We start from the raw sequence: 102,597 nt of genomic DNA on the forward strand, positions 1-102,597 counted from the left end.
CCGCATCCGCACATGCAGAAAAATGCCCTTTCAATCCACTTTCAAAGCACTTTGAAGCTGGGTTTTATTGTGCGGAATGGCCAAATCCACGTTCAAACAATTGTGAAAGTGGATTGAATGTGCTGCATTATTCCGCACGTGCGGCAGGGGCCATAGTTAGGCGGGCCAAGGGAACAATTATGTGCCGAGAAAATGGGCAAATCTCGAGCAGAGCGATCAGGAGCCCGGGGTTCCAGAGGGGACAGGAAAGGCCAACGAGGCCTGCGTGGATCGTCCCGTCGGTTCCGGCAGTCCCCTCCTCCCCATGCCCTGACTTCCCTGGCTGGGCCGGGCTGCCGCTCGCCTCCCCCTCGGCGGCGCTGAAATGGGAGCCGGAGCCGGCTTGGAGCGGGGCTGTTTCGCCACCTCTCTCTGCTCCGGGAGGCTGGCCTTGGCAGGGCGGGTCTTGGGTTTATAGGCGAGGCGAGGCGGCTCTTCGGCTCTGCAGACGGCGGCGGGCCTGGGGGACGCAGGTGAGCGGCCGGACGGGGCAAGAGTCCTGGCCGGCCAACAAGGGGGAAGAAGACCGGCCGGCTGGCTGGCTGGCTGGGCGCTCGCCCGTTGGGTGCTGCTGGGGCTGCCACTTGGGGGTGCGCCCGGAGCCCCGCGCGCTTGGCAAACTTTCCGGCCGGGTCCGAAGGGCGACGCCCAGCGGCATTCCTCGGCGGGGGGGCGGGATTGAAACTTGGTGCGGAGTGGCCGGGTGGGCACCCCGCGCTGAACTCCCGAGCAGGAGGAGGTTGCGAGGAAGCGTCTCCACGGGCGCGTGGCCCACTGGTGGCGGTGCCAGTCTGTGCCAGGCGCCTGCCCTGCCCCTCGGTTGCCGGCGTGGGTGGGCTCTGCTTGGGAAGGAACCGCCTTGACGCTGGCCAGCAAGAAAGGCTCCCAGTCCGGACTCTTTCTCCTGTCGGAAAAGCGGCGCTGGAAGCCTCCTCTCGGCCCCCTCCAGCCCTGCTCTGCGAAGGCCCCTTCCGAACATGCAGAATAAGGCACTTTCAATCCACTTTCACAATTGTCTGCGAGTGGATCTTGCTATTCCGCACAGTTGCAAAGTGCACCGAAAGTGGATTGAAAGTGCATTATTCTGCGGGTGTGGAAGGAGCCTCAGTTGTGCGTGACTCCAGTAAGGGTGTGGAAGGGAAATTCTGGAGAGGTAGCTGAGCTAGGCTGAAGTCCAAAGAAGAGTTTCCCGGGAGGAATCCCCTATGAATGGGACTCGCTTACGAGTAGATCTGCTTAGAATAGCTGGCCTGCTCAGTAACGCCGGTGGGGGCCGGTGACACCAGGAAAATGAACGTGATGTGCTCCTGCCTATGGCCTGGTCCTGAGTCAGCGCTCACTTCATCTGTTGCGTAAAGTGTGTTAGGAAAGATTCTTCATTTAAGCAAAGCACCCAGTTTGTCATTTTAGGTGGTCCTAATCAAAAAGGTTGCATAGGTGGTTTTTGGATTTTGGACCAGGGCGGGTGCAAAGAACTGTTGCAAAGAACTCTTGCATATTTCAGAGGGCACCTGCACACAGGCAGACAGACTTGCATTCGTTGCAGAGTTCCAAGGATGCCTGCATAGCAGGAGGATACTTTTTGTCAGTAACTCTTCATCACAATGTTTCTTATTGTTATAAACTGGTCTGCTTTGGAGGTACGGGCATGCTAGAAGGCAAGGTTTATTTGCTGTAATAAAACCATTGCATAACTAAATAGGTGTGTACCCCTTGGTTCTCCCTGGTTGGAGATTTCCTCTTTGGGACACCTGTTTGGTTTGGGGCAGGTGATTTTAGAGATGCACATTTTAAAATTAGGTTGTTTCACCTTCCTCTTCCAGATGCCAGGGGAGGTGGTGGCGGCAGCATTTTTTTTCCTTCCGTGTAAATGCAAGTGGTACCAAATGCCAGGGTGTTGTATCTCTTCTCTTGGCTAATTCTCCAGATGGTAAATTCTGCAGAATGCTTTGTGTTGTAGCAGTTTTGGCAATGAGTACTGGCTGTTTTATTTGTGAGATCAGACACCCTCCTAAAAATGATTTAAATTTTAAGGAAGGAAACTTTTATGATCCACTTGCTAACTGATGTTGCAGGGTTCTGCAGATTTGGTAGTGCTTCCAGTGGGAAGGAGATGGGGGGGTGTCAAAGTAGTTTGGCACCATCCCTGGTGTTAGAATAGGTGTCCCTGATTTTTCTTGGGAAACATTGGCAGATATTTTGAAACCAGCTCTTCCTATACTGTTGAGCAGCCCTGGCACACACCAGTGTGGTGGTTTGAATGCCTGGATCTGGGAGACCCAGGTTTGAATCTTCACTTCTGCCATGGATGCTTGTTGGGTGACCTTGGGGCAGTTATACATTCTCAGCCTAACCCACATCACAAGGCTGTTGTGAGCAGAGAAAGGCAAATTAAGTCCAGGAATAGAATAAGTGTTTCACTGGAACAATCCCAGTGAAATGTGGACTAGACAGTTCTACTATTAGATGGATTTGTAATTCGTTGACTGACCGAACTCAGAGGGTGCCCATCAATGGCTCATCTTCATCCTGGAGAAAAGTGACTAGTGGGGTGCCACAGGGTTTTGTCCTGGGCCCAGTGCTAATCAGTATTTTTATCAACAACTTGAATGATGGAATAGCGGGCATGCTAATCAAATTTGCAGATGACTCTAAATTAGGAGGGGTAGCTAATACCCCAGAGCACAGAGTTAGAATTCAAAATGACCTGGACAGATTAGAGAGCTAGGCCAAAACAAACAAAATGAATTTCAACAGAGACAAATGTAAGATACTACACCTAGGCCGAAAAAATGAAATGCACAGATTCAGGATGAGTGAAACTGGCTTGACTGACAACACTACACATGAAAGGGATCTGGGAGTCTTAGTAGACCACAAACTGAACATGAGTCTGCAGCGTGATGCGGTGGCCAAGAAAGCCAATGCAATTCTGGCCTGTATCAATAGGAGTATAGTGTCTAGAATAGATTGAGGGATGTAATTGTACCTCTCTATTCTGCATTGGTTCGACCTCACATGGAATATTGTGTATAATTCTGGGCACCGCAATTCAAGAAGGATATTGACAAACTGGTCCAGAGGAGGACAACCAAAATGATAAAAGGTCTGGAATCCATGCCCTATGAGGAGAGACTTTGGGAGCTGGGTATGTTTTGTTTGATGAAGAGAAGGTTAAGAGGTGACATGATGGCCATGTTTAGTTATTTGAAGGGATATCATGTTGGTGAAGGAGCAAGCTTGTTTTCTACTGCTCCAGAGACTATGACCAGGAGTACTGCGTTCAAGGTGAAGGAAAAAAGATTCCACCTAAACATTAAAAACTTCCTGACAGTAAGGGCTGTTCCACAGTGGAATTCACTGCCTCGAAGTGTGGTGGAGTCTCCTTCTTTGGAGGTTTTTTAAGAGAGACTGGATGGCCATCTGTCAGGAGTTCTTTGATTGTGTGTTCCTGCCTTGCAGGGGGTTGGACTTGATGGCCCTGGGGGGTGGGGTCTCTTCCAACTCTATGATTCTATGAAATCACCAGACCTGTTTGCCTAGATTGTAATGCATCACTGGTGCATGGTTTATGCAATGAACAGAACAAGGTGGAAGAAATCTGAGGCCCCTTCCGCACACGTAAAATAATGCATTTTCAAACCGCTTTCACAACTGTTTGCAAGTGGATTTTACCATTCCGCACAGCTTCAAAGAGCACTGAAAGCAGTTTGAAAGTGCATTATTCTGCATGTGCGGAACGAGCCTGAGAGAGAAGAAGGGGCTGCATCATTTCAGGCTGCAGGCAAATAAGGTCACCTTCTGAGTCTACTATGTAAAAAACGCCCTTCAAATAAAAATGTATTTCATTAGGCAGAAAGGTTCTACCGTCCTATGCTTTCTCGTGTGCTTTTCTTCTCTTAGATCCCAACCGCTCCTGGCAACTAGTTGACCACACCTTCTGTGGGACTGGTCCTCAAAAGGAAAAGACTACCTGCCAACAGGTCAGCCTGTGCTTGGAAGTGTTTTAATTTGTTTGAAAAGTAAACTTTCCTTTTTGGCAAGGTATAACACTTATTTTTAAAAGCTGGTTTTATGTGTGCAGGATTAAATGGAGTTTAATAAATGTCCCAAATGATAACCATCAGCAAGTCCAATACTTTCTGTTTCCTGTGTAAAACCCTCCAGAAGAAAATCGTTCTTCCTAAGATGCTTGAACGTGCACTATGGGAATCAGCTGGGCTGAAGAAAGCCTCCAGGCTTCTGTATGGCTTGTTCTTGTGCCACACTCAGTTTCCTTCTGCTCATCTTCCCTACTACTATACAGATTCCAAAAGTATATAAATGTGCCAAGAAAAGCTGACTTTTTGGATCTGTACTAACTCTGCAAATTAAGCATGTCAATTTGATGTTTTAACAATCATTCTGCCCGTTTTATTGTATTTCAGTACATAGTTACGAGGAGGGCTAACAGGCCAGATGGTGCATAATATTTCCTGACATCTGAGAATTTTATTCAGAAACTCCTCTGGCTTAGAATTGTACTCTTAGGGGAGTGTGCTATTGAATGTTAATTTCCCTGTGTTTGAGGATCTCATATGGGAGTTGAGGCATTGATGTTTTTATCTGGTAGGGTACTTTCAGATCCAAAACTTGTTCCCTGTTTCCTGCTAATTAAACTATTAGATTTGGAAATCTCCACAGACACACATATGTGCATCCACACATGCCGCTCATGCACTGCCACCCATCCCTACCCCAGAATCAGTAGCCAGTATCTTTTCACTAGGTCAAATACAAATGCAGACTGTCTTTTCATCCCTTCCAAATGAGTTTTTGACAGTTGTTCAGATAAGGACCTCTCCATAACCTGGTGGTTTAACTGGCACATCCAAAGTTCAGGCCAAGTGGAAGGAGAGTCTGTTGGGAAAGGCTTGAGGCATGATATTGGGAACAGCGTTTCTGGTAAACCTCGGGATTATCTCTTTCTGGCCTTGTTTACATCTCAGTAGTCTTGTTTTAGTTGTCTGGTCTTGTCAGAGAACTTTGCAAATTATGACATGTGCAAGCAATGATTTAGGTGAAGAGTGTGTGAGGGGGTGGCAGTTCATTGTTGGATTTATCCTGAGAGGTTTCAATTAGAGAATTAATTCCAAGGTTGTGTGAGGAGGAGAATGAAGCACGTTGTGCAAGAGAGTGAAGTGTGACCTGGGAAAATCAAGCTATCCTATCGGTTGTCTCCATCAGTCTGTTCCCCTTGGAGCACTGCCCTTGCATCCTTTTCTGTCATTTTATGGGAGTCAAGATGTAGGTGGTCAGGGATCACCCTTGTGTCACCCTTGCCCAGAAACACACAGCCTCATTTTTAAATAAAACTAATCTTCAAATCCTTTGCGACAAATAGCAGTCACAATCAACAAAATGGCCAGGTCAACAAAACGATCTTACGCCACCTTCTGAAAATCAGCAAAGAATGTTGCCGCTTCCAGGAGGCCATTACTGTGGGATGGAGCCATGACAGAAAGATCTTGTGTCTCCGACTAGGGTCATATCACTTCTCCGTGAGATGGGATATTAAATGGGATTTGTTTGGAATATTGGACCTGGTGCCCAGATGTATACCAGGAGATATATTCTGGTGATATAAAAGCTCTGCAGAAAGCCTGCCTGATCAACTGAACTGACAGGATTGTGTCAATTCTGCCTTCATGACATTTTTTGTTTAGTTAATTAGAAGTTGGAAGGGAAAGTTTCCGCTTCTTATGTCCTGACCACAGTTGGAACAGTTTGTTTCTCGTTACTCTGGATACATCTTTGGGATCTGGAACCAAAACAGAGAGCTTCAGGTTTGGAGAGAAAATTCTATGAGAATGCTGACTTGGGGAATACTCAGTGTTTGGACTTGTTACAGGAGGGATTGAAATACATTGCATAGGGCCATTAAATGCCGCTTGGGTGTGTGCTTGGAATGTTACATACAGTTCTGATTGTCCCATCTCATAGAGGACAAAATTAGAAATGGGAAATTGCAGGAATAGGGTAGGAGCCTTTTGTTTTGCCTACAACAGCTGGCGGTCTGATCCGATGCAGAATTCTCCTTGCCCACGCCCAAAGTCACGCCCTGCATAAAGTTGGCTGCAGTTCTTTATGCTCTTACTTGGAAATCAATAAACATGCTTATGATTGGGCTGTTAAAAGGCTTATCAAAATGAAATCCTTAATATTGTTCAAAGGATCACCGTCTTTTCATTGTATTAGAAATTGGGGTTCAGCTCAACTTAAGAGGCAGTACTTCACACAACATAGCTGTGTCTTCAACAGCAACTTGGAGTTAGCAGGCAATCTCTCTACCAGAATTTGGGCTGATTTCCTGAATCTGTTAAAGACACAGGAGGAGATTTTGCTCTGGTCAGTTCTGCTGCCATGAGTGTTGTCATGACAGCTATCTTAGAGGAGTAGGAGTTGTTTGGATTTATACCCCCCCTTTCTTTCCTGTAATGAGACTCAAAGCGGCTTACAATCTGCTTTCCCTCCCCCGCCCCACAACAAACACCCTGAGATGGGTGGGGCTGAGAGAGCTACGAAAAACTGATTAGCCCAACGTTATCCAGCTGGCATATGTTGGAGTGCACAAGTTAATCTGGTTCCCCAGATAAGCCTCCACAGCTCAAGTGACAAGGCGGGGAATCAAACCCAGTTCCTTAGATTAGAGTTCACCTGCTCTTAACCACTACACCACGCTGGCTCCTTTAGAAAGGGAATGGGCAGATGTGTCAATTATAGTCTGAGATGCAAAATGGAATCTTCACATATGGGTGTGCTTGAAATTTGGGGGAAAGCAAGTAGCAGGGATTTGAATAGACAAGCCACTTAGTGCTTCCAGCCAAGTCAGCCATTCAAACAAGCTGCTGATCTTGGTTTTCCAAGTGAAACAGAAAGAGGAATAGGGTTTTTAAAAGGAGGATCTTGGTGGTGTGTTTTTCCATTGTGTTGCGTAGTGCTCTTTCAAATCACATGCAAAACGAATGGAAATGATACCAAATGTAGCTGATGAGCCCAGAACAAGTTGAGGCTATTTGAATAAGCTGCAAGGCAGGAAAAACAAGTATAAATTATTCTTTAATACCTGCTGGATATTGTTAATTTCTTTAGGTGATGCACAGTTCTTTGAATGCAATTAACTACAGTGCTTGGGAAATACTGAAGTGTAGTGTGGGGGTGGGGGGAGAGGAGTGGAGTTGAATTTCACACACAGGGTTGTTTTCTTTCTGCCTGTGCCCACCATTTTTGGTTTTAGTTTTTTTTAAATAGGATTTTGTTCTGAGGTGCACCTCTGGGATCCCTCAGAACCTTAAGGTTAAACCGGACGGAGGCTTCCCAGCCATGTCCCATTTGTGGATCAAAAACAGGAGGACAGTGTAACTTTAAAGTAAAGGAACGTGTGGGAAACGAGTGCTAAACTTTCCTCCTTCCTGATTCTTTGCATGCTTCCAGTATCGGAGGCAAGAAGGGAGAAGAGTGCCTTACAGAATGTGGTAGGGGCAGGTTTCAGCCCCCGGGCTCAATTTTTGTTATAGTTAGACACATACGCCACTTGTTTGAGATATGAATGTAGTGGAGATATGAATGATGGCTTCATTTCTGGCTCTCCTTCAGGTTTCAGTTTGCTTTTAAAGAAGGATGTTGAATTCCTTTGTGGAGACATGTAGGTCATGTTCTGCTCTTGCAGCCGGGCATGTTGGTGTTCTCCTGTGGCCATGCCCATTCTGCCCAATTTTTCTTTCTCCAGTTACCAAACTACTGCTTGGGGGAAAATGACTTTGACTTAAATAACTACAGTTGATTTTGGCTTACATAGTCCCATGTATATACTGACATTATGATTGAACTGTGCTGCTCCTTCAAAGAACTTCCTTTCCCAAGTAGCTTGCCATCTAGATAGCTTTGAGACCCGTGCCTGAAATGAATTGTGTGCCTTCAGTACATTCTTGGAGCAATTGCTTGGCATAAATTTGGACACAGAACCTGGGATTTTAGTATCTCCCTATGTTTCAAACTTTGGAATACATTTTCCCATTGTTGTGGGATTGATGTCTGTTTAGTATTCGAATTTACCAGCTCTTCAGTCTTTCAGTCCTCTGGTTAGTACAAGTCTTTTTTCCTCTATTGCAAGGAAGGATGCGGCTACACAGAAGGCTGCTTCTCCATTGTGACTACACCAAGAGAGGTGCCTGATCCTAGAAAAAAGCAGATGTCTCTCACCTGCCATGGTTGCTGAAATGCTTTGGAAAAAAATCTCTCAGCCAAGCCTTCTTACCACTTTCATTGTTCCTCAAAACCAATGTCATTGTTTCAGAGACGATGTGACTCTAAAACCTGTGGCATTGCTTGAATGTAGTAGAGTGTTGGGGCTGGAGGGAGAGACCAGGAGGACAACATATCCCACCTCCAGGATCCTATAGCTAAACTGTAATGGAAGGAAGGGAGAGTAGCGACGGTTGAATGTAAATATAGCTATGTTATGCAGGCTTCATTTGGGAGGTGGCTAAGGCCAAAGCCTTCCCCTAAAACAAAAGGCTTGAAAAGAGCCTTATCTGGTCCCTGAAACACTCTGAGCAGAAAACAATTCCAGCTGCTCATTTTCCGGCACCATTTTCAGAACTGAGAAGGAGATATGGGATTTAGGCTGCTGCAGCTGTACACTTTGTGTATGGCAAATTCAGATTTACCTCTCATATGCAAAATTGCAAGGGGATAGTTGAAACGCCACATGTGCATCATTTGAATGTTCAGATTTGCCAAGCGTGTCCAAAGCAAGCCTGACCAAGCAGCCTATGGAACACAGGGAGTCGGGTTGTCTTTGAAGAATTGATGTAGAAGAGGAGTGTCAGATCTGTACTCCCGCCTGCCTATCCTGTGTTGCTGGTTTGGTCAAAATTGCCCCAAGGCATGGAAGAGCTACACATGTGCTGCAGTGCAGGAGAGGCAGAAAAAACACACTGGAATTCCTCTGGGCAACTAATATATATTTTAAATTTATAACATAGGAAAGCAAATTCAGAATCTGTTAATGGTTCCGGCATGACCAGTTGCTGTTAAGCAATCCAGAATTAGCCCTCTTGCTTTGCACTCTTTGCAGGAATCCCAACAAGCATTAGATGATTCTTCCGACGTTGGTCAGTGGTCTGCCAATGGACTGTGATCTCCTTTCTGCCCACTGTATTGCTAATATTGAGTTCTGGATGTGTAGTGGCATTTCTCTCTGATATTAGGAACAATAGATGTCTTGTAACTTTCAGGTAGGTTGACAGACATTGAACTCTGTCAATTATTATCTAAAATTGATTCCCTTTCTCTTATCTTATCCCACAGTTTTATCTGGGAGATTCAATACTTGAAGATAACTGAGTCTCCATTGTGATGGTGAGTAGTTTTTGTTTGCCAGGTGCCGGCTGTGCCTGGTAGGATGAGTCTCATAAACAGGGTCAGTGGTCTGTGATATTGACTCAATGAAGTCAAACAGCAGGAAGCCTTTGCTGACTTCCTCATATTTAGATGTTTCCTTATAGTTTATTACTAGATGTTTCCTTGTATTTTATTAGCTGTTTTACTAGTTGTCTGAAATGTTTTATTTATGTTGTGAGCCATCATCGCCAGATAAGATATAGCATCTAGCTTTCTGGGTGGCAGTGAAATTTATTGCACATTGGACCTTTTTGATCGACCTGTTCCAACTTCGGGATTGCATATCTAATTGCTTGAGTTTATCTTGTGTGGAACAACTGTTGTAGGGTTGCCAACTCCATTTTGGGAAATTCCTGGAGATTTTGGGGTGAAGTTTGGGGAGGGCAGAGTTTAGAGAGTAGAGGGTCTTCAGCAACATACTATGCCATAGAATCCTTCTCCAAAGTAAACATTTTCTCAATTGGATCTGATCTGTCATTTAGAGATCAGTTGTAACACCAGATTTTCAGATCCTACGTGGAAACTGGCAACCCTAGGCTGTCTTGATATTTTTTGAGGGTTGAGAAGGCACTGCTATGCCTGTCCCCAGTTCTATTATCTATTTGCTGTGCAGGATTTCTTTGAATTAATTGTCTAGAGACTAAAGGAGGTCCCCCTAGTTTTATGACCAAACATCCTGCTTGTGCTCTAGATCTCCTTTACTCTTCTGTTTTGTATTGTCATTTAATAACTGATATTCTGTGGCCTTTAGGCTGGAAACTCAGGGACCGTCAAGGGATCTACTTCCTTCAATCCTGAAGAGGATGCCCAGAAACTCCGAAAGGCTATGAAGGGCTTGGGTGAGTGTTCTCCTGTGCCTAACTGGTTCTTGTTACAGTTCAGCATAAGGCTCCAACATGTTCTCTGCTTATTCCTGTGGCATTTTAATATTTCTGTGTTAAGCTGTTGATTCTTGAATGAGGTAAGACATTAGTTCTGCAAGGAAGGAGACCAGAAACTTTCAGAGATAGAAGGCCTTGCTTACCGAGCATGGAGATAAAATTAGAAGTCACAACGTGCTTGACTGTGGTGTGTACCATAAACTCCAAATCAAAATTGTTGTGTCAGGATTTGTCTCTACCAGTCACACAAGCCCTTTTGTGCATTAATCTCCAGGCTTTGCTGCTTCTCTTAGCTAATGGCACTCAGCGGTTCCACTGAGGTCTTCTAAAATAATGATGCTCATAGTGCAGATCAGTAAATGGACTCGCAGGATGAAGAACTGCTGGCCAAGGAGCTGGATGTAGGAAGGATTTTAGGAGCTGGAATCTGAATCTGTTAATGCCTAGTAATATTTTTTTATGAGTGTGTTGGAACAGAAGAACTTTCTCATGGTTCTAGAGAACAGTATTTGCCTGTAGATGTTGAAAAGGTTGTTTTGAGGTCCCAACTTTTCTCATAGAAAATATCAGTCAAAACTACTTTATTGCCTGAGATTTGTCTTTTTTCTTCTATTTGTGGAGTCTTGCTGCTTAAGTGTCAAATAAATTAGTCGTTTTCTTTCCAGGCACGGATGAAGATGCCATTACTGACATTGTGGCCAAAAGGACATCGGCCCAACGACAGCAAATTATAATCGCCTACAAATCCACCATTGGCCGAGTAGGTGGCTTCAAAGTTTTTGACTTTTTGCATTTGTTGAAATGAAAACTCATGTAACTTCATTCTAAAATTATGTCAGAGGCATGCTAAGAGCAGTTGCTGGTACAGGGATTCTAACTTTTTTTATGTGAAGAAGATTTTGAGGAACACCATGATCCTAGTTTAGTCTTGGATATTTAATACATCATGCTGTTCATTGTTTACAGTGGGATGTATTAAATTGCAGGCGGATCCTTTTATTATTTTCAAATCTGGCCCTTTGTAGTGAGTAAGAATCCTTTCTAGATGCCTAGAAATAAATGTTTTTCCATGCAAGCTACATGTGACTCACACCGGTGTGTGGGCGTGCAGACTAATACAGGTGCTTGTGAGCTACTAATTCCTAGGAGTTCATGTGCAAGGTTAAGTTTGCTGGGCAGAATATTGGACAGAGGAGCAGGGTATGGATCTGAGATACTGTGAGGTTGTTGGCAAGTTGCTTAACTGTGGCTTCAGACTCTGATTCTGAACATGAGCAGCTTTAAAGATGGTGTAGGTTGCTATGAGAAGAAATTAACAGTATTTTTCAATAATTTTCTTATTAATAAATATTGCTGGTGTATCTGGCTGCGTTTATGAGTCTGGGGTGTCTTTCAGATAAGAAAACATAGGTGGACTATAATTGCACTAGCTCCAGTCTAGCATCAGTAATCCCTTGATAGTGTTTGCTTTATATATATATTGCCATCAGGAAAAGGAAAAATGTCCAGGTCCCTTGAGATGGAGAGGTTAATGATTTTCTAGACTGCAGATTTGCTCAACTGGTTTTCTTGCATGAACGTTTTTAGTTCACAAAGCAAATTGTGTTTACTTACTTCATTTATAGTCTGCTTTTCTTACTGAGACTCACAGTGGCCCCTCAGAATCCATAAAATTATTCAGAACAAAACACAATTATCTTGAACTTCGCATATCTAGTTCTTCCCTAGTTTTCCAACCTGTCTCTTACTAAGCAACATAGTAGAATTTTTGCTACTGCCCATGTTTTCCTGATTCTCTTCAGTGTGGATGTGCCATGATGGGACCATCCTCCAAACCACCCCTGTGAGTGATGTCTTATTGACTGGGAACATCTCTGTCCTTCTCACCTAACAGGATCTGATTGCTGACTTGAAGTCTGAATTGAGTGGAAATTTTGAGAGGACCATTGTTGGCTTAATGACTCCCAGCACACTGTATGATGTGCAGGAACTGAAGAACGCTATGAAGGTTTGCAAGTGCTTTACTAGAACAACCAGTGAATTTAGTGCAATACGCACAATTCCTACAGAATTGTCATGGGAACAGTGTGGCCTGGAACTAGAGCTGTGTGAACTCTGTGCCCAGATGCTGTGAGTAGAATAAATAATATGCACATTTTGCTGGCAGAGTTCACACTTTCAAAGTGATTGAGGCTAAGGTGGTATGGGGACTAACAGTGCAATCCGAAACAGGCCTACTTAGAATCCTACTGAAGTGTATTTGAGATTGCATTGTAGGATAGTAATATTTGGGATTGTATACCCAATAGAGTTTAGGGCAGGAAATAGCCTCAGTATAAGAAATTGTAGAGCATTAGCTAGAGTATTGAAACAAACACAGCACACTGGATGTAGAAGGCCATTCAGTCTTTTCCTTCAGCTTATTTGAGAAACGTACAGCCAATGGTTTGGGTTCCAGAAAAGATTTCCACATGCACAACAGTATTTGCAGAAATACTAAAATGACTCATTGTTATCTGCACTAAGTGAAAACAATTCTCCCCTGAACTGGAGGACATCTTTAACTTGGATGATTCCCACCACTTTCCCAGAGAAGGCAGGATGTGAAACTTCATCTTCCTGTTTCCGGCGGGTTCGCCCCTCCCGGTTTCTTTCCTGAATCTGAGGGAGAAGTAATCCTTAGTTACCTCTGTCCTGCTCATTGCTTTCCTTTTTCTCTTCTCCTTCTTCTTTTCGCCTTCCTATTTTCTCTGTCCTTAGCCAGCAACCTCTAGTGCCCACACTAAGTGAAAACAACTCTGTCCCTAGTGTCTCTTGCATGTGCACAAGATACGTCGCCTTCAGGTACAATTTGAAAACTAAGTTAAATGAAATCATGTGAATCATTTAATGTACATTCCATTGCTCCATATGCATATTTGATACTGCATTAAAATTATATTGAAACACCACTGCGCACTACAGCTTGTGCAAACAAAACTGTTCTAAGGACGATTTCCTTTCTGTGCATATATCACTAAATCCAATGTAATGTCTGCCCATTTGCAAGTCTTTTCTCTGCATTTATGAGTACTAGCACATGTAGTCTTGTACTGTATAATCACAGTTTTCATTTCTTTGGCAAATCTAAGATGTAAATTTGTACAACCTACGTTCTAAACTCAATTAAAGAGTATATTTATTATTATTTCATTTATCTGCTGTAGTTGTTGATTACCTTTTAGCCATACCAGCTACCTTGGTTGTTTACCATATTAATCAGTCAGAACATTGATAATGGCCTGCTGAATACTATTCTGAGCAGAACTGTGTGTGTAAAGTGTTGTTGTTGCTGCCAGTTTATGGCAGCTCTGTAGAGTTTTCAAGGCAAGAGAGAAACAAAGGTAGTTTGCCATTGCCTGTCTCTGAGAAGCAACCCTGGATTTCTTTGGTTTTCACCCTCCCAAATACTAACCGGGGCCAACCCTGTCAGGGCTGAGATGAATTAACATTTTAATATTTATAAAAGGCCCCTGAAATTCTTTTTTCTTAGTGTATTTCATCTTTTTTATTAAACCTAGGATAGTTTATCTCCAAGTCCTTCCAGTCTTGGTCTCAAGCCTCTCAATTTGTTCATAGTAATATTGTAATATCTATATTTGCTTAGGGGGCTGGGACAGATGAAGGCTGCATGATAGAAATCTTGGCTTCTCGTACAAATGAGGAAATTCGACGGATTATTGACACCTACAAACATCGTGCGTATTAAGTCTTGTTTTGGCTTGTTTTCTGATGCTTCTTGAATTGATTTCAGTAGAGCTTGTGCAGTAGAATTTCTCAGTGAACTTTTTCCTGGTTATCAAACGTTCTCTTACTAGTACCAAGTATTAACTTTTCTAAGGCTCTTGCTTTATGATGTGGACCACCTCTGGGATGAGAGTAGTTTTGGAGTCTCTCAAAATGTTAATGTAGCTTCTGTGTTTTGAAATGTACAACCATGTACCTTAAAAAAACTGTTTTGGGGTCTTAACAGAGTATGGATGCACACTTGACAAGGACATTGTCTCAGACACGTCTTCAATGCTTCGGAGAGTTCTGGTATCTTTGGCAACTGTAAGTTATTTTGATACTAAAAGGGAATTTACTGGTTTTTCACAAATGGGAAAATAAATTCACTTCACCCCAGTTTGATGTCTCTTAAGGCCCAGTGCCATGGATGTTACAAAAGTCATCATATGAAAGAATACTTCATCAAATGTTGATAGAAAATATTCCCTCACATTCTCTCTTGGTGAAGATTTTCCCTCCCATAAGAATCCCAAAGAGGTCAGGCCGGTGTTTCATTATATCTTGGAAAACCTAGCAGGACTTGTCTAAAAGATGTTTCATTTACCCCTGCCCTTAGCTAATTTCGCCCCATTGCTAAGAATGCACCTTCCCCCCATCTGTGTGGTTTCTTTCTCTCCTCTTATGTAAGTTTCAAATATAACATGAATCTGTTTTTATATTTGAACTAGGTTGAATCTAACAAACCCATTTTGTTTTTAGGGCAATAGAGATGACAGCCGGTATGTTGATGAGGGCCTTGCCCAACAAGATGCTCAGGTGTGTAGCTGGTCACAGAAATGGACACTATTCCCTTTCCTCCCTGCTTTAGAAGAGCCGCATTTGCCAGTCAAAAGTGAATAGCTTCCTAGTCAACAAAGAAGTTAGTTTCTGGAGACACTGTCATCCTTTGTGACTTACACAATGGTGGAAAAACTACGAATAGTTTGCTATACCTCTTTCAACATAAAGAATAAAGTACGGGCCTGTGCTCTTTGGCAGAAATAACAGCAGTTGTGATTCCACTTTTCAAAGAAGTGCAGATTCTCTCAAAGCATTTCAAAATGTTATTTCAGTGCTGCTTTTGTCTAAACCATTATCATCTGCACTGTTAAACTTAGCACTTTGATAAAATAGCATTTATATCACCCCAGATGGCTGTTAGCAGGACTTGACTTTTTTTGTGAAGTTGTGCCACAGGGTGATATAAATGCTGTTTTATCAAAGTGGTGTAGACAGAAGAGGTACTGAAATAACATTTTAAAACACTGCGAGAGAATTGAAAGGGGGGGAAGGCAAACACTAGGACCCAGCAGAGCATTCGAGCAGACAGGAAATCCAGGCAGATGAGGTGGACTTATCTGCACATCCCCTTGGTTCTTTATGTTGAAAAGGTTATAAAAGCCCCAGTCCTTTGCAACCAGAAGTTAGCACCAGTCCCCATTAATAGAGATTTTCTCCAAAATATGTGGGTGCCACGGTACCACATTAGAGTTTATTGTTGTAAGACTTTTCTAACAAGCCTTTGTCAATCAATTCAGAAAATGTTGTAGGCTTTAAAAAGTGTATGTGTTGGGGGGAGGATGGTAATTCAGATCCACAAAAGAGGCTGCTACTTTGTGGGGCGTCTGGCTGGCTGCTGTGTGAAATAGGATGCTGGACTAGGTGAACTTTTGGTCTGATCAAGCAAAACAGTGACATTTTGATCCTTTCAAAATTAATGGTTTAATCTTTTTGTTTGTTTGTTGGTACTTCTATAATATTTAGTGCCTGTATGAAGCGGGGGAGAACAGATGGGGGACAGACGAGGCCCAGTTCATGACTATCCTCTGTTCCAGAAACCCAAATCATCTACTGAAGGGTAAGATTGATTTTGTTCTGGCTTATTCTTGTAAAAGTACTAGTTTAGGTAGGGATCTGCAGTACATTTAGAATGAACACAGTTCAAGTACACTCTCCCTAATGCTACACACAAAACAGCAGGAAGAATTTTACATCCATCTCATTTCCCATATATAAATGATCTTATTTGGAATGGCAGTTAACTTGCTAACAAGGGTTGCAGAGTTCAAGGCTTGTTTTGTATAATCTCACTTGGGACCCTGCCAGGAATCTCACAGCTTCAGTCAGTCTTGCAAAATTCTCTTCCAGTTTCATCCTAACCAGCTCCAACATAATTTCCAAGTTCCAATATAACTTCTCTATGGAAGAGGTATATGAGACATGTTGGAACTGAATATTTTCATTTCTGGCGTTTTTGGATACCTTTACAAACATTTCATGAACTTTAATTTTGCCCCCCTATACAAGTGTTCAAAATACTGGAGTGTTGTAATCATAATCTGAAGATGCTACACTGTATATTTTATGTGGAAAGTTTGGCTGAGAACAGCAGTGGTGTAGTGGTTAAGAGCAGGTGCACTCTAATCTGGAGAACCGGGTTTGATTCCCTGCTCTGCCATGTGAGCTGTGGAGGTTTATCTGGTGAACCAGATTAGCCTGTACACTCCAACACACGTCAGCTGGGTGACCTTGGACTAGTCACAGTTCTTCGAAGCTCTGTCAGCTACCCATACCTCACAGGGTGTTTGTTGTGAGGGGGGAAGGGAAAGGAGTTTGTAAGCCCCTTTGAGTCTCCTTACAGGAGAGAAAGGGGGGATATAATCTAAACTCTTCTTCTTCAAAACAGATTTGTACATTAGATCCTTTTCTTAGCATCCTTTGGAGCTTTTAGTATGTATGTATGTATGTATGTATGTATGTATGTATGTATGTATGTATGTATGTATGTATATAGACTATCCTGGCCCACTGGCCCGGCCCTTCAATCATTCGGCCCCAATCATTCAATACGTCTGTCCTTGTCTATCTATCTATCTATCTATCTATCTATCTATCTATCTATCTATCTATCTATCATACCGCTCCATCCCCAAAGGACTCTGGGTGGTGTACAACCAATAATGTGATGTGAGCATGCTGAGTTCTAGAAACTGCTATCATTAACCACTGCGGCTGTCATAATTTCAACTCTGTGGAGGATCTTTCATTAGGTCGGAGAAAATCAATTTTGAGTGCCGTGCCAGAGACCAAAGACATGATAATGCCAGGACAAACAGCCCCCATCCATATATTAAAGGACTGAAAAACTTATTTCACTCTCAGTCCTTCAACCTGTCTACTATCAAACTTCTGCTGGCAGATCGACTGTTTGTACATTTATTTAGCTTTTAGAAGGGAGAGGGGAGTACAAGGTTTCTTCCACTAGCCTACCTGGCCAACTTGACATATCCCATGATAAAACACTGGCCTTGCTGGGGATGCCTCTTGCTTTGCTCTGTTTGGCAGAGTCACATAAAAACAGCAGTTCTTTGTATCCTCCCCAGGTCTGCCATGAGGACTTTTAATCAGACACACTCTACAAGTTCTATGGTTGGAACTGGCATCTGATTGGAAACGTTTATAATGGTCTGGGAGTGGGCATGATGAAAATGTTGTCATAAACCTTCCCCGAGTCTAGGTGTGCTTACGTGAATATTGTGTGTTTACATGTTCATATGCACGCAAAGCATGTTCCTTTTATTCATGCCATCACCCAAGCTAGAAATCTAGCCTTCCATACTACCAGTGACTTGGGAAACATTAATAAAGGATGCCTCTGAGTAAGTACAAAGGGCAGAGTTACTCAGTTACTTCAGCCTCTCTTCAGTGGGTTCATGTTCATATGTGAGTAAGTGATCTGAGGACCTCAATCACATTGTGCTCTCTTAAACAGAAAACGACTTTACTGCTGCAGGTTAAGCCATGAGCACAAGACAGGGAAAGTAGCTATCATCTGTAATGGTTACAGATCTAATGAGAAGAATGGGAAAATGTAACACTAAACTGAACTTAAATAGTAGAGAAGAGTAAATACCTGTGGAAAAATGCACATTCAGACCCCCACCTGCTACCTATTTGGATCAAGACTTATGGGTATCTTTTACTCTTCCTACCTTCATTGGCAGGAAATATCTTCCAATCCAGATTTAGGGAACTTGCCCACATGGGAAGGTAAATCCTGGTTTCCCAGTCAACCTAGGGTGCATGTCCCATACATCCCAATACCCAGATCATGTTTTACAACAGCTGCCCATCTTGCTCCTGGCAGGCAGAACAAACGGTTACCGGTCTGTTCCCTGCTGTCCCTCACTTGTGGATGCATTTTATGATTCTCTTTCTTGGCAAAACAAGCTGGAACTCCTTGATGATCTTCAAAGCATCTTGCATCTATGAATCACACACACAAAAAATATAGTTAGCTTCTGACTGAGCTCACAAGTCAAACTTTCTGTGGAATCTTCTTCAATTAGACTACTTAGCTAAAAATGTAGTTGATTAATTGTAGGGGCAATTTTATTGATAGGATTCTCAACCAATTACATATCTGAGCCTGCTTTTATTTCTGGTGTGTTACTTTAACGGAAAATGAGAGAGAAAATATTAATATATCCTGGTGAGTGATACATTTTGTTTATAAATTGAATGTTTTCTTGTATATACTCAAATTTCAAGATCTTGCTCAAGCAGAGACCTAAGAATCCCATACCTGGACAGCTCACAGTGTTTCCAGCAGTACTTGTTAATCTGCAAACTCAAGTTTCAGAAATTGGACATAGATTTCCACACTATCTCAGCGGCATCTCCCGGCTCAGTTTCTATTACTTGTGGTTCTTTGAGCCCTTTGATATTTTGATTCAGCATGCATGTGTTACACTGAAAAGGGGAGTACATCTCTTCCAAGTTTTCTTGCACATAAAAATATTTTTTCTATTTTCAGTGTTTGAAAACTACAAGACACTTTCTGGTAAGGATATTACGGACAGCATTAAATCCGAGATGTCAGGGGACCTTGAAGATGCTTTGTTAGCAATAGGTAAGTGGGTTATTAAATGGTAGAAATCAATTTGGGGGTGGATTTTTTCCAGGAAGCTTCCAGATGCTCAGGGTCCACTTCCTATCAGCTCTACCAGCATGGCCAATTGACCATGCTGACAGAGGCTGATGGGAATTGTAGTTCCTGAACATCTGGAGAGCCGCAGGTTCCCTACCCCTGCTTTAGGCAAACCAAAGAGCAGAAATCTTGCAATAATTACTCTGTGTTCTTACAAGGTTGATTTGTTTATGTTATGTTTGTGTCCCCCTCCACTTTCCAAAGAATTTCAAGGGAATGAGATAACACACATTATCCCATTTTTATCTTCACAACCTGCCTTCGGTAGATTAAACTGACAAAGATTTGGGCCCAGGGCCATCCAACGAGCTTCATAGCTTACAGGAATTTGGGCCCAGATCTTTCCCCTGTTCCTTATTGGTTCCCCCAGGCTAGTGGCAGTTTTTGTACCTGTTGTTACTGAGAGGTTAAAACTCCTTTGCTGGATGTTTTCAGTTGACAAAGTGCTAATTACATGGAATGCTTGTGCTTTCATAATTTAAAGGTGTGCTCTGTTGCAGAGGCAAAAATTGTGCTTACCTGCATATACTGCTCAGGGAGATGTTGACAGTGGGTGTGAACAATTGCCACTCAACCTGGGTGACAAGCTGAGTGCGGCTAATTCAGATTTTGTATGTCAGACCTCTGAAAGACCTGGTGCCAAGTCAGACCTTAGCTGCATCTTGCTCAGCACTGACTACTCTGGTCTTGGCCGCTCTGCCTTCTGTCATTTCTTGCTTCACTAACCTCCTTCCTTTGTTTTCTTACAGTAAAATGCATCAGAAATAAGAGAAGCTACTTTGCTGAAAGGCTGTATAAATCCATGAAGGTAAAGAAAAGTGGAATAGATTGAGTTTTTAAAAATACATGCACTTCCCAAGCTAGGACGACTCGTTTGTGTATTGATCTAATCAAACTATATCCTCAGTTGTTTCTGTTTCTGAAACCCCCCAAATCTTGCAACCTCAGGGACAGATATCTACACTTGGAAAATATTCCTTGTATGTTGTGGTGGAATCTGTGAAACTTTAGGAGCATTTCTTATGTTCCACACAACAGTGGTCCCTAACCTTTTTGAGCCTGCAGGGGGGTACCTTTGGACGCCTGACGTGGGGTGGTGGATGCAACCACAGAATGGCTGATGCAGGAGGTCAAGTCAACCAAAAAATTTCAGGGAGTGATGTTATGCATCACTCTGATAGTAACGCAGCAACATTTCAAGCAGAAGCTCTGCTTAACAGGATGTCTTTTAAAAGTAAGATATTGTTTACAAGTATTTCCTTGGTTACAGCTTATCTTCACTCATACCATGAAGATCTTCGTCCTATGTGTTGTTGTTGTTAATCTGCACTGGCGATCTGCACGGTCCAGTAGCCAATCAGAAGCCCTGTAGGGCAAAAGCCCCTGGCCCCACCCACTTTCTAAAAACACTGGGCAGGCATCACATAGAGGACCCCAGGCATAGGACATGGTTAAACAGGGCTTACGGAATAATGAGAGGGGATTGTAATATAGACAGAACAACAAAGGGCAGAACAATTGGAAAAGCTATTTCAGATTTTGTATGTTTACAAGTATTTCCTTGTAAACATACTGCTGAAGAGCAGAACAATTGGAAAAGACTGTTGAGTGAAGACTTTGCACAGATCCAAAATTATTACAGCTTTACCCAGTACCACTTTTGGTTTTTAAGAACAGAGCCAAAGATTCCCATTCAATGTTGCATGCTCTTCAGAGAGTGGTACGCTGGCCATGCTGGTGGATTTGCCCTCCCCAAGGCACTTGCCCCAGCAGAGGATTTGCCACTGTGCCCCCCAGCACTGTAACACGGTGCTGAACACCACACTAGTGCCATGCCACGCCAGCATTATGCCAGTGGGCTGCACTCCGCCAGCCATTGGGTGTGGCCCATCGGGACTTCTCAGTGGTGGGGAGGCTTTTCAATCTCCCAATGCTGCTGGGAAGCCTCTTTGAGGGTGGCAGCTGTGATGCCGCAGCCAGGCACCTACCTCGTGGGTGGGGCTGCCCATCATCCACATCGCAGTTTCAAAATCCTGACTTTATTCCACCCAGAGGTGTTTTTCATTGCTATAGTGATAGATTGCATTTTCATTGCTATAAGCAGCACTACAAAAGGGCAAAGGTTATTCTAGGTTTCTGTTCTAATTTCAAAATGTGACAATTTAATTTTAAAAATCCCTTCCCTAATCCTTGGGTGCCAGGCATATATTAGCATATAGAACTTTTGACACCGCAAGGGCGTCTTCTCCGGTTTTATTTGTGGCATCCTGCTCTTTGCCATCCAAATTAATCTCTCTCAAAATGTGGGAATAATTGAGGAAGAGGTTTGGCAGGAAATTGGACTCATTGTTCTTTGAGCTCTATACTTTTAATGTAAAATACCCAAGATCATGCCTCTTTGATCTCTGTGATTTTAATGTAAAATACCCAATATCATGCCCATTTTAAATTCCAGTGGCTATTAATTTGCATTATTGCACACTGGTTCTGTGTACATTAACCAGCACTCAAGTCCCCACTTCACCCACAAAAGGCATTGAAGAAAAAAAAAGACGTAAGACATTTTTACATAATAAAGATTGCAATCCTATTCATACCTGTTCTCGGAGGTGGAGCCAACCTGAGTTGGTCTCCACACCAGGTTTAGTGCCAGTTGCTCCATGGCCCCGCACTTATGCTGCCCTTTTGGATGGTGTTAGGGCCCCATTGGGAGAATCTAGGCAGTAGGGAGGGTTTTCTAGTTTTCCCTGCTATCCGCACCACCGAGGAAGCTTGCTGGAGGCAGTGCCAGCCCTGCTATACCAGGACTGAGTTGTTCGTCTGCAGTGGAGGGCTGCTTCAGTTTATTTATTTTTCTCTTCTCCACCAAGGGTTTTGGAACTGATGATAATACACTCATTCGAATCATGGTGTCCCGGTGTGAAATTGACATGATAGCTATTAAGGCAGAGTTCAAGCGGATGTATGGGAAATCCCTCTACTCCTTCATTAAGGTGAGTTTGGTGTTGTTTGTGGAAAGCTGAGGTTAATTCATGTGAACTTACGCAGTTGACTGTAGTTCAGGAAGGCCAGTCAGATTAAAAAGGCACACTATAGCAGAAAATCCTCCTGGGCAAGCTTTGCCACGCTGAATGGCAGCACTGCATTTTAGCAGGTCTGTTAAAAGACATTTTTCCATTGGCGTGTGCCAAAAGAATTCAGAAGCTGACAATCTAATAGTGGTTTGCTTTTCTTTTCCAGGGAGACACCTCAGGAGACTACAGAAAAGCTTTACTTATTCTGTGTGGTGGCGAAGACTGAGAAATGAATAGTTCATGTCCACCGCTGTCAGCACTGCATATCGTTGACCTTTAAGTGGTCTCAGCCTCTTGCAATAATGCTTTTATTTCTTGGAGAATGCTTTGATGTACACAGTGTGCCAGTTTTGCATTATGCCGAACTGAAGTTCTGCCTGCTAGAAGATCTGTTCAAATAGCCCTTGAAAAATTATCACCTCCTTGGTAGCAGGGTGGGGAACTGGGATGGATTATTCATTATAGGAAGTATAATTTTTATTTTTAATCTGGCCTTTGCGGTCCTGGCTTCTTATCTACAATGCAAAAAGGCACCTAACCAGAAATCAGAAACTTTCCTGTTGCTCCTTTCGAGTGCAGTTGGTGATTGTACATCTTTGCTATTGGTGACATTTCAGGTTTAGCTCTACGATACTTTGGAGATCTTGACTGCTGAATTTTTAAGTTGTCCTAAATGCTTGTCCTTGAATGCTGGCCAGACTTCATAAACTACTGGTATAATTAAAGTTGCCAGTGAATTGATTTATGCTGGTAGTTTGTTTGCTCCTTTCTCCTTTTCTCTTTTTTCTTTTGTCCTGAAGGAAAACAAACACCACTGGATGGGAAAAATAAACTTTTTTTTCCAGACATACAAATAAGTGCCAGGTTGTAATATAGAGGTTTATCTAGTTCTAATATGTGTATCAGAGACCTGCCTATAAACATAAATCGGAAAGGGCCCACCCAATCTAGTAACTTGTGTAAAATCATGTGACTTTAAAAAAATGAGTCCTCATACTTATGGGGGACCCCTACCTTCCTAAATGCTTTAGAAACTGGAGTGTTGGTGTGGACCTTCTATTAGTTATGGAGATTTTCTCATTACAAATATCTCTGTTCCTGATACTGGTTTCTTCCAGGATGTTCTGTATTTTCCTTTCTGAGAATGTTCTGTATTTTCCTTTTTGAGCTGTAGACAAGAAGCTGGACATATTCAAAAGTCTTTGCATATGAACATGTTCTTATATACTACACACATGTTGAGTGCAATTTCTGTCAACAAAATGTAACTTGCAGGATAAACAGATGAGTTCAGATTTGTATAATGTCAGTCAGAACGCTGAATGTTTGTGGTATATAATTTAGAATACAGTACTTCTTTACTGGTTATGGTGTTAACTATTCACAATATGAAAACTGCTTTCAATTGAATATATGTAAATTCTGATACATTTTTGTGCCTTTTCTACAATATGGCAGCAGTGGCTTTGAATTGTTTCTTAAGACTCAGTTTCTTGTTCCTGCGGCAGTGTTGCTTTAGAGTGAACATAAAACTGAAGACTTATTTCTGTGTAATGTAAGACTAGCTTTCTGTCATAATGGGACCTCAACTTTGACCTGAACAGGAAACTTTTCCAAGCAAAGTGGGGTATTTGTCAGGATAACGCAATTGAAAAAGAGTGAGACGTAACTGGAAAATATTTAACTGGCATAGAAGGTAGACAAATATACATTGACCATCTAAATTATAAAATGGCACTATGATGCTTGCTTTGCTATTCAATAAACCAAATATGCCTCTGATAATGTGATGCGTTTTGTTTTTATTGGAGCAGAAGAGCTAGATCAAGAACTTCAAGGGAACTTATCTCTGTCATCTAAGATCAGTTGTAATTCTGGGAGAACTCCAGACCTCACCTAGAGGTTGACAACCCTAATGTAATGTAAACATATGAATACACATGGAGCTGCCCTACACAGCTCAGACCACTGATCTACCAAGATCAGTATTGTCTCCTGTCCCAACCCCTGATCCAGGCTTTCTCTTGTTATTTTACTCAATGTTTACCAAACACAAGTTGCTCAGACTGCAGAGTTGTGTTCTACCTCACCACCCAAATCCTCCTTTTATTTTGCTATACTAGGTCCCCTGTGAACCTTAGGTGTGTGAGTCACACTGATTTCTGACAAGAGGGATTCTCTAATCTTGTACCACATTAGCTACAGAATCAAGACTCATTTTACATTGTGTGTAGTGAGTTATATGGGTTGAGAGTAACAGAGTTACATATAACAAAACGTATATGTTTGGTTGGAAAACATGACCTGTAATGGCATTCCTCTGTAGTCTGATAGCTGACACAGTTAATGGTTGCAATTTGTTTTGGTGTTTAAGACTTAAAGACAATAATTAGACAGCATTAACAATTAAATGGTTATCATTTGAACAGCATCCAAACCCTGTAGTCTAAAATAACACATTACAGCCCCAACTGGACTCCGTGCCTAGTTGGGATACCTCCAAACTTTCTGGTTTTGGTTGCCTGGTGCAAACTGCTCTAATTGCTACATCACACTTACTGTATTAGTTTTGGTTCTCCAAACCAATCTTCAGCTGTAATCAGCAGGCAGTCAAGGCAAGAGAGAAACCAGCTGAGTTGAGTTTATTTATTAAATTTCTAGACCGCCCTCCCCCCCTAGGGACTCAGGGCAGTGAACAACAGTAATAAAAACAGCTTAAAAACATAACATAAAACAACTAATTATCAATAATAAAACTAGGAACCACACAGCATCAGATGGCGTTTCATCCCTCTCCCCTCCCAGTGACCTGGGTTGCCTTGATTCTGGAGTTCCAGAGGTGTGCTTGGAGCAAGTGTCAAGAGTTGCAGCAGGAGCAAGTGTCAGGAGCATCTGATGAAGCGAATGTGGGTCCACCAACATTTATTTGGGCCTAATCGTTGGGGCTATTTCACCTCCAGGTCAAAGCTACCACTACCAGTAAGAATTCCAGCTCCCTCCCACTAGCAGCAAAACAAAGCAAGCGCTTCCTAAATAGGAAATTCCTAAATAGGAAATTCTCGGAGCTACTCCATCAGATTAAGTTGCAGACGCCTGTGTGATGGTTGCAGTCTAGAGAGAAGCAATGTCACTGCATTTGCCACTTGGCTCACTCAGATCCCCTCATACTCAAGTCTGATTTCCCACCCCCCCAACCTTTTGTATGATCCTGAGCAGCCAGATCCCTGCTCCCTCCTTGCAGAACAGAATAGATGATGTAGCCTTTTTAAAAATCATACCACTCTTTATGCTTCAATTCATTTGTCTTTGTTACGGACTGATGTTGCAGGCTTAATCACATTTCACGTTAACAGATGCAAAACATATTCCAACGTGCACCAAAAGGGAAGTATTTCTTTTAGGGGAAAGAACAAATATATAAAATCACGTAAATCAAATCACACTCATATATTGGCATAAACAGCCAGGAGACTAACAAGTTTTCAGCCTAGCTTTTCAACCTTTTGTGAATTACAGACCAGTTCATCATTAGATGAACTTAACTGGTCCTCATTCGGCCTGACTCCCAAGTAAATGATGAACCGCCTTCGAGTTATTCTAGTCCACAGTCTCCATGGCAACCACTCTCTGGAATGACAACTGTGTCCCACGCGGCGCATGCGCGTTAGATGATGAAGCCGGCGGAAACAACGCGCACGCGCCTTTGCGTGGCTGTTTGGTCGTGACAGTGATGGCGGCGCTTCCGCGGTGTTGTTGACTCTGTCGGTTTCCCCGTCGCGTTCGCTGAGCTTCGCCGCCTGGCTCAGTCTCTATGAGGAGGCCGCAGCAGCTGGGCGGCCATGGGCTCGCTAACCAGCCGGGTGTTGAGGGGGCAGGGGGGAGCCCCGCGCGGAGGGGAGGCGGCGGCGGCGGCGACTGTAGCCCTAGCCCTGATGGGGGAAGGCAATGGCAGGAGCAAGGGGAGCCGCAGCAGGGGGACCAAGAGGAAGTGGGGTGGCCCTGGCGACGGCACGAGCGACAGCGATAGTAACGAGGAGGGCGAGCGGGAGGAGCGGCTGTTTAACACCCCCAGAAGGTATTGACCCAGAAAGGGTGGGAAGCCGGACGTGGGGAGGGGGAGGAATTGGGGGCGTGGGGGAGCAGCTGCCAGATTCCCCGGGGAAAGTTTGTAAGCAGCCCGTGCAGATGTTACCGACAGGAAAATAAACAAAATATTTTCCTGAAGTCAGGTTGCCTAGCTACACTGGCTCCATGCCTGGACCGCGGGGAACTTGTGGTTCAGAAACCTCCATAAAGGTTCTGAGAGGGGAACGCATGTATGTATGTTTGTGCCAATGCTATATGGTTTCCCTCTTGTTTATGCCTTTTCTGGGATGTATTAAAGCCCCTTTTTAAGTTGAATTTGTGATGTGCCTGCAGTTTAGGATGTTAGTTTAGTTAGGTTCTTCCAGTTAGTTTAAGGTTTGTTGTTGGTAGATTTAAAGAAAGCCATGCCAATAAGTATCTGTAAAGTCTTGCCCATGAGTATAAGATACGTATTGTTTTATCCTTTAAAAGGTTTCCCTAACGTTTAAGTTTAGAAATGTTATTTTTTTTTTGAGGGGAATTTGGTGTCCCCAGTGGCCAAAGCAGTGGCCAGAAGAAAGGTTGACGATGAGGGACAAAGGAAACTAGTCCACGGAATTCAGTTTGGACCAACACCCAGGTGATACCCATCTTCACCAACAAAAGGACCTTTTGACTACCAAAGGATGTCACCCTGTTTTGCTATTGGACTGTTTGAAGTTTTTTACTCTCCAGGATCCAGAAGCAGTCATTGGACTATTGAAGTTTCCAATTCTAGGATCTCAAGACCCATTGGGCCATTGAAGTTTCCACTTCTAGGATCTCAAGATTCATTGGCAGTCTTTTCTTTTGGGACTTAATCCCATCAGCAAAAACAAAATACTGTCTTCCTCCTCTTTGTTTTAAATTGTCTGTATTATGTGGCAGGGGACTGCCCCCTTCCTCCTCTGATCAGGTGAAAAACTGTATAAAAAGGGCTGTGTTTCATTCTGTACTGGGCAGGCTGGCCTGGAAAGAGCTTGAAATCACAATAAAGAACCTCTGCTCTGAAGGCAGCCTGCCTCTGCATCCACTCACTGCTGCCAAAGCTGAAATCACTCTGAAATCACTATTGCTCATTGCTGACAAAGCTGAAATTACCCTGAAATCACTTTCTAGTTACCCCTGGCTGTGGGTAACACAGAGAAGCAGTCGTTTCTCCTCTCCCAACATAATGTTACACGACCCCTCAACATGGAGATTGGGCTTCCAAATGAGCCACCAAATGAGTAGTACATTTGGTGGCTCATGCTAGTCACAAGAAGCTGCAGCGTCTTGACAGATTTTTTAAAAATAAAACAAGTATCTTTCAGAATTTGACTCTTTTCCACAGAGGTCATTGCCGCTGCTCAGTTTCACTGTCACTCTGTAGTTACATTAGAGTTTTCTGGCCTTCATGACAGCCATTTCCTCTCTCCTTCACTGGGGCTTATTGTTTTAAAAATAAGCCCTAGAATATTGTTATATCAGCATACTGTAACAGGATCTCTGAATTGTCAACTTTCATTTTCTTTGCATAGAAGGGAAAGGGCACATCTTCACAAGGGAGGAGGACTTATTAAAAATGAAACTGAGATTTTCAGGAGCTTGCTACACTTATTGTTGCAATGGTATATCAATATTACAATGTTCTTGTACTGATTTTTTTAAAAAATGCAACAACAACAAAAAAGACCAGGGGAGGGGCTGGTGACCACTTCTGAAGGATTCAGGTAGGGAAATCTGCCACGTGCAGGTCACATTGCTACTGTACTTTATCTGCAACTGCACCAGCAATGGGGAACCAACGTGATCCCATACCTGTGTGGAAGAAATCTTTGTCTGTCTGAACCTATAAAAAAATCTTATTTGTGTGTGTATTCATGGATTTTCTGGTATTTAGAGAAAGAATGGGGGATGGATGAGAGCCATATAGTAAATCAGCAACAGCCTAAACTTGGAGGCTCCTAGTTAAAATCTTTTGACTGTCCAAGATGATCTTGGTTTAGTCACTCTCACTTAGCCTCATGCTCATCATCCACATTATAGGAATAATTATATTGCAAAGTGGTAGCCATATTAGTCTGTTGCAGCAAAATAAAATAGAAGTTCAGTGGCACTTTAAAGGCTGTTATTTATTTCAGTACTTGTTTTTGTGAGTTACAGCACACTTCATTGGATAGAAATTAGGTTGTGACTTACAAAAAATCATACTGAAATAGATGTTAGCATTTAAAGTGTTAACAGAATTTTTGTTTTATATAAATATATTGACCCATCTCACAAGGTTATTGTAAAGACGATTTTAATAGCATGTAACAGTGCTGAACCAAGTGTTATGAAGTGGAAATCAAACAGAGATGTGATGAGTGGAGAAAAACAAATGTGGGCCTATCTTTTGTGATGGAAGTATATAAATTTAATGTTTTATTCTCATATGCAAGCCACCTTAAAGTCCTTCTGGATTGAAAGGTGGGTGCAGAAATCAAATAAAAGAAATATCTTTACTCTGAGATCTCTCAGTAGTAGAGATGGCCATTGGGTGGTCTGACAAGAATGCAACAACTTCTTGTAGTTGTGTGAGACTGGATCTGGGTAAGCAAATCAGACAGACATATTTGGGAGCCATTGACTAAGCTGGATATGCCCTACTCAGCTATCATATTTCTGAGGTGTTTTCACCGTGTTACAGTCTCTGGAGGTGTTTAAACCCATAAAGAGACACATGGCTGAGATAACTGTGGGTGCCATTGTTTACTAAATAACATCAACTTGGCTCCCACAGCTGTAGTAAATAAAATCGTTTGAAGTCAACCTCAGGTCTGTTAAGGACTGGCACTATCTGTACAAAATGCAGATGCTTCAATGTGATGCTTGCAAGGAGAGCTTATTTGTTCAGCGAATTTCTAAGATGTTGTATGTAATCAATATCGTGTGTTTTTTGTGTTTGTCTTTTTCTTAATCTAGGAAAAAACTAAAAAGTACCTCCAAGTATATTTATCAGACTCTGTTTTTGAACGGTGAAAACAGTGATATTAATATTTGTGCCCTGGGAGAAGAATGGAACTTGCACAAGATATACTTGTGTCAGGTAAGAGTAAACTATTTTTCCCAAGCATATCTTCCCATTTTTCCTTTGCTTGTAGCTAGAATTACAATTTTTAAATATCTTTAAGAGCAGTACAAAGTAGTTGAAATGACTTCTGCATTCCATTTCTTTTCAGCTATAATAGAATGACTTGGCAGATCACATATAAATGCATCTTTAAGACCTAAGACTTCTTCATTTCCCATGCTCTCCCTCTGTTCTGTGAAGTTGCCAAAATTCATCCAGGTAGACAGAAACAGCAAGCAGTAATGGCCTTATTCAGAGCCAACTGTAAGCAGTCATTTGCATTCCAGAATGATTTTTCTGCACTACAATGTTTTAGTTCAAAATAAAGTTATTTGCATCCATAAAATGCAATTCTAAAGTTGCCAGAGAGGATTCAGTTTTAGCTAAAAAGAACTTTTCTAAGGCAGAGGGCAGGTAGACTTGAATATCTGCGTTATGAGAATCAGAAAGCTTTGGTGTTGTAGCTGCCTGTGCTTAATTGTAGCAGTTGAGAATGTTAAATGGTGATGTATGGAGAAGAGAAAATGAACACCTTTTGCAGTTAATGCCGTGACTGTAGTTTGTAAGACTACCTTGGTTTGAAGAAAGTCTACCCACTCTTTTTCATGCAGAATACACTAGGGCCATGGTGGCGAACCTTTGGCACTCCAGATGTTATGGACTACAATTCCCACCAGCCCCTTCCAGCATGGCGGTGGCCATGCTGGCGAAAGTAAGGTATGATCCTAACATCTGGAGGTCGCCACCTAGGGCAGTGAACTTGTATTTGAGCATTTGCTGATTTAAGCTTTCTGACTAAACCACAGATGTCAAACTGGTGGCCCTCCAGATGTTATGGACTACAGTTCTCATCATCCCCTGCCAGCATGATGCATGATGCTGGCAGAGGATGATGGGAACTGTAGTCCATAACATCTGGAGGGCCACGAGTTTGATACCTATGGACTAAAGGATCAAAAAGTGGCTTCAGTATGAATGTTTGGGCACCATAAACCAGTGGAACTCCTCTGGATTAAAAAAAATTGTTTACATTTATCTGCCTTTCCATTAGTATGCTTAAAGTTACTTCCACACAGAGATTTTACTCAGGTTTGATATTCAAACTGCATTTGATTTTTAAGCATCCTGTGACAGAACTCCTGTTGTTTTAACAATTGTTTTCATTTGCAATTACATACACCAACCCTCACTATATCTGTTGAGACTTAAGACTTGTTGTTATGACTCTGTTGCCACTAATTATGATGGACCCCTTAGTTTCTATAAAAGATCAGAAATATATGGCATCTTTCTATAAAAGATCAGAAATATATGGCATTTAAGAGGTGTTGTGAAGTACAACTTAAAATTGTTTTATTTTTCCTCTTTTGGGGGGATTTAAAAGTCAGGTAAGCAAAACTTCATAAACAGGAATGTGGCTTTTAACAGAATAGCAGTTGGGGAGGTTATGTTCAAGTGATATAGTGTAATTGCAGATGTATCAAGGTGGTTCATATTCAAGTGTGTAAACTTTTTTTCTATTGAGTGATTTCTCTCAAGTAGATTATTGCCACAATCTACTAGCTTCTCTGAAATCACTTTTTTTAAAAAAAAAAAGAATCCTAAGGGTTTTTTAAATGGAGATATAGGTATGAGGACAAAATTATATGTGATAAATTTGATTTTCATACATATCTGCAGAAATGAGTGGGGACTCACCGAAGCTCATCTTTATATAACCAGCTAAGGTCATGACAATGAACCCTCAGCCAATGGGCATGCAGGAGAGTTTTTTGCTACACAAGGCTAACATAGATATCCCTTTGCAGTCATAATGGATGCTCCATTGCTGCTGCTTCAAAAGCACAGGTGTTTGCAGTGGCAATGAGAGCTATGCAGAGAATTGTTCCAGAGTAGAAGCAGCCTAAGATGTCTAACAAAATCAGGAATTATTGGCCTGTATCCCAATCCGAAATACTTAAAGACCCTTAGATTTTCTTGAGAAAATGGTGATTACTGTACCCCCCCTCTCCGCACACTTTGGAGTCCCCGATTTTGCTCCCCGTGCTGTTTCTAAGGATCTGCTGGTTCCCAAGGGGGGGAGGGGGGATCAGGGGATTCTGTGTTCAAGTATTTTTTTTAGCTTTAACTTAGTTTAAAACTATAAAATAGAATTTAATAAATATATTTAATACCTAAGCAACTTACAAAAAACGATGTTAATTTCATTATGTGAAAAGTGTTATGAAAACAGTTAACATTGTTAAAAGTTGTATTGAATGATAACTGTAATAACTGTAAATGTGCTTGTACCCTGGAACACAAAGTCAGCCTTTAGCAATAACATTAGAAATTAAATTAAAACACATAGTGATATTCCGAAGCTATGTTTTCTGTGGCAGTTGTCAGTATATGAGATAAAGTAAGCTGCCACCTACACAGTGATTCCAGCCAGGTGTCTCAATCAAGCAGTGGTTTGTTTGTGATTAGAATGAGCCAGAAAGCACTCAGGCTTGTTTACGGGTCCCGCTTTCCCCAACATGCCAAGAATGAGAACTTCTTGTTTTAGAACTAACTGTAATTTACTGTGACATTCAACTCAAGACACAAACTATGACTCAGCTGTCAGGGCAAATGGAAGACTTTCTGTTGAAGAGTTAACGACACTCTTGTCATGCCAAATGAGAAGGGAGTCTGCAAATAAGCCACAGTATGTTTGTGATGACTGAATGTAGTCAGTAGCTTCTTTTAACTTCATGGAATATTTGACAGTATTTGACCACCAGTCAAATAGGTGAGGCATAGGAAATAACCTTAGTCTTTCATCATAACATTCTTACCAAAGATTCCACAGCAGTAAGGAGGTAGATATTAACAATTAACAGCATACAAGTGGGGTTGCTTGAATTAGATCTATAATTTTCTGCCTTTGATTTACAATAGTTTGATTAATGGTGTAGGGGATATGTTGCTGTACAAATAGACTTTATTTTTTAATCTCTCAGGTAAACTTCAGTGAGTGATAGCATCTCATAATGGGGTCAGCTCCTGCTGTGATGGAAAATTCTAATAAAGCAGTATTTTTGCTTCATTGGATGGAAAAAACTAGCTATTTCTAGTTTTATGTGAATAACACTTTAATGAAAAGGTATTCTTAAATGGCGTACATGTATATGTGTATTAATTTACCCACACCTAACTGTATGTATGCATATAGCTATGTATGTGTGTAGTATGAGACCACACTTGTATATTAATTTGTACATCCTGCATGCAGTTTCCTCTCCAGTTCCCCTTATGAGTTGGTACCTGCAGGAATTCTTGTCTAAATTATAGATAGCCTTATTGCAGATAGCGTTAAAGACTCTAGGTGCTCTCTATTTGTTACCCTCTCTACATTTAATGTTTATTAGACTTCAGAAATAATAAGACACTTATTTAAAATAATAGACACTTTAAAATTGCTTGGAAGTGAAAGAAATCTTCTGCTATAATTCTTAATGTAGGCAGTACAGCAGAATTCTTTTTTACTTTACTAAACATGCATATTGTGTATTAGTTATTTTTAAAATGTTTGAAAAATAAATTTTAATTAAGTAGGTGCACTTTCTTTTTATAGTCTGGCTACTTTTCCAGTATGTTCAGTGGATCGTGGAAGGAATCGGGCATGGATACAATAGAACTGGAAATTCCTGATCAGAATATTGATGTAGAAGGTAAGCAAAGGATCAGTTTGTAACTGTTATCTTTTTAACAGAAAATATTGAGCATTTGTCAATGGTTGAAAGAAAAACTTGCTTAAAGAAAAATACTAATCTTTGTATTAAAATCCATTCATGCAGACACTTTCACATTGGCACTTGAAATAATTAATATTTAGCAAATACACAAAGGAAAACTTGCACATGTAGGGAATTAGTTGGAAAACTGTTTTCTCCACTTGGGAGCAGTGTTAAGCAAATTACACTAGAGAATCTTCCATTAAGTTGACAAGTTGATGAAAATCTGAAATGTGCAATCTTATTAATATAATTTTTGCTAGAAATATGTAGAAAATTATTATTAAAAGCATGTTTTCTACTGCCGGGCAAATAAAGATTAGTTTGCAAAAGTCAGTTTTCATCAGTGAAGAGCATTTCTTGTATTTATTAGTTCAGTGCCTTTTGAGGCATTCCACCTACCGTATATACCGGTGTATAAGACGACTGGGCGTATAAGATTGACCCCCTCACTTTCCAGTTGAAATATAGAGTTTGAGATATACTCGCCGTATAAGACTACGTCAAATGCTTATGACATGCAGCTGCTGGACATCTCTAGGAGAACTCCAAAGAATCGTGCCCCGAACAACTTGGGGAAATTTTCCCACTCAGAGGAAGAGGAGAAACTTGATGCCCCCCCCTTTCACATTCACCAAGTTTCCAGATCATCTCTCCCTCGGGGGGCGGGGGGGTGCACTGACAGTTGCACTAGGATCATGGCAGGTGGTGGCCCGGAAGCCGCTGCTGGCACAGGCAGGGAGGCAGGCAGGCAGCTGGCCAAACGCTAAGAGTAGGGCAAGTTTAAAAGATGGTTCAGGAGCAGGAGTGAGGAACTGAACCCAGTGCGCGGGGTAGCAGCAGCAGCAGCAGAGCTGCTGCTCCAGATCCTGGGCGCTCAGTACCACCCGCTCAGTACCCGGCGTATAAGACGACCCTAGACTTTACAGATGATTTCCCAGTGTTCAAAAGTAGTCTTATACGCCAGTATATACGGTATGTGAGAAGCCCTTTAGTTCAGTATTTCAGTTTCCATCAGCAGGATACTTTGTTACATATTTTTCTCATCAGGTTTGTTTTGTTTTAAATGCTCAGCTATTTTTCTGTTCTGTTTGTATGATTTTTGGTAACACTGCTGTTTTTAAACTTGATGGTTTTAGAGCTTTCTTTGGGTAATACTTAAGTAGCTCATTGTTTATTGTAATTATGAAAATGGAACTCTCCTATAATGGGATTTTTGTGTTTTAGCCTTACAGGTTGCATTTGGGTCACTTTATAGAGATGAAGTGTTAATAAATCCCAGCCGAGTCATTGCCCTCCTGGCTGCCGCTAGCATGTTGCAACTGGTAAGTGAAAATAACTATGCCCCTTAATTTATAAACTCTAGATCATTTGTAACATATTCAGCTTTGCAGAATGAAATGTGTCGCGCTTTACCATATCACTTCTCTGTGGCAAAGCATATGTTTTGTATGTATAAGGTCTCAAATTCAAGGAGACTGAATGTAAGCTCTAAGAAATGGTCTCTTAGCTAGAGCCAGCAGCAACTGGTATGACTTAGTATTTGGTGTTTGGAAATCTGCTCTGGAACTTGAAAGTCGTTGTTCATCTTCAAAACTGAATACTCAGATTCAAAATGTTTTGGATTTCTTTTCTAATATAGTGGTCTTCTCCCTTTCCATACTGGGGCTTACTAGGCATAAAAACTATGGATGCAAACACATGACAATGTAGTTATGTGACAGAAAGAAGAGGATCCAGAGTCATGGTCCCATTGGTATTAAGGTTACGCAGCAGACAAAGAGAACCAGGCATAGGAAGCATTAGGACCTTTACACAGCAATCCAGAGGAATGGCGCAGGTGGGGACGGTGTGTTAGAGGCGGTATTGCACCACCTCCACTGAGCTTTCTCGGTGGTGCAGGGAGGGGAGAAACTCAAAAACCCTCCCCACTGTCGGAACTCCCCCAGTGGAGCCCTATGCACTTATGCCACCCAAAAGGGGCAACTGATACAAAGCCTGGGGTAGAAGCCGATTTTTTCTTGAAGGGAGGGGACGTTTTCTTCTAGATCAGGGGTAGGGAACCTGCGGCTCTCCAGATGTTCAGGAACTACAATTCCCATCAGCCTCTGTCAGCATGGCCAATTGGCCATGGCCAATTGGCCCCTGTTCTAGATCCCTTATAAGGATGTAAAACTCTTGCAGATGAAAAGGCACATGGGCTGGGGGAGGGTATTGTAAGACTGGGAATTAAACAAGACCATCCCTCATCTTTCATTAGTCAGCAAAACATCTGTAGGATACAACCATGATGATCGTTTTGAACTACACACCATTCTTCTTGGGGGAAATGTTATATATGGCATTGAGATTGATCATTGAAAATGTTGCGTGTTGCATTCTGTATTTACAGGATGGCTTAATTCAGCAGTGTGGCGAAACAATGAAGGAAACAATCAATGTGAAAACTGTATGCAGTTATTATAATTCTGCAGGAACATATGGATTAGATTCTGTTAAGAAAAAGTAAGTATCTATCAGAATTTGGCACATGTGTTGAAATGAGCCTTATTTGAAGGGAAGGTCTTGTAAATTTAAGAACTTGGAGCTTTATCTTGGGAAGTATGCTTTCTTCATGAGCATTCTGACATTTTTATTGCTCTGTTTCTGCAACAGTTGTAAAGAGTGTTATTCGGTGTAAGTATGCATGCATGAGTAGAAAGTAAAGCATTAATTACAGAAGACAAACAGTAAAAAACCAGTGGCTGCCTGTGTGTGGGCAACCAGCTTCTGATATAATTAGGGTGCCACTAATTTGGTCCCTGAAGGGTTTGGTTAGTAAGTAGCCAACAGGAAAATGAGGTCATAGCAGGATCTTCAAGACCAGAACTCCTTCAGTGTCCGCAGCAACCATGTCAGGTGTTCTGTTGCACTAGCTCAGTTGTAACGGACAAGGTAGATACAGCCAATTTGGCCAGCCCAAATGTCTGGCCCTGTGCTGGTCAAAGGTGAGGGACTGAAAGGGGTATGACCAGGGATTCTGGCTCTGTGTCTGTGGCACCCCTCCCCCTCCCCCACTCTCTTAAAGGACTGAGTCCTGTCACAAGTTTCTGGGCAGCTGACCAAGTTGGCAAGGGCATTTGATTTTGAGTACAATTGGCATGTATGGGCTATGCCATTTTTTTTGTTAATGTAACTTTCCACCTTTGACATGGTATATTCCTAGGCTGAAAGGATTTAGGGAACTGACTAGCTCTAACCACTCCCCCAGAACCCCTCGGAACCAAGGCAGCATGAAGGCGAACGCCTCAGTTGCGCCTATGGGAAGCTTGTAGGGTTATGTCAGTGGTGGGAGGTACGGGGGGCCTGTGCTGGTGTAACTGGCTCTTACCCACTAGTATCAAATCAGCACTTACCTGCTGTTATGGAGACATACCTTTATAAAAATCAGTCAGCTCCCTGAGCACATTCAGCCTCCCTTCCCCAGGGCTGCACAGAAAAAGGAGTAGCTTTTATCATTGAAAATTTCTTTGAAAGGTTGTTGACCATCTGTCATCATTTTTTCCTGCAAAAGGGCAGTTGGGTGAATTTTAAAGGTCACAATGATAGTAAATAAGAGGGTTGGAAGGACGACACGGGAGATGCAGAGAACAGGTTAAGTGGCACTTTACAGAGGAAAGAGCATCGCTGCAGGTCAAGTGTATGATGATGTGTGACTGTATGATTATGTTTGATTGGGAGCAAAAGTTCACCATTACAAGCAATTTAAAATTATGTGCTGAGCTGTAATCTCTCTTGATGTGCTATACTGGGGACTGATTTATTTTACATCTAGGTGCCTTGAATGGCTGTTGAACAACCTGATGACGCATCAGAGTGTGGAACTCTTCAAAGAACTCAGGTATTCGAATTTGAATTATCTTACACCAACTGGATGAAACGAGCATTCAGAAACACCTTAAAGACCAATGAATTTAATTCTAGCATAAGCTTTCATGAGTCAGAGCTTTCCTCGTGCAAAATTGAATAAACCTTCTTGGTCTTTAAGGTGCTGCTGGATTCCTGTTTTATTCTGCTGCAGGCTAACACAGCTATTCATCTGGAATTACCTTGGGAATGTTAGCTTAACAGGTTGCACATTTAAATAAACCGGTTTGTTAAATAAATCTCTTTTGTTACCTCAGTATGTTTTCCATTCCAGCATAAATCTCATGAAACATCTGATCAGTTCCTCTAATCTGTTCGTAGTGCAAGTGGAGATGGATGTATATACGGCTCTCAAGAAGGTATTACTCAAGAGCCCTAATTGCCCTCTTTGAAATGGGTCCGCTAATAATGGATTTGGACAAAACTGAATTTAATGATCTGTTAGCAAAACGTCTATCTGTGTAAATATATGCTTCATATGACACTGTGGCTTATGGGCTACTTTGTCATAATGTTCCATCCTAATTATCTGAATTTTTACAGAAAATTGAAGATCACCTAGTAAATAATTAAAATGAGCTTACAGCAATTTGTTTTTATTTAGTGGATGTTCCTTCAGCTAGTGCCTTCTTGGAATGGATCACTGAAACAACTTTTAAGTGAAGCTGATACCTGGTTTTCAAAGCGCAGAAAAGGTATTCGTGCAGATAGATTTGTAAAAGAGTTTTCATGTTGAATTTTAAAAGTATCTCTGTGTGCTCTCTCATATATTGTACTTTTTTCAAAGTCTATAATTTTCCTCCCAAAAGCAGTTTTTGCCTCTGTAGTATTCAGTAGCACCGAGTACTTTAAAAAGGGTTTAATTGTAGATGCAAATGGATTATCCATGAGTGTGGAAGGGTACCTGTGCTAATTTGCAAAGTGTTTCTTACTTCCTTTGGGAAGTAGTTCTACAGTCTGTGACCTTGTGCTTTGCAGTGATAAGATCTTCACAGAGCTGTCTCTACCCCAGTCACCTTTAAAACTCATCCTGGATCTTCTCGATGCCTTAGCTAAAAAGGTTGGGAGTCAGTGCTGTGCCAAAGAAGTCTCTTAAAATGACCACAGTTTTGTCAGCCACTTCATGACCAAGTGCTGGCAGCTTCCAGTGGCATGAAAAGAGCAATTTTAGAATCCCAGGAGGAAAGGGGGCTTGTGGACCTTGGGCAAGAGTGGTCTGCATTTTCCCCAGAAAAACCCACCCAATAAATATTGAGTTATCTGAACCAGATAATCTTGGATGACTACCCTAATCTCGGTGGTTCCCTAACACCATGGGAATTCTTTAAAACATCTGAGGACCCAAAATAATAACCATCTTTTACATAATGCACATGAGATCTTAGTAATTCCCCAGTAGGTAATGTTCTGACTCCCAACTTTTGTAGAACTTCCATCCTCTGGACTGATTGTTCCACAAGAGCCCGAACCAGGAATTGGAAATTCCACTGAAGATTTCTAAAGTGTTTGAAGTCTGTGTGAGCAAACTGCATTTCTTCAGATTCTCTGTAAAATCCATTACTGCAGACATAATGCCTAGGAGAAACTTGTGGCTAGAATGCAGAATGTGCATCAAAGTCAAATGTATCTTTTGTTCCTGGGGTGGGCACCCTCTCTTTAGCAGACTGGCAAGTATTTTTTCCCATGCAAAAACGACTTCCTGAGACCATTGGGATAGACAGGATTCCTATGGGGCCCTTTATTTTTAGAACTTCTCTGCCATTCTGCATTCTTTTGCTCTATCTGTTTATAGTTAAGGCGTTAGTCTAGTTAATAAAAGTTAAAATTAGGTTCCGGTTTTGTAGTGCTGCAAGCCATGAATCGGAGAATTACCTCTCAGCAAATGGAAGTATTGTGCAAGTTGCTATAGCTTTCCTTGTAAAATGTGGATGATATCACTCTGACCAGGAAACCACCAGTACACTGATTAGAAGAATTCCTCACGTGTTCCATTTTCCTTATAAATGAAACAGTTTTGAGATTGGTTCATTTTTTGGGTAGAATTAAATGACTTCTTTCTCTCACTAAGCAGTTAATTGGTAATTTGTAGTTTGCCTGCTACATGTACAATGATAACCGTTTTAAAACTCTTGTTTATTGTATTGCAGATTTAGAGGAAGGTGTGTCGTTCTTAGAGTCTGAACAAGGACATACATTTCTGACAGTATTCAGACATTTGAGACTGCAGTACATAGTTAGTGATCTGGCATCTGCAAGAATTATCGAGCGGGATAATTTGATACCAGCAGGTAAGGATATGTTATTTATTTTATTTATGTTGTATATAGCCCAGCTTTCTCATTGGGACTCAAGGCGGATTACACAAAGTGGGTCAGTACTGTCAACAAAATGGGACATTCAATAACCAATGTATTAGGATTTTAGAAGTCTGGAACAACTGGAAGGAATTGAAACAGCATCATTAGCATGACACATTAAGTGTAATAAAAATTAGATAGCATGATCCTACGGAATATTAGACCCATGTACACTGTCCTGAGACTCTGAGTCCCAGTGTCTGGGGAGCCCCTCCTGCAGCCTCAGTCTCAGACAGAGTGTCTGGCTGCAGCTGTACTTCAGTAGCCCTTTCCCAATAGGTTCTGAGTTGGGCTTTATCTACATGGGAGCATCCTCTCCTGCCATCCAGGCTCTCACCCTTTTTACTCCCTCCCCCCAATCTGGGCTCTGCTCTTCAGCCCACTTGCTCCTCCCCTTCTTTCCTAGCCAGGCTGGGCCCCTCCTCTTCCTGTTACCACACCAAGAGGGCAGAGGCTTCAGTTGGGATTCTGGGTCTTCTCCTGGACCCTTGCTGAAGAATGTGGCATTGGACCATGCCTGGGAGTGGCTCTGCCTACCTTCCAGACCTCTTCTGTCACTATGCGGCCTTTGGAACTCAGACAGCCTCTGGCACAGGGCAGAGCTCCTCCCTGCGAGCTGCCTTGCCCTGCAGGGTCTGTCTGCTGCCATCATCTGCTGTCCTGTGCGCCCCTGGGGCCTGGACTTCTCCTAGACCTTCTGGGCTCTCTCCCGGTCAGGGGTGCGGTCCCCGGACACAGTGTCATCTAGTCTTGATGTTACCGTGGCCTGGATTCAGCTGGTCATGTCAGCCAGATCATGGAAAGGGGCTACCTCATGGGCTAGGTTGAGTTGATAGAAAGCTGCTTCTTTTTTTTTGCTGCATTAACTTGCTTCCCCAGTAATAAAGCTGGATCCAGTATAACCCCAAAGCTTTCAGCTTGGCCAGCAAGGGTCAGTAGCAGCTCTTCCTTTTTTTGCTCAGTCAGTCAGTGCTTTCACTTTTGACCAGTTGAGGTCAGAAGCAAATCAGTGGGCTTAATGAGAGGATTAGCCAGTCTTGTTCTGGTCACTTTTGCCAATCAGAAAAGGTCCGGCTGAGTTTGGGGGGTGGTAGTAGTTACGGTTTTGTTGGAAGGCGCCTTTTTCAATTGCGGGATTTTCAGACCCTGCTGGGAACATCTGGGAATCTGATTCCCCCACAGTACTCACCTTCAGGTGAAGAGATAAGTAACAGCGGCTGTACAGATAGAATGCTGGACTTGGGAATTAGGATTTGTGTATTTGAATCCCTGTGCTTTGTGTTGATCATAAATTAAAAGCCGTTTTGGCTTGAATAGGTTATATGACCATTTCTCTCGTGTGTCTCTGGAGTACAGTGGGATGCTTCCCACCACAGAGCATATGGTTCTGTTCAGTTTCTAAATAGTTTGTCCCTTTTAGGCCAAACAAACATTGGCTTGGAATTGGTGTCGTTGAGTAATAATGATTCCTACAAAATGTGTAGTATCCACAGTTGAATTAACCTATCCTTTTTATTGTCGTTAGAGTCCTCCTTAAATTGTTATTGGAAACAGTCCCATCTTTTAAAACCTGCTTTCATCCTGGTCTGTCCTAATTTTATCTCTTTAGCTTCTTTCTCTTATTGATGAACCTTAGTTTACTGAACTATCTACATTTCTGTGAAGTTTTTCTCTTGCCATGCTGGTACAAAACCAGCTCAACTTTCTTTCCCTGGGGCTACCATAAAGTGCCAAAAGGGTCTTTTGTCTGGCTTGAACCCTAATGGGTGTGGGGCGGGATGTGTTTGTACTTGTTCAGCATGGCCTATACAATAGCAGAACCTTTTCTGTCATTCAATTTTGATAATGCTAGCAAAATGACTTTAGGGCGAGAAATCCAGAGTCACGGTGGTAGATGGGATGAGTTGAAATCTAGCTGCTCATTATAATTGTACGATACATAACGTTTTGTTGAAATGAGGATCAAAATGCTGGTTAACGTTCGTGCCCCATCTGTAAAAAGAGTTGTTTTGATCTTTTTAATTTTAGAGTGGCTGTCCTCTGTTTACAAACAGCAGTGGTTTGCCATGCTCAGAGCAGAACAGGACAATGATATTGGGTATGTATAGTGCAGCCCTTTTCCTGTGGTTGTATTAGTGTTCTTACTGTTTTGGTATATGCATTCTGAAATGCTTGTTTCAAGGCAAAATTTTAAAAAAGCACCATCAAGCGACTCTTTTCATTTAGAAGGGCTGGTTGGATGCAGTGATTAGAACATCAGGCTAAGAGCTGGGATTGCTGGGTTCGAATCCCTTGCTCAACCACGAAAGCCTGCCAGGTGACTTTAAAGCTGTCAATCTCAGTCTAACCTACCTTCACAAGGTTGTTGTTCTGAGGATTAAGTGGAAGTGGGGCGAACAGTGTGAAAAGCTGTTTTGAGTTAAAATCAGGACTCAATAAGCAAATCAATAAGAAGACCCAGACTTTTGTGTTGGTTTTAACCCAGAGTCTGGTTTGGATTACTAGCCAGCCATTATTTACACGTAGGTGGGAAGCATTTAGATTGTGTGCTTAGTTTGATGGATTGTTTCTTGTCTTGTTCTTCCTTTGAACAAAATATTGATTTTTAAATGTATTGTTTGAATGTTTGCAGGCCTCAGGAAATCAATAAAGAAGAACTTGAAGAAAACAGTATGAGATGTGGCAGGAAACTCTCCAAGGATGGTGACGTGAGTGCAAATATTCCTCTGTGCGTCTCTTAATTAACTGTTGCCAAAAAGTGTTTTTTTTAATGTAAGTAGAGTTCTCATAAGCAACCTTCTTACAACTACATTGTAAGATACCTGGAGAATATGCAAGTGTTATGCCAACATGTCACTGTTCTTCATGGTCCAGGCTAGAGTGATCCTATCAGCTCTGGGAAGTTAAGTAGGTCCTGGACTGGTTAGTAAATCAGTGGGAGACCACCAACAAAGTCCTGAATTGCTGCACACGGGCAGTCTACCTCAGTTTGCCTTTTGCCAGGAAAACCCAATGGAGATGCCATAAGTTGGCTGACTTGGCAGTACCTTCCACCATCATGCCAACCTGTCCATGCTCTTGATGGAAACAGGCAGACAGAACATATTTTAGCAATAAAACTTTGATCAGGATAAACTACATTAGATTCCTTGAGTAAAGGAAACTATTTTGTCTTATTGCTTCCTATTTCTTAATCCTTCAAGTATTGTTGGCGATGGACTGGTTTCAACTTTGGCTTTGATTTGCTGGTCACGTATACAAACCGTTACATCATCTTCAAGCGCAACACGCTGTATCAACCATGCAGCAGCTCAGTCAGTCTGCAGCCCCGGAGGAACATTGCTTTCAGGTGAGCGCGATGTGCCCATTACCCAGCAGGGACCTGGAAATGTTGATGCCAGTTGAGCTTCATTTAAAAGGAAGAAGCGAGGCTTACTCAAGCCTTTAAGATTTTATAAGGTTCTGGAAGGAAAGATTAGGGTGGGAACACCTGCTTCCTTGCTTCCCCCAGAATGCTGTAATTTTTCAATGGTCATGACTACTGATGAGGAATTAGTTAGAATTGGAGGAAAGAACTTACTGCAATCCTAATTAATTTCAAACGCCACCCTAGATTCTTTTTAAGTCGTGAACAGGGTATGGCCCCTAACAGGGTATTCTGGAATGGTGAATGCAAGTTGGAAGGTTTATAGCATGAGGGGCACATTTCAACCTATCACCTACTGTATTGCAGGACGTGGGAATAGGGGAGTAAAAATATTCTACTCGTGTATTTTATACTTGGGTTTAGAGATAAATCAGTCAGAACAGTTATACTAGAAAGCTGAAGTTCTGGCCTAATTAAACAGAAGCCTCCAAAGTTTTTCACTTCCGTGCCTTGGGCATGGGGATTCTCTAATAACTTTGGTCTCTTTTGTTCACATTTCTTCACGAAATCTTGCATCTGTTTTTTAACTTCTGTGTCTACAAACAAATGCAGAAAGCACAAAGTGGAGCGGTTCTGTAAGGCAGTAAAGGTCCTTGTCAAATACTAGAGAGAAAGGCTATCTGTTCAGAAAACTGGTGTGGATGTGTATCACTAATACTATCCCTCTGCTACGAGTTAGGATTTTGCATACGTTCTTAACTGATATTGCTGAGCTTTATCCTGGCCATATGGGGCAGCACGTGAGTGCTAAACTAGGCCTGTGAGCAGTGGTGGAGAAAGAATCGGTTGCGGAAAAAACTAGTTATTTGGTGTGCTTTCAGGAATCTAGTTCCCTTCTCCTCATTCCATAATTGTTTGGAGAATGGATGGAGGCTGAGTGACGCCAGTCTTTTCCCATCCTAACATGTTGCCATTGGGAAGAAAAGGCCAAATGCTTTCTCAATAAAGTGACTGTGTCATCATCTTTTACCTGCATAAAGTCTATCTGAGCTCCTTGAAGAAGAAGCCCAGTATTTGGTGATACTCTTCTGTTTCCTTGCTTTCTCCTCCACTTCCCCTAACTACCGGAAGAGGCTGCATAGGTCCGGGCAACTGTAATGAAGACCACACCAACTTATGAAGAAAGGAAATGTCCTATTTTTCTTCACCACTCCGTGATATTTCACAGGTTTCAACTCTCATAGTGTAACTTTTTTTCCATCCTTAGGTTGCGTCTGGCTTCTTTTGATAGCAGTGGAAAACTTATTTGCAGTAGAACTGCAGGATATCAGATATTAACCCTTGAAAAAGATCAGGTATGCTTTCTAATTGTTTTGATTTATTTTGGATTCCTATGTATGGGCATTCATTGTTAGAAAATCCAATACGTTTGTAGGAATAAACAGATAAAATCAGGGGATAGATTGAATTTCAATACTATTGAATCTCAATACTAGATTGTATTGAGATTATTTCTCAAGGAGTTACACTGTATTTGCATTTTAAGGGTGCTGAAACATAGTGTCTGTGGTTCACCAATCACTTTTTGTGACAAACTGACAGCTGTTCTATGACAAGGCATCATTTTATGTATATTTGTTTTATTTACTTAGAAATTTTTCATTCCACCTCTGCATAATTCTGCTGAAGGCAGTTTACAAGGAAAACACAGTGAAATAATTAAATTATCAAAAATTAACAATACAAAAATTAAAGCAAGCCACTGAAATGAGCCAAGGACCTGAAAACAGCATAAAGATATCCACAAAACTGATGCAGACCAGAAGCAGACCATAAACAGCTAAAAAGATAAAATCACTCAGGCTTTTTCAAGATAGAAGTACAAGCTAGAAGGAGCACAGTGCACTTTTGAAGCAGAACGCTCCATCTCTGAAATAAGGGCTGCTTGGTTGACATGTCCTTTTGTCCTTTCCATTTGAGAGTTGATCCAGATGCTTAAGATGAAAGCAGGCCAAATAATGGTGCTGCTTGTGCAGTGTTTCTCAGTTCACTTGCAGGCAGTCCAATCCAAAGAGGGGTACCAGAGCTACCTTGGGAGCCAATGCAGCCCTGCACCAGCAAGGGCATGACTTACCTGAGCAAATGGGCACTACATAGCTCCGCAGCGCCCAACCAGGAAACCACAATTGTTGCATAGGACCACCAGTGCAGAAAGCTGTGGCAGTGTAGCCTGGGGCAAGCCAGGGCGTATAGACAATCTTAGTCAGCTTCCACTGCTTGCTTAATCCCTGTGCCCTGACAAAGCTGGTCTTGATTTTCATGGCTTATCTCCATTATCTCCTATGTGGGGTGTGTGCCGGCTGCTTGTTTTATTTTTGGGCACTTCACACCATGGGGAAGCCCTTTGGAGAGGATGGCGTGGCACCGAGCAGCTCTAATCCCTGCCCACCCAATTTAGATTGGGCTGTTAATGTGAAAGGTGTGTGGCTGCTGCAGAAAGTTGCAGGATGTGTTGAAGGAATGTGTGACATCGTGAAACAACACAGTTCTAAGTCCAAAGCAGCTGGGGGTTAGTAGTAGGGACAGTAACCGATTAAATCTGCTTTCTTTCAGTTTTGTTTTTAACGTGAAGTTGCTTTTGGTGTTTCTTCCGAACTCCTTTTGGCCATCGTCCCAAAATGCTTCCTTTTCAGCTAACAAGATTTTGATATTTGCTTTGCAGGAACAGGTAGTGATGAACTTGGACAGCCGACTGCTGGTCTTTCCTCTGTATATCTGTTGTAATTTCCTATATACTTCTCCAGAGAAAAGAATAGAGATTGACGGGCTGCCAGATAACCTGGAACATTGAGCATTATCTTTGAAACTCAGCACTGTTAATCCATTTTCTTGAATGCTTTAATTCATGTGCCGCATTGGTGCGCAGAAGGAAAGTAATAAAAAGCCTTATGTACTATAACAGGTAAAATGCAACTTCTACTCCTTACCTATACATTCCTATGCATTTTTGGAACATTTACAATTAAATGTGGTAAACATGTTTTTTTGTAAGTGTTTTTAGAGGGGGTGATGTGACTTGGAAATTAGATCCCCCTGCCCCCCACTTATTACAAATTGAATTGTAGTGGGCAAAGCTGAGCCTGTTTAAATGTTGTGCTCTTAGATAGGGCCACTTGACCCTTTTGAGTTTTTTTTGTTCATGAAACATTTTGGGATTGTATTGAGAGAAATCTTTTTATGCAATACTAGGACTTACGCCCATTGCGGGGGAATATGCAGTGGGCTTTAGAAAAGCAAGGTGACAAAAGTGGTGGGGCAAACAAGCAAGGTGACAGAAGTGGCGGATGGTGGGAGATGTGTGGGGGCTGGGAAAGGGAACGAGAAGGCCGCTGGTGGGGCCGGCGTGGAGGGTGCTCTGCTGGGCCGGCAGGTGTTTGGGGACTGGTAGAGTGTGGGGGATGAAGGGAAGGCCTCTGGTAGGCCCAGCATGGAGGGTGTTCTCCCACTGGCCCAAGTAGGTGTTTGGGGTCTGGGAGAGTCACCGGGGCAAGCCATTGCCACCCTGGAGCCTGACTTGCCCTTTTGAGCACGCATGCAAAGTGTTCCAAAGGTCAACCAATGGGCAGGGCTGACCTGTGCACCCACTGGTTGAGAGTTTGTCATTGGGACAATTTGTGTGTTATTGAATTATATAGGATAAGATATAGTTACATGTATATTTTATTTGTACTCAAGATATTTTTTAAAACATGGGTTGTATTTTTAAAGTATGTTTTGTGGAATATACAGAGAAGAGATTAATGTAACTGTTTCAATCCTGCAATTTTAGTGGCTTCAGTCCACCTACAATTCAGTGCCGGCACCTCCCTCAGTAACTGGGGAGTATTTTTTCACAGACCATTGAAGCACAGTGTGTTCTGCAATGCTGTAATGCAAGAGGAGGTCCCTGGAGGTAGACTTGCCAGACCCAGAGCAGGGCCTGCCTTTAAGAGCTGCATCAGAGAGAATATGCTGCCCACCACACTTGTGACATTTTGAATCATATGATACTCTTAAACGCACAAGAGGCATCTCAGGTTCTGAGCCTAGCAATGTTTTTAGTTTGCTTGGAGACACATGTTAGAACATGGAGGGTGATTCAAATGCTTGAGAAGACTTTAAGAAAATTTATCTTTGAGAACTCTCCATGGCGTGCCTTGCACCTTCTCAGTCTCTTTTACCTGGGCTTGTCAACGATTTTCACACAAAATTCTGTGGAAGCCAGAAGTGTGCCAAGGGCAAGTTTTCAAAGCAAGGTAGCGTCATTATCTTGCTTTACTGGGAATAAACATCCTGATTACGCTCAGGAACTTGTGACCTTGGAGTGCCTTTTGAGTTATATATGTATTTGAACAGTTTTCACATCACTAAAGCTAGATTTGCTGGAACCCAAAAGAGGAACCAAGATCATAGATGTCTTGGGTTGGTATATAAAAAGAGAGTGATCCTTTAAAGACAAGATGTAAACTTTTATGTTCTTTGTATATACCTGGGGTTTTTTGGTTTGCTGTTGAATCTTAAATTTTGTTGGTAGACTATTTTGTAATATTACTTTAAAAAGTGCTCTTTTATGCTGTGAAGATAAAATAACATGTTCAGCCGTCTGAAGCTATGTTAAATTGTAAATAAACATCTTCAATTAATTTCTAATTCAGCGTCAGGATCCTTTGTTTGCTTTTGAAGCTGTTCTGGTCCAGTAGACTCACCATGAGGGGGGCATAACCCAAAATCAGCCACGTGTTTAAGAATTTTTTTTGGTTGAATTTTAGCAGCATACCACTAAGTCTCATTGCTGAGTGAATGCTGTATGTGTTCTGGTGAAAAACTTTATTTAACACTAACTAAATGTGTGAAAATAAGATATAAGAAAACATCTGAAGTACACAAATCACATAGGTGAACAGTAAAAACTGTTCTGAATAAACAAGCAAGGGGCCCACAAGCACTTAAAGGGGGCATTTCATTTCCTTCTCCCCCACTGTTGCCTCTTTCCCTTCATTGACAGCCCCTATAGCCTCTCCCCTTTTCTTTCTTTATTCTCTCTTTCCTACCCACCAACCAACCTATCTTTACCCACTTATCCCACACCATGTTCAGCTTTCACTCCCCGTTGCAGTTTCTACCCAGGAAAACTGACCAGGTTGCATAGTACCAGCTGAACCTGGCCCAGTTGTGTGGTGGGGAACATGCAAGGACTTGTAGGGGACAACTCACTTTCCCCTGTATCCCCCCCTCCCCCCTACTCACATTATTACCTCTTTCCATTTTCCTGGGCAACATCCCATATCCTACACCACTTACCTATATGAACAAATCCTTATTCTGATTTTTTAACCATGTAGGAAAGGTATAATGTGATGTTCCTCTGGGCATACAAGTAATACATTTCCAAACAACTGAAGGCTAAATGTGGGATTCCAATTACAATATTCATGTTATGTTGCCTAGGATTTCAAGGGCAAACAAACATATTCATGAGAAGTTATTTCAACATATAAAAACGGGTTCTAGCTGAAGACGCTTCTGAAGGATGCCAACTGTACATCACAACAGTGAGAAAGACTTTGGCCGCAGGAATTCCCTCGCCAGGTTATGTGTCTGGGTTTGAGGACAGTCTCATTAGAGATCCAACTGTTAATCCATTTTCATTGTACAGGAAAGAAAATGAGAAAAGTGCTTATTTACATTACAACTTTTTCATCCATGACATTTAAAAAATCAATTACCCTTGAGAGCAAGAAGGAATAGTACACACTCCAGGGATTACAAGAGAGTTGGTAGGTGAATATTTGTTATTATGTTATCAAACAGAGCATATCCCTGGAAGATCATCCAGAATGCTAGACGTAGAGCTGATAGCACTAGAAGGTGAGAATTATTGCAGCCCAAATCCAAACCAACCAGCTCAATAATTGTAAGCTCCTTGGGCTATTCACAAATCAGTGAAAAAATAAAAACATATTTTTAGGTACTGGCCAATTGTTCAGGAGCTACCAAGATGTGAGTCGCCTCCCCTTATGGAATCTAGGTGATTTACTTGTTATAGCAGACATCAGGAGAATGACCTGAAGCCATCCAGTGTAGTGGGACATTTCAAATGTTGGAATTGCATTGCTTGCCCGCTGGCCTTAGGGTCTAAGGACCCCAGGGGCCATTTTTCTTTTTAAAAAATGATGGGATTCTCTAGTTGTAACAATATGAATGATGTGTGCTAAGTAATCCGTAACTGGGGTTTAATTTATGTTGGCCAAACGTCAAGGAAGTTGACATTGAGAGTGCTCAAGCATGTCTCGCACATTCCCAATTGAAATAGAAAAGCTGTACTTGTGGAACATTTTATTTGTGAACGACATTCTCCTGAATCGCTACACCTATCTATTTTGGTGACAATGAATGAATGTGGTCCTTATGTCAAGGTTTAACAGTGATTACAAAGGCTAGAGACTTTTTTCATGTTTTGCCTCAACATGCTGGAACCATCTGGTTTGAATCAGACTACGGACTTTTCTTCATACTTCTCAACCTACTACTGGGATTCTCAGTGTGGTACCCATAAGTGCCAGGGTGCTTACCAATACCCCCACTGGTGCTTGCCAGATGTTTTTAGAAAGTGGGTGGGGCTTCTGCCCAGCAAGGTTTCTCATTGGCCACTGGAGATTTGATTGGTTGTGTGGATTTTTAAAAACATTACTTTGGCAGCAGCTGCTATTACAGCACTAGGATTTTCACTGAATAACTGATATGTAAGCTGCAACAGCCATTTTGTGACTGGCTTTGCCTCCTGTGGTGAGCATTTTGTGGCTGTGCCCACCACACTATGTCAAAATTCCAGGATCAAAAAGGTTGGGGTGTCTGGACTACTAGGTCTTTGAGACTTGCAGGATTTCCCATTCTCCAAGGAACCATGCGTACACCATCATGGTGTAGTAGTTAAGAGTGTCAGACTATGGCTCATTCCACACATGCAGAATAATGCACTTTCAAACTGCTTTCAGTGCTCTTTGAAGCTGTGTGGAATAGTAAAATCCACTTGAAAACAGTTGTGAAAGTGGTTTGAAAACGCATTATTTTGCGTGTGCGGAAAGACCCAGGTTTGGGGAGACCCAGGTTTGAATCCTATTCTGCCATGAAAGCTTGTTGGATGACTCTGCGACAATCACATTTTCAGCCAACAGGATTATTGTAAGAATAAAATGGACTAGGGGAGAATGTTGCAAGCCACTTTGAGTCCCTACTGGGGAGAAAAGTGGGGTATGAACGAAGTAAATAACTACACCAAGCTCTAGAAAACTATTTGCTGACTGGGATAAAGGAATACCAATAATGATGTTGTGCTTCTTCTACATGCCTTTTTGGTTCTTTTAAACAGTTTGCCTGCAGGTTTGAATTATGGCAATTTTCAGTGATTAATGCAATTGAGTTGCCTGCGAAATAGAAATAGTCATTCTTGTTTAGCGCTGGAGAAAAGAGGACTAAATGAGTAGTCAAACTGTGTTTCTCCTTGTCGCTGCTAATATGCATGCTACTGTCAGACACCTGAGGTTTTTGTTTGTTTGTTTATATGCTACTACAATAAATCCACAGTTCCAGGCAAGTCTCATCTTCATTGTCGTTCCTGAGACACATTGACAGTAGCATAAATTTTCAGGATCCAGATCCCATTTCATCAGATGTATGAAGGGTTTGCATTCAGATGGCAAAGAAATGTTATACGTGAAGTTACAAACAGCAGAGGGAAGGGAGGAGGAAATGGTGTTACGCAGCTGCAATTAATTCAGAGGGGTCAATTTCCTTCGGCTGCAGAACATTCTGCTGTATTTTTGATGCCCTGAAATGCTGCCTTCCACCCTGTCTCTGCAGATGAAGATGAAGAAGAAGAGTTTGGATTTATATCCCCCCTTTCTCTCCTGCAGGAGACTCAAAGGGGTTTACAATCTCCTTGCCCTTCCCCGCTCACAACAAACACCCTGTGAGGTGGGTGGGGCTGAGAGAGCTCCGAGAAGCCGTGACTAGCCCAAGGTCACCCAGCTGGCGTGTGTGGGAGTGTACAGGCTAATCTGAATTCCCCAGATAAGCCTCCACAGCTCAGGCGGCAGAGCTGGGAATCAAACCCGGTTCCTCCAGATTAGACACACGAGCTCTTAACCTGCATTGTTGTGACGAGGTAGCCTTACCATGAAGCACTGTGAAGAATCTAGATCTGATGGCAGATGTGACTTATGGTGAGAGCACCACCATGAGAGCCAGACAGAATTTACCCGTGAACCACAAACCTTTGGAATCTCTGCTGCCCAAGTCTCATTGAAAAGCATTCATTTCAGCGAGGCTTAAACAGAAGAACATCCGGTCAGATTGAGCTCCATGTTGATCAATAGATGAGGGAGATACAATTTTTGCAAAATGTGCTCTTGTCATGTCTCAGTGCTATGAGAGCACAGAAAAATCACATGAGGTGGGTCAGTTGCACAAGACACGAGAGTCCGCTGCACAAAGCACTGGCCGCTACCGCCCGGGCTTAGAAACGAGCAGTGTGCCAGGCATCATTCCCTCCCCCACATCAAAGAGGGACAGAATAAAATTAAGAATAACTGGAGAAGAATTTCACTATGACTAACAAACCAGAATAGACAAGGAAAAACAGATCTTAGAAGCTAAGCAGGGTCAATCCTGGCCAGTATTTGGATGGGGGACCTCCAAACGATACCAGGGTCATGATGTGGAGACGCAATGGTAAACTACCTCTGAATAGCTCTTGTCTTGAAAACCCCACCAGGGGATTTTCTTCTGTCCTAAGTATTCAAACATCAGATACTTATTGCCACAGTCCATATACCACAAAGCACTAACTTGTCCAGCTGACTTGCAAATGAACTTCCTTCTAAACAGCAAGAAACAGGAGACACTGGAAAAGACTGCTGAATTTCTCCTGCAAGTGATTTCTCTACGGAATCAAGGAAAACAGAAAGGAACATGACCTGCTTATATTACTGCATTATTTTATTTATTCTTTACTTTGTATGCCTAATAAAGGTTATTGATGATGATGACTTGTAACCCCACCAGGGGGTCACCATGAGTCAGATGTGTCTCCAAAACATTTTCACAAAAAGAATCGCTAAAATCCGGGATGCATATAAAACATTTTGAGACTGGAAATAAAACGTTGTGGGCTAATAACAATGTAAAACTCCTGGGAAGAATCATTTTGTTTCCTGCCTCAAACTTTTTTATTCCGGTTGTGCAGGAAGGGCCCTACTAGTGCGGGCTCATCTAAGCTTGAATTTCCTTATAAATGCTATCAAGTCCAAAGTATTTCAATACTGACTTTGGATGAGAGACTGCTGAAATGCGGACCACAGTGATATAGCACTTTTGAGACTGGGTGCATCTATAAAACACTGAAGCTCATCTTTTTTAAAAATAAAACTAAATGTCAGACTATTCCATTAGTGACTGGTTGCAGCAGGCAGTTCCCATGCTTTAAATCTACTTCATTTTCCTCCAATGATATCAACACACAGCCAAATGTTAACAACTATGTAGCACCATAATGTCATTATGTGATCTCCGATTGGTTGGGGACATTCCTTGAAGGGGGGAGAGGAACAGGATGATCAGGAAAGGATTACGTTCCACCATCTGTTTTTTAAAAATGTATAATTGTTATTGGGAGTTTATAACACTGTCATTTTAATTTCTGTATGGTTCTATTTTAAAATGTTTTAATGAATTGTATTGATTTGTTGTGACCCGCCCCGAGGGGATAAAGTGGGATATAAACCTGACAATAAATAAAATAAAAAATAAATAAAAGGATCTGCAGACTGGAGGAGGGGATTATTCTGGAGAAACAACATATAAAGGGAAATGAGGACAGTAAGTAATTTAGATGAATACATCTAATGGTTTGGTAATGAAATATTTCTCCTTCCCCTGTTCCACCCAAATAATAAACTGGAAGTTAAAGCAAACTAATATTTGGCATTCCTGCCCTTGGATAAACACAATTGATTCTTTGTCTATCAGAGAGCATGGCTTCATGGACTCTTCCAATCCAGTAAGTCAGAGTGGTCTGATGTTTGCTTAGGGCACTTGATTGCTGAGTCATAGTTCTAGATTCTCTACACTCAGTTGGCCTTGAGGATGTTGACCCTCGTTCCTATGGGTACATTTCGATAGTCCCACTTTGATTCTCAATAAGTGCTGGCTGTCCTGTTTGTCAGCCACCTCATGGCTCCTAGAGTTGCAAAAGAGGACAGCCATGAAGTTTTTCTTGAAGTTCTCATTCATAAAGGTGTAGACGACTGGGTTATTGAAGGAGTTGGAGAACCCGACTGCTTGGACAATGGCAAATATCATCTTTATGGTGATGTCGTTGTAATCTTCAAGGTTATCTGTGGATAAAAAAAAAACAGATAAGGAATTTGGCTTACTAGTCATGCCTTTTTACAGCTCATGTATTTCCCCAACAGCCATGTCAAGCATGTCACACATTGGCCCTTTTGTAGGTAACTGTTTGACAAACCAAACTGAGTGGCTCAGAGACTGAACTCAAGCTTCGCACGGTCGCCAGCCTCCTTCTTCACGCCGGGCGAGTTTCACCGGCGTAGTGGATCGGTTTCTCGCGACGAAGCGCATGGTGCAGGCGGTAGGGAAGCGCAGGCGGTCACATCGGTCGCTTGTCTTTCCTTCCATCGTAAACGCCGTTTGCGGAAATATGTTCGCTATCGCTGCCCTCCTCGCCCCTGGAGGTCGGAGGATAGTGTATGGGCTGCGACGCCCGCAGATCAGGAGGAGGACACGGTAAGTGGGAGGAGGGGAACAGCTTCGCGCGGTTCGACCGCTGGCCAAGAGGGAAGCAAGACGCCTTCAACAACAACCCTTTGGTTAAAGGTTTAGGCTGCTCGAGGTCAGCTCTTAAGCGGGAGGGAAGCGCATTATCGCCGCTACGCGCTGCAGCAGCGGGCGCCAGTTAACGGCGTCTGGGGCTTTTTTTTTTTGGCTCTTGCGTCGTTTCCGTGAAACGTCGCGTGATAATGGCCCGAGCTTTTTTTTAACAGAGTAGGACATGGATCCAGCTTCTGAATATTACACTGAGTCAGAAAGTTAGTCTGTTAAAGTTGATTTTGTCTACTCTGAGGGCTTCAGTAAGGTCTTTTGTATCACTTGATACTGAACTGAAACATTTAATGGCATTCAGATAGCAACAATAATTCATGCTTTAAAAATACAAATTTATAAAAGAACATATAACATATAAAAGATCCATAAATAGGGATCTATATTAAAAATCCTCTAAAACGATGATTTAAAAAACAGAACAAAATGTTTCAAAAGTTACGTTAAGAGCGCCTTGCAATTACAATACAGAATAGCACTAAACATGGCCAAGTTTGTGTGGTATATTTGCAAGAGGATTTTAAATTTAAATTTTTTTAATTAGCGGTTATTTTAATTCAGTATAGATTTTAACTTAACTAGATGGGCCAAACAACTCTAGAAATCTTGGCATGGATAAGGGCCATAAAATATTGGCTGCAAATACATTTTCTAGTGGGATCCAATAGCTATATTCCCTCTCTGTTATCAGATCACTTTATTTCAGAATGGTATACTTTGATCTTTAGAAAGGTTGAAGCTATTGGTTTCCCCTTGGAATCACTCCTTATGCTCACAAAGGTGGAAGCCTTCAGACTAGTTAAGAATAGGCTCTTGGATCTTGATTTTCATAATTTGACTCGTGCTACCAAGACAACCTGTTCTCCGACTACATTATTAATCCCATGCGAGTGTGGAATTATGGCAGCATATCTTCGTCTGCTGATTAATCCCACCCAGAGGAGAGCCTTGGCTACTGCAAGATGTAATGTGCTGCCATCATGGCTCTGGCTGGAGGGAAGATTTAAGAATATGGAACGTTCTAAAAGAGAGTATTGTTCATGTGATAGGACTACGGTTGAAACACTTGACCATTCTTTGTTGTTTCTATGCCCTAAATACAATAAGATAATGCCATTTTGAACCGGCTACATGAATTCCATTTTCTTTGAAATGTTCTCCAAGTGGCATGAGTGTTATAAGATACCCAATCTCCTGAACAGCTCTTGATGTGCTCTTTGCCAAGGAAACTGTTGCAAATTTTATACTGGAAATTAGTAATTTTAGCAATCTTAACTGTATTTCTGAACCTTGTTTTGTTTTAAAATTTTGTCCTGTTTTATATGCCAATAAAGGCTTGTGTGTGTTGTAACTTAACTATGGCCGTTTCCAAGACATGTCGTAGGTGTTCTCCACGCAAGAATTCTGCCGGCGTAGCGGTGGAGGCCGCTCGCGATGCAGATACGATCGCCTCTGGAGTTTCTGGTGACGGCAGGCTGCCCGATGGAGCCGCTTTCCATGTATTCTCATGTCGCTGAATGCCCAAGGGTTCCTCCTCACCTCGCTTCACATCGCCCTCTTCTGGACCTCCAGGGGTCGGAGGACAGCTTAGGAGGGACTTAGGAGGCCAGCAGGATGGCGCATTAATGAGAGGTATACATGGGAAAGGGAAGGGAAACAGCCGCCTTCCTCCCCGGGCGTGCAGTTCACGCGCCGCCGGAAGACGCTTTCAACAACAACCCTTTAAAGGGTTGTTGTTTAGGGCGGCCTGACACCGCCCCTGGGGAGGGAGTCACCGGCGCTGCTGCGCTAGTGGCAGCGCCGCTTCGGCAACGGCGCCCAAAGCGGCGCTTTTACCGCCTCAGGTCGCCGCTTTTGGTCTCGCGCGGAAAGGGCGTATGTCTTTTCTATTTTGTATGTTTGCCAATTTCATTGGTCAATGACTGTAATTAACTAATACAGAGGAACTTGGCAGTCAACTCTAAGACTTCTCTTGAGCCATTGTCCAGAAGGAAGAGGGATTTCTGTTGGTCTGTAAGAATGCTGTTGTCAATCAACAGAGGAGCCAGGAACTTCCTCCTAGCTGTATTATATAGAGGACAGTGGTGCAGGGTATGATGAACTGACTCTTCACAATTCATGTTACAAATGCAAACTTGATACTGTTGACTGGAGAGGCTTGAGATTGACATGGGACCTATTGAGTTCAAGGCTACCACTGAACTCTCGTGTTGAAGCCAGCAAGGGACATCTGCCAATATTTCATGTTCTAATATCTCATAAAGCAATGTATGTTTACCCAGTTAGACATTCTATGAATTGCATTTTGTGTTATCTTCAGCATGTTCAATGGCAACAGAATTGAGACTGCAATGCCTACAAAATAAACAGGGGGGGGCTGAAGGATATTAGTTGGGCCCAAGAAAGCCCGGTGTAGAAATGAATTGTGAAAACAGTATAAACCCTTTTACACCATTTTCACACTGTTGACCCTGGCCTGAGATCAGGGTGTTAAGTAGGTAAACCCAGTGGCACAGCAGTACTGCAGTCAAATCACTGCTCACAAACTGAGTTCAGTCACGAGGGAAGTTGGTTTCTGGAAGCTGGCTCAAGGTTGACTCAGCCTTCCATCCTTCTGAGGTCAGTAAAATGAGTACCTTAATCCTGTTTGTAAGCTGTCCTGAACCTGGCTCTGGCCGGGAATTGGGTGTAGTATAAATCTAATAAAACAATTAAAAATAAATACCTAGCTTGCTGGGCTATAGTACAGATAACTGAAAAAGACAATGGCAAACCACCCTGTAAAACATAGTCTGCCTAGTAAACGTCATGATGTGAAGTCATCCCATGGATCAGTAAAGACCTGGTGTTTGCACAGGAGACTGAAAAGTTGGCTCACAACAGTAATCTGAATAAGTGTGTGTGTGTTTCCAAGACAACAAAGCTAGGACAATGATAACAAAATTACTGGTTGTCATAATCTTGTAACATAACAAAAGTGGATGCAGTTTGCTCTGCAGGTGTTCTGCAATGATGAATTGAAAAAAATACCTTTTGTATGGTGTAAACTTGCTAGTTGCATCTGTAATTTTTCAGGAGAATCTATATTCAACAACCAGATTGTTGCTCGTTTTGATCACTTTGCTAATAACCCTGCTAATCATCAAAGTATATGCTATCTTCACTGGGCTTGGAGTGAGTAATTCCGACACCCTGGGTCAAAACCTAGCACAGGACCCCATAATCACTGCTGCTGCCACCGCCCACCACACCAATCCCATCACTGGGGTCCAAGCAAATAATGGCCATCACCCCATATGAGCAGCTGCCCAAGCTTAGGACAAAGGGGGTGCAAGTGGCCACCATTGTGCCAGACATGACCCAGACATGGTGGGTGTGAGCTGCCATCTTTAGAATGATCACTAGACCTCTTCAGCTTGGGTAATCCCCTTGGAATGAATGACTTCATGGTACACTCACCTTTGGCATGTAACTTGCTATGATAGGATGTGGGACAAGGGTTGTGGTGTTCTTGGACCGGTAGTTTCCAAGTAAACAGCACAATTATTGATGATGCATTTTGTCACACAATTGACTGATCTTGCTTTTTTTCAGGTAGATGATTTGATAGGCTCTTGCTAGCACCAGGCACAAAGTACATCAGCCCAAACGGCTGAATACCTTGCCCCTCATTTCTGCAAAGTCTTTAAATACAGGGCATCCTGGAAGTCTGTCTGCAAGTGCTTGTCGATCTATTGGTGCTAATATTGAAACAACTGCTTCAGTGATGAAGAACTATGGAGCTTTGTCACACATACAAAAGACTACTTGCGCAATTTGCAAGTAATATTGGAAAGGAAGATTGATAACACAACAGATTTTTCAGACTGGTGTCTTGACCAGTATCCAACTACCTTATTCTTGGGGCAAATGTAGAAGTCATCTGAAGGACCTGAAAATTAGCAGGAAAGAATACAATCTCTGAAAAATGCAAGCTAGATGGAAGTAAAACAGTTATGTTTTGAGCAAATTAAAATGAATATTCACAATATCAAAGAAAACAAAAATCAAATGCAAATACAAATGAAAAAACAAACTCAATTTGCACAATGACCTTTACTGATCAGATTAAGACTCATTTCTGATGTATTCCAACTTTGATTTGGTCAGTCTGTACCTACTTACTGTATTCAAGTAGCATGTGGACAACATGGAAAGGTGCCCAACAAGCAGAGAAGAACAACACAACAATGACCAACGTTGCTACTGCTCGTTTCTTCTTCCTGGGAAAAGGCACAAAGGAAGTGAAGATAAGGGACAGATTATGCTATGATGCACAAGTCGAAAAGCTCGGACAGTGCCCTGGGAATATAGAACCCTCATCCAAGAGCATTAACTCAAAGGTTGAAGCAAAGGTTGAACCAATTGATATCTGCCATTTCCTCTTGGAAAAATGCAGTCCTAGTGCACTTAAGAAAGTAGTAATGGGGAGACCAATCCTTCTTTTCTTCCAGCCTTCCCTGCTGGTACAAACTGACAGTATAATCTACCTCCATCTCTAAGTTGCCACAAACATTTGGTTACTACTAACTTGGCTATTCATCTCAGGCCCTGCATTGGTTGCCACTGCTATCTGAGACTGGATGGGTGGTGACCGAAGAAAGAACTTTCATGGTTGTGGCACTGAAACCTTGGAACTTTCCCCCCAGGAAGATTTGTCTATCTCTCTCTATTGGGGTCTTTCACCAGTAGATAAAGATCTTCTTGGTTCTTCTGACATATCTGCAATAAAAGTATTCGCCTTCCTTCTAGTGTTGTGTGTTTACGTGTTTTTATTTGATTATTTTGTAATTTTATATGCTTTTAATTGTTCAGATATTTAAATATTTTTCTGTGTGCCACATTGGAAATCCAGACATTAACAGACTGCCCAAATTGGGGGGGGGGATCCACTGGTGGGAGCGGTGCGGGACCACACTGGTAGATTTGTCCGTCCTGGGACACTTGCCCTGACAGAGGAGTGAATCTGCTGGTGAGCAGCTGCTGCAGCCCTCCCCAGCAGTGGGACGCAGCACTGGACATAGTACCAGCATCCCTGCACTCTTGCTGACATAAGGGGGGTGGACCAGGGGCGTGGTTGGGGGAGGAGCTGACATTAGTCACCTTCTTCTCAGCCATTGCCCCCATTGCACAGCAGCCAGGGTTTGGGACTTATGCCATCGAAAAGTTGGTGTCTGTCCATTAAGCCAAGTGGGGGCTTTCTGGTGGCAAAGGGGCTTTTTTTGCTTTGGATGAGGCAGTAAAGCATTTTAAATTTTTAAATAAAATAACTATTCCAATCTGTTCTTCTTAGCCAAGAAGGGATAACAAAAGGTCACTCAGGAGGGACCAGTCATTCTCCAAGCAACTAATTAGCCCTCCACTCCTCCTCCTGAGCAGTTGTAATCACTTTCTTATCCTTCCATTTAAACTACTACAGCAGCATCTTGCTTCTTCTGTTGTGCAAAAGGGAAGGAGGCACATTAGGGTTGCCAGCCTCCAGCTTCTCCCAGCATTACAACTGATCTCCAGACTACAGAGATCAATTGCCCTGGGGGAAAATGGCAACTTCAGAGAGAAGACTCTGTGGTATACCGTAGATTCTGGGTGAAATCCCTCCCCAGACTCACCCCTTCACACTTCCCTAAATCTTCTGGAATTTCCTGGGCCAGTGCTGGCAATCCTAAGGTACATGTAAGCATCTTTGCTTTGGGTAGGAAAATGGCAGTGCCTTGGTCTGTAAAGCCTTGAGTTGGTAGAGGTAGATCTTCCATGGTGTCAAAAGGAGCTTTCTTTCCCAGTCGTGAACTTTGCTGCTCTAGTTTCAGGTACATCCCCTTTTGCCTAAACACAGTTCATTACCTTGTTATTTTAGCCATTTCACAACGACTGAGTGTGTTCAGCACTGAAGAGTCACCAATCCTCTTCTTGATCCACAACTCATACCCTATCCTGGTGTAGAGGAACAGCATAACTGTCAGAGGGACCAGGAACAAGGCCACCAAGATGAAAATTGCGTAGGCGCGACGCAACTGGACACTCTGCCAGGACTCCAGGCAAGAGACATGGTGAAGGTTATAAAGAAAGTCATATTTCACCTGCCAGTGAGAAAGAATCCTTATTCAGAAATGTAGGACATGTTGCCACATCACTCCCTGTTCCATCAGTCCCTAGCTGTTGCTTCTCTGAGCCTGGAGTGGTTATTCCAGTCTCCTCTTATGACTTGGTAGTTCTGGTCTAAGTATCATAAAGAATAATGCTGGGGTTAAATCTGAGCTGGTGGGCCAAACATGGAGGCATTAAAAAGCAAGTTTTTCAGGTGAACTGAGTTTTAAAGGGGCAGGAGATCTGATCAGGCAGTAAAATCTGAAAACTGGATTTTTGTGTCAAAGTCCATGTTACAAAACAAAATGGCGGTTGCAGGATGTCTGCCTCTATTCATGCAACTCATGCAATTCTTTGTATTGCACTGTGGTTATCAAATTCTGACAACTGAAAATTCAAATTCTATTTTATTGTTTCTATTAAAGGAGTGGTTCAGACATGTCTGTTCCTTACTTGCTTACTCTAGTATCAGGCAGTGAGTTCTTTGCTTGAATAAATCATCACAGATTGAGCAATAGATAAAACTGTCATATTGCCTGATAGTTGGCTCATAAATATGTGAACAGTCTTTTATACATTCCAACATGACTATAACACTCTTATGTCTTTGTAACACCCCTGCCTTATTTATTCAGAATATCTACCAGCCAAATCTCCATAAAAATGGCAGAGGAATCCTACAATCTAAAACACAGGGCTACAGCAGTTAATAAAAAGAAGAAGAGGGGGGGAAAGCTGATAGTGCACTGGGAAATAAACTAGTTTATTAGTAACGTGATGATGATCCCTATGCATTTTGCCCATTGCTCCATCGGGGATCTGCAGTATCATATAATGAGAGCCTGCAGGTTAGCACTTTTCCATCCATAATTCCACTCAGGTTATTTATGGTCTAATTTATTATACGTAGGCAAGATCATGAAATCTCTTCAAAGCAAAATTACAAATAGGGCTTTGGCAGCACCACCATACTTAGAAAAGTGTCACAAATCTCTACATCTCTCTTGCTTTATTACTGAGAAGTTTTATGCACGACATTAAATTCCTTGTAATATCAGCAAGCTGCTGTGACACCGAGAAGCATTCTGGATCCATACTTTGGACTCATTAAGGACTGAAGGACTATTTGGCCTTGTCTCTGCTCATCTAAAACGACTCCTTGTTAGTTCTCTGTCTCTTTAAACACTATTACCCTAACTGTTAATGAGCATGCTCTGCTCTTGGGTCAACGCCGGCTCTCGTTGTGGCTTTGGTAAAATGCCATTGCAGCATCTCCCTTTTAGAAGATCAGAAAGGCAGATTCTCATAGTAAGTTTGAATGTTGAAGGGACAGCTTATTTTGAAAAATATTTTGATACTTGGTAGCTGATATCTGCGTTTTTATTTACCGCCTCTTTCAATTTTTGTTTGAATAGTAAATTTGAATTTTTGTTTGAAAAGTGATCTGAGTTTCATTTAAATTTAAAACATTGTAACCTTCAGCTGTTCTTGCAGACTTATGCTTGCTGATTTGTTTGTTCTTATCACATCAGGAGATTATATCACTCCAGGGGGCCTTGAAGCTTGAATACAGACTTCCATAATAATCTTTTTGTAAATAAAGAATTCTAAGAACTGCTAGTATTCTGTATATGATTCCAAATATGAATGGTGATAGTATCAAGAATGATTATTGCTAGTGTTATTTATACAGATTTTATATTGTATTTACATCGTATATGTTTTAACTGCATTCTGTATTATAAATTATATAATTACTTCTGTAAAGGATAAGGTGCATTGTACGTGTGTAATCTTCACACCAAATTTTATTGATACAATCTCTTGTACATTTATATTTTATTCTAATTATGTTAAGAGGTTTGTCTTTATCTTTTTACTTTTGTGGGACGGAGCTGACTCAGTAGGATAGGGCCTACATATAAATGAGTTTATTTTAAAAAATACTGTAAACAGCTTCAACAGGCCATGAAAGGAAGGAATTAAGGGTGAAATGCATATAAAATTCCAAAGTGATCAAGAAAATACAGAGGTTGCTTACAATAGCAGTAACTAGCAATCTCCCTAGTTCCACTTAATTAAACACCTATAATTACTTAAGAGCTCCAAATCTCTTTAAAGTTAGCTAATTTCAGACTTCTTGATGAATTCATATTCAGCAGTTTCATGCTAATGTTTTCTTTTGAAGTTCTTTTGCTGATGAATAGTAACTTTTAGGCCAGTTCCTGGGAGGTTGGAATGGTTCCCCAACTGGTTTCTAAATACTGCTGCTTTTTGTATCAGATCTGTGTTGGTATACTCTTTTGTCTAAACGAAGGGTGGTTTGTAAACAGCACAAGGGTATCATTGCACATGATATGGCACTGCAGGATGAGGAAATGGACTAGTTCAAAATGATGTCGCTGATGTTATTGGGTCCCGCAATAGGACTGCCTTTGTGGATATTTTAGGCTTTGATGTAGGATCTGGACCCTGGATTTGTCTCTCTGTTAGGTGATCAGTGGTTGGTGGCAAGAATCCACTTTGGGAGGGCTGACTGTGAGCAAATAAGCCTGCCACCAAGGCCTGGGAGAAACATTATGCAGGATGAGCTGTCATTCATTGGTTGTGTGTTGGACTGAGCTGGGAGCAGGTTTGCCTTGAGAAATTCCTAGAGACTTGGAGGGTGGGGGGGATCCCTTTTCACAGAGGTTTAATAAGTGAAAATGAACAGTTTAAGGCAGGGGTGCTGAACTTATTTGTTACAAGGGCAAAATATGACATAAATGTTACTTGGTTGGGCTGGGCCCTGGGTGGGGGGAAGGATAGCTGTCTCTGCTTGCCTCAGAATGGTACTGTTGGGGGGGGGATCCCTGGACTTGTGAGCCTCCAGCAGGTTGGGGTGGTTGCCTTGAGAGGTCTTATCAAGCCTGCAAAACAGTTGAGGCAAAACCCCGACCCTGCTCCTCATCTTGACAGGCCAGATCAGGAGTGGGCGCGGGGTGCCTCAGCTAATTCATAGGCTTGATAAACACCCTCAAGGGACTGTATCTGGCCCCTGGGCCATATGTTTGACCCCCCTGGCTTATGCTTTTCATGGCACAGAGGTAATTAGCATCACCTGATAAATAAATAAAAGGTCAGGAATTTTTTTCTCCAGGCAACCCCAGTTTTTAGTAATCTTGTGAATATCTGCAAAAGACAGTCTGGCGTTTGCCTTACTTCTCTTCAGCAGTTTCCTACCCAGCTCTTCCCGTTAATGAGCTGTTTTACAGTTCTTGGAGGTGCACACTTAATAAGGAAATATAGTTCTTGTATGCCCAGCAGTTTGAATAGATTAACCGTGCTTTTTAAGGTGGAAAATGAGAAGCTACAGTTGTAAATTAGAACAATTCAGCTCAGTGAACAAAAGCTGTAATTAATGGGGTGTGACTTCATTCGAATAGGTGAAGAGCTGAGGGAGTAGGAATTAGGACCTGTCTTTTCTGGCGTAAAAAACAAATTACTGAAGCCAGGAGTGTTAAATTACTTCCTCTTGCCAAGTGGAAAAGATGAAATCTTTTGTCACTTGCTTGGGGTTGGTAAGATTAAAATACTTCAGGCTAAAATATTTGATATGCACAAGGCTGACTAGTTAACTTTGTCAGTAAATTCCCAGTTCAAACAGGTGCTATGTTTGGCTGTATGAACCTGTTGTTGAGACTCCAGGTATCCTTCCCGTGTCCTGTCAGTTACCTGACTGGTAGGTACTGGTGAAAGTGTTAAAGATCTCCAGGATGATAATTCTGGGAGATTTCAGCATTCAAATGGTGAGTGGTTCATCTAGCCATGCTGTGTATGTTATGGCTGCTCAGCCAAACATGGGTCCATCCTTTTGGGCCCAACATATGAAAAAGGAAACATGTTGTATTTAGCCTTTTGACACTGAGCAGGTCTCTGGTGGTCTAGTGAGAGGGTTGGATACACAATCCATGCTAGGGTCAGTCCATTTGCTGCTGAAGTCTCAGATGGTTGCCGCTCTACTTCCCTGTAGGGATGGTTGACTCATTGTGAGGGTTTGGCCCCAGTAGGATTCCAAGATGCTCTGTGGAAGTTTGAGGATCTCAACCATTTCTCTGCGGAAGACTGGAGTGATAGATTCTGTGAGACAACCAATAGGGCTGCTCTTGAGTGACTTGGCATCCCTTGAACTATTTGGTTTTCCCCAAAACAGAGAAAATAAAGGAAGCACTGCAAAATATGTGGAACAAAGTTGATGGAAGTATATTAAAAAGATTGTCTCAAAACTGCCATTCTGGAAAATATCTTTTTTTTTTTAGGGTTTGGGGATTTTGGGGGGGAAAAACAGAATTTTTAGCAGAAAAAAAATCGTGCTGTTTACAATTTGTGTAGGGATAAAAAAAATGATGTCATGTGGATTTTTAAAAAGTGCATGACTAGAGTTACCAAAATGGAAAAAAACCTCCAGGAGGAATCAACCAATTCTCTTTGAACAGGAACATCCAGTAAGATCAAAAGAAAGTGGTGTGGTTCTTAAAGCAGCTGGAGGTTCATCTTGCTTCTATATGAGGATTCTCTCTGTGACAATTTGATTGTCTCTGTGAATGCGAAGGGACAGTAGTGTAACCGAATGGAGACCTATCAGCTGGTCCTGCCAGTTTCGGAAATATATAATTTTTTTTAACTACACAGAAAAACTAAGTCAGTCTGTGGAGGGCAAGTCAACCCAATGCTTTTCAATGGGCAGCAGACCTGTCTTCTGAGATTCTCTTCTGTGTATCTGCATAGCTACGAAGATAGCTCCTCAGATTTCTTTTTTAAGTAGGAAAACTATATATTGCTGGAATCGGCAGGACCAGCTGAGTACAACTACCATGTTTCCCCGAATATAAACAGTGTCTTATATTAATTTTTGCTCCCAAAGATGTGCTATGTCTTATTTTCAGGGGATGTCTTATTTTTCCTGTGTTCTGTTAGACGGGCATGCTTCCAAACAAAAACTTTGCTATGTCTTACTTTCGGGGGATGGCTTATATTTCGCACTTCAGCAAAACCTCTACTATGTCTTATTTTTCGGGGATGTCTTATATTAGGGGAAACAGGGTATGTACTTTTGGGGATGAAAAGGCACCCAGGATTGGAGTCTTCAGAGCAAATAACCTGGGCAACCTTCAACAAATGGCAGTAGGGAAAATCCCTTCAGATGCACACAACATGTCAGGGGCAAGCTGAGGGTGAAACTGACCAGATCAGAAAATGATGGCATGGGAGATATAAGATGCCTGTAAGGAGATGCCTTACAGGTGACTTGGGGGGGAAAGGTGCACTTTGAAGCATTTTTTTTTTTTAAAAAGACATCTTGAGCAGAAACAAGGAATCCTAAAGATGTCTTGGGAAAAAAAGCTTTGCGGAGTGTCTTCCCAAGGCACTGTTTTTTGTGTCTTCAGGACATCTTATTTCAGCTATGTGGAGCTGTGTGTTTTACTGCATATGTCTATAAATGGATCCCAAGCTGTTTATTGTATAGCTTTATAGATGAATCTCATCCTTGCCAGCATGTTCACATGACTATCATCTAATATATTTGCTCTCTGGCACAGACAAGGCTATTTACCCTATTTGTAGGTTTTTATTTAATGGCTGTTTGAAGAAGCTTCTGAAGTCATAATTAACTTGAGCCTAAATGCTTATTTGCATACAGGGACTCATATTGTGGTGGAGCTGGAGATGCTTATTAAGGAAGATCTATCAAATATATAGAAGGCAGCAGAAAAACTATGATGTGGGAGAGGGGGTGGAAAGGGAGCCCAAACGAATTCTTATTTTATAAGCCTTTAACATCATGACATAAAATGTGTTGCTACCCTATCAAGTTGTTGTGCTGTTTACAAAACTGAGAAATGTTTTATTGAATTAATTAGTATTCAAGTTCACACACAAAGGGCTGATTTAGAAAATAATTGTCACCTTCAAAGGCAGCATAAACAAATGCGAGTTCCAGACAGATAGCTTTCCGCCCTATTTAAGGATTGAACTGATGGGGGAAAAATCCAGCTTTCAGATCGTAGCCCAGTCTTTTTCGAAATGCTTAATCAAACAGCCTTTAAGAAATGCATTTTCCTTCATTTTGACTGCAACTTACCTCTAAAGTCTGAACATAAAACATAGGTGATCCAACAATGATTGCCACTGTCCAAACACATCCTTATTAAAGAAAGAGAGAGAGGAATTTCATGAACATAGCTGTTTTGAGTTGGTTTCCGAATGAAATGTCCAATTATATTGGTTGCAATATAATAGAAGATACCCAATTTGAGAAACAAGAATTGATTTTGGTGTCTCGGCCATGCTTAGCAAGAAAAACCTCATGCTATTGAAAATTCTGTCATGTTTAAATCAGTTCCTCATGGAACCAAATCAGGTTCTTTATTTCATTGAATCCTTATGGACTGGGAAGTCTGGATCATCTTACTCTTCCCCACACCAGTGGCAATGTCTCCGCCCCATTCTCCCTGTGGCAGTCATTCCCATCCCCAGGATTTTTTACTTAATTGGCAATTGAAATATCATTCTAGCATTATCATAGCCTGTGGAGAAATGGCTCCTTCCCCTGCCACATAGCCTATATAGGTCCTATGACTTAATTTAATTTCATTTAGCTTTCTTTCTTTTTTTAAAGTAAGTCTCTAGACCTTTTTGTTGCGGAGACATGCTTTCCCCTTTATACCTCCACAGTGAAACCAGTGAAACCTTATAACTGTTAATTTCATAATGCCATACATTAGGACTTCCCAACATAGTGTCCATGGGTGCAATGGCATCATAGATACCTTTCCTTGTGCCTGCCAAGTGTTCCTAGAAAGGCGGTCAGCATGGAGGGGAGGGAGGGGGGCTCTCCCGAGCACTGTGGGGCAGATTCTCGTCAGCTGCGGCACCCGATCAGGATGGGGGGAGGGGGGTCCTGGGGGAGCCAGGCCAAGGGGGGGGGCTAAAGGCACCAATGACCTGGTGCAAAAAAAATTTTTTGCGTCGTGGTGGGATGGCCGCCCATGGGGGGGGCATCCAACTTAGGTTTTACCCAGGGCTCCAGTTTGCTTCCTTACGCCCCTGTTAATCATGGTCTGATTTTGAAATAAAGAGTTGGAGGCACAAAGCTGTATCCTAGTGGTTTTAGTCCCTTTGAGTGCCCCCCAGTCCCTTTAGTCTGCAGTCATACCAAGCATTTTGTAGGCTCTCTTGTTTGTATACTGCCTGTGGATCTTCAAGGGGTGGATGATGCCTTGGTATCTCTCTATGGCAATGCAAGTCATAGTCAGGGTGCTACTGACAACAGCAGTGGTCTGCATGAAGGGGACCATCTTGCACACAAAGGGGCCTGGAAAAAATAAAGGCATGGTTTAATGAACTGGACAGTCCTTTCAGGGAATAAGGATTGGGGTCCACAACTCATATGACTTACTGCAATGGACTTCTGTAATGAAATCTTCACAAGGGATCAACAAGAACACTCCTTGCTACCAGTCCAGCACTCTGTTTCCAACTGTGGCTGACCAGGTGCCACTGAAGAAACCTGTTGCTTCTCCCCAATGCCTGATGCTCAGAGGTGCATTGCCCCTGAACATGGTAGCTCTATTGAGCTATCATGTCTAAGGGTCATTGTCTAGCAAATTGACTGATGCTATTATAAAGCAATCTACAGTAGTAAACATCCATTATCATACGTTGCAGCACTGGATTGCATGACTTATTTTTGCATTGTCTGAAGTAGGGCTTTTTATTTTCAGTTTTGATCCAACTGCCTGTGAGTTTCACTGGGGAATGCCTCCTCATGGAATTGCCTCTCAGAATATGACTATTAGGAGGCCTAACTACCTTTGGAATGATAAAAATGGATAGCTACCAGTGGTAATCTAGTTTTGCTTTGCATCTGTTCTCAGAAAAGACATATCTTAGCAGTATTTATTTACTCAATTTTTACTCTGCCCATTCTTAATGAACTCAGGGCGGCTGAGACCTTAAATGATGTTGGCTTGATTCAGTTAATGTAAAATATCATTAACTTTCAAGCTACGATGCCATTTGCTCTTAACCAAGTATTGTGTTTAAGTGTACTGAACTCAGTGCCAGATTGCAGCCATTAGCAACAAACAGTTATTTTCTTGGATTACAGGACAGGCTACAGAGGAGGGACTGCCTTTTTTTCCGTAAGCTAAACCTTAGGGTAAAGGCACTGGCACGAGATGGGCATGGCAACAGGCACAGGTGAGATGAGAGAAGGGACACGAGTGTCCTTCCAGCTCAAAAATCAACCCCGTCCTGGGGAGTACAAGGGACTTAGTATCACGCTCCTAGACCCAGCACTGCATCTGCACTTAGACTGCTGTGCCATAATGCCATTTGTGCTAGTTTCTTTTGCCAGCTCCTTTTGGGGCCAACTGATGACTGCTCTGGCTGACAGGCATTTATCTCCTTTCAAAATGGTCAAGGCTGAATGGCTGCTATTCACTTTGTCACCTTTGAAAGGACAATTTCAGAGCACTTCATTTTCCTGGTTATTGGCCTGCACAGCTTCTGAGCCATAACTGAGACGTGTGGTAAGGTTTTCTGTGCTACATGTTGAATTTATTATTCTTGCTGGCTTTCTTTCAGGGGTGGTGTTAAATTTTTGATGGATCATTGCTTGAGCTCAGGAGTAGATTGGGATTTAAAGCAGCGCTGGAGCAAGATACAAAACAGGGACAATAAAACAAGGGATGGCCCAGTGTCTCAACAACATTCAAATTGCATGCACAGATTCTGTCCTGAAATGGGATTTTTAACTGCTGACCTTGTAGTATGGCAGAAGGGAGCACATTGCATTTGTCACTGGTAAAAGCCCGTCACTGGCAAGTCTCAGATAGTTGAAGCAAATATTTAGCCATATAACCAATTTCAGGAAGAATTCCAAAGTGCAAAGGAGAGCAGAACTTTCTAGCTTCACCAGTCAACCTCTGCCTGGTATTCTTCATCTATTAACCTTCCCTTTAGGGTTCATATAATTTCATTGGCTGAGCACATTGTAAGAGCTTCAAGAGAGAGACCTAAAGAAAGTATTTTAGATTCAATAAGCATCCATCAAGCTGAGGATTGGTGCTCAGGTAGTGATAAATAAGTGAGACTTCCAACCTCCTGGCTGAAGCACAGGCGAGTCCAAAATTTAAATGAAATTAACCAGCCTGGTTTCCAAAAATGCTGTCCTGATTCTAAACATAAGGCTGCATATAGCACATAATGTGGTACACTGAACATCCTGTATAGGAAGCTGGAGTGAACTCGCTCCACAGATCTATTTTATGCACCAATCCAAAAAGGAGTTGTTGACTCACAACAGCTCCTAGTCATCTATATATTTTAGATCCACTTGCAAGGAATTAAGTACTCTTTATCTCAACTCTAATTTATGGAGTTTGGAACCAAGTGAATCCACAGTTTATGAGTGACAAATAGTCCTTTTCACATGATACAATCATGTATAGTTATCATGTCAGAAGGGGCCACACAGTGGTGGGATTTAGCAGGTTCGCACCACTTCAGCAGAACCGATGGTTAAAATGGTGCTTGTAAACAACCAATTGTACAATTATTTGAATCCCACCACTGGGTCATCTGTTAACTAAGCTCTGACTGGACACTTTTGAAAGGTCCATCATAGATGGGCAGAATAATCTGGAGAGGATCATAAACCAAACATATGGAAAGGAGGAGCCCCCGGCTACCCTTGCCTGTTTCTCTGTATTAGCTATCCATAAGGCACTATGATTTTGAAAAATGTTCAGGTATCAAACACCTGGAATATCTTATTAGGCTACAGGAACATATCAGATTCTGGAATGATAAAGTGGAATTCTAGAAAAGCAGACATATGGAAAATTAGTCCAGTAAATCCAAATTCATATCAGATTGGAGCCAACAGAGTATGCATGCCATACTTTCTGTTTTAGGTCATGTGTTGGAAGAGATATCCTCCATTTCTGAGTTGTTGGTTTTTACAGTTCTCATGTGCTGTTGATGGGCTTGGATCAAATTCTGAACTGGTTTCATTGTCTTCCTATTTAGTTGGACCAGCATAGCATTTATTGCATAAGGCCAAAGACCATTACAGTTAGGGCACACCTGCATGACATGCTGAATTTGTAAATAATTCTGCCAATGGTAAGAAGGGTGTTAAGGATATGTTGCGTCCTATCCTAACAGCATCAGAAGAACAGAAGTCAGACCACAGTGATTAAGGGCATGAGTCAGGGATTCATTAGCATAATATAGTAATAGTTTTTGAGGTGGTCTTATTGGAAGGGCGTGGGACTTATAGAAGCATGTATTTGGGCCATTGTAGAACTTGCAGAACATGTGTATTTGGGGGATACTGCTGCCTCGAAGGGGCATGTAGGTTGAGCATTTGCAAAACTTAGAAGGGAGAGGGTCTGATTGGGGGATACCTGTTCCAATGTGTTTGTATTTGGTTGGTGTCAGTGTCTGAATGACCCATGGTCTGTTCTGTGCTCAATTATGGGCTCCCCTGCTATGCTGAAGGCAGTTTTAGCTCTTTGAGGCTTTTTTGGGGGGGAGTTGACAACTTTTTCTACATTTTCCCTCTTTCTCACATAAATGGTGAGTTGGCACAGTGCTTTGAGACAACTGTGGTTATCTTTGTTGAACAGGAAAGCGTGAACAACTCACCCCCTGCCACTGACGGCAGGATCACCACATTCCTCAACTCCTTCTCAAAAGATCATGCTGCTGGAACCATTTGAAAATGGCGGGGGGGGGGGGGGGGACAGAGAGCTCTGAAAAACTGTGACTAGCCTGAGGTCACCCAGTTGGCATGTAGGTATTTTCTCACCCAGAATTAGCATCTTTGCTGCAGTCAGAAAGGAGAGGCAGAGCTGTTCCATGTATCGGCCCTTTCCCCACTTAACATTTGTTGCGGGCTATTCTGTCAAATAACCCGTGGCTTTGCAGCGCTCCCCACTGCATCCGCGGTGGCAACACAGCTACCCCGTTTCCGCCGCTCTCCTTCCCCCTTCTCGCGCGTCTTTTCGACTACTGGAAGGAAGAGCAGCTTTTTGAAAACCCCGCAGAGAGTGCGGGGCAGTGAGGAAGCCCAGGCGTGACTCCGCAGTTCAGTTTCCCGCCCCTGCTGTTGACGTGTAACCTTTAGCCCAATAAGGAAGCAGTGGGCGGGACAGGATGCGTGCGCAGCCAATTTTGTTTTCGTGGTGTTTTAGCCCAGCTCACTGAAAATCATTTTTGCCTCTTTGATGCAAACTCTAGTCTAGTAGATGTGCAGGTCTGCAGGAATGCCTCTCCGAGTAGCTGGCAGCTGCCCTTTTCACAGTCATTGGCCCCATTCCCCCTCCAAGGCAGTTTTGGAAACTTGGGCTTTTCTTCGCTAAAAATAAACCTCCGTGCGGGACTTTTAAAAAAAAGAATAAATGCAGATTGGGGCGGGGCTCGGCTCCTCAGTCAGCAGCACTGGAACGTCAATTAAATCCCGTAAAGGCAGCGTAAAGCTGAGCTGACTAGAGAGGGGGAAATGGAGGAACGGCTGTTTCCGAGCTTATTCACACCCGGAGTGCTGAATATGCTGAACTCCTGAGGAAATTGGAGCCTGGCACAATACTAACCCTTTCAGCAACTGTCTGATTCCTTTTTTCCATCTCTTGCTCTTTTTTAGCACAAAGGGAACTTTGGGGAGAGACAGAGAGCCAGGTCTTTGTTCCACTGTTTACATTCACTTACAGGCTGTTATTTCTCCTTGCAATCAGCAGCAACTCCTGTAGCTCAACTAAGTTAAGCCTTGTGCTGCTGTGCAAAAGGTAGCTGGTTCTAGTCTACAGAGCAGTGGCTTGAAGTATTCTGGGTTTTTTTTAAGAGCCATTTCTTCATCTCCCACTTTGCTATATTGTATCAATCTGCGCATGCTCGCACAGGAAAAGAAAAAAATCCCTTTCCAGCAAGAGCAGCAGCCAATCAGGATGGCCCCTGAGCTGAACCCTCGTTCCACAGCCTCAGAGTGGGAAATCTCCGTGGCTGCTGCCGGAGCATCCTTTGAGGTGCAGAAGCTGCGGTGGGGAACGTGAACCCACGCCCAAAAGGTCCCGCAGCAAACAAATCCAGTGCATATCTCCTTCTTTTTTGAAGTGGGGAAACGCCCTCTGTTGGAATGGTAGCATGTTCTGTAAGCCCCTCTGCCAAACTTCTCTGTTTTTTGCCAGCCAATGAGCACTCTGGGTGTGGGAAGATTGAAGCCACGATACCTGGTGTGCCTCTGTTACGCCCCCCCCCCCCATGTAAGTAGGAAAAAATGACCACAGGAGCCTCACTGTTTGAAAAATAGCCCCTGTTTGGGTGAATTAAAATCATTTTGCTACATGCTGTGATCCTCACATGTCTGTAAGCATTCCCTTCTCGGCACAAGGTGCATGAGACCACCCCTGCTTTTCTTGTTTTTAAAAGCACACACGAAAAAGTACGTGCTGACCCTGAAAGGCCAAAAGTGAAAATTTGACCTGTTTAGGCTTTTTGCTCTCCCGGCAGAAAAACCCAACAGCCCCCTTTAAACAATAATGCAAACTCATCAATGTGGCTTTCACTATCTGTCCCTAACCACTGAAAGGGCATGTCTGTGCTTGTCTAGGTTTATTGAGACAAAATTTTGTGTTGTACGTCTCTAGACTCCTTACAGTGAATGGCAAGTCTCAAATAAGACAGAAGAAAGAAGCTACTTCTGAATAGCCTTTCTGTTGCCGATAGTTACAAGGAATCTGGGTCCTGTCTTCCTGAAATGACACAAGTTGAACCCTGTGAGGAATAAATTTGTATTCCTGAATTGATTCACAATTAGAATAGGAGATGAGTCAGCCAATAAATTTTTGTAAAAGCTCACTGGATACCACTTTTGAATGGTTCATTCGAGTGGAAAAAATCAATTTGAAGCAAATGGCCAAAAACAATTACATTCTGCCAACAGTGCTGTTTTGCAGCATCGCTGCTGTGCAAATTGATGGGTTGATCCCAGAGGCTCACCCGTATTTTTAAGGAAATGTCAATATCACTGCAGCTAAGAAATTGACTTCAGAATGGACTTGACTCTCTCTGTCAACTGCCGAGCATCTGAAGTCAAGTTCTGAAGAAATGAACTACTACACAACTATTCTTGCAGCGAATGCAAATTAAAAATAAAGGAAACCTGGTGTATTCACTCTATTCTCTAAGTATGCATATTATAAAGCTGATACAATTCTAAATGTTGGCATCAGCATGGCAGTAATTTTTGAGCTCTTAATGAGGGGAAGAGAGTCCGCAGGGTGTAATAGTTAAGGTGTCTGACTGGAATTTGGGAAACCCAGGCTCAAATCCGTACTTTGCCACAGAAACTTGCTGGGTGACCTTGGGCCAGTCACACACTCTCAGCCTTGATCCTGGCAAGTATTCGGAAGACCTCCAAGGAATATCAGGGGAGTGACACAGAGACAGACGATGGCAAATCACTCCGAACATCTCTTGCCTTGAACTTCTCACCAGGGGTTGCCATAAAGTCAGCTGTTACTTGATGGCAAAAGGGGAAAGTGTGGGACAGAAATGCCCTCATTTGTCATTGTCGTTCATTGAATAAATTAGTACATTTTGACAGCATATGAGATTTCAACCAGACAACAGAAAGAGTGTGAGTTGGGTTGTCAATTAGGTGTTAATGGGAGTGCCATCCATCCATGTTTCTCTATGGTAACATCTTCTAAAGAAATGTGTGGTGTGATATAATGTTCAGCCCCCACAAGTAGCAGCAGACAATCAACTGAATAGGAGTCAAGAAATTATATCCTGTGACATGTTTGTTTGTCAGGGAGACAAATGTAGGAGATTCAAGTTTGCAGCGAACGCATGACACCCAAACATCTAGTAAGAATCTGGTTGTGATGAAGTATGAAACTTGTGTACAGGGATGTTTTTAATGTGGTTGCAATATGGTGGGAACCTTTACTTATATGAGCCCCTGTCATCTCCTTTGCAATCACAAGTGATGCAATCCAAGAACAGTTTACCCCATATGATCTTTCTTGGAGCAGCCAGCTAGGGACCAGTGATAATTCGAAGGTCAGCTTACACTTTATGCATGATTTTTAAAGGTATATAATTGTTTTGAAGCATTTACCTAAAATATAATGTATGAACATGACAAACATGTATAAGACAGCGTATAAACTAATCAGAGGGCTGGGGTAGATTTTGCCTTCTTTTTGAGGTGTTTGTTGTTGTTACCAGGGCAAGCAGATTTCATTTGTTCCATTCTATCCATGTTCTGTGGGTACGGTTTGTCAGCCCTAGTTTACCTTGGAGAACTACTAAGATAAATTTTGGAATTGTTTCATACTCAGTTTGCTAAAGTTTTCAATTTGTATATTTTGTTCCTTTGGGGGTTACCAGTGCATACACATACAGATGTACATTAACTGATCAGTGCAAAAGGAATGCACTATAATTTTTGTGCTATAATTTAATCAATGTTAATATCTATCACATTTTTGTCCCACCCTTCCTCCAAAGAGAAAAGGGTGGACCGTTGGGGATGGACCACTCATGCTGATTGGCTCCCCCAAATTTCAGTAATTTTGAATTTTGGTTTTTATACCCTGCTTTTCTGTACCTTTAAGGAATTTCAAAGCGACTTACAATCATCTTCCTTTCCCCTCCCCATAACAGACACTTTATGAGATAGATGGGGCTGAAAGAGTTTAAAAAGAAACGTGAATAGCCCAAGGTCACCCAGCAGCCTTCATTTGTAGAAGTGGGGAAAGAAATCTGATTCTCCAGTGTAGAGTCCACCACTCTTAACCTCTGTACCACTCTGATTGTCTCCTCCATTTTATCCTCTTCTCCAGCTTACTCTCACAAAAACTGTTTGCTTTTTCTCAAACAGCAGAAGGGCATTCAGACTGACCCCTTAATCGGGAGCAACCAGGTTTTCCAAAATATGCACTTTTAAAGCAGTGTGGGAGATGTTTAATTCATGGTTGGACTGCTCAAAAACTAAATATGCTGTTCCCCCTTCCCCTATCAGACTGCTCAGTTTTACAGGTTGTGGAGACGATACAGTTTCAGGTGAGGGTTTGGATAGGTACAGAATATAGAATACAGAGACTATTAAAAATACAGAATGAAGTCCTTCCTGTCATTATTAGCTCTGCTATTTAGACTAGAGGGGAAATGAACCCATAGATCTCAGTTAGTGGTGGTGCAGTTTCTTTTCTAAAAGTTACTAAGGGACATAGCAAATATTTTTGACTCCGGCTTTCCACATAAAGATATTCACTATTGCTAATAAGTGTCTCAAGCATACAAAAACTGTCAACTGGATGCAAAAGTTGTGGCATTATTAAATATTTTTATGCATGCACAAAAATGATTCACATAGATATCAGACAGCTTTTGTGCTTTTGGATGGAGAATACGACATGAATTGGTTAATTTTTATCAGTGTGGCTTGATGTACATTGCTAACGTTGAATGCATATGTCTGTAAACAACTGCCCCAAGCTTGCAGCATAAACATTTGGTTTAAACCCACCCCCACCCCCCGACGGGAATACCAATCACTGTATGCAATATTCCACAGATTTTTTCAGTTTTTGTCACCTCCCTTGTCCAACAGTGTTCTCCTCATATCTCCTGAAAAGCCACCATGTTGACCAAATGGTCCCCTCTGGAGTGGCAAAGTGCTGGAGGTGAAGGCTATAATGATCCTCTTCGGTAGCGCTGTGAAAGCATTCTCCGCTTTCATGAAAGGGGTCTGTGGATCTCAGCTTAGTAATTAAATGGGAATATTTGTACATTCCTAAACTAATTATGATGGGATGGTTCCTCACACCCCACAAAGGAAAAGAAAGCCAATTTTTTTTATTCCCTTCCTACTGCTTTGTATGGGTCCTATCGACTGTTTGCAAGAGAAAGCAAAGATGTAGTGATCATTTTTAAAAGACTGAATAAGAACACTAATTTATGCCAATGATTGAAACCTGGAGTTGATTTCAATCAATTATGTTAAGAAAAATCAATTATGGGTCTGAAGAAATCTAAATAAAATATTATTTTATACCCTAGTTCGGATCCAATCAGCTTTTTGCACTAGTAAAAAGGGAGTCCCCTTCGACCAACTTAGAAATTATGCCTGGACAAAAAACAATGGGAAACAGTAGGATGTAATAAGAGGGAAACAGGGTAAGATTGAGGTAAAAAAATGATGACTAGACCCAGCCCCCCTGTAGGACAAAATTATTAACTTTCATTCGTCTGGAAAGAAGTGAAACAAAACAGATGGCATTTAAGATAAAATGTACAAGAGATGACTTACTTTTCATTGCCGTTGGCATGGAGCACAGTCCACCAAAATTTCTCCTGCACAAGTTAAGTAGAAATAATTGGGACTGGTTTGTGTGCTTCAATTCCTTCAATTTATTTTCACTGTGGCCGCTTCGGAACCATTTTTAAGGAGCAGGAAGCACACAGTTCAACTGTAATTTGGTTTATACTGGTCAACAAACACAATCCAACTTACTAATGAAGCACTTTGAAATGCTAGGATGAAAGGAAGAAGACAGATATTTTAAGACTTACCACCCAGCCATTCGGAGGAAACGTTTTGTAGAAGTGTGAATGGTATGCAGAAGAAAGTGACCAGCAGATCACTGCAAGCCAAGGAACAGATGAAAATATTGGTAGCAGTTCTCATAGTTTTTTTCTTAATGATGATATACACCACCAGGCTGTTTCCAAAAAGTGCCAGTAGAAAGATGACTATGTAGAGCACCAGGAAGATAACCTTGGCACTGAGAGGCAATTCAGGGATGTATACTAGAGGCTTGAGGCCATAAGCAGCTATGAACTCTTGCCTGGTCATATTGTGTTCTTGAAGAAGCCTGTTGAGGGTCTCAGCAGTTACGTTAAGTCGCTTTTCCATGGTCTTGCTCTGTATTCATCGAGTCAGCTGTGCTGTTTCTATTGCCTGGGAGTTGTGCGCGATGTCCATAAGGGTGAATCCCAAAGCTACTCCATGAGATGAGCTGTCCAGGGTACTGAATCTAAGGACTGTCCTTTCTGAAGTTCTTCAAAATGCTATCTGATTGTGTGGAGCCTGACCCATGAATGAGGCTGCACTATGCTCAGAATACATTGTCCGGCATCCTAGAGCATAGGACTGCCCCGTCCAATTCCTTCTATTTCAGAGTTTAGCTCAGCTGCTGTGGAGTAGCAGTGTCTTTCCACACTTCCAAATTATATGATCCTCAAGTTAATGTGCTTGAAGCACTTCCATATCTTTTTTGTAATCTAAGAAAGGCAGAGTACATGTTGTCCGAACGATGTAAAGACAGAACATGCAAGACAGAAAAAAGTTGCTAGGGAACTGTAATTTTCCTCCTTCTGCAGTTCTCCCCTCTGTGCACACACACACTGTAGCTATGTTTCCGGTCAGAGTACATTTAAGTCTTTAGCAATGTTGATTCAGTTGTTCCTTTTCCTTTACAAAAGAATCTTACACTTCTTAGCATCATATATCAGGTGCACCCTCCTTTCTGTCCAAAAGAATTGCTAGGAACAGGACTCCTAAGATCCTCAGAATATAAATGCTGCCTTGGACCAATCGGAGCAAAAGCGCAGTTAACCAATGGCTCGAACTGCTCACTGATAACAGCAGCATTTTGCATCCCTTATTGTAACCCATTAAAATTAGAGCAGAGTAGACTGTTCCATTAACCCATGGTCCTCCTAGCACTTATTGAGAGCTCTAAGGAGTCCAAATTGCAAGGATTTTCTCTACGTAGATTACCTTCTGTGACTTGAACCTAAACAAGGGTTATAAGCTTTAAGCTGATTTATTTGACATTAGTCAATTAAATATTAAGTTGCTGAGACATATTTTTAATTGGACTGGAAGGATACGTCGTCATACAAACCATACAAATGTAAATATTTTTTTCCAGATTTGCATTCAAAGGTGTCAGATATTCTGAATTTCAGAGTGCTTTAGCCTCTGCCAACAAGGCAGCACAGGTAAATAAAGCTGTCAAGGTGCTTGGCCCTGAGAAACAGGACTCCAGTTCCTTGCCTTGAGGAATAATACCATTGATTCTTATTACCAAATTAACCTCAGTGCTCCATAGCTATTTCCCAGCTAGACTGATTAATGGCTAGCCCTGGGCTTGTTTGCTCAGCATTCAAATGGATAGAGACAGCTTCCTAAATCAAAAGGGCTCCAAGGCTTACCAATGGGATTTATTCATCTGAAATGATATGCACCAATGGGGAGGCAGGATGATAAGGATCCAAGGGACATTCTTACCCTACAACTAGATGGTCAACTGTTTTGACACCATACATTGAGAAGGAAGAAAAAAGTACATGCACTTCCTTCCCCATGCTCCTAACGCAAGGCCAGCTATAACAGATCCTCCTGTAAATGTTGATGCAGGTACTCTGCAGGAAAGAACCAACCCAGGGAATGACTCCAGATGTCTCAGGCAGGTGGATGAAACCAGACACATAAGTGGAAGGCATTATTCTACTCTGTCCAAGGCCAACAGGTCCAGATTTTCAGGCTAAAGTCACTCCATCAATTATACAGAGGCAAAAAAACATAACTGCTACCATGTGCCAGTCAAAAGGGTGCCATAACAACACTTCTAGCAAATGGTTGTATAGTAGGTATGTAGAAGTCTCAGTGTGATAGCTTGAGCCTTGAATGAGTCCTGAAAGTAGAGGCCTTGGGTCCTGTGGTATGTAGCTCAGAGCCTGGTAAAATCCCTTCTGACAGGCCAGTGTCCTAAGTTACATCACTGGGACACAGAACAATTCTTTACAGTCCTATATAGTTGTTCCCTTTTATAGGCTCCAGCTCCCTCCTAAACATTGTATTACCTTTTGCATTCCTACCCTACACCTGGAGGGAAGCAGCTGTTTAGTTCCTGCTCTCTGTTTGGCCCCTTCCCTTAGTGTTCCCCTTCTTTTGGACTCCTCCCCTTGTTTGAAACATAGATCCATCATTTCTCCTGATTGCTGTGTCCCATCCTTCCTTTCTCCCTCTACAGTCCTCCAGGCTGACCCAAAGAAGGAGCTGTCTGCAAACTCCCACAATACCCTGGGGCCTCCCTCTGAAGTGGCTGCTTCTGCTTCCTAATAGTCCCTCCCGTCTTCCCTGCCATTTGGCTGGTGCTGACAGGCTGTGGCTTTCCTGACTATTGCCCAGGCAGTAGTGCACAGGTGTCAAACTCGCACCCCTCCAGATGTTATGGACTACAGCATCATGCTGGCAGGGGATGATAGGAACTGTAGTCCATAACATCTGGAGGGCCACAAGATTGACACCTATGCAGTAGTGGATGAGTGGACCAGCTGACTGCCAGCATCAGGTGCCACCTTGCAGGTATTCGACAAAAGTTGGATTCATAGATTTGGAACAGGGCATCTTCATGCCCATCTGGGTCTCTGGTTGAGAGTAATATGATACAGTTGTAGTGCAAAATTCCATAGTAAAAGATGGGTATTTGATTCTTTCACAGATGAACCACCGGAGTCACACATGATCAGAAATTACTGTGAAAGATGTCCTCATGAGATAATGAAATTGTTGCAACTCATTTGATGGCCAGAGCTGCTTTTTCAATAGTTGTGGTTTCAGTCATTCATTTAATTGGTTTAATGTATTGACGAAGATCCTCTGAAGATGCCAGCCACAGATGCAGGTGAAATGTCAGGAGAGAATGCTGCTAGAACACGGCCATACAGCCCAGAAACCACACAGCACCCCATTTAATTGGTTATTTCTGCCCTACTGTAATTTGAACAAGTATAGCTCTTAGACCTCTTTCAGAGGCATCAGTGTAAGATGTAAAATGGTAAAATCTTCACATGGAGTATAGAGCATCAGCAGTTGAATGAGACTTGTTTTGAGATCATGGTCGGCCTTGGCACAGAAGGAAAACCACCACCAGACAGATAGTGCCATCATAGACAGAGGTAGACCTTTCTAATGGACTTAAATGATGTGAAGCTGTTTAGGATAGCAATACTAGTATTGTAACATAAATATATTGCCACGGCATGCCATGTTAAGGTATGAAACTAAAAGTATAAATGTCATTATTACCTATGCTCTAATTGTCTCTTTTAATCAGAGACAGTCCTATGTTCCTGCTACTTGGTCAACTGCTCTTTCTATTTTATCTCTCTTTCTGATGATGCCTTTTTAAAAAGTGTGGAATGAAATCCTTGATTTGTTTTTCTTTTGAACTCCGTCTCCTCCTAAGGTCCTGAGATGTTAAATTCACCCTAATTCCTAGATGTGGATAAAAGAGAATGTTAAAGATCCCTGGCTGTCAAATCATTTTCTTTTCAAATCAATAAGATTGAAATGTGTGCCTTCCTGACCATCAGAGAGAGAGAGAAAGAGAATAATAGATAATGAGGACATCTTGACCACAATTGATGAAACTAAAGTGCTGGGATTTTTGCATAGCATCCTCCACTGCCATAATCAACGGAATCAGAAATGTGGTGAAGGCTTTTCTTAGTTTTCCAGGGGGAAGGTCTGTTAAATAGTTTGTGATGGCTGTTTTTAGCCACTCACAGCTAGGAAAGATATTACAGAATTCTGAGCAGCAATCAGATATCTATATCAGTTTCCTGAAAGGTGTTTTTTAAGAGCCTTTATGAAACCAAGTGCATGTATCTCATGTCCGTAATGATGAATGCAACCAAGAAATATCAAATGTGCAAATTATTCATTGCTTCCTTGACAACATATTTTCTTGGGTAATTCTACAGCTGTTCTCCAAAGGAAGAAGGAGAAGATGCACTTGCTACAGCAGTGTTGTGCAATGGTTAAGCTAGAATCTGGGACTCTTTCTCTGCCTTGAAGCCAACTGCGTCTTCAGCCCATTATTCTCAGCCTAATCCCCCTTGCTGGGTTGTTGTGAAGATAAAATAGAGAAGGAGAAAACTGTGGTGTAGTGGTTCAGAGTGGTGGACTCTAATCTGGTGAACCAGGTCTGTTTCTCCATTTCTACCCATGCAGTATGCTGGTTGACCTTGGGCCAGTCAATAGTTCCCTCAGAACTCTCTCAGCCACACCTGCCTCACAAGGGGTCTGTTGGGGGGAAGGGGAGGAAAGGGAGTTTATAAGCCACTTTGACTCCTCACAGTTGAGAAATGTGGGGTATGAATCCTTCTCTTCTTCTGTGTTGTAAGCTGCTTTGGACCTCTACTGATGAGAAAAGCACAGTATAAATATTACAAATAAATAAAACACTGCAGAGCTGGGAAACATAGAAAAGTTGTACATGAAAAATCTGTGCTTTTCCTGATTCAGTGAAAACTGCCTGCTACCCACAGAAGGTATACCTCCCTGTTGTCATTTCCAGGTTTTGTGATCACACATAAGGTCACAGTAATAATTTGTTAGATTTTTCCATTTTGCTCATTAGATCGGTCAATAGAAAGGAAAAGAGTGAGAGAGCAAGAGAAAAAAAAGAAATGTCTAATCATTCTCCCCTCCTGGAATGGTTTGCCTGATTTGAGTGAGATAGCAGTAGCCAGCACAGATGCTAAGGAGAGTTATACAAATGTGCAGTTTTCCACTGAAATTATGGCAAATTCACTGTGGAAATTCCAACTGTCCCTGTTTACCAGACTTATGGAGCAATCCTGAGCAATTATACTTAGAAGAAAGTCTTTTTTTTTAATCAAAAGGGCTTACTCCCAGAAAAAGTGTTCTTAGAATTGCAGACACAGACCTTAATTTCTGGGTCCTGTCCCTGGTCAGTCTTAGTCCTTACCTTTCTTTCTTTTCTTTTCTTTTTTTGGTGGTGGGGATTTAACATGTTTGTCTGTATGGCTAAATTAAAACGGAGGCAATTATTAAAATAGTATGCATTCAGGTACAGTAGGATCTCTTCCCTCTTCTTCATAGTGAACATTACAAATATACTTAAGTTGTAGCTACTGTATAACAATAACAACAGTGAAATGAAACCCTCAAACAAATATACTGAAGTTGTAGCCAGCTACTGTATAATAAAAACAACAGTGAAATGAAACACTCAAACAGTAAGGAGGAAATTGTTAGGAGCTGTTTGCTATCACAACCTGTTTTGGAGGTCAGCACAAGGCAGGCAGCAGCCATGTCAAGGACGGCAGTGGGCAACAGACAGGGGGAAAAGGCATTCAGAAAATGTTTCCTGGGGGAGGATAGGCTTAGACAGTGATTTGCTGATTGGTATTCAGCAAACCTCTGAATACCAGTGCTAGGAAGAAACACCAGGGGAAGGCCTTGGCCTCTATGCCCTGTTTATTGATCCTTAAGCACACCTGTTTGGCTGCTGTTGAAAACAGATTTCTAAATAAGATGATAAAATAATGATTAAAGCAGCCCATGCAACAATAGCCTTGGGCTGGAAAGAAAAGAGAAAATGGACACTTCAGAAATGGTTAGAATATATCTGGGAACAAATGACACTTGATATTTTCGATATATTATCCAAAAATAAGACGTGGCAAGATAAACAGAATGAAATTTTGAAGATATGGATAATATACGTGGACTGGATGAAAGAAGCACGAGTCGGTGAAGAAATATGGGAGAAGAGGCTACAGAGAATGAACTTACTGCTGTTTGACAAAACTGTGAAGAAGAAGTAATGGGGGAGGGAGAAAAGGGGGAAAAGTATCATTTTAAAATGTATGAAGAAGGAAAATACTATCAACTGTAAAATTCAAATGATACAATAATTTTTTTTAAAAAAAAAGATTTCTAAATAAGATGGATCACTGTTCAAATTCAGCAGGACTCTTCTTAAGTACTTAGGAAAATAGTAGCACATCAAGTACAAAAACAAAACAAAAAAACCCCTCACTCACTGAAGGTGTTCACTTTATGTTATCTGTTGAAGTGGACTCCCATCCCACAAAAACCTCTTACACTTGAAGGACCACAAGACCTTTCTTTTTAAATATATAAGAATGTTTTTATTTTCCACTGTGAACTGTGGGTATCCACATGGTATGTTGCATGCACTATGGGATGATTTGCAAGTAATAAGCACATGAGGGACTTCTTCTTCCTATTATTATTTAATGTTTAATATCACAGCTGCCAGTTCTTTAGTTGATGGTTGGTCTTTCATTACAATTCAAGCCTTATCCAGAAGTCTGGGACATTATCATGTATAGATGTTGTATTTGTGCAGGTCCCAGCAGGGCTGCCTTCTGAATCTGACCAATGTTGATTTTGTTGATTTGAAGATGTTGTAATTCCTGCATAAATTCCAGTGGATCATCTTGGCCATTGAGTTGTGCCTCTGTTTATACTCAGTCTTGCCAATCTTTTTGCAGCAACTGAATACTTGAGCTACAGTTTTGTTTGCTTGCTTGCACAATCTGCACTTTGCGTCATCTGAGGATCTTTTTTATTCTGGCTTTGATCACATTTGTACTAATGGCCTGCTCTTGAGCAGCTAAAATAAGTGATTCGGTTTCCTTTTTCAGAGTTCCAGTTGTTAACCACAGCCACGTCTTGTCCTTGATCTTCTCCAGAAATTGGCCATGCTAATGCTTTGTTTTGCCAGCTTTCAATCCTTGTTCTGATCACATTTTTTTGCACTCCTGTTTAGTTCTCTGGGCTTTCAGTAAATGTTTGTTCTTCACTTCAATCAGTGTCTGTTCTTGACTTTCATTGACACCATTGGCCAGCATATGTTTCTCCTTACTTTCATTGACATAATTGGCCAGCATATGTTCACTTTACTTGCAGTAACTCTCTGCCACCAGATCTCCAGGAAAGATATAGTCTGTCAGTATCACTATATGTGTGCAAGGCATAGTGCGTTTCAAGCTTCTGAGCTTTTCTATCCAATGCATCCAAATCATCCTGTGTCCAGTTTATGATTCCGGTGGTGTACCTGATGATTATGATGATCATTTCGATTTTAATCCCATACCACTGAAACTGTTAAAACTGCCTGGTTCCCTGACTGAAAAATAATGAATATGCCTGGATTCTTTGTTACAATGCAAGCAAAAGTGGAACAGACAGCTGGAAAACCTCCCAACTTCACAGTATTCTTTTATGTTTGAATGGGCACTAAAATTTCTAAAATGTAATTCTGAGTCAAAACAATGATCTAGGTATTTTGGAAACGATCAGTGCCTTCATTTTTCTCCTCTGTCAGCAGTCTGCTGGTACCCTTGCTATCTGTCTTGTTTGACTTGATCATCACTCTTTCTGTTGGTTGTGGTGGGTTTTCCAGGCTGCGTGGCTGTGGTCTGGTAGACCTTGTTCCTAACGTTTTGCCTGCATCTGTGGCTGGCATCTTCAGAGGTGTATTGCTTTGGCAGGGAACTGCGGAAGCAAGCCAGTTGAGTGCCAGGGATGTCCATCCATCCTGGCAAATGCAGGAATGCCAAATGGGCTGGTTATATGCCCACTGTCAGGCCAGAGTTTAATTTTATTTATTTAGGACCACTATATTGCACCTTTTTTTTAACATACTCAAGCTGATTTATTATCACATCCAGTATAAACAGTTACTCAAGCATCTGTCATGATTAAAACACTTATGGAGACAACACACTGGTCAACTAACACATTGACACAACTGTTCATAAAAGCAGATGAAAATAGCAGATAGTATCATCATCATCATAAAAAAAACTCTGTGAACAGCAAAACAAATAGATCAATTGTATTGTTAAGACCTTCCTGAACAAGAACATATTTAAATTATGTCACAAGGACTGGGGAGAAAGTAGCAACTGCACCTTTGTGGTAAGAGGTTCATAACTGGGGGTGATAGTTGAAAAGACTCCGTTGAAATAGTTGAAAAGGCTCAGCAACCATAATACAGATTTCCTAAGAAGGACCGGGTGAAACCTGGACAGGTTCTGAATTCATTTCACCCACTTATTGCATTATAGGAGTAAGGGATGATGAAATGGGACTTGAGCCTCTGTTATTTTTTCTCTCTCTTAGAAATTAAGCCTCACCTGGGCTTTGAACCAAGAATCTTCTGATCTGGAATGAGCTACCAGAAACCATAGCATGGAAAGAAAGAGGGTCACCATCACCCTTTACAGACTGCACAATCCCTTGCATTCCAGTGGCTCTCCTAAACATGGCCTTAAAATTGTTTCAAGCAGGATGTCTCCAAGACCAGACCAATGGATATGCAGCCCTATCTGAAGCATGGGCTTGCTTCACCTAAAACAGTGATTCCCAAAGTGGGCGTCACCGCCCCCTGGTGGGTGCTGCAGCGATCCAGGGGGGCAGTGATGGCCACAGGTAGAAACATTAATATATATACCTTTCTGTTTAATTGCTATTAAAATTAAAAAAAATTAATTTCCAGGGGGCGCTAAGTAATAATTTTTTCTGGAAAGGGGGTGGTAGGCCAAATAAGTTTGGGAACCACTGACCTAAAACATTTTGAAAAACAGGACTTTTAATTTATAATATGAGGCTTTCTACTGGAATGCAAGGGATCACCAGGTTAAACCAACTTTATTCATTTACTTTGGACAGGGAAATCACAGATGAATGAGCTGCAAGCAGAGAAAAATTTCGTGGGGACTCTTGACAGAGAATCTGTGGCCGCACATAAAATGGCAGGTGCAACTGAGAAACTGACAAGAGCTCCATGCAGCAGGGGGGAAAGAACAGTCCATTTTGGCTGGCAACGCTTGTGCTGTGGGAACACAAAATCCCAAAACGGATCTTTTTATATCATCCTAAAGATATTATATTATTCTGTGCGGAATCCACCATGGATCTGTTGCCCTTCAGTGGCCCGGAAAATGACACATTCATGTCAGGAATGGGACAGGCAGGCAGAGGTGGAGATGCAATGGGGACATCTGTGGCGGCTCGCCCTGGGTGCCACCATTGCAGTCACATGTCGGGGGGGGGTGTCAGGGGTGGGAGAGGGCACACAGGCAATTCATGTCACGGGTGCAGTTTCCCCTCCCTTCGTCACTGCAGGCAGGAGAGGCTAGTGGGAGACAGTCCCAGAGTTTTCAATGCAGCAGAGAAAAAAAAGGTTGGTAGGACTGAGTCCAGAGCAAATTTTGCTCTCATGTCAGGTCCAGGCACAAGCAAAACTAGTTGCTAACCAGGGGCTGTTGGCAAGGCTACAGCTGGACAAGGTAGGACCAAAGTCTTGTTCAAGGACACACTCTGAACCATGATAGCCAAGCCAATGAATAGAAGTCAAGCCATTTAGCTTTTTCAAAATCAATCAAAATCAATTTTCTGTTGACTCTAAGCATTACATTAACTGCTCTGGTAAACACAGTAGGCTTCCTTGGTTCTCTGTGGTGGCAAGCATAACATGGCATAACGTGTTTGTTTGAGATGAATGCTAATGAGAAGCAGACCCCAGAGAGACCTGGAACAGTGGTTTGCATTCAAGTGCCATGGACTGCGTACGCCACAGATTCATATGGCTCTTTGGATACATCCAGGCAATGTTGTCAAACAGCCATTCTAATCGGAGCCTCCGAGCCATTTCATATGTTATGATAAGCGATGGGAGAAGGAAGCACAATGCACTTTCTGTTTCCTGGGGATACCTTTTAAGGTAGTAATTCTCAGTCTTTTTGCACTTGCTTACCCCTTGGCAACTCATTTCCCAAAAATTGACCCCCATATTAGCAAACCCATTATGTAATATTTTTTTACATACCCCAAATGGTCTGGCATTTACTCAGGTTGGCAATCACTGTTTTAAGGGATCACAGATGAACTGGAGGTAGACGGCATCGAGTCAGTGGTGATTCAGTGCTGGAATCAAGATTATGTTGGAAAAAAGAGATTTTTTTGTCCTTAATATTTTATGCTTCCCTAATAAGCAGAGTGTCTGTCTGTCTGTCTGTCTGTCCATTCATAGCCTTGATACAGTGTCAAAAGTTGAATAAAATTAGCCAGCTTAGAAGTCCAGTGAAAGAGTTTCTGAAGGGAAGAGGCCAAATGTGCACCCAAGGTTACACTATTCCAAAGTTTTGGTGGTGCCACCAAGAAGACCCTGTCATGTACCCTCTCTTGCTGAACCCCTGAAGGACGTAGTCCTAAATAATAATCACTTGTGGTCTGAACCAAATAGTAGCATCACCTTTTGAAGACTTCACCTCATCAAATGATCTCTCTGCCTTTCCAGGCGCTTCTTCATCAGTTCTGAGGGAGACTTTTTGCCTCTGTCTCTGCAGTTGAGCATCTCTCCCTAGGGGATTGATGCAAAAGTTGACTTGGGAGCCTGATGGGAAAGTGAGGGGAGAGACAAGAACATCTCTGCTGTATGTCTTCCATACAAGGTAATGTTTAAATGAGCTTAAAATGGTTTAGGGTATCAGATAACTGTGAAATGAAAGCCATGAGGCCAGATGCTCACTTGTTTGTTATTGCTAGATTTAACTATCTGGCCTGTCTTGTTTTAGACATGGGCCTAGAAAGACATCTGATCTTTAAAAACAGGACAGTGCCAATATATACCAGGAATGTAATTTTTGTCTTTGTGGTGTCATTCACCTGACAAATATTTCCCTTGCTGGGCTTCTCCGGGGTTTTCTCTCTAGGCCTTTTCCTAAGTTCTTGTTTTGTGATTTTGCATTGTTAGGCGTTCTTTTTTGCCCTAGTTCTTCTTTTGTTCTGGAGCGCTGTGCTTAGGTCTTTATTTCCACTTTCTTTACTTTACACTGTGAATTGATTTTTACATATACTTTATGCGTCTTTCAAATCTTTGCTGCTTAGAAAATATTTCTTCACTTTTCATATTGCGTGATGATGCAGATGGTTGATATGAATAATAGCTTGAATCTAAACAGTTGGGTTACATTACAAATGGGTTTTTAAATGTTTACATTGCTGGCTGCCTGGTTTGTGTGTGTGTGTGTGTGTGTGTGTTTATTGTTTTGTTTTGGTTTTAAAAAAACCCCCACAAATGTGCCTCATGGCATGTCCTTGCGGTACAAAAACTTATGATGAAAATAAAACATAGTCCTTAAGGAGCCACAAGACGCCTGTTTATTTCTTCTGAAACCGATCAACACAGCTGCCCCTCTGGAACTCATGTTTTTTTAAAAGGTTGCTGCTATTTTCACTGCTGTTGTTTTATGCACAAATCATTTGGGTTGGATTGATTTTATGTAATTATTTGTTCATTTCGTTGTTAAGCACTTTGAGCCCTCAGAGGCTGCAAATCTGCAAAAATAAATAAAGACAAATATACTTTTAACAAGCAACACCAGTAGGAACCAGGGGATGGCACTCCACGCCTATGATTTGCTTTGTGCTCCAAAACCACCGCCTACCGAGTTTTCAAAACTGGCTGACAGCTGTATTTGAGTTTCCAATCTTTCTTTTTGGTGATTGATGGTTGAGTGGGTGGGGCTGGGCTGGGCAATCCTCAGCATCCCCGAATGGCTCTTACCTTTGATCCATTTCAATCTGGTTTGGGGCTGTTTAGGGCTGTTTGATCAGCCTGCTACTGAATGATCCCCTTTGACAAATTTCTTTTCCATGGACTTGTAGGCCTATCAGCAGCTTTTGATAAAGCCTCCTGCTATGCCAACTTGGGGTGGGGGAGTGAGCGGTGCAGAAACTGCTGTCTAAATGTGGCCATTTCTGTTTTGGAAAGTTTCCATTAAGCATCTGAGAGAGCAATTGTAAGCAGGTCTGCTAAGAAATAAGACCATCTGATAGTTCTTACTTCTAGGAAAGGAGAAGGGAATAGCAAATAGCCTCTGTTCGTTTCTTGCCTTGAAAACTTCACAAGGGGTAGTCTTGCTGTAACTTGAAGGCACTTTCTACCACCACAATTCCACTTTTAACAGTTGATCCTGATTCTCTCGCCTGGGATTAAAAGCAGGCGGTTTCCTGTGTTTGTCCATGCTTTAAACATTCATATCAGACCTCTAACTGTCACTGATCCTCCCAAGTTTTAGGATTGGGACTGTCCATTAGGTTGTCACCCAGCTCTGCATTTGTCTAACGAAGCCACTAGATGGGCCTGTTGCTGTCCTGGTCCGTGGCACGCATATACTGGAGAGCTGAACAAGGAAATTACAAGCTGGAATGGAACTAAGATTGTTGGAAAGCTGGTGTTCTGCAGAGGTCTGATTTGGGGTATTTTACATGGAGATACGTGATCCATGGCCAATCATGTGAAGAGCCTTGGGGTGCTTCTACATCCACTCATGCTCATGGAAAAACAAGTTGAAGCTGTAGATGAGAGTGTTTTTGTTTGGGTGAATCTGTCCTGCGTGTGCTACTGTAGCCTCTAGACTCAGTCATTGTACTATCTGCTCTTGAAGACTGTTCAGGAACCAAATGCAGCTGTTAGCCTGTTGTCAGGGCTGAGCCAATATGGACACATTACATGTTTTAAAATGTCAGCACTGGCTGCCTGTTTGCTTGAATTCAATGTACTGCTTCTTACCTTTCACACCCTTCACGCTGCAGGGTCCATATTTCAAAAGAACCTCTTCTCCTTGCATAAACCTTCTCATACCTTCCTAGCAAGGTCTCTTTATTGTTCTTTCCACACAGCTGCAACCTGTACTTCAACAGTTAGAAACAAACCTTTTTCAGCTCTGTCCTATACCTGTGGAACAGCTTGTCTGGAAGCATTCATTCAAACACCCCACTTATGGCTTTGGTGGGATTGGAAAATCCCACCATGCCTGCGGGGCAGCCACCTTCTCCCGGTCAGCCTCGGCTCCTCCCATGATACCCTCTACAGCCGTGGTGGCGAACCTTTGGCACTCCAGATGTTATGGACTACAATTCCCATCAGCCCCTGCCAGCATGGTCAATTGGCCATGCAGGCAGGGGCTGATGGGAATTGTAGTCCATAACATCTGGAGTGCCAAAGGTTCGCCATCACTGCTCTACAGTCTTCCCATCATTCATTGTGTGTGTCCCCCACCCCACAGAGTGTCTGTGGTAACTGGGAGGAACTTGAAGGGAATAGGCAGGAAGAACCGAGGCAGTCTTTCAGCTGGGCCTTTAAAGAATATCTGAGGTAAGTTGTCAACTAAGCTTTGCATGTGTAAAATATAACGAGAGGGAAACATCCCCCACTCCCTTAAGAGTGCAAGATTTGGGGCAGAGTTTCCTCCTTCAGTCTACTGTTCTTCAGCATTTGCATTCTGGGGTGGGAGGAGATCCAGTGAGTGAAATGGATTGTGGACTCCTTGTTAGGGTTGCCAACCTCCAGGTGGAGGCTGGAGATCTCCTGGAGTTACAAGAGATCTCCAGACTACTGAGATCAGTTTCCGGGGAGAAAAAGAGCTGCTTTGGGGAGCTGACTTTGTGGCACGATGTGCCTGCTGAGGTCCATCCCCATCCTCCCCAATCCCCATCCTCTTCAACGTCTACCCGCAAATCTCCAGGTATTTCCAAACCCAGAGTTGGCAACCGAAGGCTTGTCAGCCTAGTGGCATCATCCGCTCTCTCCCTGCCTGAGAGCAATGCCAGTGTGGTCTTGCCAAATGCACTTGCCCCACTGCCCTGGGAACAGGTCCCGCCTCACCAGAACGAAGTGTTGGGCAATAAATCCTTCGGCCTGTTAGTCACGGCCTGACAAGTCCAGTTGGTGTCTCACCAGCCGCCTCCTACTGCTTCGTGCGCCTTCCCTCTCGCCTCAGAGCTGTCAGGGCAATTACTAATTTGTGGATTAATTAGGCAACGCATGATCTGAGAAATCTGCTGTTATCTGCAGAGAGCATCTGTCTGAGTAAGAGCAGTGGGTGATTAATGTCCGCTGGAGATACAGGATTGTGTTAACTGTGCAAATGTGAGGGAGTTTCCTTCATTCTGGAAGATCAGGGATTTCTCATTAGGGAGCATGTTTAGAAAAAGCCTGAATGGAGGAGACAGTCAAAACACAAGCTGGGAATTTGTACTACAACCCCACCACCCCCTTCCAAGAATGTAAGCACTTAATCTCCACATGCAGGCAGAGTGGTTGCAGGCTATGAGGATCAGAACCAGAGTTCCTTCAGGAGGAATAGAAATTAATCACAATTTTAAACCAACATTTGCAAAAGTACTGAAAGAAAAGCTTCCTTTGCTCAACATTTTATTCTGACATTGGGACCACATATTTCTTTATGTTGTTCTCCTAGAGGTGCCAACAGCCTGGAGGGGAAAAATGCCTTACCGCCTTTAACAGAAGCTTATTGTATGGAAATGGGTAGCTAAAGCTTTTCATGACATGGAAGTTCAAGTAAGTAATATTACATGGTAAATACCATCCCATTAAGGCTCTGCTGAAGGGGCAGAACATCTCTCCCAGTTGTTACAACCCTGTTGCCACTCAACTCCCCTCATTTGCCTTCAGTGATGTCATCACAGTCACATCTGATTGGCTTTGTAAGGCTGCAATGTTGTCCCCTTGACTGCATGATCCCCAGACTGGTGCGCAATGAAAAGCAGTCGGGGTGGGTGGGGTTCCTACTGAAGCAATAGCAGCCAGGAAGACAATGGCCTGGCCCCTAACAGAACCCCCCCTGAAAGAGTGTTATATAATTTTATTTATTTATAGCCCACCTTTCTGATAGGGACTCAAGGCAGATTACACAGAGTGAGCCAGTACAATCAACAATACGGAATATTCAGTAACCAATGCCTTAGGATTTTAGACTTCTGGAACCACCAGAAAGAACTGAAGTATTCACTGATGCATAAGTGTTAACTTGACACATTAAGCATCTAAGGTTGCAGTCCTTGGCTTTTCATGGAAGTGAGTTGACTCAGTGGGTCTTATTTTTGAGAACACACACATAAGCGGGTAGTGCAGTACTAAGGGGGGATGGGGTGGCCACACCACCTCCTAAGAGGCTCTACGCAGCCTGGGACCTTCGTACCTTCAGGACTGTCTTACCCCACATGTCCCGGTCCAGCCTCTGCATTTGGCAGAGGCCAATTTATTGGTAGTCCCTGGGCCCTCAATGATGTGGCTGGGCTCCACTCGGGCCAGAGCCTTTACGGCTCTGGCCCCGGCCTGGTGGAACTCTCTTCCTCCAGCTGTCCAGGCCCTGTGGGACCTTGGTGAGTTCCACAGGGCCTGTAAGACTGAGTTGTTCCACCAGGCCTTTGGTGGGACCAGCCGCTGATACAGTGCCCTTCGGTAGTCCCTTCTTTGGTGGCCTCCATAACATCTGAGGGGCCTACCACCCCCTCTGGGGGGGAGGGTTCAGTGACTGGACGCAAGGAATTATAATTTAGAACGCTGTGTTTTATAAGGGTTTTTTAGTTGTTTTAATGTTAATAGAGCCATAAGTTTGTACTGTGAATTACTGATGTTTTAAATTGTGCTCTACTTATATGTTGTTAACTGCCCAGAGCCCTTCGGGGGAGGGCGGTATACAAAACTAATTAATAAATAAATAAATAAATAAATAAATAAATAAATAAATAAATAAATAAATAAATAAATAAATAAATAAATAAGAGGCTGGCTGTGCTGTGGCTAACAAGTGAAAAGCAACTGCTGCTCCTTTCCCAGTGTAAGTGGCATATGCAACTCAATGGGCTGCCCCACTGATTTTGCTGCTGTTAAGTCAGCTCCAGTGAAAGGGGGTATTTCTGGTCTGAAAGGGTTAAAGAAGCCAATTAAAGCTGGCTCTGCCCCAGGAATGCCCTCATTTGGCACCAGCACCAGAGCTGGTTCCATCTCCCAACCACCAGCATAGGGGCCCCTGCACCAGTGTAAATGCTCTTTAAACCAGTGCAAGAGGCATTCATACCAGCACTGGTATCATGCTGCCTCCTGAGGAATTTTGTCCCATCCCAATCCCCCCCCCCCCCACGCCCCCACCCTGCCCTAGGATTGCACTCTTAGGCTGTGTTTTTCTGAAAAACATTATGCTAAAACCTTGGGAGGAGGACAGAAGAACTCAAATTCGATGCTCACTCAGATCACATTTTGCATCAGTTTATTCAATTTGAAGTATTATGGTGATGGAGCCACAACTAGACAGACGCTTATTATATGCACCGTTTGGAAACAACAGCATTGGTAAACAGACCTTTCTGCAGTCTGCAAACAGGCTTTGCCAATGAGTGAGAGATTGTTGTGTTAAAGAGAAACTGAAATCCAAAGTTGGTTTCAAGGCACCGAGAGCATTGAGAGCCCCTCTCATACATGGCTCCTTAAGAACTTTAAGAGGCTCATTGATGAGGAAAGGCTGAAAGAGCTAAACATGTGTGGTTTGGCTGGACACACCAGGAGGGGAGTGGACGTGACCATCTTCTAAGATGCTGACAGAAGGTGTAAACACCAGCGTCAATTAGACTGCAGAGCCTGAAGAAAGTCTCGGAAAGTCAGAAGAGCAGAAGGTAGACTGGGTAATGCTTCCACAGCAATGACCTTCAACCTATGGGGCTAGACCAGTGGTGGCGAACCTTTGGCACTCCAGATGTTATGGACTACAATTCCCATCACTTGGGGGGGGGGGGGGGTGGGGGGGGGGGGGGGTGGGGGGGGGGGGGGGTGGGGGGGGGGGGGGGTGGGGGGGGGGGGGGGTGGGGGGGGGGGGGGGTGGGGGGGGGGGGGGGTGGGGGGGGGGGGGGGTGGGGGGGGGGGGGGGTGGGGGGGGGGGGGGGTGGGGGGGGGGGGGGGTGGGGGGGGGGGGGGGTGGGGGGGGGGGGGGGTGGGGGGGGGGGGGGGTGGGGGGGGGGGGGGGTGGGGGGGGGGGGGGGTGGGGGGGGGGGGGGGTGGGGGGGGGGGGGGGTGGGGGGGGGGGGGGGTGGGGGGGGGGGGGGGTGGGGGGGGGGGGGGGTGGGGGGGGGGGGGGGTGGGGGGGGGGGGGGGTGGGGGGGGGGGGGGGTGGGGGGGGGGGGGGGTGGGGGGGGGGGGGGGTGGGGGGGGGGGGGGGTGGGGGGGGGGGGGGGTGGGGGGGGGGGGGGGTGGGGGGGGGGGGGGGTGGGGGGGGGGGGGGGTGGGGGGGGGGGGGGGTGGGGGGGGGGGGGGGTGGGGGGGGGGGGGGGTGGGGGGGGGGGGGGGTGGGGGGGGGGGGGGGTGGGGGGGGGGGGGGGTGGGGGGGGGGGGGGGTGGGGGGGGGGGGGGGTGGGGGGGGGGGGGGGTGGGGGGGGGGGGGGGTGGGGGGGGGGGGGGGTGGGGGGGGGGGGGGGTGGGGGGGGGGGGGGGTGGGGGGGGGGGGGGGTGGGGGGGGGGGGGGGTGGGGGGGGGGGGGGGTGGGGGGGGGGGGGGGTGGGGGGGGGGGGGGGTGGGGGGGGGGGGGGGTGGGGGGGGGGGGGGGTGGGGGGGGGGGGGGGTGGGGGGGGGGGGGGGTGGGGGGGGGGGGGGGTGGGGGGGGGGGGGGGTGGGGGGGGGGGGGGGTGGGGGGGGGGGGGGGTGGGGGGGGGGGGGGGTGGGGGGGGGGGGGGGTGGGGGGGGGGGGGGGTGGGGGGGGGGGGGGGTGGGGGGGGGGGGGGGTGGGGGGGGGGGGGGGTGGGGGGGGGGGGGGGTGGGGGGGGGGGGGGGTGGGGGGGGGGGGGGGTGGGGGGGGGGGGGGGTGGGGGGGGGGGGGGGTGGGGGGGGGGGGGGGTGGGGGGGGGGGGGGGTGGGGGGGGGGGGGGGTGGGGGGGGGGGGGGGTGGGGGGGGGGGGGGGTGGGGGGGGGGGGGGGTGGGGGGGGGGGGGGGTGGGGGGGGGGGGGGGTGGGGGGGGGGGGGGGTGGGGGGGGGGGGGGGTGGGGGGGGGGGGGGGTGGGGGGGGGGGGGGGTGGGGGGGGGGGGGGGTGGGGGGGGGGGGGGGTGGGGGGGGGGGGGGGTGGGGGGGGGGGGGGGTGGGGGGGGGGGGGGGTGGGGGGGGGGGGGGGTGGGGGGGGGGGGGGGTGGGGGGGGGGGGGGGTGGGGGGGGGGGGGGGTGGGGGGGGGGGGGGGTGGGGGGGGGGGGGGGTGGGGGGGGGGGGGGGTGGGGGGGGGGGGGGGTGGGGGGGGGGGGGGGTGGGGGGGGGGGGGGGTGGGGGGGGGGGGGGGTGGGGGGGGGGGGGGGTGGGGGGGGGGGGGGGTGGGGGGGGGGGGGGGTGGGGGGGGGGGGGGGTGGGGGGGGGGGGGGGTGGGGGGGGGGGGGGGTGGGGGGGGGGGGGGGTGGGGGGGGGGGGGGGTGGGGGGGGGGGGGGGTGGGGGGGGGGGGGGGTGGGGGGGGGGGGGGGTGGGGGGGGGGGGGGGTGGGGGGGGGGGGGGGTGGGGGGGGGGGGGGGTGGGGGGGGGGGGGGGTGGGGGGGGGGGGGGGTGGGGGGGGGGGGGGGTGGGGGGGGGGGGGGGTGGGGGGGGGGGGGGGTGGGGGGGGGGGGGGGTGGGGGGGGGGGGGGGTGGGGGGGGGGGGGGGTGGGGGGGGGGGGGGGTGGGGGGGGGGGGGGGTGGGGGGGGGGGGGGGTGGGGGGGGGGGGGGGTGGGGGGGGGGGGGGGTGGGGGGGGGGGGGGGTGGGGGGGGGGGGGGGTGGGGGGGGGGGGGGGTGGGGGGGGGGGGGGGTGGGGGGGGGGGGGGGTGGGGGGGGGGGGGGGTGGGGGGGGGGGGGGGTGGGGGGGGGGGGGGGTGGGGGGGGGGGGGGGTGGGGGGGGGGGGGGGTGGGGGGGGGGGGGGGTGGGGGGGGGGGGGGGTGGGGGGGGGGGGGGGTGGGGGGGGGGGGGGGTGGGGGGGGGGGGGGGTGGGGGGGGGGGGGGGTGGGGGGGGGGGGGGGTGGGGGGGGGGGGGGGTGGGGGGGGGGGGGGGTGGGGGGGGGGGGGGGTGGGGGGGGGGGGGGGTGGGGGGGGGGGGGGGTGGGGGGGGGGGGGGGTGGGGGGGGGGGGGGGTGGGGGGGGGGGGGGGTGGGGGGGGGGGGGGGTGGGGGGGGGGGGGGGTGGGGGGGGGGGGGGGTGGGGGGGGGGGGGGGTGGGGGGGGGGGGGGGTGGGGGGGGGGGGGGGTGGGGGGGGGGGGGGGTGGGGGGGGGGGGGGGTGGGGGGGGGGGGGGGTGGGGGGGGGGGGGGGTGGGGGGGGGGGGGGGTGGGGGGGGGGGGGGGTGGGGGGGGGGGGGGGTGGGGGGGGGGGGGGGTGGGGGGGGGGGGGGGTGGGGGGGGGGGGGGGTGGGGGGGGGGGGGGGTGGGGGGGGGGGGGGGTGGGGGGGGGGGGGGGTGGGGGGGGGGGGGGGTGGGGGGGGGGGGGGGTGGGGGGGGGGGGGGGTGGGGGGGGGGGGGGGTGGGGGGGGGGGGGGGTGGGGGGGGGGGGGGGTGGGGGGGGGGGGGGGTGGGGGGGGGGGGGGGTGGGGGGGGGGGGGGGTGGGGGGGGGGGGGGGTGGGGGGGGGGGGGGGTGGGGGGGGGGGGGGGTGGGGGGGGGGGGGGGTGGGGGGGGGGGGGGGTGGGGGGGGGGGGGGGTGGGGGGGGGGGGGGGTGGGGGGGGGGGGGGGTGGGGGGGGGGGGGGGTGGGGGGGGGGGGGGGTGGGGGGGGGGGGGGGTGGGGGGGGGGGGGGGTGGGGGGGGGGGGGGGTGGGGGGGGGGGGGGGTGGGGGGGGGGGGGGGTGGGGGGGGGGGGGGGTGGGGGGGGGGGGGGGTGGGGGGGGGGGGGGGTGGGGGGGGGGGGGGGTGGGGGGGGGGGGGGGTGGGGGGGGGGGGGGGTGGGGGGGGGGGGGGGTGGGGGGGGGGGGGGGTGGGGGGGGGGGGGGGTGGGGGGGGGGGGGGGTGGGGGGGGGGGGGGGTGGGGGGGGGGGGGGGTGGGGGGGGGGGGGGGTGGGGGGGGGGGGGGGTGGGGGGGGGGGGGGGTGGGGGGGGGGGGGGGTGGGGGGGGGGGGGGGTGGGGGGGGGGGGGGGTGGGGGGGGGGGGGGGTGGGGGGGGGGGGGGGTGGGGGGGGGGGGGGGTGGGGGGGGGGGGGGGTGGGGGGGGGGGGGGGTGGGGGGGGGGGGGGGTGGGGGGGGGGGGGGGTGGGGGGGGGGGGGGGTGGGGGGGGGGGGGGGTGGGGGGGGGGGGGGGTGGGGGGGGGGGGGGGTGGGGGGGGGGGGGGGTGGGGGGGGGGGGGGGTGGGGGGGGGGGGGGGTGGGGGGGGGGGGGGGTGGGGGGGGGGGGGGGTGGGGGGGGGGGGGGGTGGGGGGGGGGGGGGGTGGGGGGGGGGGGGGGTGGGGGGGGGGGGGGGTGGGGGGGGGGGGGGGTGGGGGGGGGGGGGGGTGGGGGGGGGGGGGGGTGGGGGGGGGGGGGGGTGGGGGGGGGGGGGGGTGGGGGGGGGGGGGGGTGGGGGGGGGGGGGGGTGGGGGGGGGGGGGGGTGGGGGGGGGGGGGGGTGGGGGGGGGGGGGGGTGGGGGGGGGGGGGGGTGGGGGGGGGGGGGGGTGGGGGGGGGGGGGGGTGGGGGGGGGGGGGGGTGGGGGGGGGGGGGGGTGGGGGGGGGGGGGGGTGGGGGGGGGGGGGGGTGGGGGGGGGGGGGGGTGGGGGGGGGGGGGGGTGGGGGGGGGGGGGGGTGGGGGGGGGGGGGGGTGGGGGGGGGGGGGGGTGGGGGGGGGGGGGGGTGGGGGGGGGGGGGGGTGGGGGGGGGGGGGGGTGGGGGGGGGGGGGGGTGGGGGGGGGGGGGGGTGGGGGGGGGGGGGGGTGGGGGGGGGGGGGGGTGGGGGGGGGGGGGGGTGGGGGGGGGGGGGGGTGGGGGGGGGGGGGGGTGGGGGGGGGGGGGGGTGGGGGGGGGGGGGGGTGGGGGGGGGGGGGGGTGGGGGGGGGGGGGGGTGGGGGGGGGGGGGGGTGGGGGGGGGGGGGGGTGGGGGGGGGGGGGGGTGGGGGGGGGGGGGGGTGGGGGGGGGGGGGGGTGGGGGGGGGGGGGGGTGGGGGGGGGGGGGGGTGGGGGGGGGGGGGGGTGGGGGGGGGGGGGGGTGGGGGGGGGGGGGGGTGGGGGGGGGGGGGGGTGGGGGGGGGGGGGGGTGGGGGGGGGGGGGGGTGGGGGGGGGGGGGGGTGGGGGGGGGGGGGGGTGGGGGGGGGGGGGGGTGGGGGGGGGGGGGGGTGGGGGGGGGGGGGGGTGGGGGGGGGGGGGGGTGGGGGGGGGGGGGGGTGGGGGGGGGGGGGGGTGGGGGGGGGGGGGGGTGGGGGGGGGGGGGGGTGGGGGGGGGGGGGGGTGGGGGGGGGGGGGGGTGGGGGGGGGGGGGGGTGGGGGGGGGGGGGGGTGGGGGGGGGGGGGGGTGGGGGGGGGGGGGGGTGGGGGGGGGGGGGGGTGGGGGGGGGGGGGGGTGGGGGGGGGGGGGGGTGGGGGGGGGGGGGGGTGGGGGGGGGGGGGGGTGGGGGGGGGGGGGGGTGGGGGGGGGGGGGGGTGGGGGGGGGGGGGGGTGGGGGGGGGGGGGGGTGGGGGGGGGGGGGGGTGGGGGGGGGGGGGGGTGGGGGGGGGGGGGGGTGGGGGGGGGGGGGGGTGGGGGGGGGGGGGGGTGGGGGGGGGGGGGGGTGGGGGGGGGGGGGGGTGGGGGGGGGGGGGGGTGGGGGGGGGGGGGGGTGGGGGGACCCCCCTTGCTACGCTGGTCATTTCAGTGGGACCTGCATAGGAGACTTTAACAATGGAATGGCCCCTCAGACGTTAAGTAGGGTGCCATTTAGATCTTTTTCTTAGCTCAGGTACGAAGATATTTTGGGCTTTATATCCCAGTCTTTTAGGAACAGAACAGAAAAGTGTGCCTGTTATGACCTTCTCTCTCTCTTGCTGCCCACATAAAGCAACTTAAAGACAAAGAAGAAAGAAAAAGAAAAGCAGCAAATAGAATTGAAGAGTAATCTGCTTTGAATTCCCCAACTTGGCCCAAGAAGAATTCAAAAGAGAGTATCACAAAGCATGTACATAGTACCTTTCCTGTATTGCTGAATTACAACAGCCAGATTTTACGCCTCTGGAATTAGGAGGATGACTGATACATGAGATACCACCATTTCTTTAACGTTATAATCCCTGCCAATAATGGAATATATGAACTATCAATACATCCACTGTAATTGATATCAGGGTGGCTAAAAGCACAGGCAACAGGGCTTCTGTCTGGTGAACAAGGAGTGAAAAAAGATGAAAATAGCAAAGGAGGACATCAAGGGGGTTCCTGCGGATATTCCAACTGTTAATGGGGATTCCTCCTTCCTGCCCACCTTTGCATCTGACTACTCTTATGTAGACTGGCTCATCAAACCCCCTAGGCAGGATCTGACAGTGCTACACTGAGCAGAATACCCTAAGTAATGCCATTTAAGGCCCACTGATGTGCATAGACTCAGAAGGGTGTAATTGTGCTTAGGACAGAACTGTTGGCCCATCAAAAGCTGTTTGTTTATTTTCCTCCTCTTAATCACTGCAGAAATCGCCTCCCCTTTCCTTTCTCCCCTCTAGTGCCAAACCACTCTGATAATTCACCCTGAATCACTCCAGATTGCCAAGTACTCTCCTCCGGGCATGTAGCAATCACCCTCACCGATGACTGACTCACAGAAGCAGTGGGCAGCAGATTAGGACAGAAGGACATACTGCTTACATAAATAAATACAGTGGTGACCAGCATGCAGAGGAGGGGAAATAACCAGGGAAGCGGGGTTGCCAACTGACTAGGAATAAATGCTCATCCTGCTCTTCTGACTTTAACATAGTAGATTTATTTATAAAAATCAGCAGGTTCTTGTAGCATTTTTTGGTACCATCAAGTCACAACTGACTTATGGGGACCCTGTTGGGTTTTCAAGGCAAGAGGTGTTGAAAGGTGGTTTGCCATTGCCTGCCTCTATGTCATGCCTCTAGTATTCCTTGGACGTTGCCCATCCAAATACTAACCAAGACCAACTTCTGAGACCTGATGAGATTAGGCTAGCCTGAGGCTATCCAGGTCAGGGCATAGCACAGAGAGACTTATTTATTTATTGTATATTTATACCCTGCTGTTCTCCCCAATGGAGACCTCCACTTTATCCTTCCAACAACCTTATTAGGCTAGGCTGAAACAGTGATGTGTCAAGGTTCTCAAGTTAGCTTCCATTGCAGAGGAGAACCCTGACTGTAGGTCTCCCAGATCCTAGTCTGACAACCTAACTACAACACCACCACACCGACTCACAATCACCTGTACACCAAGATACCTGTAAAAGATTTATAGCTACAGTGGCTGGTTGAAAATTTTGCCTTCTGGTTTGGAAAGAAACCAGGTGATTCAATTCTTTTCTCAGAAAAGGACTTCATTTCACAGTTAGAAAGGTGGTCCCTATGATCCCTTACAGATGTTTTACATCCACTTGCAAAGTTTTGTGCTATTGATATAAGAGCCGAACATTGTTTGCCCTCTAATAATCCTAGAGGGTGAGAGCAGGGAGCTCTGGGGGCCTTCTGGAGATCAGGGCAGAGCTACTTAACTGCCTGACTGCCTGCCTTCCTTTCTCCCTCTAGTGAGAGCCAGCACGGTATAGAATGGTTAAGAGCAGGTGCCCTCTAATCTGGAGAACCGGGTTTGACCCCCACTCTGTCAGTTGAGCCGTGGAGGCTTATCTGGTGAACCAGATTAGCTTGTGCACTCCAACATGTCAGCTGGGTGACCTTGGGCTAGTCACAGTTCTTGGGAGCTCTCTCAGCCCACCTACCTCACAGGGTGCTTGTTGTGGGGGAGAGGGAAAGGAGATTGTAAGCCCCTTTGAGTCTTCTTACAGGAGAGAAAGGGGGGAATATAAATCCAAACTCCTCCTCTTCCTCTTCTTTTTTCTAATATGGCTTTAATTGAATTTTGTGCCAAGAGTTCCCATAATATGTAATTGTTCAAAGCAAAGGCTTACTTAAAAAGCTATCCTAAGCAGGTTTACTCAGAAGTGTAGAAACTAAGGATAGGAACCAAGGAGAAAATGAAATAAATTATATAATCAACATTTATTGCACAGTACGCACATCTTTAAGTTAAAAACACTCTATAGTAATAAAAAACAGAATGAAAAACAATCATATAGATCTCACCAATAACGCAATCATATAGAAACAATGATATAGATCACCTAAGTAGCAAATAATGCAAGCACCTAACACATTTTGATCAGAATCGGTCATCCTCAGAGGGAAAGCTATTGCGCACAAATGCAATCCAAACAACATTGTCAAAAATGTTTATTCCAGCCAGGAAGGTTACATATGAATCTTGTAAATAGCAAGAATGAAAGTGAAAAGAGTTAAGGTCCACGGACCAATACACGATAGAATTTGTTTTTAGAGTGTAAATGGGGATGAGCTGCTGCTTACTAAACAATATTAAAGCCTCCAAGAAATTTCTTAAACAGTTTTAGGTGTAATGAGGAGCCCCCATCCATTCACATCCATTTCTTCTTGGTTACTAACCTAGCTTGTTCATTATGTTGGCTCCCCCTCCCCCCCGCTTTTTTCATATATTTTGACTACTCAGAAGGTTGCCTTTTTATTCATTGGGACTTACTCCTGGGAAAAAAATTTTTTTTAGGAGCACAGCCTTAATATGGTCCTTTTTTCATTCTATGGTACTGTTGCGGCCCTGTACAAAACAAAACAAAATTCAGTCCCACTTTATTAACTGTTTTTTTAAAGTGCTTTTAAACAAACTGCTTCTGGGCAATTCAATCCAAATGTTAGCAAGTGCATTAATTCATTCTAAAGCATGCAGCCCTGTTTTTAGCCCATCTTCTGTGCATATTGGATACTTTGCTGCCACAATTTCACCTTTGGAGAGGAATGCTCCAAGGTCTTGGGAGACATTCTTGTCTGCTGATCACACGCACTTTCTGGTTTCTGGTTGTGTTTGTTTTTGCAGCTCATTGTGGCAGCCTGGCAATAAAGCAGGTGCCAATTACCTAGATGACTAAGGGTAGGGGGTGTTGTCCTTCTGATCAGTTGGGCTGAAAAATGGCTCAGTCTTGTGTTTAATGATGCAATGTAGGAATTGCAAGGCAGCTGGCTAGCAAGGAAGGCCCTTTGTTGAAGGAATGACAAATCCTGCTAATCAGTAGCCAAAGTATGAAATCTTAAGCAACCTCGGAAGCCTGACCCATCTGAGTACCTTTCCACTTGAAAAACCGATTTGCTAGCTTTTGTACAATGTCGAAAGAAAGCTCATCCCTGCACAGCTATTCAGGTCTGTATCATAAAGGCATTTCTTTGCTTTACCTGATTTATTTACATCATCTATACTCCACCTTCTCCAGGGACCGGGCGCTTCCACTTTATCCTCTGAACACTCTTTATCACTGACTCAAGGTCCCCCAGCAGCATGCTCCCATGGCGGGGGTGGGGTGGGGTGGACTCAAAATGGGTCTCCAAAACTTAGACCAACACCCATTTCTCGGGACATTCTGGCTCATGCGGAATCTCACCCCATTTCTTTGTGGCCGCAATCCAAGGCACATTGAATGGGAAGGGAAGCAACACTAATGGGCTACTATAGGTTTAAATAAATCTGCTTGAAGTCTACATCCTGGCATACTTAGGCTGATTCCGCACGGGCCAAAAACAGCAGTGTGAAAACGGTGTAAAAGGGTTTAAAATGGTGCAAAAGGGTTTATACTGTTTTCATACCATTTTCACACCCCTGTTTTTGGCCCAAGCGGAATCAGCCTTAGATTTCAGCTCCACATATTTCCATGGCGTTTACTTCTAAATACTTATGCTTAAAACTGCCACCTTCATACTTGTGTGTATCTAGATACTTGTTGGAGTTTAGTTATTTATATCCCACTTTTCTCCC

The 102,597-nt window shown here is 44.8% G+C and overlaps 3 protein-coding genes across 5 annotated transcripts; 2 read left to right on the forward strand and 1 right to left on the reverse strand.

Moving 5' to 3' along the window:
* The first annotated feature begins 319 nt into the window (after positions 1 to 319).
* ANXA4 (annexin A4) lies at positions 320 to 24,017 on the forward strand. 2 transcript variants are annotated; one of them, XM_048513213.1, is made up of 14 exons: positions 320 to 512; positions 3,943 to 4,022; positions 9,391 to 9,441; positions 10,235 to 10,322; positions 11,030 to 11,124; positions 12,259 to 12,372; positions 14,011 to 14,101; positions 14,377 to 14,456; positions 14,892 to 14,948; positions 15,936 to 16,029; positions 18,988 to 19,083; positions 19,911 to 19,969; positions 22,032 to 22,154; positions 22,402 to 24,017. In XM_048513213.1, exons 3-14 carry the CDS (start codon positions 9,439 to 9,441, stop codon positions 22,459 to 22,461), a joined length of 960 nt encoding a protein of 319 aa, XP_048369170.1. In that variant the 5' UTR covers positions 320 to 512; positions 3,943 to 4,022; positions 9,391 to 9,438; the 3' UTR covers positions 22,462 to 24,017. The 2 variants fall into 2 exon arrangements, with proteins under 2 accessions (XP_048369170.1, XP_048369171.1); XM_048513214.1 differs by lacking the exon at positions 3,943 to 4,022.
* A 1,920-nt stretch (positions 24,018 to 25,937) lies between these two features.
* On the forward strand, positions 25,938 to 49,840 carry GMCL1 (germ cell-less 1, spermatogenesis associated). 2 transcript variants are annotated; one of them, XR_007245938.1, is made up of 15 exons: positions 25,938 to 26,310; positions 29,286 to 29,409; positions 33,032 to 33,128; positions 34,419 to 34,516; positions 35,584 to 35,696; positions 37,006 to 37,071; positions 37,372 to 37,456; positions 37,702 to 37,792; positions 39,245 to 39,385; positions 41,483 to 41,552; positions 42,087 to 42,162; positions 42,658 to 42,803; positions 44,089 to 44,176; positions 45,544 to 45,974; positions 49,829 to 49,840. XR_007245938.1 is itself a non-coding variant. In XM_048513212.1 (14 exons), the coding sequence occupies exons 1-14, from the start codon at positions 26,075 to 26,077 to the stop codon at positions 45,670 to 45,672; spliced, it is 1,560 nt and encodes a 519-aa protein (XP_048369169.1). In that variant the 5' UTR covers positions 25,938 to 26,074; the 3' UTR covers positions 45,673 to 47,510. The 2 variants fall into 2 exon arrangements, 1 of the variants encoding a protein (XP_048369169.1); XM_048513212.1 differs by lacking the exon at positions 49,829 to 49,840 and having other exon boundaries at positions 45,544 to 47,510.
* A 2,136-nt stretch (positions 49,841 to 51,976) lies between these two features.
* LOC125441954 (pyroglutamylated RF-amide peptide receptor-like) lies at positions 51,977 to 77,023 on the reverse strand. Its single transcript, XM_048513025.1, has 6 exons — positions 76,512 to 77,023; positions 67,078 to 67,236; positions 66,004 to 66,065; positions 59,640 to 59,875; positions 57,924 to 58,021; positions 51,977 to 53,254 (listed from the first exon to the last, which is right to left on the reverse strand). The coding sequence occupies exons 1-6, from the start codon at positions 76,852 to 76,854 to the stop codon at positions 52,965 to 52,967; spliced, it is 1,188 nt and encodes a 395-aa protein (XP_048368982.1). The 5' UTR covers positions 76,855 to 77,023; the 3' UTR covers positions 51,977 to 52,964.
* Between the last annotated feature and the right edge of the window lie 25,574 nt (positions 77,024 to 102,597).

Source organism: Sphaerodactylus townsendi, linkage group LG12 (genome assembly GCF_021028975.2).
Source record: "Sphaerodactylus townsendi isolate TG3544 linkage group LG12, MPM_Stown_v2.3, whole genome shotgun sequence".
In the NCBI taxonomy this organism is placed as follows: Eukaryota; Metazoa; Chordata; class Lepidosauria; order Squamata; family Sphaerodactylidae; genus Sphaerodactylus; species Sphaerodactylus townsendi.

Coding starts and splice junctions, on each gene's coding strand:
- GMCL1 (XM_048513212.1), top strand. CDS start 26,075: ATGGGCTCGCTAACCAGCCGGGTGTTGAGGGGGCAGGGGGGAGCCCCG. Junction 29,410..33,031: donor ACAAGATATACTTGTGTCAG/GTAAGAGTAAAC, acceptor TTCTTTTTATAG/TCTGGCTACTTTTCCAGTAT. Junction 39,386..41,482: donor GGATAATTTGATACCAGCAG/GTAAGGATATGT, acceptor TTTTAATTTTAG/AGTGGCTGTCCTCTGTTTAC.
- ANXA4 (XM_048513213.1), top strand. Junction 11,125..12,258: donor ACAAATCCACCATTGGCCGA/GTAGGTGGCTTC, acceptor CTCACCTAACAG/GATCTGATTGCTGACTTGAA. Junction 16,030..18,987: donor CCCAAATCATCTACTGAAGG/GTAAGATTGATT, acceptor TTCTATTTTCAG/TGTTTGAAAACTACAAGACA.
- LOC125441954 (XM_048513025.1), bottom strand. CDS start 76,854: ATGGAAAAGCGACTTAACGTAACTGCTGAGACCCTCAACAGGCTTCTT. Junction 67,237..76,511: donor TTCCTCCGAATGGCTGGGTG/GTAAGTCTTAAA, acceptor TATTTTTTCCAG/GCCCCTTTGTGTGCAAGATG. Junction 59,876..66,003: donor TTTATGTTCAGACTTTAGAG/GTAAGTTGCAGT, acceptor TCTCACTGGCAG/GTGAAATATGACTTTCTTTA.